Genomic DNA, 144,179 nt, shown 5'->3' with positions numbered 1-144,179 from the left:
TTATGATAACTTGACCAGTATTAGAAAGTAATATTTAAACCTGGGCAAAAGAATCACTCAGAGAATGTGCTGGATCAGTTGAAACCACTAGTGTGGGGTGCCCATTGTTCGCAAATTTTACGGCAAGTGATGCAGCACAACTTGTTTTTCCAACACCACCCTTCCCACCTAGCATGTAATACTTCCGCGCGGTCCCAGAAACCATCTCATCAAACCCAGCAACAGCTTCTGAAGGAGCAGCCACTGATCTCACTGCCAAAAAGCAGTAGACATTAAACACTCTCAAGTTGTGACATAGGAAATTGCACCAAATAGCATCAGATATTTTTCTGTGGCAAATTATTTTTTGAAGTTAACAAGGTTCAAACCATACTCACTCCATATGATTCCCTTTTAGGGAATTCAGAAACAGTACAGTTTCTGATAGATACCTTCTACGGGTATATGTATTATGTACATGTAAATTTAGTTTTTCTGTCCTGAAGCTTGAATTTAATTGAAAAGAGAGATAAAAGAAAACCAAAAATAATAACAAATGAAGAAAATTTTAAATTTTGCTTCACTAAAATTCTTCTCTGTCATTGCAAAACTAAAGGAAATAGAACACAAAATTTTTTCCCTTTTCCTTCTTTCTCTTCCTTTCTTTTTATTTTCTTAGTTCATTCATTTTCTCCTTTTTCATTGTTAATTTCCTCTTCTTCTTCCTTTTTTCTTGTCTCCCATATGGTGATTTCTCCAATGAACCCAATAGTTAAATAAGCAAAACCCTTCGGTTCAAGACCGTTAAACTATCAATTGGCAATCAAATTTTACAATCCATAAGCAATTATTTTCTTTATAGGCTGGCTACTTGATTGGAACCAATCATCAACAGATATAAACAAAAAGGAAAAAAAACTAAGAAGTCACAGCACTGCTATTGAGAGTTCTAAAAAAATGAAAATCAGCCAGAGATTAATTAAAGAAGGTCAAACCCTCTAAGGAAATTAAAAAAGAGCAAGGTCGGTTTAAAATATTTCACCTTGAAGTGATTTCCTTGGTGGTTTTCTTGTGACTCTGACAGGGAGAAAACTGACTCTGAAGGTGGGGTTAGTTTTACATCGAGAAATAGGTGTGTGGATTTTGGGTAAGTCAGAGCGCAAACCCACCGCTGCCGTGGTATTGGTAGCAGGAAAATTACGGCAGGAAGACGAAGCAAATGAGGAAACAGAAAGTGCCATTCTCTTCTATTTTCCTGTCATCCAAACAACACATCAAGTCTTTTACTTATATTTTTATTTTTTAATTAATTAAATTATTATTATTATTATTTTGCCGGGCTGTAACTTAGGCAGGCCTAACCCTGTTTTGGGCTGGGTTGGACGACTTCATTTTTATCCATATCAATCCAACTAAATTGTATTTGGGCTTTGGTTAATTCATTTCATCGATTATAATTTGTAACTTACAAGTATCGAAAGAAAAACAAGGGTTCCTACTAATATCAAATCACTATTTTTAATAACAATATTTAAAAACTAATTTTTAGGACTTTCATAAAAAAATATTTTCCAACCTGATATTTGGACAGGTTTGGACAATAATTTTTAATATTTAGATTGAGCTTGTATTAATTTTTTTTTTAATTTGGGTTGGACTCGGGTTAAAGTTTGAACAACTCGAAACTAACACAAAATTGATTTAATATTTTTTTATAATATTTATAATTTATATTATCCTATATAATAATTTTTACTTTATTTATTTATTTATATATTTTAAAGAAAAATATTAAATTATAGTTATTTCATATGTATTTTTATTTTTTAAACCCAATCTAAGTGTAAAAAAAAGATGTTGAATTGAACTTAAATATTATGGGTTAGAGGTTAGATTGAATTGTAGTTGAATAAATTGTTTCTTAATTCAAATTGGGTTCGGGTTAGCCATCGGCCTATTCCAATCACCTTAAATTGTATCCCTAGTTTTTGTTTGAGTAGCTCAGACTCGACTAAGGAAACCATAAGCCATATTTTTAAACCAAGCTTAGCTTTAAACCTTAACTTCATTTGAAAGTTCAATTGAGAATGATGGATATTAGATTTTTTCTATAAATTATATGATATGATATATTGATATGTACGATGAATAAATAAGTCATTTTCATCCGTACATATCAATATATCATATCATATAATTTATTGAAACTCAATATTTTTATAAGGAGATTTAAAATATTGTTATAGTTTTGTAATGGATTTTTTAATTGTACAGTCTTAGAGAGTGTTTAATAAATGGGAGAATTATGTTTTGGGGGTAGATGGACCCTCAAATTAACAAAAGGTCCATGTAACTCTTTAAATTGAATCCAAGACCCAATGAAAGTATGGAAATTGAGTTGAAAGATATTATCTTTCAGTATTTCCAAAAATTCCCTTTGTTGATTTTGAGAAAAAAAATTAATATTTTTTAAAAATACTTTTATTTAATTTAATATTTTAAAAAAATACTTTTATGTAATTTAATATTTTTTAAAATACTTTTATTTAATTTAATATTTTTAAAAAATAAATTTATTTAATTTAATATTTTTAAAAAATTTAATTTAATATTTTTTTAAAATACTTTAATTTAATTTAATATTTTTGAAAAAAAAATTTAATTTAATATTTTTGAAAAAAAAATTATTTAATTTAATATTTTTTAAAACTACTTTTATTTAATTTAGTATTTTTGAAAAAAAAATTATTGAAAAAAAATTATTTAACTTAATTTTATAAAATATTTTATATGTGTTCTTAAAGGGTATATTTGTCCGTTACTATTTCATATCTTTCAACTCAATTTGAAGAGTTATATGAACCTTTTGTTAATTTGGGAGCTCATCTACCCCAAAAGATAATTCTCCCTTAATAAATTAACTTAATGATTTAACATAACTTAATGACTTAATTTAAATCATTAAATATATTAAGTATATTTTTGTAAAATAACTTAATATTATAACTTAAATTTATTTTTCATTTTAAGGACTAGGTTAAAATAGTTAATTTATTCTTAATCTCAAATAATTTTTACCTCATTTACCCATACTAATGAGAATATATTTTAGAATTATAATTCCACATTTATTACTCATTTTTTATAATAATTATTTTATGATTATCTTATATAACCACAATACTTTAAATATAGTTTCTTTATAAATAAATTTATAGTTTAAAATTAATAAAAATAAATATGAGTTAAAATAAATGAGATAAATCTTATTTAAAATTAATAAAAATAAATGTGTTAATTTGATGATTTAAAATAAAATTTAAATTAACTTCAAACAACCTTAATAAGTAAAAATTATATAATAAGTTTTCTATTAACTAACTTAAAAATAATTTAACTTAAAGTCAACTTAAATTATTAAGCAATAAGTATTAAGTTTTAAATGATGTTTTTTTTTAATTTAATGCTAAATATAATATACTTTCAAAGTTCAACGGTTTGTTTTAATTTTTTTTTTTTTTGAATTTTGAACTTATTTATTAATATTTTTAATTAAATATAAAAAACTATTGAATTTTTAACTTATTTATCAAAGAAAAAAAAAACTAAAATATATAGCTTTTTACTTAATCTGAAAAATTAACCGCTTCTAACTCCCAACCCTCACCCCCAACTCTCATTTTGAAAATACAAACAACAAGATGTAGACAACTTCACCCTCAATATCAGCTAATAATTTTAAAATTTAGAGATTATTGGGAATAATATCCTAATATTTTGATTAAAGTTTGCTTGGACGGACAAGAAACACTCAGCGGCAGATGGTGTCTCTGGGCTTATTCCAAGTGCATCGGCTTCTATATCACAACCTTGCTGTCCAAATAAACTTCTTTGAATCCAAGAGTACATATCATCAAATTTTTGGATCATTACAAGGTTGCAAATAGCAAATACAATGCATGGGAAATTTTGTAATTTCACTTGTATATCTATGTACCACTCGAAACTCGAAGCCTCCTTCCAACTTCAACAACAAAAGAGAATGTCATCCAAGTTTTACACTGTAACTTCAAGGTTTCATTCCAGCTAAATCTTCTAGAGTTAGATTCAAGGTATCTGCAGAACCTTTTTTCACTTCCTCCCCACGGGCATCCAGAAAGTCCTCAATGCTCCCAGGTTCTCCGAACCACCCAAGTCGGTCTGCAATCAGGTGCAGATTACTACAGCCATCGCATCGCACCACCACCACACCTCTCTCATATGATTCACGACAAGCTGTTTTCACAGATCTTGTTTCACAGACCTTGCAAGTAAAGATCATGGCAAGATCATGCCTTGAGGATGTCTTCAAGTTCGACATCGCAGTGTACTTCACAGCAGAATTGTCATCGCTCTTCACTTGAGAAACATCATCAGCTGAATCAGAATTGAGGTTCAAACTGCCAGCTTCACATTTTTCCTCATCTTCATTAGCATAGTTGGTTGGTTCAACCTGCGTCCCAAGTCCTCTTCTGTAAAATTGATCCCTGGTGAAGGCTGCACTTGCAGAAGGAAGAAATTGCCAAGAGGGTTCTGCCAGCAAAAATAAGATAACAAAGAGAGGCGATGGCTTAGCGAAACAAAACTCAGAATACCACTTCAAAGATACCAGAACCATCATATGCAGAAAACAGTCCAACAACCCCAGCACACCAGCCCATACAGCCATAGCTTGTTTTCAAATATTGATTAATTTTTCATAAATATTAAGTTTGACAATGAAGCAACAAAATTGTCTAACCTAAGAGGAAGGAAAGGTCAATGGAAAAAGCATAATAATTTCTTAAGATAGCTACTCAAATTTTTCTCAACTGATCATTATCAAAATCTGGGGTATTCAGTTGGACTACATGAGCTGCTCAGAAGCAAATGAGTAGAATGTGAAATGAGTAAAAACAAATTAAATTGAAGTATGAGAAAAAAGGGAGAAATTTTCCTTAAAAGGATCCACCTATTAAAGCCTTAGATATCTCAAATTATAGATTATGACAATAATATATCTAAAATCAGACTAAAAATAGCAAGTTGAGTAACAATTTTGTTTTAGCATTTGTTGAAGGACCTGACTCTTGACTTATCCATCATTTATCGGAACAGCTTCAGATATGCAAAGACACTCCAAAACAATGAGAATAGAATTAAATTTAAGACTCATTTATATCTAAGTGGAAAACTAATTCTGAATCAAATAAAAATTTATCCCAGATCTGATGCAGATCCAAACATGTGATATCAGGAGCATTCTTGTGGACTCTAGTTGTCAACATGCCTACAGAAGCCAGGTTTTGGACCCACTTCATCAACATGAGTTTGGCCTTTTCTAGTGAAAGTACTCCAAGTGGCAGTACTAATCTTCTTCATATATGAGGTAAGGATGAGGGTGGGCAGACAAAAGAGGAAAAAGACTGCTAAGAAGATTTCTGAAATTCAATGAAAAAACATGAGCATGTTGAGGAGTTGCTGAAATTTCAGAAGTGTGCAACACAGGGCTAAAAGCAAGAAAGGAGTGTGCACAGTACTGAATTTCAAAGGGAAAGGAGGAGAATTTTACTGTATTCTTTTTTATTATTTACCTGACATGGGTGATTCCCCTGCCAAAACATGCACTTCTCTAACAAGGCGCACCTTATCTAACTTTTACCCTTAAAACGCTTTTCTTTTTGAAATTTTTGACTGATCATAGACGTTTTATATAATTGCATTTTTTTTTTGTTGGATGCTTTTTTTAAATGGTTAGAATCTTGGATTGAAATTTGCATGGCTCTTTTGTAGATAGAAGGCGTTTTAATGCTTGGAGAGTTGCTCCTCCTTGCATTTTCTGGACGATCTAGAAGGAAAGAAATAGGAGATTCTTTGATCATGAGGAAGTGTCCAATCAAAGCCTAAAGAATATTTTCCTTAACAATCTCTCTATGTGGTTAGGGTGTATTATGTATATATGCAGTGGGTATACGAATATGGTTGACTTCTTAGATTGATTGGAGCATGGATGAGGTAGGGAGTATTTTTTTGTGTATTCCCTCTTACCTATTTTTTGCTAAGTGTACTTTGTATACGTCCATAGTACACTTATGCGCTTTTAGCACTTTTTAATACATTCTCTTACTTATCAAAAAAATAAGTCGGAACATATTTGGTGGCATATATATGACAAATATTTTCATGTCAAAACATATAATATTTCATAAAATTGACAAGTGCCTTAGGTTGTGCTTCACTTAGCTCTATCGTGCGCCTTGGGGAACCTTGCCCTTAGCTATAAGGGATCTTTGCACCTTTTTGAAGTATGCTTTCAACATTTTCTCGTTTGAAACTACACCTTTTATGCATGTTTGGTTCTAGGAAGGTATTTAGGAAAAAGAAAAAAATATTAAAGAATTTTTTTTTCTCAAGCTTGGTTTATCATAAAAAATACCAAAGAAAATCAAGTATAATTAAAACTAATTAAAAATGTATGCACTTCAAATTATTTAGTTTTTATATAAATAAGAAAAAATAAGTGAAAGAGTTTGAAGCATGAAAAAATAATTTATTAATTCCAAATCCATTTTTTATTTTTCTTTCATTTTTTTCTTTCCTTCTATTTTTCCTCTTTATTTTCTTTTGCTTACATTTTTCCCTGAATTTTATAAAAACCAGACATAGGGTTAAAAACGGAAGGAAAAAGGATAAGAAAAAAAAAAAAAGCTTCTTAACTACTACAGATTCTTTGGCTGTATCACCACACTTCATTCAAGATAGGAGAATGAAGTAGTTCGAGAAATTGTGGGTAAAATACTATAGATTCTAGATAAAATTCTCAAATTGTTTTCCCTTCTTAGGCATTTCCAACCTTTTCCTTCGCCGAATTCTTGGAAGGACAGAACTAATCCAAAAGAGAAAAAAACTGTTGAAAATTAATGAAGAAATGGACACAATTCTCACGCTTTTTTCAGCATTTCCTTCCCTTTCCTCCTTTCCTCATTTATGGATCCAAACGGAGCCTACGACTCTAGTACTTCCAATAACACCACCACCATCAGCAATCTCAGTCCCCATGGTTCTTATTCCCTAACAGTGCAAACTTCAGCAAAGCCATTCAATCAAGAAACCCAATTTCCCCCCTCGCAGAGAAAACAAAAACAAAGGCAAGAATCTACTACACAAATTGCAACTCAAGAACATTCAAGGAAACCTCATTTATACTAAAGGGATCTCATAATGATTGTTGTGAACATGTTCTAGGGTTTTCGTTGATGAATATAGAGGATAAACTCACCTTTGATGATAGGAGTTTGAGGGTGCTTGGGGCCCAAGAAAGAGCGGCCTATCCTCTGCAACAACCTAGCCGCCATGAATCAGCAACTGATGCTCCCTCTCTCCAAAATTTCCGAAAAATAACAGCGGTTTTTCATATATGCCCCTCCTTATATCATATTTACATTTACTTCTCGTATCCTTTATTATTCAAATTTTATATATTAAAAAAAGAAAAAACAAATACTTCAAAGAAAAAAAAGTAGAATAAAAAATAACAAAAAATTTATTCAATTCTCCACAAATTGAAGGATAAATAGAAGAAAGTAAAATAAAAATGAAAAGTAGAAATTAAGAAAAGTGAAAGAGAATAAAAAATAAATTTAAATTTGATAAATTATTTTTATAGAATACTTTAAATTCATTGAACTCATTTTAAGTCTTGAATTTAAATATTAAATAATTTAAAAATATATAAAATTTTAAATGATTTTAATTCTATAATAAAATCAGATGGATTGTTCTTTGTTCCCAAAAAATAATAAGAAAAAAAAAATGAAAAAAATGATTTTATTGTATTTATGTTTATTATAAAAAATATAAAAAAATAATTAAAATTAATTAGAAACTTATATATTTTTAAATTATTTAATCATCCTATATACAAACCTTAAAAAATTTAAATAGATTTGAAAGCCATAAGAATAATTTATTGGTTTTAAATTTATTTATTTTTAACTTTTTCTTTATTTTTACTTTTCTTCTCTATTTATCTTATTTTCCCTTAAACTCTTTTACAAACCACAAATAATAATATAAAAAAATCATTTTTGCTAGCATTTTTTTTCTAAGTGTTTTTCCAAACCAAGCATATTTCAATATAAATAAAAGTCTATGAGTTTAAAAATTAAATTTATGTTAAAATTTTAATTTTATGTAGTTTTTCTTGTGTTTTATTCTTCAGATTTTACACAAAAATCCAAAATTTTTAAAAAAGTCTTCTTTTCACTTACCTTCCAAAACCTGAAAAAATCGAAGAAAAAAAAAGTGATGAAGATTAATTTGCAGCCATGATTCCTAGGGGAAAAAAAAAGAAATTGATAAGTTACTGAGATTACATCCAAGGGCTATATTTGTCCAGCCCATGAGTCCAAGTGTTAGGCTATTTTATATTTACATATTTTACACAAAAATCCATTTTTTTTTTTTATAAAAAAGTCTTCTTTTCACTTACCTTCCAAAACCGAAGAAAAAAAAAATTGATGAAGATTAATTTGCAGCCATGGTTCCTAGGGGGAAAAAAATGAAATTGATAAGTTATTGAGATTACATTCAAGGGCTATATTTGTCCAGCCCATGAGCTCATGTGTTAGGTTATTTTATATTTACATATTCCCATATATAGATATATAAATAACATTAGGTTTTTGGAATTACGAGAGAAGAGAGATCTGATTGAGAAAAGGAAAGAAAATAGGAATGGTTAGACACTGTTTTGGGACTCAAGGTGAAGTTATAGGTTTTTTTATCAATCTTTTAGGGAAGTCCTTATGATATGATTTCTCCCTGATTTCTTTATATTCATGTTTCCTGAGGTGATGGGTTCTCGCCTCCATTGAGATATTTATATAAGTTTTTAAGGTGAAGAAACTTGAGGACTTAATTATCGTATTTCATTTATGTGGAAGAAATTTTGTCCGTAGTTTTTTACCTCAATTTGGAGGGTTTTTCCATGTTATATTTGATGTCCCCTTTTTGGTTGAATGTTCTTGATTATTATTCTTGATTTTTGTTAGGTTGTTATTATTGTTATAGGATGATTATTATTGTGGAGTAATATTTTCATCTTATTAGGTGAATCCTCTAGATCTCTCATTTTTATCTTTCCAACACCAACTAAAGAATATTCTAACTAATATGTTAAAGTTGCCTAGTATATTGAAAGGAAGTATCATCAATAATTTAGGCATGATAATGGAACGGGTTTAATATGAATGATAGAGAGTAATTTGCAACCATGATACTAAGATGGATAAAATGAATTTGGTAGATTATTGAAATTACAACCAACTAAAGAATATTCAAATTAATATGTTAAAGTTACATGGTACTATAATTCAGAATGAGTGACTCTCATCTTAACTCACCCCATTTATTTATTAAATTAAAAATTTTAATTATATTAAAAATAAATACATTCTATAAATAAATAACATATTATAATTTTTGTAACTTATTTTATTGAAAAATAATTTTTTATTACTCTATGAGCTAAGAATGGTAAATTAAAAATTAAATTATTATTTTTTTTCAATTAATTAGTTATATAATTGGGATGGGATAGGGTGGGACAAGCCATACCTAAACGCCGCCTAATCTATTCATTTAAAAGGGGTGGGTGGCAGGGGGCGGTGGGACGAGAGGAAGCCTAACCTTCTTTAAACCTCTAGCATAAATAAATGGACTATGCAACCAAGCCAGTAGAGGGTCTAGAAAAGGAAATAACTGACAGTGTGGGTAGCAATTTTTGCACTTCACGATTTCATGGATTTAGGTGGTGTTTATTTTTTTACTTAATTTTAAATAAAATCTTAATGTTTAATAGTGTTAAATATTAGTTTGTTTGTTTTTGTAGTATTTTATTTCTATTAAGTATTAAAAAGTTAAAAAAAAAATCAATATGTTATTTTTTCTATTTAGAAAAAGCTACATATTCAGACTTTTTCTATTTAGTAAAAAGTTTATAATAAGTCATGAAAAAGTAGAAAAACAAATAATCTAAATTTTAAAACTAAATTACTTTCAGTAAAAAGCCAAAAAAATAAACACCACCTTAGTCTGTGTATTTATATTTTTTCTTTGCACTCACAATGTGGAAGCACTTCCCGCAACTTCACAAGTATAAGCAGGCATCCTTGCCGCCCTGTTGAAAGCTTGTATCAAACTTGGTTTACATTGTTTAATCTTGCCACGTAGTTCTTCTTACTTCTTGAACTTGTGGGCTGGTATAAAAATAATACAAAAATATAAAGACAAGACAAGATAATCCTTAAATTCGCTCCTAATCTATTCATTTTAATTTTAAATCTGTGCCATTAGAGATGAAGTAGGTTTCAAAACTTGTCCTTTTGTTATCTCGATTACATTTTATAGGTAGTTTAGAAATATTTTTGTATAAAGTCGACGAATGTTTGAATATTGTTAATTTATTATTTTAAGTTGATAATTTTGTCTAAAAAATATAAGGAAGAAAATGGCGAGTAACTAATTTTAATTGGATATCGATAAGAGAAGTAAAATTGAATGGTTAATAAATACACTTTTTAGAACTTTTGGGGAAATACAAAGAAAAATATTTTAAAATTTTCTATAATGCTTTATTTCTTTAATTTAATCTCATTTTTCATGTCATTCAAATAGAGGAAAATGATTTTTTTTTCTTTTACTAATTTTCACATTTTTCTAGCATTTTCTGAAAACCCAATATACTCTAAATATTTTCATTAAAAGGAAAAAAAATATCATGACCAAGAAAATTGAATAATTCTTTTTTTTTTATTAACTATTTTGAGCTATTTTTTTAATTGTAAAGTTAAATTGAGTTTAATCATAAATCTACATATATTTTAGTCAAATGATATCAATTAAGATGAAAAACCTAGTAAAAAGTAATGGATTTATGAGGAGTATACTTAGTAATTTTTAAATTAAAAATTTAATTTCTTTTAAAATAAAGTCTTTAACGATAGAAAATAAAATTAGAATTATAAATAAAAACTTATTTAATAAATTTTCTTCTTATAATTAAAATTTTGAATTATGACATATTATCGAATGAAGGTTTGATATCACATATTTCCTTAACAGAAGGTACATATCTAAAAGATTTTTAAATATTTATATTTCAAAAAAATAATGGTTAAAAAATTATTGTTACATTTCTATAGAATCAAAATTGATAATATTTTTTTTTATATTTTTAATCATAATTGTATTATTAAATGAAGATTTCACTTAAATAATGTATTTTCATCTCTATTTTCAAAGGATGTCCTATGATAAGTATAAAACTAAATTTTTAAAAATAAATCATGTTCAGACTCCAGTTGTTTTTATTATCAAATAGTCAAAATAAATTTAATGCTTAAATTGAAGATAATATTTTACACTTTTCACTTCTACCAATTCAACGCTTATAATTTAGTATTAAGGCTTTTAGTACTTAATTTTCAGTTGTATCAAACTTTACTAGATTCCATATAGATGATATTTTAGATTTTAGCAAATTCACAAGAAATTTGCTAGCAAGTTCAACATTTATAATTCAATACTAAAGTTTTTTAGTACTTAATTTTCAATTTTATCAAACATTGTTAGATTCCATAACTAATGTTTTATATTTGACCAAATTTAGGAGAAATTTGTTAAGTTTTAAAGCTATCCATAGAAATGATGTTAGAGTTTAGTGATCCAAATTCTATTTGTTCAAACTCGAAAAGCTAGTGGTACAACGTATGTGGTGAAGTTAAAATTATAAGAATTTTTTAGGGGTTTTGTGATGGTAGTGGAAAGATAAAGCCAATAGGACATGTATAAGGGTGTATATATATATATATATATGCAATGATGTATAGGACTTAGGGTTATGAGGTTTATGCTTTTACAGTAGCCGCTCACATCTCTTCTATCTTGTACCAATTTTTGATATAGTGGATTTTATTCTGCTTTACTTGTGGTTTTTCCCATCTAGGGTTTTCCACGTAAATGAATGTTTTCTTATTTTGTTTTGTTTTTTATGGTCTATTATCATTATTTTGTAAAAAATGGATATCACATTACAACTATGAATAAATATAACATGGAGTGTCTTTACATCACTTCTATTATTTATAGCCAAAAAAATATATTGAAAAAGTTTCCAACTTTCTCCTCTAAATTGCATCACACAACTAATAGACTCATTGAGTCGTATGTTATTGTGAACTAGAAGTTCATCGGTCCAAAAACTTTTATGCTTTGACCATAATCAACCAAGTCACCTAGAGTTCTAAATAATATATCAAATAATATAACACTCACATGGGTATTCATTAAAAAACCAAGAGATTTTTTTGCCTAGGAAAGGATCAATTGAAACTCTCTAATTGTTTTCTTATAAAGGAATGAGGATCTCTTGGCTCTGAATATTAAGGTAAATTGATAGTTAGACGATCATTCATCAAATTAGATATTGAGTCACCAGACTTTTTAAAAAGAATACAAGAGGATAAATGTGGGTCTCTCTACTTACCATGTAAACCATTTTGTCATTTTATAGTATTAATACAAACCTTTACTAGGTGGTTACATGTTTGTCTCATTTTTACATATAATATTGTCTCCTTTTTACATATAATATCACCTTTGTTAGGCTTCTAACATAAAGAGTCCAATTATGAGCAAAATTTCTAGATCATCCAATCAAGACAACATGTTTTAATATTGTTGGTGAATATACTTTCCATACATTTATTTACTATTATATGTTAGTTGAGATTGATATTAATTTGGTAGAATCACTCATCAAACATCTATAATTAATTGCTTGACCTTTATTAATGAAAGTCAAATTACCTACTTCTGCCTAGGAACATGCTATTATATGCATGTTGTGACTTTAATCTACATTAAGCCGACAACTTATTATGGATACTCCCTCTTATGACTTGTCCTTAGGAAACATCAAAATATTTCTCACCTATGAACCTTTGGCAATATTGTACATCTACCAATTACGTCCTCACAATGCACTAATTTAGGTCCTTAATGATGATAGGGAATCTACATATGCTTTAGTTCTTCATTTATCATTCAATATCTTAAACCCATGAAAGATGATATATTTATACCACGTTTTGAGGATTGTCATTTTAATGAGACAATTTTCCTACCATTATGGGAAGGAAGGTCTAATATAAAAAAAGAAAATCAAATTTTGATCCACATTCAAAGGAATGTGAACAAGAAGTTCATAAGATAGTCTATTTATAAAGAATTGTAAATCAATTACTAGCTTCATTTATAAATATAAAGAAAATAACAAAATCACATATACTAATTATAAATACCTTAACATAGATTAATGTTCTTGTAAAATAATTAACCAACGTGGTAGTAGATACATGCTTGAAGTGTGGTAAAATGGTTGAAGCAAAAAACAGTGTCCTAGTATGACAAGTCACTATTATAATGGTAAATGATTCCTAAAGCATGGTAGACTTATTGACCTAAAAGTGTGATTCCTTTGGAAAAGGAAAATATAAGGAAAAACCACATAAAAAACTTGACATTCTCAAAGAGGTTACAAAAATGAGTTATTAATTTGAAATTGGTGAACCTATAGCCCTCAAAGAGACGAATGAACTAGAAAACTGCCAAAAAGGCACATATTGAACAAATAGCTTAAGAAGAGATGACCCTTAAAAATGCATATATACCTGAAAATAATAAGATCTCAATAAGTTATATACATATGAGAGAAAAATAAAATCAAAATAATATTATTATTAACAATATTTTTTCTTTCCATGTGATCTCTAACCTTACAAGAAATGTTAGAGATCTCAAACTATAAAATGTAAAAGAATGTTGACACATAGGTCAAAATGAAAGAAGTAATGGATGCAAAACTAAATTCATTGATAAAGCAAGAAGTATTTAGACATGTAATCAAAATGCCTGAAGATATAAAGTATGTTGAGTGCAACTGGATATTTATATGAAAATATTATGAAAAAAATAAGATCATAAGGTGTAAAGCACAATTAATGACACAAGGTTTTTTGTAGATAAAAAATGAAACATAATATCCTCTCATGGCCACAATTACATTTTGATTTTTAATTAGTTTAGTAGTCTCAAATGGATTCAATATGTAACTCATGGATGTTGTATATATATATATATGTGTGTGTATGTAAAAATCCCTAAAAGATTTAAAATGCTTGAAACAAATAATGAAAATCTCTTAGCATGTACTTAATCAATCTATAATGATCCTTATATTGATTGAAACATAATCACATTAAAAATACTACTAAAGGAAGGGTATCTAAATAACCCTATATGTCTTTACATTTTTATTAAGAAATAAAAAAATGGATTTCCACTTATTACACTATATGTTGACGACTTGAATCTTATTTAAACTCCTCAAGAGCTCACAATAGCAACAACTAATTTGAAAAAGGAATTTGGGATGAAAGATCTTGAAAAAAACAAAACTTTGTCTTGATGTTCGGATTAAGTATTTTCCAAATAGAGTTTAGTACATCAATCAACATACATTGAGAATCATGATGTGTTTTCATATGAATAAAGCATATTCTTTAAGCTCTCCAATGATTATTCAATTATTTAAAGTGAACTCGTCCTCACAAAGATAATGAAGAAATTATTTGATCCTAAAATACCATATCTTAGAGCTAATGATTCACTTATGTATCTTACACTTATTGTGCTATCTTTGAGGAAGAATTGATATGAGTATATTTAATTAAAGACAATTAAGATTACAATTGCTAGGATATGCATATGCATATGCATGTACCTTTTAGATCCCTATAAAGCTCAACCACATACAAGCTATGTGTTTACTTATAATAGTACTATTATTTTATGGAGATTTATTAGACAAATAATGGTGGCTACATTTTCAAATTATTTAAAAATACTTGCATTTCATGAAACAAGTTATAATGGTATATGACTAAGATTTATGATCTAATATATTCCGAAATTATATGAACTATCTTTAATCAAAGACAGTCAAACGATATTATATAAAGATACTATTTCATACATTGCACAATAAAATGTGGTTGTAATAAGGAGACAAAATCAAATATATTTCACTAAAGTCTTTTTTTATACACAAATATGTTCAAATGATACTCTAACATATCTATTTACCAACTACAATATTTAAAAGGTTAAGACACAAGAATGGAAAGAATAAGGTCAAGAATCTTTTATGATAATTTAGTAGAAAACTCATACTTACATAAGCATGAGGAGAACATGTTTTAAAAGGGTTTTAATGAATTATACATTTTTTTTTCCTTTGTTCACATTTTGGCCTATTGAATTTTACTACTAAGGTTTTGAACAAGGCAAATCTAACTTATCCAAGGTCATTTTAAAGAATTATATTGTATTTTTTTTTTCCTTCACAGACAAAGTCTTTAAGTGTAGTAAGAGTCATTCGAAAACAAATGAAACATGCATTTGAGAACAATTTTCTACATTTCTCTCAATTTTTCTTTCACTTTATATTTTAGTGTTTATAACATAATTAATAATTTATTCTAAGTAATATTAAAAGGATGTTGGCTAAAATTTAATATTTAATGCTTAATAATTGAAGATGATGTCAAGTTAATTATTCTTAACCTATTAAATTACATTAAATTATTAACTTGATTGATAAAAGTTATTTTTAAATTTAAGTTATAATATTAAATTATTACATGAAACATAGTTAATTTGTAAGTCATATTAAGTCACTAAATTGATTTATCAAATACCTTCTAAATATATTTGATATGGTTAGTATTTTATCTTAACAATAAAAATAGCTTATAATGATTTATTATATATATATTTTAAATTATTGACTTATTATGACTTAAGGATTTAATTTGAGTTATTAAGTATATTAAATATACTTGATATAGTAACTTAATATTATACTTAAAGTAAAAAATGAATGTATTAAATTAGTGTAATCACTCAATATGAATTAAGTGTAATTTAAGTTAACATCATTTTAAATCACTTAGAACCATTCATGGAAAGAATTAAAAATTAAAATGAAGTCACCATTAAATTAGCCTGGACTCTTATAAAATAATACTCTTTAGATCAAGAGAAATTATTATCTTAGTAAGGTTAATATTGATTTATTGATAAATAAATGATTTATTAATTTATAAAGAATATTATGTTTCTATTATACAATATTTATACATATATGACATATAAATTTAAAAATAATAGATGTGATGAAAAGTTAATACATAGAAATCTAAGAAACTTAAAAAAAAAGAAAAAAGAAAAAAAATAAAAGAAAAGAAGAAAAAGATGGGTATTAATTATAAGTGGTAGAAAGACTTCTAAAAGGAAGAGGTGTAGTGTTAAAACTTAATTCCCTAAGACATTGTTTGATTCCCGAAAAGTATTAAGGAAAGAAAAAAGAATGTTAACGAAAATGGTTTTCTCATATTTAATTTTACTATGAAAAATATAAAATAAAATCAAATGTAATTAAAATTAAGTAGAAATTTATATATTTATAAATTATTTAATCTTTATATAATAAAAAAAATAAGTTAAATGAGTTTGAAAAAACATATAAAAATAATTTATTAATTTTAAATTTATTTTTATTTTTCTTCAATTTTTTCTTTTTTTCTAATTTTTTTTCCTTTATATTTTCCCCCAAATTTTCTTAAAATCAAATATAATGTAAAGGGTTTCAATGACTATAAAAAATTACTCAATATCTATATATATAGATAACAAGGTTATTAGTTTAGTGCGATAGTCCGAGCCAGATCAGAATATTTTATTATTTAAACAAAGTTATTAATTTATCAAACTCTCATTGGTCGGTTAATTTATGAAACATTCATTTATTTACAGGTTTTACCGTCATTGAGTTGATATGTCACCCACATTATTCCTCAAATTCATGAAAAACCCAAAACATTAACTAAAACTTTCGTAAGCTTGAAGAGCGTCGGAAGTCAACCTACACATCTTGAGTTCCTCAAAAACCTGAGCACCCATCTTCTTGTAGAACCCAAACGCATTCGCATTCCAACCAAGCACACACCAGTCCAGTTTCCCATACCCCATCTTCACCGCCTGAGCTGCCACCGCCGACAACAGCATCTTCCCAAACCCTTTCTTCCTGTAACACTCCCTCGTGTACAAACTCTCTATATAGAACCCTGGCTTCCCCAAGAACACCCCATAATTCGGGAAAAAAAGCACGAACCCTACCACCACCGCTTCGCCCCCCGACCCGAACTCCTTAGATTCAGGATCGACAATGGGGAGATCTAGATTGACGATGCGGGTGATGGGGGGATGGCAGCCGACGGGGCCATCGGGGAAGGGTGTGGGGGAAACTTCGAGGAGCAAGACAGTAAAGGATTGGAAGGGTGGGGAGTTGAAGAGAGTGGCAGAGAGGGAAGACTCAGTGGCCGAAAATATGTGGGTAAGACGCTGGGAGGCGGCGTGCTGGTACATGAGCTTGTGGAGGTGGGGAACATCAGAAGAGTTGGCGATTCGGATTCTAGCGAAGATTGGGTTTCCGATGGGGGCGGTTTCCTGCGGGGTGATGGTGGGCGTGGGAGTTGGGGTTTGGGGAGACGGTGGCCCGGTGACTGCCATAGCTTGCTTGCTGCGTGAAGTTAGTGATGGAGTTGTCACAGACTCACAGGCAGGCTTTGATTTATAGCAGAGGGAATCGAGGGGTTTGAAAAAGACAAGAAAAAATACCCTTCTCCAAAAATTTAATACAAAGGCGGGTTTCACGATTATGAATATTTAATAATTTTTATAGTAAACTTTTCAATATATTACAAACTATCATATTTTAATAATATTTTTTTAAATACAGGTTTTAAGGGCAGGTAGATCGTGCGTAAGCACAAGGAGAATAAATGGCATCATGCCTACGTTTCATCTCCCCATGTGGATCATTATAAGTGGGATAAGCATAGACTTTTATCATTATTTTTATTATTTTACTTTAAAATAAATATAATAATTAGTTATTAAAAAATAATTCATATTTAATAAATAACAACCCACACCCCCACCCCCCTTTTTTTTATAACATCTATCTAACCCACGATGAAAAAAATATTTAAAAAACCAATGACATATGCCCATATAATTTTTTTTTTTTTGTTTTGTGCAATCTAATCCTCAATGACATACTAAAAGTAGATGAACCAAATAATGATAAATCATAATCCAATAATTGGATTGTGCATGGTCTAAACAATGAGCTTATATCAAATTGGTCTTTCTTCATGGCAACATCCATTCCGAGAAGAATGCTTAAGCCAATAAAGCCAAACATAATTAAGAAAAGCGACCCTATGAAAGAAACTGAAGGGGCTTTGCATTTCTTTTTGATCACTAGCTAGAGAGAGAATTGAAGATTTGGGCATGAAAGGTACGTAAAGGAAAACCTAATTCGAGTTGTTTCATGAGTTATATAGAAGTTGAGTGTACTTTTTGATTTAAACAAAAACTCATGGCAAAACTTGGAATTATATCACAAAAGTTGCATTTTATAAATAGTTATGGCGGTTTTTTTTCTAGTTGGTTGGGTAGTCATGTTAGTAGGAAAAAAAACCTACTGTGACATTTCGTGATTGAGTTTTCATGTAAGGAGATAACCTAATGAGAACTTCGTCTGAAACTTATGCTTTTCGTTCACCCTTCTGGTCTACGAAAGTAACAAATTAGACTAGCTTCAAAAAAGAAAATCTCTCGATAAAAAGTAAATGACGCATTCATAACACTGACTATATTTATATATTTGCAACATTGTTGGACATGATTTTTTTTTTCTTTTATTATTGTACGGGAGAGACTCAACAAATTAGTTAGCTATATTTGTAAGTTGAGTAGTAATTGTTTTCACATTCTTATGAATATGAATAATATTGAACTTGTGTATCATGTTTTCATGAAATTGGGATTTGGAGCTTCTTAGATGGATAAAAAGGATTTGCTCATTACATAATGTAACAAAAGTAGTATTGTTATTTTCAATTCCATATTGTCACACAAAAGATAAAAATATACGATTTTATACTTTAAACTTAATAAGTAACATGAAATAAATGTGCAATATTGCTTAAAAAAATATTATATAAGTGTGTAATTTATAAAATTTAATTGTTTATTTTAAGGTTAGATATCATAAAATATATTAAATAATATAAATTAGCAATGAATATTTTATCTAAATTTATAATAAGAAGCAAAAATTAAAAATAGAATAAGTAATACTTCAAAAGTATGTTCCATTAAGTCTTTTATAGAACATGATAAAACCCTCTCTTCATTTTTTCCAAATAAAGTTGCAGTCAATAATCCAAAGTTGTCGAAGAGGTTAACTTCAATACATCACCTATGTTAATAATATATAATTGGAAATTAATAAAGATAATTAAATATTGAATATGTAATTGCAACTTTGTTAAGTAATTTACAACAATGCTAGTTGTGTTGTTTGATAAAATATAAACATGTGTTAAGACTTATAACCTCGGTATAGCAATAACCTCATGATGTTTCTCATAGATGCAAGTAAATGATTGTTCAAACTTAGCAGTAGTGATTTTGTTACATCTATTGTAGGCTATGTACCTAAACTTCTAATATAGATTTACAATGGAAATTGATACCTTGATCCATGAACTTGTTTCATGCATCAAAAGTTTATTAATTAAACATGAATATATTTTTATATATGATAATCTAAAAATAAAATGTTATTGTATAAAGATAAGAATTTAAAGAGTTTACTGTGTTGATTAAGTTTGATATTTCATTAATTTGCATGACATTGGTATTTGATGAAGGTGTTAAGTTAGATAATGAAGCAAAATATGATTTCTGAGCAATGATTTTATTAAGGTTATCCATATTGTCATTGCACCTGTTATTGAAGAAATAGAAAAAATAACATTTTATTAAATAATTTTTTAATAGAATGTATTTATTTTCTTACAACTATTTATTTGAGAGATCTTATTTGAGCTAGAAGGAATTAAATTATATATATAAAAAAGAATTAAAGAAATAAGTACCAAAAGAGTATCTAATTTACCAAGTATGTAATGCAAGTCTCTTTGAGTTATCAAGGTTAACAAAAAAAAAAAAAAAAGTTGTTCATACTCTTGATCAGGATTATTTCATGAATTAGATGACCTATTCTTGGTCTAGAGTTGTTTAGTTGGTTTCACATCTATAGTCATTGTGATAATATTTGAAATTTAATTTTATTAGATGTTGTTTAAGAGTCTATGCTTTAAAACAAAAGCAAATTGAGAAACACAATTTTATATATATATTTATTTCGATTTGTATTATCTCATGGGCAATTATATGTTGTTTTATCTTAGATGAAAAAGATCAAACTCAATTAAAATTTTGGTTGGATCTACTACTCTTCCTAACAAATCAAACTGTAATTGTATAAAAAATATTGTTTATTATGAATTATTGATGTTATTCAATTCTTATTAATATTACAAACCTACCCTAAATTCTTAAATTATTTCTTCAATATTTTCTCATGCTTTAATTTAACTTTTTATTTTTATTTTTAATTTAAATAACAAAAAATAGTTTTTTTTAGAAGATTGTTTTTAAAACATATTTTTTAATTTAAAAAATAAGAGTATCTAAGAAGATTTATTTTTAAAATATTTTTTTAAAAAAAAAGAAAAAAGCAAAAAAATTGTTTCAATAAATAAATTTTAATTATTTTTAAAAGTAAGTTTTCTATTTTGATTTTTTAATTTTTAAATTTAATTTATATAATATTAATTCAATTAATTCAAATCTTACTAAACATAAAAATAGTTTTGTAGTAGTAGTAGTAGTAGTAGTAGTAATAATAATAATAATAATAATGTCTCATTTTTATCCTCATACAAACCAAACTAATGTGAATAAAAAGTTTAAAGGATAGACTCTTAACAAAGAATTGTAAATCCATTGTCATGTTCATTTATACATACAAAGAAAGTAACAAAGTAACATATATCAACTCTAACATCCCAACATAAATATTTGATGTCCATATAGGACAATTAACCAATATTGTAGCTATTAGCCCAATGGTTCTCCTAATTGTGTTTTGATTATAACAAACCATGGTTAAATTACTAATTTGTTTGAATTATAAAAAATTTCAGATGTTAATTTGGAAATTCATCAAAGGACCTAATGGATGCAAGATCAAGACTTTTGAAAAACCTTTTAATCATAGGAAACATATGTAAGATGAATACATGGGTGCACTTAGGATTTTCATATCATTTCATGCATTTTTGAAAACTCGATTTATGCTTTAAAGTTATATTTCCATCAAAATCCGAGTTTTATCAAATGAACCTTAGGCAAAAAGTTTCAAAATTGGCATATTATTTTACCTAAAGACCTTGTCTAAGTGTTAAAAGCAAAAAAACCAGAAAAAGATAGATTTTCGGGCCAAAAATGGTGAATCGGTCGAGGCATTGGCCAATCGGCTCAACCGGCTAGGGTATCGGTAGATCGGTAGATCGGTTACTCCTTCCCGATCAAGGTCCGATCGAGGTCCGGTTGATGGTAACGGTCACCTATCAAGCATTAAATGCTCCAATGACTAGTGAACCGGTCGACCCTCAGCTCGATTGGTCAATGCTGCTTTTTGGCTTTTTGGCTTTCAAGGTTAGAAACCTATAAATTGAAAGTTCCACTTCATTTATGAGTAAGAGAATACCTGCATTTATTTGTTTACTTACTTGTTCTTGCCATAAAAGCTCTCATTATTTTTTTGGTGCATTAAATCTTCATTTGCATATTCTTTAGTGCACCTTTATGATTCATTCTAACCTTGAGTTGTATTTGAGCCATTGTTGAGCTAAGTTGATAGATTCAAACTTGTCAATTGAGTGTTAAAACCTTCAAGTGAGTAGAGACTTGAAGAGATTGTGTAAGAGTCTGTTGGAGTCGGAATCCAAGTGTAAAAAGTGATTAGAAGCTTGGTTGAAGCTTCAAGTATAAGTGGAACCCTTACTCGTAGGAGCTTGAAGAAAATGGATGTAGGCAAGGGAGTGTTGAATCACTATAAATTTGAGTTTGCTTTCTGTATCCTTATTTCTTCATATTTGTGTTTCTTGTGCTTAAATTTATTGTATTTAAAAAGAATTTTATTTTCATTTTTTATTTTTTATTTTAACTCCAATTCACCATTTCCCTTTTTCGTGTTTTTTATCTATTTAGATTAGCCCTTTATTTTCTTAGTAGCATATACATAGTTGAAGCAAAGGATAATGCCATTGTAGGCAAGTTCCTATTATAGTGGCAGACAAATCCAATATATAAGAAAAAGTGCATTAAAAACTTGACATTTTTGAAGAGTTCATAAAAATGATTAGTCAGTCTAAAATTAATAAATCTGGAACCGTTGAAGAGACGCAAATAAAATAGATAACCCCTTAAAAGGCTCATATTAAACAAGTAACCTATAAAGAGGTACAAATTAAAAGTATAGCTTTTGAAAGAGGATCAAATACCTAAAAATAGTAAGATGTCGATAAATTATATAAATATGGGACAAAAATAGGATCAAATAATATTGTTTTTTTAAAATATTTTCTCTTTCCAAGTGGCCTTTGACATTATAAAAAATGTTGAAGATCTCAAACTACAAAATATAGAAAAATGCCAATGTAGAAATGATTGACGGAAATAGAAAGAAGTAATATAAGCAAAACTAAACTCATAATAAAATCAAAATTATTTAAAGTTGTAGTCCAAATACATGAAGATATAAATCCTATTAGGTATAAATGGGTATTTGTACAAAAGCACAGTGAGAAAAATGAGATGATACAATATAAAATGCAATTAGTGGAACAAAGTTTCTTATAGATACCTAATATTGAGTACAAGGAAACATCATTTTTCCCTTAGACACAATTACATTTTGATTTTTAATTAGTTTAGTAGTCTTAAAAGGGCTAAACATGTGTCTCATGGATATTGCTACAACATATTTATATGGAGTTGGTGATATATATGAAAATCCCTAAAGGATTTAAAATACTTGAAGCAAATGATGCAAAACCTTGTAACATGTGCTCAATTAAGCTATAATGATCCTTGTATGAATTAAAAACAAGTATATGAAAAATCCTACATGTTCATGTGTTTTCATTAAGAAATGAAAAACCAAATTTGCAAGTATTATAATATATATTGATGATTTAAATCATAATGAAACTTTTATAGAGTTCATAAGAACAATAACTTATTTTAAAAGGAATTTGAGATTAAATATTTTGGAAAAACAAAATTTGATCTTAACTTTCAAATCAAGCATTTTGCAAATAGAATTTGATGCATGTATTGCATTATTTATATGAATAAAGCATATCCTTTAAGTTCTCTAATGATTGTTCGATTACTTATGATGAGAAATGACTCATTTCATCGTTGCAAAGATGATGAAGAACTACTTAGTCCTAAAGTATATTATATCATTGTGTTAATGACACATTTATGTACGTTGATAATTGTACATGCTTAGATATTGCTTTTACTATTAATCTATCGATAAAATATAATTCTGCACCATCTAGAAGATATTGAAATGGTATTAAACATGTATTATGCTTTCTTCGAGAAATAATTATTATGAGTATATTTTTATAAAGAAAATCAAGATTACAACTATTAGGATGAACCCTTAAAAACATGATATGATTTAACAAAATGAGATTTCATTAATATATTTTGATTATGATTTCAATTTCTAATTTGCTATCCATGATTACATTATTATTTATCTAAACATTTAGACCCACATCACTTGTATTGTAAATAACTTCAATGCATTAAAAGTTGTATGAAATTAAGATTTAAGTCATGAATTTCTTGTAACTTGATAAGTGGTTTACAATCGGTTCTTAAACTTGGCAATCCATTTGAGGTGTTAGTGCACTATCTCTTAATTGGAAGGATTATTTTTTGTACTTAACGTGATGGGTTTTCCATGATGGATTTACTAGTGTGTATGCTTACATATTAGACAAAACTTATGATGAGTCATGACATTAATTATTAGGTGGTCATAACTTTAATCAAGCCACATATGAACTCTCAACTTTGAAATAATATTGAGTTAATATTGGATCTTCAATGGTTTTGATATAGGGTGAGACCTTAAGATGATATCTTATGGGTTAAGGACATTGTTAATTAAGGAAGCTGATAATAAATATTTTCAAGATGAACACTTTAATATCTTATAGGATCGAGATAGTGTGTTTCATTGGGTAATTATAAGGACTTGTGATTATGAAATTTATATTTGTAGTAATTTTTAAGTGAGATTTGACATTTGTTCTTTGTGGACAATATTATGTCCAGTGGACCACATAATAGAATGATCTAAAACTTAAGAATTATAAACATAATCCTGAGAGGGTGATAACTAGTATATCGTTAGATTATAGATATTTCTTAGGGAGAAACAGCATGAACCCTGCCACTACTACTTCATCACCCGACTCGAATTCCTGCGATTTAAGATCGACAATGCAAATTAATATCTAAATTGACGATGCGGGTGATGGGAGGATGGCAGCCGACGAGGCTATCGGGGAAGGGTGTGGGGAAGACTTCAAGGAAGAAGACGGTGAAGGATTGGAAGGGTGGGGAATTGAAGAGTGGCAGAGGGGGATGACTCAATGGTAGAAAACTTGTGGGTAAGACGCTTGAAGATGACGATTTGGTACATGAGCTTTGTGGGGGGCTTCTCTGTATTTGTCCCTTTTTCAACCAAGATACCTTGACCGTTTAACACAGGCACACAACCTATCTGGATCATTCTGTTCAGATCATAACCAGTTCCGCCTAACACCAGGCATAAGAATACCTTTTTTCCCTATAAGGCCAGATGACAAGAGGAAGTCGGACCCCCCAAACAGATAGGACTGTCCAATCAAGTCTTTAAGACTCATTGACATGCGTGATCATTCACACCAGACATGTGAACGGCTGATGGGACCTCTTCTAGCCCTCAAGTCCATGTCAATTAATTGTTGCACATAACCCTAAACCATCAACATGTTGAGGGGATAAGCGATTGCATAGTCCAAGATCATGACATGACAACTGATGACACTTGCCAATTGCCCAAAATTGTGATGATTGCTCATCCGCCTGTAGGACAATCATAATTATAGAAGAAAGTCAAAATGCATAGTCAATACTATAATGACATTCTCATCAGCACTATATAAACCCTTCAAAAAGCATAAATAGGGTACGCACACACATACGCATATCTTCTCTCTCACTAAGCAGCTTGACCTATTCTTGCCTCACTTAAGCTTCGAAGGGGAGTGCCCGAACCATCCGTTTGGACACCTTTTGTGCAGGAAAGGAGTTCACCTAGTCTTACTACTGTTGGGCGGATTCTCTGAAAGACACAAAGAAGGGAGGAAGTTCGTCTAACTTCCATTAAGTTGGATGAATCTGACTCTAGTTGACTCAAAATCAACAAGCTTGTGGAGGTTGGCGATTCGAATTCTAGTAATGATTGGGTTCCTGAGGGAGACGGTTTTCGACGGTGTGATGGTGGGTGTGAAAGTTGGGGTTAGGGGAGACGATGGCTTGGTGGTTGCCAAAACTTGCTTGCTGTGTAAAGTGAGTGATGGAGTTGTGGGTTCACAGGCAGTGTGTGATTTATAACTGAGGGCATTGAGGTTGAAAGAAAAAAAAAAAATCCTTCTTCCATTTTTTTTTTTTAATTATTAGAAATAACCACATGGGTTTCACAATTCTCAATATTTAATAATTTTTTTAGTAGAATTCTTGATATTTAATAACATCTCTGGCATAATTCTCCATGCATTACAAACTAATAATTTTTATAATATTCTTTTAAAATAATATTTTAATACTTTAAATAAAATAAAATAAAAAAATTTCAGCCATGAATGGCTAATATGTTCATTGTGTCGTAAGCATGAGGAAAATAAATAACATCGTGTCTACGTTTTATCTCCTCATGTGGGTCAAACTTTTATCATTATTTTTATTATTTTACTTTATAATAAATAATAATTAGACATTAAAATAATTTATATCTATTTTTATTAATTAATAGTTTAATTTAAAATTCATTTATCTAATAAATTTTTTTATAAAAATGTAATTAAGTTTAGAAAAGAAATAATAAAATCATTTTAAATAAGTTTTAATTCATAAGATTTTAATAATAATTACCTTAGCTTTTGAGTTCTAAATTATTTAATAAATTTGTTAACAAATTCACTGTGTTTGAAAATAGTTTTAAAATTTTTTGAAAATTGTTGTCTAAAATTTTGTACAATAAAAGTTTGTTTCCAAATCTAAAGTACTTTTAATGTGTTTTTAATATTTTTAAAAATAATTTTTATATTTAATGTTTTGTTTTCAATAATTTTACATGGTGTATAATTATTTTTAAAAATAAACTTAAAAAAAAATAATTGAAAACAATTCAAAATATCCCTTTTACTTTTATTTTTAAGAATATAAAATAACAAATAAAAAATATTTTTTTAACTGTTCAACGTGTTTTTCTATTTTTTTTTATTGTAGAGGACAGAAACCGTTATTTGGACTCCCAAATTTGGAAAATCAACCCACAAATCCTACCTTCCACGGAACCGTCAGCATATATTTTAAGTAATTTCATTATCATACATCCATTCAGAAGAAAGGTAAGTGAAAGATACTGATATGATTTTAAATATGAAAAATGATATTTCATTTTACAAATATTTTTAAATGGGAATATAAAAACATATTTTTATTTAATTAAATAAGGTGATGTCAGCATCCTAAGCGTGCACTTCCCTTTTATCATTATTTTTATTATTTTACTTCATAAATAAAAAATAATAATTAGATATTAAAAATAATTAATGTTTTATAAATAGCAACCACTTTTGGTATATGTCCATACAAGAAATACTGTTGTGATCTAATGCTCCATGGGACATAAAAAGACTCAGACAAAAAAAAATTATTATCTCCTATGGTCTAGTTGTCTAAAATAGACATCTTCTTAGGAGCATGGTTGAACTGTTCTATGGTTGAAATGTGTAATTGATAAATGGCAGCTAAAATAAGATTTGATTATGCTTATTTTATTTTAATTCTACAATTCAATCATCAATACGCTATGTTTGATTGTCTGATTCAATAACCTGAGATAAGATAATATATGTAAAATTTGATAATGTGACAAGTTTTTTAAATGTCTATCACTAATATGATGAGTTTGGAATGAAGATAAATAAGTTAAAAGGATATGTTTAAGATTTTTTTTTTTGAAAAAACAGAGGAACAAATTTGGGTATTGCGGTGTTTCATTCCATCTCCCTAAGTATATATCTAATTAAATTTAAAAAGAACTTTATATAGAATTATTTTATTTTTTACTAGTTTCATGTCTTTAAGCTCATCACCTCTACTATCATTTTTGAGCTATGTCTAATCATAGATTGAAATATGGCCTGGATATAGTATTAGTTGCAAAGAAGCTAATTTAGGCAGAACTAGTTATTTATTATGAACTAACCTACTAAGAAGAAATAATGGTATATCAAAACCAACATTAGAAGGACCAGAAGACCAAATGTCTTGTACTTGTAATGTGTTGTAATAGTAACACATGACTATTGTTATGGTCTATGATTTGATTTAAGGTTGTAAGGATTATTTGGAAATAAAGGCAAGTCCATTGGATAAGTTGCCTTTAGGACTATTATGAACACCAAGATTCATGTAATATTCGAGAACTTACCACATTTCATTGGGATAGGTAAATGGATTCTCAAAGACTAGAAGGATGTTCATATGAAAATTAAAGGTTACACTAAATAAGGAAAGCACAAGAAAGGGAATGAGATAACAGGCTAAGGATAGTGATTCATTTGTAACTCTTTGGAACACTAAAAAAGGAATGCCTAGTTTAGCTAGGGAAAAAGGAAAGTACACAACATATTTTTATTATTAAATAAATAGTGGTGGATTTCACCAATTATGGTGATAGATTCCAAGCCTACAATCTATAATATTACAAGTGAAAAAGATATATGATGGGAAAGATACGCAACAATTTGAATGAATAAGAGTGCACAATTTGAGTGATGTATAACTTCTGAGGTGTGTAATGCATTATTTTTCTTTTCCTATGAACTTGAAAGGTGTGCAACTTCAATTTGCAAAAATTTTAATTCCTAATAAAATTAAGAAAAAATTAATACAAATTATCAAATACAATTTTTTTTATGAAAAATATTTTATATTTTATATTTTATAAATAGAAAATTAAAAATTTTAACTAAACAAAGGATTAAAACTATAGTCAAGTTTTTATTTTATATAAATAAAAAATTAAATATTTTAACCAAACAAAAAAGTTAGAATCATGGTAAAGTTCAAACCATAAGTAAAAAACTAAAATTATGATTATTGACTCTAATTTTCAAATTAAAATTTAATTTTTTTATATGATAAGGCATATTTATTTAATCTATATGTGATAAGATTAATCAAATAAATAAACATTTTATTTAACATAAATATATAAAATTTTATGTTGTAAACATCTAAATTTGTTTATTATATATTTATGTTTATATTAAATTTATTTTCATTAATTATTTGTTATATTATTGTTTTATGTTTAAAATGACCATAAGTAATTAAAATTAATAAATATGAGAAGATGAAAGAGTTAAAAAAATGAAATTAAAAAAGTTTCATGAAACAAGGTGTAGCTAGCATAATAATAATACAAAAAAAAGGTTAAAGGTAGTTTGACTTGAAGGTAATAAAGAGGAGGAAAAAAATGGAAAAAAGAAAAATCATGTGCCATGTTTGGTTCGCTACATGTTGGGTCTCTTTTTTTTTTAACATCTTCACAAGTTTGATGTGTTTCCACTAGTATAAGAGCTTCTTTCACCAAAGCTCTTCAAAGTGTAGTAGACTTGGATTTGAGGTATAAATTAACCTTTACAACCCTTCAAGTGTTGTCCCAAATTGTTGAGATATTATGATATATTCTAGGAAAGTATATTAGGAAAGTAGTTGCTATTGTTTAGGATTGTTTCCTAAACTCACGATTGAGATATTATGATATATTCTAGGAAAGTATTCTAGGAAAGTAGTTGCTATTGTTTAGGATTGTTTCCTAAACTCACGGTTTTCCCTTAATTAGGTTTGCTTGATGTACTATATATTTACGTGGATGAATATCAATTAGGGTCAAGCTTTGACCCTTTAATCACACTTTACATGGTATCAGAGCGCTGACATGCACACACAATAAAACAATGGCCGGCGACGATGAACAACCACCATTGTCGCCACCTAAAAGGGAGATGAATTCACCTTTTTTGCCCAAACAATGGAAAGCTCTTGCGGGCTTAATTGGTAATGCTCAAGTTCTGGATGACAGGTTGAATGGTAAGTTTGACACGAAGTCATGGATCATTGACACCGGGGCAACTCATCACGTGACCGGTGATTTATCTTGGTTATTTGATACTATAGCGTTGTTTGAGTGTCCGGTTGGCCTTCCTAATGGTGAATCTGTTGTTGCGACCCAATCTGGTTCCGTTCGTTTGTCGAATAACATCACTCTTCAAAACGTTCTTTATGTGCCGAAACTCAATTGCAATTTACTTTCGGTTTCACAATTGACTGATGACTTACATTGTATTGTCCAATTTAACTCTTATATGTGTGCTATACAGGACCACACCAGGGAGCTGATTGGAACGGGAGTTAGGCGAGATGGACTTTACTACTTCGGTGGAGCTGAAGGTGATTCGGTACAACATGTTTCTGTCCACAACGCAGCATCCACTTTGGAGTTGTGGCACAAAAGGATGGGACATCCTTCAGAGAAAGTAGTGAAGTTACTTCCTCCAGTTAGCAATCTTAAGGGTAGTTTAAACAAAGCTTGTGAAATATGTTTTCGTGCTAAGCATCCTAGAGACAAATTTCCTTTAAGTGACAATAAGGCAACTAGAATTTTTGAGAAAATACATTGTGATTTGTAGGGCTCTTATAAACATGTCTCTTCTTGTGGAGCTCGTTATTTTTTAACTATTGTTGATGATTTCTCAAGAGCTGTGTGGATTTATTTGTTGGTCGACAAAACAGAAGTTTTTCGGATGTTTATGTCTTTTATTGCAATGGTAGATCGACAATTTTCTCAAACAGTGAAAGTTGTTCAAAGTGATAATGGTACGGAATTTAAATGCCTACTTGACTATTTTTCTGCAACTGGTATTTTATTCCAAACTTCTTGTGTGGGAACTCCGCAACAAAATGGGAGGGTTGAGAGAAAACACAAGCATATTTTAAATGTGGGGAGGGCATTACGCTTTCAAGCAAATTTGCCTATTTATTTTTGGGGCGAAAGTGTTCTTGCCGCTGCTCACTTAATAAACCGCACTCCCTCTCCTTTGTTACACAATAAAACACCATTTGAAATCCTATTTGGCACCCCTCCTTCATATGCGGCAATTCACACCTTTGGTTGTCTTAGTTTTGCTCATGATAAAAAATCCAAAGGTGACAAATTTGCAAGTAGAAGTAGAAAATGTGTGTTTTTGGGTTACCCGTTTGGAAAGAAGGGGTGGAAGTTGTTTGATTTGGACACCAAGGAATTATTTGTTTCTCGTGATGTCAAGTTTTTTGAGGATGTTTTTCCGTTTGGTAACCCGGGTGCTGTGAATATTATTCCGGAAAACATTGTGCCTACGATAAATGTTGAAATTGATAGTGATTTTGCTGATTTTGTCGATGATGATGCTGATTTGCCTAACCCACAAGCCCAAACACAAAATCCCGAGGCTTCTTCAGCGCCTCTTTCACCTGGGCCGGAAGTTGTTCCCACTGTTGGGCTTGATTCACTTGGACTTGACAATTCAAGCAATGGGCAGTCTGCTCCTATGGGAAAGGGAATGAGGGATAAATTTCCTTCGGTTCTATTACGAGATTTTGTTACTCATACGGTGGTTGCTGAAAGTCCATCTCCCGCCACTCCGTCTCCACAGCATCCCTCAGGTACTCCTTATCCCATAGCACATTATATAAATTGTGACAATTTTTCTGTACATTATCGAAAGTTTCTTGCAACTATTATTTCGAGCAATGATCCTAAGTCATTTAAAGAGGCTATGAAAGATGTCGGTTGGCAAAAGTCAATGCATGAGGAGATTCGGGCTTTGGAGGAAAATGGTACGTGGACTCTTGAACCTCTTCCAAAGGGTAAGCGTGCTTTGGGAAGTCAGTGGGTTTACAGAACCAAGTACTTCTCAAACGGTGATATTGAAAGGCTCAAATCCAGATTAGTAGTTTTGGGGAATCATCAAGAAGCTGGTATTGATTATCATGAGACATTTTCTCCAGTTGCCAAAATGACTACGGTGCGTGCTTTCTTGGCTATTGCGGCTTCGAAAAATTGGGAACTTCATCAGATGGATGTTCACAATGCCTTTTTACATGGAGATCTTGAGGAGGAAGTGTATATGAAGCTACCCCCAGGATTTGAGCGTTCCGATCCGAACTTGGTTTGCAGGTTACGGAAATCACTTTATGGGTTGAAACAGGCTCCGAGATGTTGGTTTTCCAAGTTGGTCACGGCTCTTAAAGGATATGGTTTCTTACAATCCTACTCTGATTATTCTCTTTTTACTTACACTACGGGCAATGTTCAAATAAATGTGCTAGTGTATGTCGACGATCTTATTATCTCTGGGAATGATTCCGCTGCTCTTAAGACCTTTAAAGCCTATCTCAGTGATTTTTTTAAGATGAAAGATCTTGGTGTTTTGAAGTATTTCCTCGGAATCGAGGTGGCCAGGAGTTCGGCTGGTTTGTTCTTGTGTCAACGCAAGTACACACTTGACATTGTATCGGAGGCCGGATTACTGGGAGCCAAGCCGTGTGGCTTCCCGATCGAGCAAAATCACAGATTAGGACTCGCAAATGGGGAGCTCTTGTCGAACCCTGAGTCCTATCGCAGATTAGTAGGTCGACTCATTTATCTGGCAGTGACCCGTCCAGATTTGGCCTACTCGGTTCATATATTATCTCAATTTATGCATGAGCCTAGAATTGAGCATTGGGAGGCAGCTTTGAGAGTCGTTCGTTATTTGAAAGGTACTCTGGGTCAGGGTATCTTGTTACGTGCAGATAGTGATCTGTCCCTACAGGGTTGGTGTGATTCTGATTGGGCAGCATGTCCAGTCACTAGACGCTCTTTGTCCGGATGACTTGTGTTTCTTGGGCAATCTCCTATTTCTTGGAAGACAAAGAAGCAACACACAGTTTCCCGCTCGTCTGCAGAAGCGGAATACCGAGCTATGGCAGCAGTTACTTGTGAGCTCAAATGGTTGAAGGGGTTGCTTCTGAGCCTGGGTGTGCACCACCCAAAGGCAATCAAGCTCTTTTGTGATAGTCAGTCAGCCCTTCATATGGCCAAAAATCCAGTATTTCATGAACGCACCAAACACATTGAGGTTGATTGTCACTTTGTCCGGGATGCGATAACAGATGGTTTGATTGCTCCATCATATGTTCCTACTGTTACACAATTGGCAGATATTTTTACAAAGGCTCTTGGAAAGAAACAATTTGATTATCTTCTTACCAAGTTGGGCATTTTTGAACCTCATGCTCCAACTTGAGGGAGGGTGTTGAGATATTATGATATATTCTAGGAAAGTATATTAGGAAAGTAGTTGCTATTGTTTAGGATTGTTTCCTAAACTCACGATTGAGATATTATGATATATTCTAGGAAAGTATTCTAGGAAAGTAGTTGCTATTGTTTAGGATTGTTTCCTAAACTCACGGTTTTCCCTTAATTAGGTTTGCTTGATGTACTATATATTTACGTGGATGAATATCAATTAGGGTCAAGCTTTGACCCTTTAATCACACTTTACACAAATGCTTTAAAAACCCTATCTCAAATAAAACACAATGAGTATTTTTTATGGAGTAGACCTAGCTTAAAATTGAAAATAAGAAAGAATGGTAATTAGATTCAAAAGTAAGTTAAGTGATTTGCAAGTTCGGGACTAAATGTATTAAAAAAGATTTAAAACTTTTTTGTGATCAATAAAATTGACATTCAACTATTGAAAAACAGATAAATGATGTTCATGAGTTTTAAATTGGTGATCCTTGTACAAGTTAGTGGTTAAAAATAAGTTTTTACGTCGATCTATCAAGACATGATCAGGAAAGTTGTTGTTAGGGTTACATGTGATTATTTGTGACTCATCGGTTAATTGATTGTTCAATCAATCGACTAATTGCTAAACTAGTCAACCAATTTATTAATTGGTACCTCAACTTATTGCCACTTACAATTGCACCTACCACCCATGGGATTGGTGGATCGCCTATGTTGGGGTGATTGTCTTGTATAGTTTTGCAGTTCTAAATAATAATATTAAAACTTGGCTAATCATGACAACATTTTCATACAAAATGAAAATCGTTTTATATTTAATATTTTAAAAAGGTCGTAAGTTTTCATTAATTTTGACTTTAATTTTGAGCATTTGAAAATAATATCTTTCAATTTCTATCATTCTCAATTAAACTAAAACATGACGTCAAGTTATAATCCATTGTTTTTGAAATTATCAAAATTGATTTTACGAAATCTTGAGCTAAGAACAAGCTCCCTCAAACCCAATTCTATGGTAAGTTCATCTCCCAAAGTTGGTGTATGCAAATGGAACCGAACTACACATCCATAACAAAGACGAAGACTAGGAAATACTAATGGCGAAGGTATGAAGGAGACTAAAATGATGAGGAATGAGGTTATTAGAATAAATACACAAAATGGAAAAGTCAATGATGAGTTTAGTTGACCAGACAAGACATCAAACAACGTAGCCCAATTGAGCATATAAACCAGAAGTGCAAAGGCACACCATAGATGAAGATTGGAAACTACAAGCAACACACTATTCTTTTAAGTTGTGCTTTCTGTTTTTAAGATACAAGATCACAGGGTTTGCCATAAAAGTAATGTTCTTTTTTTAAAAAAAGAAAAAAAGAAAAATCTCTATCTAGATCTTCAAAGTATTCATCAAATTGGTGCTTTTTTTTTTTTTTTTTTTTTTTTTTTTCTGTTTTTTAAGATATAAGATCATGGAAGTTTGTATTTCTTTTAAAAAAATTTCTCCCTCTAGATCTTCAAAATATTCATTAAATTAGTATTTTTCCTACCACACACAGTAGTAATTGTGATTTTAGCTTGAAGATCTAAATCATAGTCATTGAGGACAGTTTTGATATAATAATAATAATAAATTTAGATTTTTTTTTCAAAAAAAAAATATTATATTTGTAGCAATACAACTTGCTATTCATCATGCCTGATGAGGACGACTTTAATTTAATTTTTAATATATATAGTAATAATAATAATAATAATAAAATGCATTTCAATAAAATAAGTTATTATATTTAAAATTAGGTTTGAAACAAAATTTTATTGCTAAACATCAAAGCAATACTCTTAAAAACTGATTTTTGTAAATATTTTCGAAAGCATAGTCAAATAATGTTTAGATTTTTTTATTATTATTTTTTATTTAAGTATTCAAAGTACTTTCACTAAAGTGATACATAAAAAATTAATTTTTGGAAAGAGACACCTGCTAAATATTAGTTCAAAATCATTTCAAATGGTTGTATAGAATTTTAAAACAAATTATTAAGAAGCGACTCTAATCTATGAATCAGTGACTGAATTCAAGGTATCAAACAGCCTACACATCATATCACTCATCATCCATCCTCATTCTCCACTTTCTATTATTTTTGATATCATTGCCCCTTTGAATATGGATGGAGCTAGATTCTTGGTCTTAGTTTCATAAAAAAAAAAAAAAAAAAAAAAGAAAGGAAAAAGGAAATAGTATTTCAATCATAGTTGGTTTTAATGGATCATGCTTGCCAATTACTATTTGGAATAGCTGTTCAAACAATCAAAATTAAACTTCTCTTACTAATTTAGGGTGGGGCATTTTATCTGCTTGGTCTTGTGTAGGAACGCAGGTTGTGGTCATATTAGCATACTTTAAAGATGGTTTTGCACGCCAAGGGAGATCTCCTCAATATCCTTCTCATAAAAAACTAAACCGCTAAAATACTCCCTTGTCTTGAATTTGACCTGTTTACAAAAGTTGGAATTGGTCACAACTTAATGCTTCTGCACAATTTGTAGGGTGACACTACCGTTTGTATTTAAAAATTTTTAGATTAAGATGATGGTTATTTTTTTGGTTTTTTACTGAAAGTAATTTGTTTTCAGAATTTATATCGTTTGTTTTTTTATGACTTATTATAAACTTTTTACTAAATAGAAAAAAATCAAAATATGTAACTTTTTCTAAATAGAAAAAATAATATATTGATTTTTTTTTACTTTTTAATACTTAATAGAAATAAAATACTATAAAAATAAATAACTTAATATTTAACACTATTAAATATTAATATTATATTTAAAATTAAGTAAAAAAACAAACAATAAGCTCAAACACTCTTGTCAAAGTTAGTATTGTTTTGATGGTCATCAGGTTGATTTTTGGGGATTCTAGGGGAGTCAAGTTCACAACAGGGGCTTAACAGCTATAGTGATAAATACAACCGCATCAACTTCATGGGAAAAAAAAATAAAATAAGATGCTTTTTGTGTTTATAGCTTGAATCATGAGCCTTTTGAATCCGTAAGATCAAAATTGGGTCACAGAAGAGGGCACCAAAGAAAGCTAATGGGGACTAATTGACCGACTTGCTCTGGCATCTTGGATAGTGTTGCGCATGTGGGTTACGATAAGTTCGGGTAGTAGTCAAAAGGCTTACGAGAATGAGAGGCAACACCCCCGCAGTGCAGGTCTTTATCGACATCAGACGTCGGCTGATCAGTTTGGAGAATCCCAGTATCTCAGCATAAGCAAGTGGGGATGATTGAAATTTGAAAGAAATATCTGTGTTTAAAATATATGAATATATGACAAAACATGTACAGTATAAAAAAATTTCCTCACATTACATCAAAATTCTCACGACTCAAAACAGTAGAAAAGAAAACCTGAATGATTAGATTCCCGGTAGAGATGGCGTAGTGCTGTACAAGGGTGTCATCTCCACTTCTGTGAACTCTTCATTCTCAATCATGATGATGAATTGATCGAATGAGTAGTTCGAAATTTAACTGAAAACAAAACCTAAGTTGAACTGTAATCAATTGCTACCTTGATGTTAGATGTCATCTGTAAGAATGCTGCGTGTTTGTGTCTGTAAATCAACTGGCTCTTCCTCTAATTTTACTATAAATCATAACTCTATGGAGGGATTCATCGAGGTGCCATTGAGACAGAGAAATCGGTAGGCATCCCTATTCGATCGGCCCAATTCTTGGACTCTAAGTACAGCTTAGAAATTCGAGCCGCTACTTCACTCATATTGGGCCTCTTACCCGGATCCCCCTCCACGCACTCCAGACCCAAACGCACCATCTTCTCCGCCACCTCCACCGGATACGAGTCCTTGAGCCTGCTGTCCACCCACCTCCTCACCCCACCACCGCCGCCGCCACCTTCAGCTTCAATGGCCTCTCTAGCTGTTTCAATCACGCTCACTCTCTTATATGTACCACTCTCATCGTCCGCAATGTACTTCAACGCCTCTGCTCCAGATAAGATCTCCAAAATCACCACCCCAAACGCATACACATCCGATTTCCGCGTCGCCAATCCTGTCAACTGAAATTCCGGTGCCATGTACCCTCTCGTCCCCTCGATCTTCATCACCGCACTGCCCGATCTTTTCAATTGGGAGGACCCTGAATTTTTTCCGGTACCTTCCGCGATTTCGCCGCAGAGTTGTGCGGTGCCGAAATGGCATATCTTGGCATTCAACGAGTCGTTAATCACGAGAATGCTGGAACTCCTGATACGATTGTGCACAAAACTCGCATCCAATCCAGTGCAATGGTGGACGTAGTCAAGCCCGTGAGCCAAGTCCGCCGCGATCTGCATTCTCGAGACCCAATTCGACAGAACTGTGAAATTAGGGTTTCTAGGGTTTCTGAGACAATCTGCGAGGCTAGCGCCATCAACGTAATCGTAAACGAGGTAAATGTGGTTTCCAGAAATCGAAGCCCCGAGGAGCTTGATCAAGCTCCCATGGTGGCTTTTGCAAATCACCGACAGCAGTTTGCGAATCTCCGCAGTCTCGATGGGGCGGCGGAGCTTTCGTTGGAAGATGACCACGTCTTTGCCGCGGACAGAGCAGCGCCAAGCGGAAGAGGAGGAGGAGAACTTCTTGGCAAGAAAATTGCCGGTGGCGGAGCAGATTTCGGAGATGTCGTAGACGTGGGGATTCTCCGGCAAGGACTCTCTGATGCAAGAAAGCGAAGCGGGAGTCGACTCAGATGACCTGGAAGTCCCACTGGTGTTGTAATTGGTGGGAAGATTAAAATTGCTGCGATCCGTCGCAGAAGAAGACGACCTGGACGTCCTGGTGACTCGGGAGCTTCTGGGTGTGTCTGATCGGCCGTGGTTGACACTGGGCTCCACTGCACTGATGCTGCTTTTGGATTTGCACATGGGATTGGGAGGCACTACAACCCCCTCAAACTCCGAGGATTCAACCTGGAGATGTTGCCGGGGTGATATCGAATCGCGCCGGAGGAGGAGGCGTTTCATAGAAAAGGGTGCAGAGAGAGAGACAGATTAAAAAAACAGGGGACGGTTTTGGAGGTATGGAGTGGAGTCGTTGTCTCACGCCTCCAGGGCATGCCCTTCAAATATCAATTCCTAGGACCGTTCATCCCCTTTGGTGGACACGTGGCAGTGCCATTCGTGTGTCGTCGCTCATTCTGACGTTTATGGTTTGAAATTTTGAACGCCCGAATTTACCCCAACAGTACATCGAACACCATGGCCCATATAAATTGTGCTATCTATTTTGGAGATGATAGATGATTCTGGTCAAATGAATAAAAAAACTCTTAATACAATTTGTAATTCATGGAAATTTTATCATCCTTGTTCATGTTTATTTTAATACTGTTGATAATTTTTCTTATTAAGACCTTATTTTTTTATACTTAAAAGATTAAGTTGTTTTTTAATGGGATGCTGAGTTGCTACTCATCCGGTCGTGGCATTAAGCATTGCGATTGGCGGCGGTGTGGATCGTGGCTGCGCCGCCAATGACACAGCAGTTTTTAAAGCTTTGGATGAACAAGCGCAGGGGAAAGAGGGCGAGGAGTATGATTGTCATATAAAAGATTAATTCTTAGCGCGTCTTTAGGAAATCCAAGTCAAGTGTGCTTTGGATTATTATATTTGCCGTTGTCTCATGGAAATGGGAATGAGACTTTTCTCAATAGTAAGATAATTTAAAAAAGTTATACTTAAATTATTGTAGTAGAAGAAATTATTACAAATATATGATAGTTTTTGCCACCTAGGAGAGAGGAGGGAGGGTGAACGGATAATTTTTTTTTTAAAACCAAAATCATCTTTTCAAATTTCAAAAGACGAAATCGTCTTTTCAAAAGACGATTTTAAAAAAATTTCAAAAAACGATTTTAAAAAAATTTCAAAAGGAAAATCGTCTCTTTAAGAGATGAGTTCCTATGAAAAAAAATTCTCAAATTAAAAAAAAAAAAAAATTTCTCAAAGGAACTCGTCTCTTGAAGAGATTTAAACAAAAAAATAATTCCCAAATTATAAATAAATAAAAAACAATTCCTCAAGGAAACTCGTCTCTTGAAGAGACGAGTTCCTTTGAGGAATTGGTTTTTTTTTTTTTTTTTTTTTTTTAATAATTTGAGAATTTTTTAAAATATATATATTTCCATGGAACTCGTCTATTGAAGAGATGAGAATTTTTTTTTTTATTTGGGAATTTAAATAAAAAAATATTTTTTTTCATGGGAACTCGTTTCTTCAAGAGACGAGTTCTCTTGAGGAATTGTTTTTTTTTTTTTTTTTTTTAATTTGGGAATTTTTTAAAAAAATATATATTTTTTTTCATGGGAACTCGTCTCTTGAGGAATTTTTTTTTTTTTAATTGAGAATTTTTTTTCCATGGAATTCGTATCTTGAAGAGACAAGAAACGAGTTTCTTGAGGAATTTTTTTTTTTTTTTTTGAGAATTTTTTTTAAAATATATTTTTTTTAAAAAATATTTTTTTTCCATGGGAACTCGTCTCTTCAAGAGACGAGTTCCTTGAGGAATTCTTTTTATTTTATTTTATTTTTTTATTTTTAATAAATTGGGAATTTTTTTTAAAAATATATATATATATTTTTTCTATGGAACTTGTCTCTTGAAGAGACGAGTTCCTTGAGGAATTTTCTTTTAAATATATTTTAAAAAAATATATATTTTTTTTCCATGGGAACTCGTCTCTTCAAGAGACACTCCTTGAGGAATTTTTTTTTTTTTTAATAAATTGGGAATTTTTTTTCCATGGAACTCGTCTCTTCAAGAGACGAGTTCCTTGAGGAATTTTTTGAACTCGTCTCTTCACTCGAGGAATTGTTTTTTTTTTTTTTTTTTTTTTATAATTTGGAAAATTTTAAATATATATATATATTCATGGAACTCGTCTCTTGAAGAGACGATTTCCCTTTTGAAATTTTTTTAAAATCTTCTTTTGAAAAGAAGATTTTGTCTTTTGAAATTTGAAAAAATGATTTTGCTTTAAAAAAAAATTTATCCGTTCACCCTCTCTCCTTTGATCCATGTTGATTGAGGTAAAACATGACCATGTCCCTCACCCTCTCTACAAATACTCACCAACCCCGGGATTTCCTCATCTTATATCATGCTCTTATTAGGGCATGCCACCTTTAATTATTAAACCCCCTACAATTTTTATTTTTATTTTTTACTTTTTTATTAGACTTTTCTTAACCTCATCGTTTGCACAAAAATTTCATACAAACTTTTGACTTAAGGGTGGCTCGGAAATTTTGAGTCAAGTTTTTGACCATCATGTGACTTGTGACAACAAAGAGCAGTTGCCTCATCTTTTCTGAATCCGGCGTCTCATTTCTTTTAACAAAATGGTATTGCTTGAACTGTATTCGCAACTATGCAAAAAGATTCAACTCCATTCCTCATTCAAGTGGAAAGATATGATAATGCCATCATACGAATTTTCTTTACACAGGGATTGCCTGTGAATTTGGACTTGTACTATATCATTGCACAAGAAGAATTTGTAAGGTAAAAGGGAGACTTTTACTAAAGCTTTATAAATATGTGAGTTTGGGAGAAGATATTGGCACGTTAATGCCAAAGACAATTATTGCAATTAGCCTTTGATGGTAAGAAAGTAATAGGGAAATAGGAGGGGTCCCAAAAGGGTGAGAAAATTTGAAATTTTAGTACGAGAATGAATGCCCAAAGTCAAGATTTTGAAGCGGACAAATTGACTACATGAACTAAGACAACTTGATGACTGTGGAGGAAATATCTTGACAAGTCAAAGAAATAATAGAGGCCACCAATAACTTGGCGAAATCTAGTGATATCGATTGGTTTAGAGTCATCACCAAGGCGAAGTTGGGTAGGTATGGACAATGGGTAGAGACTCCTTTGTGCCTTGCATATTGATTTTGTGAAGTAAATCCTAAGGCTATGTTTGGTTCCGGAAAGTACAAAGGAAAGAAAAAAAATGCTAAGAAAAATGATTTTCTCATGTTTGGTTGTCCTATGAAAAATATCAAAGAAAATCAAATATAATTAAAACTAATTAAAAATTTATATATTTTTAAATTATTTAATCTTTATATTGATGAGTTAAAATAAATAAAATAAGTTTGAAGTAACAAAAAAAATAATTTATCAACTTTTAATCTATTTTTTTTATTTTCTTTCACTTTTTCTTTCCTTCTACTTTTCCTTTGTATTTTCTTTCCCTCGCATTTTTCCTCAAATTTTCCGAGAACCAAACATAGCCTAAATGTATTTATGCAGGGAAAGGGAAATACCTACATCTGTTGGAACAACATCAACTCCAAACCCAAGATCTTTAATAGAGAATTAAGTAGCCAAAGTGTTAATAAAATGTTGTAAAAGATGTGGTTAATTACTTGTGATATTGCAATTGTCCGTATACAAGTGGATAGTGTGTCCATCATTGGGTAGATGAAGAATGAGGTACCTCCTTTAGAATTTTTGAAACCATATTAATTGGTCTTCCATAGTGTGCCTAATGCAAGTCATAGATAATTGTGAACTTGTATTTTTCACATGCATTCCTACTCAATGGCGATATTAGCTTTTTAAGTGAAAAATTGATTTTTGAAAAAAATATGGAATTGTCACTTTTTTTTATAATGGAAATTAGAATAAAAAATAAAACCTAAGAGTAACTTTTTACTTGAAAAATCATATCTTTAAAAATCGAGTGTAAGTCCAAGAGTTAAGTTATCTATTGGAAAAGTACCATAAGGTAGCACCTCTTTAAGTTTTAAGTAAAAGTCTCTACTAATCAAATTGAGGTAACCATGACAATAAACTAATGGATAGCAAAGAGCGAAGGTGACAATGACAATAATAAAAAAGAACATAACAATAGAATACTCACATAAAGCATATATATCACACAAAATTAAATAAATAAATGAGGGAAGTGCATGTACTTTTAGGTTTGAATGTTCCTAAAGTTTAAATTTTATATGTTGAAGAATCAAATTAATGTTCTTAGAAGTCTTGTAGATCCACAATCTTTCACTCAATGACTCAACTTCGTTCCTTTGCACACATATTGTGGGTAGTTTAGGAGGGTGGAATATAGGAGCTTCTTTTCACTTTAGATGGTGAAAGACAGAAGTGATGGAAACCTTAATTCCTAAAGGGTATTTATAGAGTTCCTAATTAGGCTTAAGTGACTTGAACTCGCATGAATTTCGATCATTTAATCTAAACCCAAATTAGGTCATAATTGATTAATTAATCTCATATAGTTATCTAATTAATCAATTAGTTCAATTTAAAGATGTCGTTCACTAATTCTTATACAACATTATATAATTACCAAAATGTCCTTATGCACATAAGTGAATCAAAAGTCGATCCAATTCTCATAACTATGCCAACAAGGTATATGAGCTTGACCAAGGACCATTGAGACTCATAAGAAAATATCGGTTCCCTCATAATCCAATTATGAAGTTTATTCAATATCTCACTTCAGATAATCAATTGTACTATAGTACCCTATGTAAATAATAATGAGATACAAAGTGTTTGGGTCTATGACTTGCTATTCATTATGTTCAGTCTCCACATGAACTGGTGATTGTAGTCTAATAAGGAGAAAACTATAAATCTTTCAATACTATGTTTACTATCCTTTAGTTATAGATCCTCATTTTATGTGATTAACTAATATATTTAATCTCACAAATAGTTTATATCAAGTTCCACTTAAGGAATGACTATGACTACAGTTTACATGAAGACACCTTCTTAAGATTATCCAAGAGAACACTCTATCTCAATCCTATGAGATGTCATAGTGTCTTTATTAAGAATATTTATTGCTATCAACTTCCATCAATAGTGACCTAATCCATAAGAAATATATGATTACTTTAGGATCTCATTCATAGGTCAAAACCATAAACTTAGTATTCTCTCAAAGTTGAGGAACAATATAATGAAACATTTTGGAGAAATCATGATTACTTGATAACTTCACGTCATGACTCATTGTATGTTCTGTCTAATATGTAACTATACGCACTAGTAAACTCATCATGGGAAACTTATGCCAATGACCAAGATTAGTCATCCATCAAATTAAAAGATAATGTGCTACAACTTTTAATGGATTATCTAGGCCTATGAATTGATTGTGAACAAATCATCTATTTGTAAAGAATTAATGACTTGGATCTTCCATACAATTACTAATGCACTCAAGTTATATACAATGCAAGAGATCTGAGAAAAACATAAATCTTCTCATAATTCATGCATACAAAAAAAAAAAAAAAATTGACAATTTTGAGCCCTATTATTTGTTTCTTAAATTAAAACTACTAGACCTCATTCAGTATTTATGTAAAATGTATACGCTTGCCAAAACTCTTGGGTAGTATGTGCTAACTAGTATGATGCAAAAAAATGCTAGACATACTACATTCGATATTTTTATGCTAAATTAGACACTTTATACAAAAGAAATTAATATATAATTATAATTTTATATATTTTAAAATTATTTAATTTTGTATGCAAAAAATAACATGAATTTGAATAAATATATAAAATTAATTTATTAATTTAAAATTTATTTTCATTTGTTCACTTTTTTTCCCCTTATTTTCTTCCTCTTGTTTTCTTAAAAAAATGGAAAGAAAAATTATTGGGAGAATTGTGTTTTACACCTACTTGGGTAATTAATAAAAGGTCCTTCAAATACCCATAATTGACTACAATGATATAAGGTTGGAATAAACAAAAATACCCCTTTAACTTACACCCATCGTTTTTTAAACTCTTTTAAAAATAATTGAAAAATCAGCATTATTTTTTATTTTTAAATTATAAATAAACAAAAATTATATTAATGATTCAAAAATTATTTTGGGAAAATACTTTAGAAAAAAATATTAATTTAAATAAATAAAAATTATTTTTTACATTTTAAAAGTAAACAATTTAATGATTAAAAAACTATTTAAAATAAATATATTTACTATTTTTTTTCTTTTATATTAAAAAGTATTTTAAAGTTTACATTTTTTTACTGTTATAAAACAAAAAGTTTAAAGTTTTTTTTTTAAATCTTTTATTTTAATATTTTTTTGAACATAGACTTTTGGTAATAAGTTCCAAATTTGTTTATTAAGGAAATTTTTTTAATGATTTGAATTAATTGAAAATTTATTGAAATAAGAAAAAAGAAAAAGAGAAAAAGAGGATAGATGAAGAGTTTTTATTTTAAATATCCAACTAAAATGTTTTTATATTTAGAAATTGATTATATCAATACATAATACAGTAGAGATTGATTTTTTCTCATATAAAAGGGTTAAATAATATATTTACTCATTTTAAATGAAAACAAGTAGTTAAAAATTATATAGATTATGTTTGAGTTTGATTTTAAAATAATTTTTCTAGTTTTTATTTTTTTATTTTTAAAAATAATTTTTATTTTTTATATTGTCTCTTTTTGAAAATACATTTAATTAAAAAAAATGAAAACTATTTAAAAAAAAATTGAAGACCTTGTTTAATACTATTTTTTTTATATGAAAATAATAAAAAGAATTAAATATCATTTATTGATTATTCTTTTTTTATTTTTAAAATATAATATGTTGACAATTAAATAAAGGAGTTAGTCAATTGTATATTTTTTTCACAAAAATGTAATATGTTCATAAAAAAATTGGATTTAAGTTTTCCGTCATTTTTTTTAATCAAACTACTAGAATCATGTTTAATACACATATAGGCATACATACACTACGGGGATATGAAATTTATCAATTTACAAGGGTATTTACTAACTATACAAGGGAAATGTACTAAGTGTACAAGCAGTGTATAAAATTACCATTTATAAAAGATTTCAATCTATTTTGAACCACTCCTTTATTTTCTTTGTCACCCACAAATTGCATACTCATGTCATGCACTTTATTTAACTTCCACATGGAAATTCCGATACTTTCCCAGTAATGATGTAAGAGGAAAAAAAATTAACCCTAATTCATCCATTATTTTCTCAGTTAAATCATTATAAATATGATTAGCACACTTACGTGGACACATTACTTAGGAGAGATATATTGCACCATTGTACAATGGTATTACGCTAATTATACAAGGGAAATGTACTAAGTGTACAAGAGTGTACAGGCTACCATCTATGAAAGATTTTAATCGATTTTGAATCACTTTTTCATTTTTCTTGTCACCCACAGATTGCATACCCTTGTCATGAAATTTATTTAACTTTCACATGAAAATTCCGATACTTTCCTTAGTAATAATGTTTGGGGAAAAAAATTTAATCCTAATTCATCCACTATTTTGACAGTCAAACCATTAGAAATAAGGTTAATATACCTATGTGGACACACAACTTAAGAGGGATATATTGCATCATTGTAGAATGGTGTTACACTAACTGTACAAGGGAAATGTACTAAGTGTACAAAGGTGTACAAGGGTGTACAAGGCTATCATTTGTGAAATATTTTAGTCAATTTTGAATCATTTCTTTATTTTCTTTGTCACCCACAAATTGTACATGAAATTTGCACTATTGTATAAGGGTGTTACATTAACTATACAAGGGTGTTACACTCACTATACAAGACAAATGTACCAACTATATGAGGCAAATGTACTAATTATACAAGGGTGTACAACGCTACCCTTTATGCAAGATTTCAATCAATTCTGAACTTTTTTTTTCTTGTCACCTAAGGATTGAACACTTTTCCCCCACACATTCCTTCACCTAAAAATTGTTTTAATTTTAAATTTTAAATTTCATCATCTAAAATTTGTAATTGCATATTTTGTTTAAGTAGTTTTAACAATATTTTTTTCTTCCTACCTTTACATCATATATAAAGGAAAATTAACCATAATATTTAGGTATTACATTTTTTTGTGAAATCAAATTAATATAAATGGATAACATTAGTGTCATTGTTTCAAATGACTTAAGACAATATAAACAACATATAATAACTGTTGAGGAAAAATTATCAATATTTTTTACCAAACTATGTCATTTAGATCTTCCCTACCAAAATTAAAACATAGGAAATAAAATTAAAATTAATCATATTTAAAGTGTTTATTACAAGTAAATCAAATAAAATATATATATTTACTATTTTACCTTTATAAGCATAATGTCAACAGAGATTAAAAAAATCATATTTAAATAGAATTAAAAAGGAAAAAAAATTATCTTTGTAACATTTGTAATTTTCTTTAAAAAAAAAATCATTAATTTAAATTATCAAGTTAATTTAAAATATATATTTTTTTGTTGTAATTATAGTTTTGAAGATTATAAGATTTTTATATTATTACTTTTAATTTATTTTCTTTGATTTTTTATTTTAAATTTCATCTAAACTTGTTTTTTTTTGCATTTACATGTTTTCTATTATATCCATATTTAAGGTGATTTTCATCTAATTTGTGTTCCATTATATTCTCTTTTCGATTTTAATGTGTTGTTATACCTCTTTACATAACAAAATATTTTGTTATTTTCCATCTACAAAACTTTATACAAAAGATATCATATCCGAGGAAAAAAAATAAAAAAAGAGAAAATTATTATATAATTATGTACACATTTCTTAATATGATACATTTGCTTGACTTAATGGCAACGTGATTTAATAATTTAAACCATATCAAGTCCACATCTATTTTAGATTTAAAAGTGTATTTGAATATTTTTCAAATTATTAAGTTATAATACATTATTCAATTAAAAATTAATTATCAATATTAGTTAAAAGATGATCATGTTACAAAATAATATATTAAGACAATACCTATGTATTGTCCATAAAATAGAGAAAATATTCAAATAATTGTCTATAACCTTAAAGATATATATATATATATATATATATATATATATATATATATATATATATATATATATATATATATATATATATGTTGGATAAAAAAGAATAATAATATTTTTTAAGGTGTTTAAAAAATATTTATTATATATTTTTTAAGTTTTAAAAAAAATTATGAGGTGTTTAAAAAAAAATATATGTATTTACTTTAAAAATGTAGTAATAATCATTTTTAACCATTGGTTTCTAATATTCAATTTATTAGGCATGGTTTTTTGGAAGAAAAATAATTGATGGAAATAGTAACACTTCCTTAATAAGGAATTAATTTATATGTCCCACCAATTAATATGTAAAAGAAAGGTAATGTGAATAACGAGAGAGAGAGAGAGAGAGAGAGAGAGAGAGAGAGAGAGAGAGAGAGAGAGAGAGAGAGAGAGAGAGAGAGAGAGAGAGAGAATGAGAAAGTGGGAAGTTACTTGTTTTCTTTTTCTTTTTGATAGCCAAGGGCATGTTAAGAAATTTTGAAAAGTAATGTCCTTCAACTCAATTTTCACTCATCCACTAGGTTTTGAGCTTAAATACAAGAGATATGAGGACCTTGAGCCAATTTTCACGCCCAAGTGGGTGCAAAACTCAATTCTCCCAAAATTATTTAGCAACTTAGTGCTTTCATGTTCTCCATTTCTTTTGTCTCTTTTACTTCTCACAACCCAAACATTATTCAAACCTTTATTTGGATGATAGAAAGTGCATTGAAACTGCAGGTTTACAGTCCTTTAAGCATGAGCATAATTTTTACTTTTCCCTAGGTTGAGGACAACAGAAATATTATGTGAGGGACAGCCTCAAGAAATTCTAAAAATTAAGATATCGATTTTATAAATATCAAATTTTGTATCTTGATTATTAAAAATATATGATAAAATTTATGTTTAAGAATGAGGTTGCAAAGAATGAGTTCAAGTTACTCATAATAATTTGATTATTCCTAATAATCCTTCTATGAAGAGAGTATATGATAAAATCTTTCATATTTATACTTAGAGTATATTTGACAATAATTTTAAGAAACTTTTCTATCATTTTTAATGTTTAAAAGATAAAAAAATTTAAATATTAAAAAAATTGAAAACACTTCTTACAATTACTATCAAACTGATTCATAATTTTTCATATTTGCCTCCTGTTACACCAATTTCTAACTCCACCATTATAAAGTATCTGATATATCTAGACCTACCCATCTTTTGGGGAAATATGTTTTCTAAATGTATATGTCTAGGTTTAGTAACTCGAAAATTCATTTTCAATGTCACCTACATATATTTTTATTAGTCTTAGTAGCCAACATTTTGGGTTCATGATGAGGAGTTTTGACCCAAAATAGTACATTGAAAAAAAAAATTCCCTAAAATAAACTTGTTTATAAAATAATGTTCAATTTGGTACGTCTGTACTATATAAGCTGTTATGTCATAAAACCGTAGTTAATGACTATGGTTTTGTTTTTCTTAAACGGTTAGAAACCTCATCAACCACGACTTTAACTTTAAGTTAACGTTATAATCGGTGGTTATAGTTTTCAATTCTTTTAAAAATGGTTAAAGTCATAGTAATCAACAATGACTTTAACTTTATTTTTTTAAATAAAAATATTATATTATTTGGTTTTTAAATAAACTTACCTTATTATTTAAAAAATAATAATATATGAAATTAAATAATCGATATTTTTAATTTGATATAAGATATATTTTTTAATTTTATTAAAACAATACATATTATATTTAATATAAATATAATTAGTTAATTATATTTAAATATAATAAATTATATTTATTTAAAACAAATAAATTATATTTATTTAAAACAAATAAATTATGAAAGCCTATTTAGAAAAAAAAAGTAATATAAATTATTATATTAATTAATAATTTTTTATATATTACATGTAACTGGTATATAATATCACATTGTGTTCATAGAATAATAATTTATGAAAATATTATCATATTTTCATTCATAATATCCGATCATGTATAATAATTTATTTATATATTTAAATGAAAATATGATAAATTTTAAACTTAAATAAAACTTATATATATATATATATACCACTTACATATAATATATAAAAAATTATAAATTAATATAATAATTTATATTTTTTTTCTAAATAGACTTTCATAATTTATTTGTTCTAAATAAGTATAATTTATTATATTTTATTTATTTTTAATTTTAATTAACTAATTATATTTATATTAAATATAATACTAATTGTTTTAATCAAATTTAAAAAATATTTTTATATCAAAGTAAACATATCAATTATTTAATTTTATATATTATTATTATTATTTAAATAATAAGATAAGTTTATTTAAAATCAAAATAAAATAATATTTTTATTTAAAAAATTAAAATTAAATATTTCAAATAAAACAATATAATTTTATATATATAAAATACAAATTAAAATCATAGTAATTATGCTTTGACCATTTTTAAAATGATTGAAAATAGTAAAGCTTTAAATTTAAAGTTAAAATCGTGATTGATAATTACCATTTCTAACATTTTTAGAAAAATAAAACCATAGTCATCTATTATGGTTTTATAATATGAGTGATAAAGACCGTTAGATTGAAAATTATTTTAAAAATCAAGTTTACTTGATCGAATTTTTATTTTTAATATAATATTTTGGGTCAAAACTCCATTATTTTGAAAATCAAGTTTACTTGATAGAATTTTTATTTTTAATATAATATTTTTGGGTCAAAACTCCGTTATGAGCCCCCATCTTTATACGGAAAACAAAGTAGGGCACGTGAATCCTAATCAAACCGCTTCACTCTTAATAATTGGAGTGAACGGGTAAAATACGGTTCGAGACTCCACGTCTCGTCTGGATAAGACCAGACACGAGCATTCACACCACTTCACTCTTAATAATTGGAGTGAACGCGTAAAATATGGTTCGAGACTCCACGTCTCGTCTGGATAAGACCAGACACGGGCATTCTAACTTGTTGCAGACGGGATTCTCGTGTCAATACTTGTACGACAGTCATTTCCACATTTTGTTCTTTAGCGAGGGAAAATTATGCATCCACTACAACTTTAATGGTTAGGTAACCTAAAGGGCTAAAAGCCTAGAAAACCATGGAATGGCTCACGTTACTGGAAGACCTACAAACGTCCAAAGAAGAAGAGAAAAAAAGATCTTTCACACAGGGTTTTCTTTGAAATCTATTATGAAAACCGCTTCCAGACGGACCCTTCGATTTCTAAGTCACGTTAATCTGGAAGTCCCGGAGTTGACGTGGACTGGTGGGCTTAGTCAATAGATCCTCATCAGTTGCAGTAGAGGTGTCTCCATCTCTTTTTCACCATGCTTCATAGTTCATACAACACCCATGCCCTACTTGCCTTCGCCATAGATTCTTAGGACTTGTAAATATGGGCCTGTGTATCGAACTACTCATCGCTGACATTGTCACATAGGGCCACATGCATATGCCTGGCTTCCTACCCATGAATACAACGTAATACACCTCACCTCACCTGTCTGTATCATATGAACCTCCAAACAACAATGGGTTTTGTATGAAATGCCTTAGTGCATTACGAGATGCATCACACACCTTCAGGCTGTCGATGGAATGAAAGAAACCTTACGGAGACAGATTGATCGTGTAGGTACCAAACGTGCATAACTTTTAATTACATCAATTTGCCATGAAAAATTCTTTGAAATGGTGTATTCCAATTTATTGTATTAACATCTTGAATGTTATAATTGACAAAACCTTTGTGAATATGCTCACTAGATTATCATTTGAATGACATCAATCTCATTACTCTTTTTAAGTTCACATGTATGAAAATTTTAGGTGAGATGTGTTTGGTTTATTCTTTTCAATATATTCTCCTTTAATCTATACAATGTATGCAACGTTATCTTCATGTAATATTATTGTACGGCTCTTAATCAAGGATAATACACATGACTTTTGAATTTGCTAGACCAAATATCTTAGTCATATGCATTCATAACTTGTGCATAAATTTTAAATATTTATGAGTGATGAAAAGAAGCACCGACCATTGTTTGTTTTACAAATCCTTATGATATAACAATATTTTCACAAGTAAATTCATATCTTGTTTGAGATCAAGTTTTATGAAAGTCTGGACAATAACTTGTATTTATATATCCAAATAATTGTGATTCTAAAGTTTTTGAACAAAATAAACTTACATAAATTGTTTTACAAAGATAACATAATACATGTGTGATATTATTCTAATGTCTTCTAGTCATAATAAAACCATAACTTGCTAGAAAACTAATGAAAAATATAATATTTGCTCATGTATAATTTGTAAGATACATAAATACCCTAATTGTACTAAGACATGGTATTTGAGGACTAAGTAGACCTTTGCCATCTTCACAAATATGAAATGGGTTTTTCTTCACCTCAAATGAATGAACAACCATTAGTAAGTTCAATGGATGTGCTTTGTCTTGTGAAAGCACTTCGGATTCTCTTTGTATGTGTTGATTAATGGACAATATCACACTTGAAACATGACTCAAGCTATTGACAAAGATAAAATTTGTCCTTCTAAGATCTTTCTTTTTCAAATAAATCACTATTTTTATGGGCTCTTTAAAAGTTCTAATAAGATTTAAGTCGTTAACATATATTGGAATAAATGCGCATGGACTCATGAACAATTATACCACAGGAGCATTGAATTATTTGCATATCCTTTTTTTATTAGTTGTCAAGACAATTACACCGCATATGCTCAAATTGCTTCAATTCATAGATGCTCATTGTAGTTTAATCAAATTCAAATCATGAGGTTCTGAAGTAAATGTTTTAGAAATTTTAAACTATTCTTCTTTTTCTAGGTCTTCGCTAAGACAGTTATACCACATGCACATGAATTGCTTGAATCCATTTAGATACTATTGCAATTAATCGAGTAGAGGTTCTAAGATAAATGTTTTAAAAATTTTAAATCCTTTAAACATTTTATGTATTTGTCCCCGCCTATGAACACGTATAGATAAGTTTTGGCCATATCCATAAAATGTATTATTTTTCCAAAGCAAAGCCCTCATTAGGTGTGGAGCCAATAATCTTATTAATTTTTGCTTTGACAAAGGATAAGTTTGAGAAATATCTTTGATGTCGAAGAATTCTATGTGTTTTACACAATTTACAAGACATTCATTATCAAGATTAATTTCGCAAACTCCTAAGCGGTTAGTAAGATTTACATATTTTTCATATGAATACAATAATTAATGAAAAGAAATCATATGTATAACTTAAAACTATAAATATGTAATATTTAAAAAATAATGAAATAAAGAGATAACATGTCAAATGTGTCATCATAACATCTAATCGGATAAGCATTTTCATCCCTAATCAAATGGTCACTTTTTCTACTAAGGTTTTCAAAAAAAGCCAAGACATCTAGGTGGGTTATCTCTATAGGTTTATTCCCATCTAGGAAATTCATCACTATGTTTTTCCTTTTGTTTTCATTGAAACCTAATCAAACTCAACTAAATCTTTTGATAAGTAATAACCATGCGCCCAATATCCTTTCGTGTCACATATGTATCGTTTATATTCATGAATCTTGGAAATTTTATTTTTTTGCCTTTTGGGTTTATTACACTTTACTCCTCAACCTATACTGTATTTTACATATTGCCCCATCGAGTTCAAAATCAAGCAATGTACCCTGTATGCTTTATAATCACATGCAATGTGCATTTTTTTAGTCATGACATTACATTTTTGGGCGAAATTACATGTGCTCTCTACGCGACTGAGGGCAAAATGGTAATTTTTTTAATAAGTGAGGGCAAAGGGGTCATTCCATTTTTAACCTTCACTCCCCCATCAATCATTTCTTCCCTTGTTGCTATTGATGAAGCCCCAAGTCAAAGCCCTCCTCCCTTAAGGAAGCTAATGTAGGGCTGACATCGAAGAGAAGACTCGGAGTTCAATGATAATTTTTCGACTTCTAATTCTTTAATGGGTAGAAGCATGTCGGAAAAGAGGGTTAGGGTTAAGGTTAGAGTTTCGTTTTGATATTTCAAAAAATTTGGGGAAATTTTGAGAGAATAAAACTCGACCAAATTAAAGGTTAGGGTTTTGTTTCATGTTTTAGAAAAGTGGGGGAAATTTTAAGAAAATTTTGTTGCAAATTTTGGGGGAAATTTGGAGATTCTAAGACTAAAGAAATTACTTGGGGATTTTGCAAATTTTCATTCCACAAACAACGAGGAAACAATGAACAAAGAGAAATTGCGTGAGGTTTTTGGTAACAACTTTGTGGGATTGGGATTTTAGAACTTTGAAGGGAAGGAAGAACAGGGGGAAAAGGGCTTTGGTTTGGGGCTTCACCAGCAACAATAGGGGAAGAAATGATTGACGAGGGAGAGGAGGGCTGCAGATTGAGAAAAAAATGATAATTTTGCCCTCGATAACATGGAGAGCACATGTCATTCCGTAAAAAAATGTAACATTGTGACTTAGAAAATACACATTGCATACAATTATAAAGCATAGAGAATACATTGCTTGATTTTAAACTTAAGGGGGTAATATACAAAACATGATATAGATTGAGGGTAAAGTGTAATAAACCATTTCCTTTTTTATATCATCTTTCTATTATTTTACTTCTAGTAGTGTGACTGTGACTTTCCTATTTAAGAATTTGAAAAAAAAAAAAAATGACTAGGATCACAACAATATTGAAATCTATGTCTACCACAACAACTAAGTCCTTACCCACATCCACGTCCAAGATCATATAATGATGTAACATTCATTTCAAGAAATAACATAGAACCGGTAGGACAGGAGTAATCATTTTTTAATAAAAACTCTTGCTTAGTGGCAAAATAACATGATGTCAATGCAACATCCTTTAGTAAATCCATACTCTTGATATTACTGCTACAAGAATACATGCAAGCCATGAGGAGCTGTGTACCGTTTTTCTAATACGTCTTACTTGCTAACTTTGGTGATGTTTATTTTTTGGGCTTTTTGCTGAAATCAATTTGTTTTTAGAATTTAAATTGTTTGTTTTTCTACTTTTTCATAACTCGAAAGTAAAATAGAAAAAACCAAAATATGTAATTTTTTCTAAATAGAAAAAATAACATATTGGTTTTTTTTTATTTTTTAATACTTAATAGAAATAAAATACAAATAAAACAAACAACCTATTTAGCTAAAAAAACTAACAAATGATTTTGAAGATGCAGAATTACATTCGTTGATTATTTTGAAGTGTTGCAACCTCAAATGCATTTAGCCACAGCAAACCCTTTGGAAGGATCACTATATTTTGATAGTCATATCATTGTTTCAAATTGGATCAAATTGGGCAGGGAGATGATGACTGATCATACACATCCTAAATGTTTAAAATGTCTTTTTGAGATAAATCATACAAGAAAGAAAAACAGCAGCAAATGTCAATGCCCTACTAAAAAGTAAAAGAAAAAGGATAGCAGAAATTACAACGCCACAAATCTCCGTTGAGCAGGGCACCAAGTAGCAATATTCCAGAAATTCTTATAAAAGCACTGCTGGAATTACAACATAAAAGGAAGGGCATGGCTTACCATTCCGAAACCCTCATCTGCAAACATAAAACCCTGACCTCAATTTCCATAAGCTTGAAGAGCATCACCAGTCAGCCTACAGATCCTCCATTCCTGAAGAACCTGAGCACCCATCTCTTCGTAGAACTTAATCGCATTCACATTCCAATCAAGCACGCACCACTCCACTCTCCCATACCCCATTTTCACCGCCTGAGCTGCCACCGCAGACAACAACATCTTCCCAAACCCTTTCCTCCTGTAGCAATCCCTGACATACAAATCCTCTATATAGAACCCTGGCTTCCCCAAGAACGTCGAATAATTTGGGAAAAACAGCACGAACCCTGCCACCACGGCGTCGCCGCCCGATCCGAATTCTTGCGATTCAGGGTCTGCGATGGGGAGATCTAGATTGATGACGTGGGTGATCGGAGGATGGGCGCCGACAGGGGCGTCAGGGAAGGGTGTGGGGGAGACTTCAAGGAGGAAGACGGTGAAGGATTGGAAAGGAGGAGTGTTGAAGAGGTTGGATGAAAGGGAGGACTCAGTGGCGGAGAAAAGGTGGGGGAGGCGCTCGAAGACGGCGAGCTGGTACATGAGCTTGTGGAGGGGGCGAACATCGGATGGGTTAGCGATTCGGATTCTGGCGAAGATTGGATTTCCGACGGGGCCAGTCTCAGGCAATGTTGTGGGTGGGGTGGGCGTTGGAGTTGGTGGAGGAGGTGGCGCGGCGGCTGCCATTGCTTCCTTCTTGCGGGTTACGCAAGTCAGTGATAGAGATGTGGGTTCACAGCTAGGGTGTCACTTTATATCTGAGGTTACAGTCGTGTGTGATAGGGATATAAGGGTAGTTTCGTCACAGAGACTATATATTCAAATAATCTCAAAAAATAAGATATTCATAAAATAATAATAATAATATTTTAAGTCTTGATTTTTTTAATTTAGTGAATATTTCTTATTCTACCAATTATGTAAATTTATGAGTTATCATCGTCTTTTGATTCATTTAAATTTATTGAATAAGATCGAAACTTATGTTTCTTTACATTGATTTAAAAATAACCATGAAATAGGAATCCTCTAATAATAATTTAAATTTCATGCATTTACCAAAAAAATTAGTACTAAGATAATTAAAAATAATACCCATATAATTAAAAGGCAAATGCCTTTGATCTAAAAATATACAAAATCCTAATTCTTTTTAAATAGAGATATGAAATTTGAATTTTAGCAAGTCGGATTCCCATTTTGTGAATTTTTTTTAAAATGAATATGTGGAACTTTATTAGATAAATTGTAATGGGATGTAATAAATAAATAAAAACTATTTATTTAATGCAAAGGGTTGAATGGTTATATAATATTAAATTAAATAGCAATAAAAGTAATAATAATATATCTAACCTTTTCCATTTAATTAGCATTTTTCTAATAAAAAATTAAAATCATTTTATTACACCCTTATATTAAAATATGGAACTAATTGGATGAAGAAGAAAAAAAAAAAAGTTGAAGCCATTTTTTTTCCCCTGCTTTTGAAATTTCAAAATGAGTGAAAATCATAGATGAAAATAATAAGATATTTAATAAAAGTTGAAACTAGGAAGGCTCAATGGATTAACCAAAACTTCATGGGAGATGAATAAAATTTATAAGAAAAAAAGGAAGACGGATTTTATTCTCAAAATTAAGGTAAAAGAAATATAACATGAAGAAAGGGAAAGGGGAAAGGGGATGGAATTTTCTTTTGAATCTGAGTTGTTAAAGGGGCCCATCTGATTACCACTTACACAAGATAATAATGTAAATGAGTGACTTCCATTTGTGACTCCACACAGCATGGAACCATCCAGAACATCCAGATCTTACAAGACAACGATTCCTAAGAGGACCCACCAATTTGGTGAGAGCGGTGGCTTGCTTTCATCACTATCCAGCCTGTTGAAGACATTTGGGCAAATCCAAGTTTCTAACAGTGTAGAGCAGATAAAATAAAAATAATCAGAAGGTGAACTGAACACTCAAAACCCAACTACAATGATGCATTCAGTTGATTTGAGAATGCCACATTGGCCATTGCCCCAGCCCCAGCCCCAGCCCCCCCAACTAACAAAGGGATCAGCCTATCCCTAACCTATTAATGCCCAACCGAGAATAATACAATTACAAGGATGTAACATCCATCTCACTTGGGTGTGTTGTTCACATAGTGACCTGTTTTCCGTCTATGCCGGCTAAAATCCGATACAAACCTGAATGAGAGCCCACACCCCTCCACCTTGCATTGGTATGGCCGCGCTCCAGTGTGCACCCGTACATGCTCTGTCCTCGCCCACGCCCACTTGAATGACATGCTGCAACCCTTCCACGGGCACTTGAGTGGCCTCTCATCGTCGTGAACTCTTTGATGAAGCATCGCATACTTGTGGGAACTGAACTTCTTCCCACACCCTTCATGTGGGCACCTGTTGCGCTTGTGAAGGAGTAGCTCTGCCTTCGTCTTGAAACTCATCCGACACCCTTCTAGGTCACACCTGTGTGACCCCTTTGTGTTTTCTTTCTTATCCTTGTGGGGACCTGATGTATCTGCAGGTTTTCTCGTTTTGGCCATTGGCTTCTCCACAACCGGTTTGTTAGTGTCGGCCCCAGTGCTACCATCTTTCTTGGCCCTTGGCCTCAACCCTTCACATGGACTCCTAATAAAGCTATCAAAGTAGAATTTGTCTTCTGTTTTCTGCCCCCCTTCTCGCTTTCTTTTTCTCTCTGCTTTTTTGGTTGATTTGGGGTTCACCTTATTGGAGTCCATGTTTTCCAAGTCCCTATTGTCAGGTGAAGAATAGACCTTGGAGTCAATATGTTCCAATTCTCTGTTGTCTGGTGAAGAACAAACCTTGGAGTCGATGTTTTCCAATTCTCTGTTGTCTAGTGAAGAACAAACCTCAGCACCATTGCTCAAGTCTTCCACAGGACAGATCTCTCTTGGAATTTCTGAACTTTCTACCGTTGAGGGAGGAGGAGGCTGGTTTGTCATTGCATCATTGCTTAAAATGTGTTCCTCATCACCACTTCCATCTGCAATCAGGATTCCCTGCTCTGATGCTTCTTTATCCAAAATCATGCATTCACCTATCTCACCATTCGTGCAAGATTCCTCTATAACCACGTTCTCTATCTGCGCATCAAAACCTTCCCCAACTGGGCCATGGGAACTTGTAAAGTTGTCACAATCAGAAACTTCATTCATCAACACATCCCCATCACCCTGGATGCCATGCTGTCCTTCAGAATTATACTGAGTCAAATTACCAGGCTCATTTGTCATGTTGACTTCCTCCATAATTTGATGATCCATTTGAATTCCAGATTTTTCAACAGTTGGGACGGAAATGATAGGTAGAGTTGAATCATTTTCAGCGCCCAAGATCTTGTTTTTCTCACCAGTTACCTCAGTGATATTAATCTCCAGTGGCATCTCAGAACCATCACAGGTCACTGAATTACATGCCTCATCCTCCAAAGTTTGATTATTAATCCGTGCCTCAACACTTTTAACCACTGGGGTAGCAGTGACAAGTGGATTTATAACCTGTGCAGGAACAGCATTCTTGCTCAAATCCTCAGTTGCCTCGAGCACCTGGACTTCATGAAGCATTTCAGATTTTCCAAAAGAAGCATAGAAATCCAACCCTGCAGATTCACCTCCCTCTTTTTCAATATTTGGACTATTATTAGATGTCCTGCTGATATTTTTGACAATATCACAACTAGTAGCTGAAACGTCTTTTGGCAGGTTCTTTCTAGGGCGTCCACGAGCCCTACTTGCTCCTTCAGCACCACCTGATTTAAACTTGAAAATTCTTCGAGAATATTGAATAAGTTTATCTTCTTTTCTAATTGTGCTACCAACTGACTTTCCTTCCATAACTTCAACCTCCTTTATTTGATTACTCTCATATGGTTTGATATGGGATGGAAGATTTGACTTCAATTTTGAGCGAGATTTCCTGGACTGCCACTTGAGGCTCAAGAAATTAGAACTGGAAGTTGTGTCAGTGAACAAACCACCCAAGGCCAACGCATGTGGTACTTGCTTAGATGGGGAGTTCTTTCTGATCTTAACACAGTACTGCAAGTTGATACCCAATTTCGAGGTCCAGTCTTCTCCACATTCAACATGTTCTTCATCATCGATTGCCAGATTGATCAAATTCAGATCTTCCTGGGAGGCAGTATCTAAAGGAATCTCATTATAATTAAAAGGGTGACCAATTTCCTCTGCAACAGTTGTGGCATGTGCCTTTATTTTTTGATAGTCTACAAAAATCAAAATCAGTAAATTAGCAAAAATCAAATAACTGCCAATAAAACAAACTTGCAATTTAAGAAAAAAAACAAAAATTAAACGCAGTTGTTTCTACTACTATTACTACTACTGTAGATGAGACGGTGCATCTGATACTCTTAGTGGTTAGTTGCAAAAACCAAGAGATGTAAATATCATGTAGTGGAAATTAACTGCTGAGTGTTGATTGACTCTAATTTATAATTTACATTGATATTGGAATTTGGTAGGAAAATCCTAGGCTGGTGTTGGGGAAACAAGCAATAACCAAATAAATAAGCCATTAGAATTTGGAGTTGAAAAAAGATTCCACTTCTCTCGAACAATAATATAAAGAGAGTAAAAAATTGTCACCTGAATGGCAAATTATAAGCATGCTTGCTCCACCTTTGGGCTGCAGCAACTCCTTAATTTGAACAGCATGCTCTAGGCAGAAAATCCGCGGTCTCAAAAGTTCAGTAGACTTATTCCATCCCTTCTCAAAATTGGTTATTAAGGGCATTTGCAGGCTCTCAGGAGGCAGAGAAAGATCAGGAATAGGAGGAAGATCCCCTGCAGAATGAAGCTTGGATTGGTCCAAGGCTGTATTTGAAGAGGCCCCAGTTGGATGCTGAAGTGAAGTGCACTTGTCCAGCTTGATGCTCTCAGTTACTTCGGATGATAAACTGTTAGCATCTATTGAGGATTCCTTTCCATCTTTTATCAACTTCAAATCTTTCCTACACTTCAGGTTTTCGGTCATCAGGATAGCAGAAGATATTTCCTCCTTGGTTGTTTCATCTTTGTCAACTTGTGTACCTGTGCGATAATAGAAAAAAAAAATGAATGTCCTGAATATGTCCCTCCATTCTATTAATACTGGGAATAGCTATCTCCCACTTCTACTATAGTGCAAATTGGAGTCTGTACACATTTATCAGGTTAAAGTTACTAACACAGAAAGAGGGGAGCAGCATTCAAATATGTAAAGTGAAAGAAAGATTAATTAAAGGTTCTTCCCAATTGAATTTTATGGTCAACCACAACACCATACATGAACTCCATGCATAAAAGAAAGTAAATAATTATTGGCACTAATTACAGAGGCAGCTTTATAACATCAGTCACACAACAAAGTAATTTTTTATAAAAGAAATTTGGCTGGACAGTGGTAAGTGAAAGCACCTAAGTCCACAAAAAACCTAAAGTGAAAACATCAACCAACTTTCAAAATTAATTTGAGCCAGAACCTCCTCTCATGGCCTCTGGAACATTTTCCACTTTCTCTAAGATTTTTCTCACATCTTTGTAAAAAAAAATCCATGGAAATGTCAGATGCATTATGTCCATCGTGGCGTCATTGAAAATCTGGTTGAAAATTGCTATACAAAATGACTAAGTGACAACTAAAGCAAGGCAGAAAAAGAAACAGGAGATAACATAGTCAAGAAAAAACTTATTTAAAAAAAGTAATAAATAAATAAAAGAGAAAAAAAAAGGGGTCAACACAAAGTTTGTGCATTTAATACCTGAAACAGGACCTTTAGAAGTGCCATGAACGGCTGACGGACAGTAAGATTTCATAGTTTCTGTATCTCCAGCTCGATCTTCAACCAGAGGATGATCTGCATGAAGAAATTCCATTGATGCTCTATCAGATGGCTGTACCACTGACATAAATGGAAAACCAAGAATCCCGCAAGCCACACATGCCAAAGTCCCCGAATCGACTTGGAAATCACACAACAAATCATCATCGTCCAAATATAAATCATTTACATTTTCAATATACAAGCTCATCTTGTCAAACAAATCATTCTGATTGCTATCGTCCTTGTTCTCAACCTCAGAAATATTTTCTCTTGGTTTGGTAGAAACAGTGGTGATCTCAGTGGACAACTGAGGCTCTTTAGTAGAAGACGGTAGTGACTCAGGGTCCCACAACACTGCACGGTAGGTTGATCCTTTCCCAAGAAGAACAGATAATAGATTATTTTCATTTAACATATCTTCTATAAATGCCTGCTTTACTAACAGTTCTCTTTCTTCCTTCTGGCGATCTTTCAGACGAGAACTCCGAGCCCCTGGTATTAAGGACCGTGGCACTCTGGCATCAAAACAATTCCAGCATATTGAACTTGAGAAATAATTAAACATTAGATGCCCACTGATCACTCATGGACATTAAGCAAAGAAAATCCACATAGGCATAGAAGTATCAATGCATGAAAATGCAAAAACACATACAGATCCACCAAAAAACCTGAAGTATTCAAAAGACTACAACTCAAAAGCTAAATATGCAATTAGATTATGTAGAAGTTTTCTAAAATTATCAAATGTATTCCAAATGCAATCACCAAACTATTTTCTTAGGCCATCAAGCATAAAAGCATCGAATCAACCTGTTCAGCCCTCTAATATGGTTCTCAGTCCCCAACAATAAATGCAAAATGTTGCATAAATTATAAATTAATGAAATGCATGAAAGGGAACAGCCCACTTTCAGATAATATGTACTGAGCCCAACTCATCTCATTTTAGCTGATCATCCTCATAATCAGGACCAAGCAGGATGTAGTTCCAGAAAATCAATAGACACTGAGTTTGAGAGCTAAATTGCCAGAGAAAAAGAATGATATAATCCTTAACAGGAATGATATATGCTATATTGTCATCTTGATGTAGGACAATCAAATAAAATGGGCTAGGGCTTCAATCTTTTAGGATTTGAGGAGGGGAACGAGAGTAAAATTATAATAGCAAGGAAAAAGCAAAATAAAATATGAGGAAAAAAATAAAAAGATAAAGAAGAAAAATAGGAAACCTTAGAATTTCACTAAGACCTATTAGCAATCTCAACTGAAAGAGAGTAATAAAGTCTCACCATTGAAAATTGAAAAGTATGCAAAAACTTAATATTATTCATCATCAATTATTAATTTTCATATTATCATAGAAATTTTCTTTCTAGAATTCAATGTTTTAAAAGTGTGGAAGAAGAAGAATTGGAAAGCAAGAAGAATAAATTTCTTCCTTGATTTCAATATGTACATACCAACATATTTATACAAGTATTCCTAGTACAAAAAATAGAAACTTTCCTAACCTCATTCTATCAAATCTCCTTGATTATGGGATTGTCCTAATCGTCTTTTTAATTACAAAAATATACAACTATAATATTTCCTAATTACATTCTTCTGCACTCCCTCTCAAGCTAGTGAATAGATGTTTTCCATTCTCATCTTAGATACACTTGCTTGAAATGTTGTACTGCTTAAACCTTTGGTGAGTATATATCTAAGTTGACGATTAATAGATACATAAAGAGTACAGATCAACCTATTATCTAGTTTCTCCTTAATAAAATGTCTATCTCTATGTGCTTCGTTCGATCATGTTGCACTAAATTATGTGCAATATTGATTGCAAATTTATTGTTGTAGTAAAGTTTCATTGGGTCATCCCATTTAATCTTCAAATATTCCAAAATAATCTTCATCCATAGTAGTTCACAAACTCCTTGGGACATTGTACAAAATTTTGTTTCTATACTAGACCTTGCTACCAAACTTTGTTTTTTACTTCTCCATGTTACTAGATTCTCACCAAGAAAGGTGTAATACCCGGTGATTGATCTTCTATCAACCACAAATCCAATATAATCTGCATTTGTGTATACTTCAAGTACTAATCCTAAGTTTCGTTTAAATAGGATGCCCTTTCCTAGAGACCCCTTAAGGTACTGTGGCACTTGGTTAGCAGCTTGCAAATGAACCTCTTTTGAACTGTGCATGAATTGACTAATCACACTCACAACAGATGCTATATCCAGTCTTGTGTAAAAGATATAAATGAGTCTTCTTACTAGACATTGATACATCTCTTTATCTACCGCAACATCTTTCTCAACCTCTCAAAGCTTATGATTAAGATCTATTGATGTGCTTATTGGTTTACATGTCAACTTCCTTGTTTCCTTGAGGAGGTTTGTTACATATTTCTACTAAGAAATAAAAATTCCCTACTTAGAATGTACAACTTCAATTCCTAAGAAATATTTCAACATTCCTAACTCTTTAATCTCAAATCTCAAACCCCTTGGTCAAGCATCGCCTCAAAGTGTGTTTCTCTTTTCATCATTTCCTATCACAATAATGTTATTTATATATACCAAAAGAGTTGTAATTCCCCCTTAAGCTGAATGTTTGATGAACAACATATAATCTCCCTAACTTTCTTTGTATCTTATGTTTTTCATTACTTTAGCAAACCTTCCAAACCACACCCTTAGAGATTGTTTCAACCCGTATAGAGATTTTTTAGTGGCTAAGTTACTTCCAAATCCAGGAGAGCCTCCCATATAAATCTCTTTTTCCAGATCTCCATTTAGAAATGCATTTTTGACATCAAACTATTGTAGATCCCAATTATAATTTGTTGTCAATGATAAAAAATTCGGACTATGTTCATCTTGGCAACCAGAGCAAATGTCTCTAGATAATCCACATCATATGTCTGAGTATATCCTTTAGCCATCAATCTCGTCTTGTACCTCTCTAATGTTCCATCTACTATATACTTAACAATATAGACCCACTTACATCACAATGGCCTTTTTCCTACAGACAAATCTACTAACTCCCAAGTTTTATTTTTATAAAGGGCCTCCATTTTTGCATTCATGGCTTGTTTTCAATTTTCATTAGACAAAGCCTCAGATAGAGTGGTGGGAATATGAACATTGTTCAAACTTATAAGAAAACTCTTATGGGATAAAGACAACTTTTTGAATGACATAACATGGGAAAGTGGATACAAAGGACGTTTAGTGCATTCCTTCATTTCCTTCCTAATGGCAATAGAGAGGTTTTGGTTTATGGGTTTTTCAACCTAAAGTTCTGACACGGTTTGTAAGGGAAGATGAGAACCCGTTACCTCATTTCCAGAAGTCAGTTCATATTCTTGGACTTGTATAAGTCGAGGGATTGCAGCTTTCTTCCTTGAGCACACTTTGCCAATTCGATTTTCAAAAGTAGGTTCAATGGATGACTCAGGTTTAAAGGAGGGTACAAATACTGGATCAGACACTTTAGGAGGGTCAATAGGGTCAATGAGAGGTACAAATACTAGATCAAACACTCTAGAAGGTTTAATAGGGTCAATGAGAAGGGATCAATGAAACAGGAATCTTGAATCTTATCTTCCTCAATGGAATTCTTCCCTTATAGATAAGGAGTGGGATAATAAAATTCACTTTTATTAAAAGTAACATCAGCTAAGACAAAAAAAAAAAATTTGGATGGTGGATGGTAACACTTATATCCCTTTCTAGTTGACAAATATCCCACAAAAATACATCTGATTGTTCTTAAGTCCAATTTTCCCCTGTTTAGACTGTAAACATGTACAAAGGACACACACCCAAATATCTTAGGAATGAGATGTTTTATAGTTCTCATGTTAGGATAAATGATAAGAGTATTTTCATAGGACTTTTGAAACCTAAAACTCTAAAAGGTAATAGAATTATGAGATATGTGTTAGTACGGCTTCCCCCTATTTAGATTTAGGCACATGTTTTTGGAACAAAAAAGCATGTACCGTATCAAGTAGGTGACCATTTTTCCTCTCAGGAACTTCATTTTGTTGTGGGGTATTTACATACGATTACTCATGAATTATACCTTCATGATGAAAGTATGAAGTTAGGACTTGAATGAAATAATCTCAGGCAGTGTCAGACCGAAACCTTTTGATAGTGACACCAAACTGATTTTTTGTCATGTTATGGAAATTTGGGAGTACAAAACTCACATCAGATTTGTTCAAGAGACCCTAGTACAATCATCAATGAAAGACACAAGCCAACGTGCCCCAAATATATTTGGGATAGGGGAATGACCCCAAACATCACTATGAATTAAATGGAAAGGCTTTGAACTTATTTTATTACTGATTGAAAAGGTTGAACTCTTGTGTTTAGCTAGTTCACATACCTCACAATGAAAACGCTCAACGTCTAAGTTCCTAAAAAGAGAAGGAAACAAGATTTTAAGAGTTTCTAAATGACAAATGTTCAACCCTACAATGATGAAGCTAAATTTTTTCTTTATTAAAAAATACGATGCTCTGAAAGAAGAGATACAGATGATTTGCTTGGTGTCTCAAAGTAGTATAGCATGTTTTGTTCCTTAACAAGTTTAATCATCTTTCCCAAATTCTGGTCCTAAAATACGTAACCAGTATGGTAAAAAATCATATTACAACTCAAATCTTTTGTAAGCTTTTGTATAGAGACAAGATTAGTAGGCAACTTTTAGAAATAAAGCACATTTCTAAGTGTGAGTATAGGACTAACTTAGATATCTCCTACACCTATGACGATGGTTAATAAACCATCTGCTGTAGCTATTTTCCTATTGCTTGGACAAGGGTTATAGTTGTGAAATTGGTGTGATGAATAAGTCATGTGATTTATGGCACCAGAATCTATAACCTATGAATTGACAAAGGTAATTCAATGGAAATTGGAAACTTACCTGAAAGTGCCAATGAGGAGGTACTTGAAGGTTTTTTAAGAGTTCTCAACAAAGTTCTTAATTTTTCAATCTCCTCTTAATTGAATCTACCTTTTTTATGGATCTTTCTTCAATTGGTTGAACAAAAGACAAGTGTGCTTGTCCATTATCTTCCTACTGCCTTCCATTGTAAGTGGTTATCATTATTTCATATTGAGTGGTAACAACGATAGTTTTTTATACCTCAGACATTTTTTTTTTCTTGTTACAATTTTTTTATCCTTTTTTTTTTTTGGCCTTTTCCTTTTTTCTTTTCCTTTTTTTTCTCTTTTGTTGAAAAAAAAAAAAGAAAAGAAAAAAGGAACTATAAAAGGCGTTAAGGCTTAAGGCCTAAACACTCAAGCTAAAAAACACACGTATGGGAACCTAGTTGCAACAATCTAAGATGACGGTGGTCTGTGGAGGTTGGAACTCGACTCAATCTTGTTGGCAGTGAAGGATAATTGTAGTGAACTCGTGGAGGACACGATCCTTTGTTGTTTTTGACAGCACTAGGAGGGTTGTCATTGCCAGCAGAGATGACGATGGCCTGTGGAGGTTGGAACTCGACTCAATCTTGTTGGCAGTGAAGGATAATTGTAGTGAACTCGTGGAGGACACGATGCTTTGTTGTTTTTGACAGCACTAGGAGGGTTGTCGTTGCCAGCAGAGGCTCACATAACTTGAGCGAGAGATCAATGATGCAGAAGAAGACGGGTGTACTAGTGCTAAGTCGAGGGTGCAATCTATGTTTTGCAATGAGTTTACAAAAGGGATACACTTGGTTGAACTAGGTTTCGCTTTTGCAATGGTGTCATTGTGGCGATGCAATCTCAGTGGCACGACAATGGGCAAGACAAAGACGAGGATGGTGACACTAAAGGAAGCTTGTGTTCACAACGATGAGGCGGAGGCAATGATGGGATCTCTGTGTTCAAGCAAAAGAAACCCTTTAATCGATAATGAAGGTCAACACTAAACTTTCAACTCGACAATGAAGGCCAAAGAAAAAAAAAATCCTCTTGATTTCCAGATTTACGAGTTTGGAAGCTCTAATACCATGTAGAAAAAGAAGACTTGAAGGGTAAAAAGAATAAATTGCTTCCTTGATTTCAATCTGCACATACCCACATTTATACAAGTATTCCTAGTACCAAAAGTAGAAACTTTCCTAACCTAATTCTATCAAATCCCCTCGATTACAAGATTGTCCTAATCCTCTTCTTAATTACAAAAATATATAGTTATAATCTTTCCTAATTACATTATTCCACAAAAAGGCTTAAGGCAGTTTTGAGGCTTTTACCCAAATGAGACAAGGCAAAAGCCTCAAGGCAAAATGAAGTGTAAGCCTCAATTTAAACAAATAAATAATAAAAAAAATACAAAAAAAAAACCCCTTGAAGTCACAAGAAAAATGAATAATAAAAAAAACACTTCATAATGATAAAATTAATTATTTGTCATTGTTAATAGTTTCTAATTTACTTCATTTTTCTCTCTTATTAAATTTAGCTCTTTCTCATGATTTCATAAAATAATTTTCAACATTAGCATCACTATCGCTTGTAGGATCTTCCAAGAAATATAATCATATCTAATTGTTATATTATCCTCCCCATCGATATTAATATCCACTCATTCTTTTTCTTTGTCCAGCTATTGCAATGGTATTTTTTCTTATTTATCAATAATAAGATAATGATCATAAATGACATCAACCACTAAGATGATCAACAATTCCCCTATTCTTTCTTCTCAATCTCTCTTTTTCAATTTCATTTAAAAGGTTGATTGGAAGTCAACTAAGACTTATTTTGTAGAAGGTTTAACCAAGTCAACCTAATACAAAACTCATAAAATTTATATCAAAAGCCCACAAAAGCATATATGGCAGGACCCATAAAAATTCATTGAGTATTGAGGCTTAAGCCTCTTATAAAATATATATCAAAAGCCCACAAAGGCAAAAAACCTTTTGGATATTTGAGGCTTAGGCCTCAACAATCTTAAGGCTAGTCTCAAAGTTCTAAGCCTCAACAAGGTGAAGCTTAAGCCTCAATTGCCCCAAGGCTAAGTCATAGAGTCTCACCCTCATAGCCTTTTAAAACACTTCTAGAATTAGAAACTTAACTTAATAGAAACTTCTTGTGAAAAAGAGTATTTGATAAATAACACTTCTAAGTTTTAAAGCCTCAAATAGAAACTTTAGGGGGGGTGGGGGGGAAGACAATCTTTTAGAAAATAGAAAGTTTAGAATATAGAAACTTCTTTTAAGAAGAAATTTCCAATAAAAGAACTTCCTAAATTCTAAATTAAACTTAAATATTGATTACTATCTAATGATGACTCTAGAGAACCTAAAAAAACAATATAATTACCTCAATACTTTAATAAAGTAATTAAGGTTGTATTTGCTTTGGAAATTTCTTTTAAGTTATCATTTTCTATTTTCATTTTCTAAAAACAGTTTTTATTTGCTAGTTTTTTCTTTTCTTGAAAATGTGTTTCATTGAACAAAATGAAATTGTTTTCAAGAATGAAAAATAGTGAAATCTTGTTTGGTTTTGAGTTTTCATTGATATTAAAAACAGTGAAAAGAAATATAATTAAAATTTTATCTAATACACATGTCATGTTATATGAAATATTATTATAAAGAATAATATTACTAACTTTTTATAATATATATATATATATATGTATGTATATATTTTATACACATTATACCCAACTTTATTATTATATTGCATTTATTTATTACCCTTTTTTTATTTTCTTTACTATATTTTTTAGTTTAAAATGGTGTAATAAAATATTTTAATATGCTTATAATAAAACAAATAAAATGAAAATTTTTCTTACAAAAATATATACTACTTATAATGACCTGCAGACTAACAAATAAACAAAAATACTTCTAAAATAATATTTGATTTGGATGCTTATCCATCTTTAAAATAAACTTTTTAACAAGTTCTTGTGAAGTTATCTTGAAATTACTACCTCTGTCCTTAATCATATTGTATAGTCCCCCTTAGCAAACAACAAAAGTTTGGAAGTACTACTCCAATGTCGATCCTCCTATTATTTGCATTTGGTTTGGTCACAAATGGTCACATCAAAGAATTATAACTTTCAAATTTTCGATCATGGTTGTATGACTTGTTCCACTCCTCAAGTAATATACATCCTTAAGCCAAAAACTTTGGCTTGAATACCAAAATTGATGTAAGTCAACCCTAAGATGATTGTCTACAATCAAATAAGCTACATTAGGGCTTTTAAGATTTAAGGAGGGGAACAAGAATAAAATTATAACAAGAAGAAAAAAAGTAAAATAAAATACAAAAGAAAGACAAGAAACCTTAAGTCTCATCTAGAAGAAAAGTAATAGAGTCTTACCATTAAAAATTGCAAAGTATGGAAAAACTTGATTTTTTTTTCTTTTTATAGGAGACAACAATGAATTATATTGAAATAGAAATTAAGAAATACAATAGAAGGATGAGGAATCCTCCCACAAATGAAAGCTAAACAAAATGAATATCAAAAGCAAAAAAGCTATTTAGTAATTACAAAAAACCTCTCCCTGCTAACCCACACCGTTGGAGCTACACACCTTTAACAAATCTAGTTGAACCACATAAGGGGAATGCCCTTAAAAGATGTGGTGCAAGAAGCCCAAAAAGAAGCAAGGATGTGGTGCAGTATGGAAAAACTTAATATTATTCGTCATCAATCATTAATATTGTTTTTACATCAATTAGTCTCCCTCATAGGTTTTAAAAAATCATACAAATTGAATAAAATCATAAAAATAGAAATTTAATCTATGTGGTATCTTATTAGGACTATTATTCCCTTTCCAAAACTATTAAATCTTATAAAAAAAGAATTTAAAAAATAGAAACCGTCTTTTTAGAATTAGGAACTTAACTTTATAGAAACGTCTAGTAATAAGTATTCTAATAAAGAATATTTCTAGATTCCAAGAACTCAAATAGAAACTAAAAAAAAAATCAAAAATAGAAAGTTTAGAAACATAAAAACTTCTTTTAAAAAGAAATTTTCAATAAAGAAAAGTTATCAAATTTTAAATTAAACTCAAATACCAACTACTAATTAATTATGAACCTAATAAAACTGAAATTTTATCTAAATACCCTTGATAGAGTAACATGGAATTTCTTTACTCCCTTTCATTCTTCTTGGCTAGATCTTGGAGATTCACCCTCATCACATTCATATTTTGTGCTAATCAAACCCCAACCCACCCACTCAACCCCAAGAAAAAAACAAAAAGTAAAAAAAAGAAAAACATATTTTCACATTGATCCTACAAAAGCTTCATTAAGTTAACCAACCAAAATATTAAATTCAAAATTTCAGTAACCTTCAATGTACAACTTTGCAGACTATGCCATTATATATAACTAAACCATTTAGCTAAATGCAGTTATCTACAATCTGCAATTTCTCCCTTGAGGAAAAGCCTCGTATAATTGTTGATAGACATTCCCATGCAAACAAGCTCACAATAATATATTCAACACTTCCTAAGTACCCCACACAATAAATACAACCATAAAATGAGCTGCTTGACGGTTTTAGTAGAGAATTTCCTCGTATTAGAGCATCAGCCCAATCAAAGGAACTAACAGTCAAAAGTTCCAGTAAATTTTGAACCTCGGAAATCTTACACACGTTATTAGCAATCACCAGCTCAGAAAAAAGGAGGTTGAAAAACCAAAAATAGCATGGTAATTAGGTAAGCAGCACCTTAAAAGGTCAACACGAGTTTCAGTAAGAATTCCAGTCCCTAACTAAATCAAGCAATCTCCAGCTTTTGCCAAAACTTCTTAAACAAATCTAAAAACTATACATCAAAAATAGAAAATAGAAAATAGAAATAGGGTTGAAAATTTTGTTAAAAGTAGCTTTTGTGCACAGAGCTATACAAACAAGAGAAAGCACTGCCCCTGCATTTACATGATGAAAGTAGCCCGTAAAAGTGCTGATGTCAGCATCACACTAGATGGCAGAACAGGACCTTCGAAGATAACCAGAAAGCCTTTCTTGGTTGATCTTCAAGCTCTAAGAAAAACATGCTAAGGGCTAGCTAGTCTGTATCACTACAAGTAAATTATTACTCCAAATTTGCAGGTACTACCAAGGAGTGAGACATATAATGACATTGTGAAAACTGAGAAGGCCTGAACTGTCCCTCCCAACAAATCAATGTAAAAATATTTTTATTTGAAATAGGTTTAAAAAAGAATAAAGAATAAAGAATAAAAAGTGTACCAACATCAATAATTCCAACCAATATCATAAGATTCAATATTCCCAACCTCATATATGAGAATGGGACTGAAGAGAATAAGGACAGAGGTCTTAATAACAAATATCTAATGGAAAACGTTCACAACATAAAACAGTCTATTTTTGGGTAAGAAAATAAAACTATGACAGGGACCAGTATAAGAATATGGTATGCAAATTAAAATTATGTTTCCTACTTTCAGCAAATCTAAAAGCACATTAACTGTATCAGTCTTTGAAGGAACAACTTGAATTCTTACTTGCATAGGGAAGGTTACATCTAATTTTAAGGAACTCGATGATCGTTCAACTAATATATAATCTAGCAGGTTTGAGTTTCTAAAGCAACATGAACAGAATAACTTCAGCTATGGCAAAACAAAGTCAACAGAATGTACAAAAGGATGTAAACTGACCTTGAAACAAAAGACATGGTCAACAGGTATAGCAGCTGCTGATGAGACAGCATGGGGAGATAACTCATAGCAGCCCTGCGCACCGCAGCTTCTTTTGCTATTTTAAGCCATTGTGGAGTTCCAAAGTTTGCAGCTTCACCACAATTGAAACCTAGGTTACATAAAACAAGGCTATAAGAAGCCAGTAAAAGCTCTAAGATGGATGACGGAGAAAATAAGGATTCAAAGAGAGTTCTAACAGTATTTACCTAGCTATGATGAACAGACAACAAAAGCATGCTAGTTGCAAAAGAAACTATGATTCAATGTGTAGAATAAAGAGCATTTTATGAATGAGTTTTATTTACAGATATTGACAGAAAACACCAGGAACTGTATGTTAAAAGTAATACAACTCCAGAAATATATTGGCTATTATTGGAATGAATGACCCTTATAACAGACGAACTTTCAATAATCTATTAAAACCATCTCACTCATAAATAATACTGAAATCAAATTTCAATCCATTATATTTAAATAAGTATATGCCATACTTTCTTTTATCAGAAACAAAAACATTTTCATTAAAATATGAGAATACAAGAGAAGGATGAGAAATCCTTCCCTACATTACAAAACCTGATCCAAACAGGGGAAAATAAATACTCTCCAACAGCCATCAAAACTACTTGACAATGCTATTCTAATCCTTTTGATCCAAATGTCAACATCCAATCACAAGTATATGCTACATGAAAGCGAGAAGTTGTAGCAAAAAGTAATGACTTTTATAATGGTAATTAATGGTCAATGGCCCCATTAACACAATCAAAAGGAACATTAACTTTGGATCAACTCAAAAAGAGGGGTCGGTGTTTAGCCAACAGATGCTTTCTTTGCTGTGAGGAAGAAGAATCTATTGATCATATTCTTATTCAGTGCTCCAAGGCTAGAGTGTTATGGGAATTATTATTTACTCTTTTTGGTGTTTCTTGGGTCCTGCCTTATTCAGTTAGAGATACCCTTAGTGGGTAGAGTGGATTTAATATGGGCAAGAAGCGCAGAAAGGTGTGGAAGGCTGCCCCTTCGTGTATCTTTTGGGTGGTGTGGAAGGAAAGAAATAGGATTGCCTTTGACAATGAGGAGCTATCGTTGAATAGGTTGAAAAATTCTTTTGTTTGTAATCTTTGGGTGTGGTCTAAACCAGTTGTAAATGAAGGTTCTCTCTCTTTACTCGGTTTTTTTTATTAGCTAGGTGCTAGGTGAGGGCTGGTATTGTATTTCTGCTTCTTTTTGTGCCCTCGGGCGCCTCTTGTATACTCCCTGTATGCTTTTGGGCCTGTTTTTGGGGCTCCTTACTAATATATGCTTCTTTGTGTGTTTGCCAATCAAAAAAAAAATTAATACAACCTTTAGAATGCAGTGGGGAGTTGAATTCTCTATTTCAACCATATCAAAACAAATGTTTTAGCACAATTACTCCTTTAACAATAAAAGCCCACAATAACAACTACATGTAAAGATGAAAATAGAATTGTTCACCTGCATCTTATTCTTTAAGGGTAAATTTTTGCAATCTCTCTCTCTGTGCACTTTTTTTTTTGGGTGCATTTTTTAGCAACAAGCTTCCCTCTCTCTCTCTCTCTTTGCATTTTTTGGGCAACAAGTTTAATATTTCTCCATCCTTAAACTTTCAACTTATTTGCTTTCAAAATATCCAATTTTAAGCACTCAACAATGAGAAGGGGAAAATCATTTCAGCAAGTGCTGTTAAAAGCCACCAGATCATCTAATAGTAAATTTTTAAGTTACTTGTCAGAAGACCCGAAAAGCTGCCAAATTAAGTATTCTATTAAAACTTGTAACATTTCAGAGTTCAACAATGCACTTTGAAATCATTCAAGATCAACAGCACACATGCTGCAAGTAGGATAAATGGTGATAATCAGTATACTCTGCATCCAGTCAAAAGTAAGAAATATTTCAGTGTTTTGAGTTAATCCTTCAACATAAATCCAATGTCTCATTGTGCCAAAGGTCAATTGGCAAGCCACTAGAATGTTAGAACAATTTGTAAATGCAGAAGCACACAAGAACCATATTCTACATAAAATCCTCCTAAATGTGAAAGCAAACTGTAAAGTAATTACCATGGCTGAATCCTACATGGTAAGCCCTTGGAAAAGTCACAACAAATTCTCCAGGGTTCTGTATCAGCCTAAAAACCAGAAAAGAATTAGTAAAACTTTGAAAAGGATGGGGAGCTGGAAATACCAAATGGCGACCACCTCAAAAATCAAAACTAAACCAATTAAAACTCTTTATGAACCCAAAATTGCAAATATGGACAAGGAAAATAAAAGCGAATAAGAAAAGCGCCTTACCTACAACAAGGAATTCCCGATGCAACAACTACTTCTGGTGATAGAAGAGTTGTCTTCTCGCCCAAGAGTGTGAGAGCAGCTGCCAACAAAAGTAACTAGACCCTAGTCACAGAAATGCTATGGAAGTAACAGTAAAAATGTTTTACTAATTTCACAGACATGAATTATTTTTTAACACAACATAAAATAAAAATGTGAAACTAAGAATGATTTTTTTTTTTTTTTTTGATAGGTATGAAACTAAGAATGATATGTCACACATTATTGTTAATTGAAATTAGGATTAAAATTATAAACCAAAGGATGTTCAAAAGATAAATGAAATGACTTATTACAATTTGAAAAAGATTCAAGATTATATTATTTTCTTCTTGGGAAAAAAAAACACACAACTTTCACTTTTTGTTTGGACTACATTATAGGAGAGAATTTTGACCACAAACCATATCAAGGTGAGAAGCTGTCCTTTGTTTGGCTGAAAAGTGGCATTTGTTGTTTGGTTGGCTGGTGCTGCTGGTGTCTGGTGATATATATATATTGATATCCAGAGTCCAGTTACTCAGACAATTTGATGCATGGTGCTCACTCTCTCTCTCTCTCACACACACACGCTCACTTGCATAGTGCTCTCTCTCTTTTAGTTAGCAAATTGTCCAGTTACTTGGGAATTGTGATGCATGGTGCACTCTCTCTCTCATGGTGTTTTCTTTTTTAGCTAGAAAAGAAGACCCATTAAAGCCTTATTTGCATAGCATATTGCCTATGCTGCTAGCCTGCAGTTCTCTCTCTCATCCATTAAGGCCTTGTTTGGAATATTGGTATAATGAGAATTTCATTAAATATAACACAGCTTCCCACACAGATTCCACAAAAAGCAACCTTCTTCAAACTAGCCAACATGGATTAGGTTCCTCCTAAAAGTATATGTAACATGATGGTCACCTCATATGGTGGATTAGGGAGCTCATTAAAGGCAAGGTTCTTTGGCAAATCGTTTGTCTCAAGTTGACTTGGGTTGTTTGGCGGGAAAGAAACACTAAGATTTTTTAGGACAAGGCAAGGACTTCAAAGACTATATGGGATCTCATTCATTTCTATTCCTTCCCTTGGGCCTCATGCACCACAACATTTAAGGGCATTCCTCTCAATGTGGTTCAGATTGACTATTTGGTGTGTAGATCAAATGGGTTGGTTTAGCAAGGAGAGGAGCATCGATTAGGTATCTTTTGGAGAGAGAAGTTTATTTAATATTAGAGCAATGAGATGTTCTCTTTGTATATTCCCATGTGATACTATACTAATGTGTAGGTCTACTTTGTCGCATTTTAGGGAGGATTGATCATCCTTCTTATGTATTTCTTTATCCATATTTAATACATTTTTGTTTTTGATCAAAGAAAAAAAAGGTAACCTTCTTACCTGCTTAAGCCTTTTTGGAAGTCAAAAATGGTTTTTCTAAAATCACCCAAACACAAGTATAAGCTAGTACTGGGATTAAGAAACCACTTTTGGTCTCCAAAAGTTAATTCAAATAGGACCTAAGAAGAATAGAAGAAAGGTGTTGAGAACTATTCCTCCTGGAAAAATTTCCACACACTCGTGTTAAAATAATTATAAAATAAGAACTCTCTAAAAATAATTCAAGTTTCATGCACTTACCAATCAAAGGTAGTACCTACGATGGTTACCTACGATGGTCAAACTTATATCATTAAAATGTAGTACTTGAATGGTCAAAGGTAGCACCTTCGACCAAAAAGTAAATAAAATGCTAATTATTTTTAGATAGGTGTTTGAAATTTGTATTTTATAAACTTGGATTCCTATTTTGGGTTATCTTCATTTGAGTGTATGGAAACACACTTTTCCCATTCCTCTTTGCTTGGCCTCATTCATTTGGAAAGAAGAGAATATAAGGACTTCTGTGGAGATAGAATATCCAATCAAAGATTAAATAAGTTATGTTGCTTGTCTTGCAGCCTTGAGTAGAAGGTATATCCTCAAATAAGCTATGTTCTTTTCCTTTTCTATATTTGTATACTCTTGCACTGATGCAGTCCAAGTACACTCCCTGTGTACAGGGATTGCAGCCCCTCTGATGCTTCTCAAAGCAGTTCCTTTACCCAAAAAGAACTTTATATAAGTAATTAAATTCTTATTACAAGATGTTCTGTAATCAACTCTGGCCAATTGTAGCCCATTAAAAAAAATTCAAATTGTTATATTACACATTTAGTTCTGAAATGATATCATTATTCAATATTATAATACAAGATGATGGCAATTAAATTCCTATTACAATAAGTTCTGTAATCAACTCTGGCCAATTGTAGCCCATTAAAAAAAAAATCAAATTGTTATACTACACATTTAATTCTGAAATGCTATCATTATTCAATTTTATAATACAAGATATTTCGATATAATTTCTTGAGGCTATAAAAGATCATTATTTTTGTGTGTGTGCACATCCATGCACATCATTATCCATTAAATCAGGATTGGACTGCCCAGTCAGACCAATGAACCAGCAAAAAGACCAGGCAAGGTAACAAAATGTGAGCAGAGACTAGTATGATATTTTAAAAGTAACACCAAGGGCAAAAGGCAGGGACAGTTATATGCCAGGCGTCTTACTCAATTGACACAAGTTCCAATCAATGGTCTAACTTCTAACATTTAATTCAACATTTAAGTTGTTATTTCATTTAATGATTTAACTAATGCCTATAAAGCCTTTTATTTTTTGAGTTTGATATATAACATACATGATGGCTAAAACACAGGTATATCAACAACTATTTTTGAGAAACCAATATAAGAAGAAAACTTGAGGATATAATTGGCATATAAATGTTTTAAAAAATAAAAACGGTTGACAGTAAGTTCAGGATAATCAAATCATAAAGGGAGTTGTAAATTAATAGATGAATGGAGATCATCCTCCTTAGTTTGAAAATCTATTTCATTGTATCAAAACTATGATCTGAGTGCAAAACCTATCCTCATAGCTACCTCATTAATCAAGTTGCCTATTTCCAATTATGTATATGCATGAATGCTCAATTCCACGTGGAAAATAATAGGTGATTACTTTGCCTCACTCTGACTATTTGGCCTGACAACATGATGTCTTTACAAAGCAAGAGGACCCTTTGTTGATAGGAACAAAGCAAGAGGACCCTTAAACTCCTATAGTAGAAATTACCTCCCTAACACAGCAGATATCAATTTACCCACACCCAGAACCCAATATTTACACCACTCATGCTTCTGAATGGTTTTTGATTGACCGTGAAGTCAGTGCACCATATCACATTATGTCAAAGGGCTTTTACCCAGGTCACAACAAACTCAGGAAAGTTTCAATGGGTAACTGGACATCCAAATGGTCCCTGCCACCATTACACAAAACCTAGAAATACAAGGTTGGAAAATTTGAGGAAGAACTGGAAATAGATAATTGGGGCAACAACTATAAGCTAGCATAGTGCAGTCCTTCCCCTATAAACAATGAATTAACCCTAAGATAAGATAGTTAAACAGAATATATCTTCAAGGAAAAGTGTTTTTTTGGGAACAGTTAAACAAAAAATTCAGCCATTATTTTCACATGGATAAGACTATAGACAAGAAAATAAATAAAATTAAAATTAAAAAACCGGACCCTGAAAGTTATATGCCAAACATTAACCCTATTTTGGACCTCATAAAATTTGAAGGAAAACGCAAGGGAAAGGAAATAGAGAGGAAAAACAAAAGGAAAGAAAAAGTTTGAGAAAATAAAAAATAAATTTAAAGTTAATAAATTATTTCTACACGATTTCACAAACTCATTTCACTTATTTTTCTTCTTCTATAATCTATATAAAGATAAAATAATTTGAAAATACATAAATTATATTTCATTTTCTTTCATATTTTCCATGGTAAACCAAACATAAGAAAATAACTTTCCTTATTATTTCTTTTTCTTTTTTGTACTTTCATGAAACCAAACATAGCATAAGAAATTTTTAATTGATGAGAGAACATTAAAGTGATGTTTGCCATAATAGACAATATTCAACATAAATTGGTTTTTCTTTTTTGTATATGTGAGTTAGGGGGGGAGAGAGAACAGGGGACAGGAATAAATTCATTTTTCTAATCATGTGCACTCAGATTCTATGACATTGGGGAAACAAGCAGTTATATAAGCAAAATGTAGCCTTAGAAGGCTTCAAAATCTTAATAACTAAATGTTTCTGCTGTGGCTTATCCTCTTAAAGCCCAAAAAAGTGAGATGTGTGCCCATGTAGTCATATCCTATGAAAGATGGCTAGAACATGCACAAAGACAGGTGACAATATGGACATCAGGCCAGCACTAACAAGACAAACATGTCACCACAGACAGCATGTTTTTTAATCTTTGTACATCACAAAATTTTAACCTTATGAATTGATTAATTTCTTTCATTTTCCTTAGGGGTTGAAGAACACCCTCAGCCATAAGATGAAACAGAAGACACAGAAGTATCATTTTTTTAGTTCTTAATTGCCTTACATGCTCAATATACTGATTAAACATTCTACTATTACCAAGTTCCATACCTAAACGGTCAATATTTCCTCCATAAGCCTGTGAACGAATGACTTCCTCAAAAGCAAATGCATAATCTCCTGGGACTGCATACCAAGTCTTTGGAGAGCCAGTGTGAAGAAAATTCAAGCTGTGAAGCTCATGATCTTCAACATGCCAAGCAAACCAGCTGAACAACATACCAATATAAACCATGGGAGAAGTAACACCTGGGATATCATCTGGCATAAAACGTGTAAGTGAACCTGGGGAGCGTGCAATTACTTGTAGGTTCCAAGGACTGTTTGAAAGCTTCCAACCAGCAGTACCTTCCATCTCATTACTACCATTTAAATTCTTTTGGCGTGAAGTTTCATCTGATGACATGATTGGTAAACTAGTGCATGACTTGGATGTCGGTAAAGATGGACTTACATTATTCTTGGTGGCTGCATCTTTATTTTCATTACTATGGGAATCCCTTACACTGTCTGCTATATGTTTCTCACAATCAGCTCTTCCTCGACAATATCGACCAAATGTCCTCCTCCTCCTCCTCCTCCTCCTCCTCCCATGAAAATATTGAAAAAGACCCTCTGGCTCTCCAAAACCAGACCCTGGCACATCATTTGCATACTCCACATAAATCGGCTTCTCGGATGCTGCCTTCCAAAACATTGCCTCCACTACTAATGGAGAAACCTCCTTAATCATACCCAATAGATTCCGTGCGAAAGCCTTTGACTTAGATTCAAACTGTTCTAATGTATAAATCTCTCCACTTTGCCACACTTGCTTATGAACCCCCGCTTGCGGCTGAACTACTCCCTTAGTTCTCTTCAGGTTTTGACCCAATTCTTGGTGTCTTGTCGTAAATACAGCACGAGCCTCCCCATCAGCGTCCCCATCCCCAGAACCCATCTTTGCCGAAGAACAAACAGTTGAGGCATTTACATCAGAACCCAATTCCGGGCACTTTGATAATGACTTGTTCAAGTTAGAAATCACATATCTTTTTGAAGGTTTCGGCAATGGAGGAATGACTTTACATATACCAAATGCACTAGCTTCTTTCTCAATTTTGGATATATAAGCAATTGGGTCAGCAAATTCAGTGTCCGTTGGGCGAAATTCGGGAGCCAATGGCAACCCTTTTAGCCAAATGGGTATCTCAACATTACCCATTAGAACCAAGATTCATAACCATAAGGCAGCAATCAGACAAGAAGAATACCAAGAATACCAAGATACGATACCCAGTCACAGAGCATTCTTTATTGAAGTTCCGTACAAAGAACAGCTATTTAAACCCTAGATTCTAAAGACTGTGGTGAAATTGTACATGCGTTTGCTGTGATTGATAGTCTGAAACTACATTAAGCTTAAAAATTTAGGAAATAGCAGATAAGTAGAGGATAAACCAATAAAAGACATAAACAATGGAACCTGTAAGGCTGTAACCGCAAGAGACTGTGGGGATTTGGCCTTCAAGAGAGAGAAAGCGAGACGGGGGAATGGAAATGGAACTGAAAATGAAAAAACAATTGGAACTGGAATTCGGTTGCCTAGGTTTTGAGGGACATTTCTAACTGCGCAAGATAGAATCTCGCAGCTAGGTTAAACTACGCTACGCCGGTGCGACACATCGCAGGGTTTAGAATTACTGTTCTCTGTACCGTACGATTTCAGTTGGGCGCTGATGGGTATAGCTTCTGGGATCTGATTTACGTGACACTTGCGTGACATGTTCCCCTAAGCGCATGTTAGCCCTCTACCTCCTCAAAGATAAAGAAAGCGACGTGGACGTCTAAGGCGTATAGCTGAGCTAGACGGTACACCACAATATTATCTTGTATCCAAGGGTCAGGACTCACGAATGGATCCAAGTACTTCCCAAGATCATCATGGTACACGTGGCATTCTAAGAACCGTACGATCAAGCCCCCAATACACACGTGGCTATGTCAAAAGTATACATATACATATGCCCATAATCTTAACAATATACCAAATCAACAAATAACTTAAAATGGTAAAGAGTCTAAAATTGAAGCCATATATGGTAATCACTTAATGGGTCCGGGTGTAGATGATGATGGGACAACATGGCATAGTATTTTATCATTCCTCTCGATGTGTTTAAGGTAACCAAAAAAGTGGGAAGTGATGGTCTGTAACATATCTATCAAGTGTGGTCAATTTTGAGGCCCAAACTAGACTAAATTTCTATGCTTCTCTGCAGCAAGGAAAGAACATTGGACCATCTCTCATTAAAAATCACTAGGGGATGCTCTAGAAAAAGTGCAAAATCTTGATCAAATTATGAAAGAGATATTCCTCCCATGTTTCCTCATACCGATTGAGGATAAAGTGTAAGGTATGATCTATAAATGTTGGGAAGCTTTTATTTATGTTTGTCTCCAAATATGTAGTTGATCTATGATTGTTATTAAAGTGGGTTGAAATTTGATTAGTTAAGGGTAAATTGTATTAAAGATGTTCGAGAGAAAGTTGGAACATTATTATTTTGTGTTAAAATCATGGAAAAATAGTTCATTCTTCAAAATAATTGATTTTGTGAATGGATTATTTGAAGTAGTTATTCAAATAATACAATGGATTCATGGTAGCTCGTTGAAAAATGAATGTGTTCTATGATTAACTTAGGAGGACTAATGCTAATAATTGATTCATATTAACGTTAATGTAAGAAATAAAATATATAAAAATTAATTGTTCCTCTCTCGTTGTTTTTGGATTTTAAATTTTGCTTGAAATGATGTTGATAATTAAAATGCTTTTAGCATATATTTTTTTAATATCACATTCATTAGAAACATTTTTAATCAGATTTTTTATATAACAAAAAAAAAATTGTTTTGATCGTATTTTTAAAATTGTGTTGGATAACAAAAACAAATGATTTTTAAAAGATTCACCTTTAAATGATTGTGCATAAATTACTTTAAGTAATTCTCTAAATTTTAAAAAGTGATGTATAAACTTTTGATGATGTATGAACCCTTAATAATCTATGAACTCTTGATGATATATAAACTCTTAATGATGTATGGAATGTTTAATAAGGAACTTAGTCTTGTAGGTGTTTTGGATTCTAAACCTTTTAATTCATTTTTTTATATATTTACAATATCTACATCAATCATGTATTTTTTGCATTGTACGATAACACTAGGTCAATATATCATTCCATAGTTGTAACTTTGAGTTTTTACAACATAATGCACTTAGGTTTGTTACATTAGACTAGCACTTGACCACTACCTCGGTTGAAAGATGACACCTAACTATATTCCACATTCCATATGCTACATGACGAGATAATAATCACTTTGCAAGATTTTGCCATTATACTCAAATTACTAGTCAATAGGCTTCCTTTACTAGTTTGACATTGTAGCAATGACAAAAGCTATGTGAGTTTTTGGTTGAAAGATGGCACATAATAATCACTTTGCAAGATTTTGCCATTACCCTCAAATTACTAGTTGATAGGCTTCCTTTTACTAGTTTGGCATTGTAGCAATGACAAAGTTATATGGGTCTTTGTAGGATACATACCTAGAGAGGATGATAAGACAAATCATAACTTAAAATGACATGGTTATCTATGTAGTTTTCATTCTACCCCTTGATGTTTATAATGTTGTTATTCAACATTATGCTAGAGCATATATATTGTAACTTATTGGAGGATGTTTATCTAACAAGTATAGTAACTTCGAATATCGCATGTTTATTTCATTTTTATTAAATTTTAAGCTTATCAATTGCTACAATTAGGATAGTGTATGCTTAGCTTGGTTTTATAAGGAGATATGTCAAGCATCCCATGTCTAGGCACATGGCAAGTCAACCCACTTATACCATTGCTACTATGGGTAGGAAAACCATTCCTTGTCTTGCCCCTCAAAGATTGGAGGTACTCTTCCATGTGATATCATTAGCGATGATGGTCTTCCCTCCCCATCACCTTCATTATGTATGGTACACCCAAAACATGATATTGTCTTATCGAAAGTTTATAAAGAAGTTTACTCACCTTTTAAAAACATTAATTTATTTCTTATATTGAATTTGTCATTTCAAATATGAGTTTGGATTCCACTTAACACAAACTAGGATAATTTTAGAAATATTTTTATGTTATATTTGATTGGTTGGATTTTAGCTAAGAATGAGATAAGTTATCTTATCACGTATCATATCTCATGTTGGAGTTGTTCTTGTGTTTCAACCCCTAAACACTCATTTTGATGCCAACCAAAAAATAAAAACCCTGGCTTAGATTTTGCCTCTTGTGTAGTTGTGAAAACTAATAAAAAGAGAAGTAAAAGAAAAATAGAAAAATATATATATACCTTTTTGGGCCTTTAGTATTTCTCTATTTCTTTATTCTTGTCTCATTTGCATTTATTTATGTTTTTGGAAATAAATATTGGTAATTTGGTATGAAGACTTTGTTAAATAAAACACTCTTATATATATATATATATACATTGTCTAATATAATATGTCATGTTTATTTAAATTTTTTTTATTTTCTTAATTTAATTGTAATTATTTTACTATAGTATATGTAATTTGTTTACAAGGATGGATAGTGAGAATGTAGTTCAAGTAAACTTTAGTACAAGAGGAAGAAAATATCCCAAATGGAAATATGTTTATTTATCAAATGAAAAAAAAATTAAAAAATTGAACACCTTCATAGATATTTTTTGTGATTTGGTAACTACAAGAGAGATATAGATGCAAACAAGATGCAAACAAGATGCAAACAAGATGCAAACAACATCTTGTTGGTGGATATAAAAATGTTAAAAAGTGTAGGAAATGTTCATAACATGTTAGAGAAGAAATGAAATATAATGTGAGTGTAAAAAAGAGTAAAAATGAACAAATAAATATGGAGAGTCAAAATGTGAATAAAGATTTGTTTGACTTCTAAGATGAAGATTTTGATGAGGATATTAATAATAGAATGAGTGTCACTAATATTTCTAGTGAAAGTAGTAATCAAGGAGGAAGTAATGGTATGATACATTTTCAAAAGGAACAAGACAAAAAGGTCTCATGGATCATTTTTCACTCTAGGTGGTTGTTCAAAATAAATAAATAAATAAATAATAATAATAAAAAAAAGAGTGGAAATATGAACCAAACCGCCATTAATAATGCCTACCAAAAAAAAGAAAAAACATTAGAGAAAGAAAGAACCAACTCTTCATGAGGTAAGAGTTATTAACCTCAAGAAAGGATTGACTCTTACAAAGGATTTGAAGAAAGATCAAATGATGGAATGAAAAAAAATTAGATGTTCAATTATGTCGTATAAATGGACCGGTAGGAAAAAAAGAACTTAAGTTAAATTTTTTATTAATTATTCAAAAGGAACTATGTTTATGCAATCTATTAAGATATTAAAAAAAATGTTTGAATTACTTGACAAATGGATAAAGCAAGTTGGTGAAGGAAATGTTTCTCAAGTTTTAACAAATGATCACTCAAATTCTATGATGACAAGTAACAAATACTACTTGAATTTTTATCTTGAGAACTTATATAAATTATTATGTACAATGTTACATAGGGTTGTTGAAACTAAAGCAATCACATTTGTATTGGACACCATGTGCCAAACATTGCCTTGACTTAATGTTGAAGAAGGCTATATTACTAAATGACTATATTTATAATCACTTGGGGCTACTCAACATGAGGCGATTTACTAAACAAAGGGAATTCCTTAAGCTTACTAAGAATTGATTTGCAACTATTTTCATCGCATTATCTCGATTGCATGAACAAAAAAACAACTTGAGAAAGACGTTTACAAGTTTATATTGGTCAAATAGTAAATGAGCAATAGAGTAGAAGGTGAAAACTAAAGATAGTTCTAATGCCTTCATTTTGAAACACTATTATTGTTTGCTTAAAGGTTCCAGGTCCCAATTTGTAAATTTGCAAAGGTTTGTGATGAAAATCCTTAACTTAACATTTAGTACATCAGGTTGTAAACAAAATTGGAATATATTTGAAAATGTAAGTAACTAAAATAATTACAAGTAATAGAGTCTTAAATGCAACTTAAAAGTTAAAACTTTAAAATATATTTATGAGCTTATAAATTTTATAGATTCATAACAAAAGGAAAAATAGGTTAGATCATTAACACTTGAATGATTTGGTGTACATTAAGTATAACTAGGCCTTGAAGAGAAAATACGATAAACTTGACACAATTGATTCAATTTCCTTGAAAGATATAAATGATAGCAATGAATGATTGATAGAAAGAATGAAAGATGGAGATATTCTTATGTGGTGCACAAGATGATTTTATGTTTGGATGATGATTTGACATGGGTGATGTGTGTAAAACTATTAGAGTTGGGGAGGCTAAGTTTGGTACTAGAGCTAGATCAAGCTCAACCAAAATACCAACACCAAGGGGAATAACTTCAAGGTTTAAAATTATGTTTTCTCTTTCATTAATAGATGAGAATGAAGAAATGATTGATTTAGAAGAGAAGGAATATGGCAAAGGCTACAAATGCAATGATGGAAATAATGATGATGATAATGACAATTTTGTGGATTTTGAGGATGAGTAATGATTGATTATTGTGGACAAATTTGTTATCCAAGTATTTTTTTTTTTAATGATGTTTTGAAATGGTGTTTTTGAATTGTGGATAAAGGACATATATTTGCTTGTTAAAATCGTTGACAATTTAATGTTTTGTTTCGAAAACTTTGGATTTGAATATGTATTAGCAATCATGATATGATGCTTAGTTTTTACGCTTGGGGCTCTTTATTTTTATATTTTCGTTGATTAGATTGAAATTTTGGAAAATATTCGATGATATATGTGCTTAAAACAAATAAATAATTATTAAATTTTATTATATTATATAAAATTATATATGTAAGATAAGGTGCGTTTAACTTCACTAAAGTTTGTCCCTTGCGCCTTAGGCTCTAAGAGGAACCTTGGTGCACCTGACTTCATTAAAGCCCATGTCTTGCACCTCAAGCTCGAGGAGGAACCTTGGTATGCCCTGAACTTTCTAAAATTATGAAACTTATCATTCTAGTCTACAATAGCTTAATTTGTCTAAGAAAAAGCCAATTCTCTCCCAACTCCTTTTCCAACCTTCCATAAATTATTTGTAAATTCAACAGCTTCAAATAAGAGTTTCTACTTATTTTATTTATGTTATATATATATATATATAGAAATTCTCATTAGAAAGTGGAAAAGTTATTTTTCTTATTTGTAGTAGGACATGTAAACATAAAATAGAGAAAAACAAAAGTTTTTATAAAAAGTAATATATTAAAATTAAAATTTTAAAACATCACTGTGTATCAATGATAACTCCCTTTGAAATAAACAAATATATATATATAATTTTTTTTATTTATAAGTTTTAAATCTTTTTATAATGAACATTATTAAGTAAGAAACAAAAATTACTTACTAAATAATAAATTATTAAACAATTTTCAAAAATGATAAATATCAAATACCCTCATATAATTTTATTTAAAACAAATATCAAATATTAAAATATAATATATTTTCTATTCTATTTTTTATTCTTTATGCAAACCAAATACCCTGTGATACAACATATATATATTACCGAATCAATATTTTTCTATATACCTATGGAAAAATATGATCACTCGTACTTGGTCTCATTCTTTTGTATATTTACATCCAATGTTAGACCTATTAATTTCTTTAAATATTGTAATAGGATTGAACCTGGTCCTCTCTTGTAAGATGTGAGCCCTTTTACCATTGTACCACATCTCCTACATTTTACTAAGCACACATACAACAATATATATTACTATATATCTTTTATGTGTGTATTATAAATTAATTAAAATAAAATTATTCTAATAATTCAATTTTAATTATTTTAATATATCTTTTGTATAATAACTAAATACAAAATAAATGTAAATTTATAAATTAAATTATCAATATTTTAAAATACAAAAAAATATTTATACATACATATCATCATATCTTTTATATTTTTCAATATATTCAAACTAAATATTCCTTTTTTTTTTTTTATCATTTCTTAGAATTTTTCTCCACATTTTTGGGGTTTTGATTAATTCTTGTCTATTGATATTTTTTATTAAAGTTTTCATTGATATTTCTCAATATATCCAGAAAATCCAACTACGGGTGTATCTATAAAAATCGATATTTTTATCCTTTATTGGTATTAAAAATTAAAAATAGGCTTTTTAACTTACAAACTATATAAGTAAGATTGATTTTTGCCTAAAAACCAATCGAATTGATTTTATTTACACACCTAATTACAAGTTCAGTAGCTATCGATTCAATACCTTACAATTTTCCATACAAATGTTATTAGTTACAAGTTACAACATTCCTTGATTGCAGACCAAATATATTTTTACAGAGTCAAAATTTCCTAAAATCAGCGTGATGCCTCCATACTTGGCTCACAATGAGACCCATATCAAAATGCAAAATCTTGTGAAACTGGCAACCACAGAACATGAAAAACACAGAGAATCCGTTGATATAGACAATATTCAAGTTGGGACAACCCAAATGGAGACACCACCATTACTTCCTCGCCCAGAAATCTGTTTGCAGTACTCGTGGCAGCTCTCCTCACATGCATGAATGGTTGCCCCTTCCACTTTCAGACACACCGGCATGCAGTCCTTGGCACACAGCGGAACTTCCTCCCCTGGGGCCTCATGTGCCACCACAATCGCCATTATAGAGATCAGAAGCAGAGGACTTGTCCTCTTCATCATGGCCATGGCATTAGCTAGTTCTCTCTCCATTGTTGATCACTTCTTTTGTCAGGGTAGAATGGCAGGTCCCTTTATGCGTAAATGGAGGCAAGAAGGTTGAGCTACCCGCTATATGCTAGGAAAGAAATCTGCCATTCCTCGGTTTTAGGTGGATTGGAGCAAAGCATGGAGAAAGCCCAAAACATACAGATTTGTGGTGGGCAATTTTTGAAGGTTTCTAACTTCCTAAATAAAGGCTTTGAGTTAGGATTTGAAATAATTAAGCGTCAGATGACCAAGTAAACATGATTGATTACAATGCCAATATTGGAACAATTTGTTTGTATAACTTTTATTGAGATAGCAATGACTTTGCAATCCTTGTTATGTTCCCTTCAGTGAAACCAAACTTCTTGAAAGTATCCAAATAAGCCCCACTGGCACCAAACTCCTCCACCCCAACCACCACTCCTTCCTCTCCCACATATTCCCTCCACCCGATGGGGGAGGCTGCCTCGACGCTTACCCGCTTTGACACGCTTGGTGGCAAGACAAACTCCTTATACTGTTGTGGCTGCATGTCAAAGAGCCGCCAGCAGACGAGGGAAACCACCCTCACTGTCCTCCCTTCTTGTCTCAGCATTTTGGCACCCTCATCGCAGAGGCACAGTTCTGATCCGGTGCCAATCAGTATTATGTCTGGCAACTTGTCTTCAGAATTATCACTCACAATGTAACCACCTCTTTCAACTGAAGCTCTTGATGTTCCTTCCAAATTTGCAGCCACCTTTTGCCTTGATAATGCAATGAGGCTTGGTACATTGCGATTGGCAACAGCCACTTTGTATGCTCCAGCAGTCTCATTCCCATCTGCAGGCCGGAAAACTAGGAGCTGTGGCACTGCCCGTAGGCCAGCAAGCTGTTCCACTGCAGGTTGGTGTGTTGGTCCATCTTCCCCCAGACCAATAGAGTCATGGGTCATGATGTAGATGACCCCAGCATGGCTTAGAGCAGAAAGTCTAATGGAGTTCTTCATGTAGTCGGAGAAAACGAGGAAAGTGGCTGCAAATGGGATCAAGCCACTTCCATGCAATGCAATACCATTTGAAATTCCAGCCATTGCATGCTCTCTAACCCCATAGCGAATGTTGCAGCCCCATGGGGAGTTAGGCTGGCTGAAGTCTTCATGGCCGTGGAGGTAAGCTTTGTTGGAGGTTGCAAGGTCTGCACTTCCACGGATCAACCCCGGGAGCACTTTAGCAAGCTGGCTTAAGCACTTCTCAGAGTACCCTTGAGTGGCATCCACCGGATCCGATGTAGGAAACTTCTGTTAAGATCATAATAGAAGTTGTTACACAAATAAAACCTGTATACTATTGGCCTACTAAGTATAAAAGGAAAGGAACTGCAACAGGTTCCTCCAAAAGATGTGAAAGGGCAAAGGAACTGCTATAGCTCATACTTATACAAATCCAGCTGACTAGAAGCATAAAATTGGTAAGTGTATCTGAAAATAAATTAAGAAATATTCCAACTATCTTAACATGGAAAACTGCTTGTCTTCACATAAGAAGATTTCTAAGATACATCACCTGAAATCGGACTTGAAATCACATGGTGAAGATAGATTAGAACCCATCGGATTGAGACCCACACCATTAAATATGAGGCACCTTTGATGGAAGTGAAGAAAACTCCATGGAGGAGTAATGAAACTTGAAAGGACTCTAATCTGGACTTCATTCTATCCATATGTAAATGTGACAAGATGATCATGAGATGAACCCCATCGAATAATGAAAGTTCCACTACTGAATTTATTTATTATTCTGAGGATGCATAGCATGAACCTTTTGAATTTGTCTTGAGTTTTAAGATCATAACTTTTGACCTTATTATTACTAATGTTCAAGCATTATGAGAAAGTGAAAGAACATGTCATAAAATTCGAAATATTCAACTTCACTGTTCTTCTGCCTGTTAGAGTCTACTTGATGTGGTCCATTATGACCAGAATCCATATTTTCAATAAGTCACTTCCAAGTAAAATGTGTTCAAGTTTGCTTACTTTGCAAGTGCAACAAGTGATCGAGAACATGGATGGTAAGATCAATAAACACTCCTGGTATACTCTGAGACACACAAATTTCCTTCAAAGTTGCAGATCAATTACCGGTAATGAGCTTTCCCAGCCAGGAAGCAAACCACCATCAAGGAGAATCTTGAATTCTACAAACTCTTGTGGATATTTGGTCTGGTAATAACATAGCCTTGAATGCCATTCCATACTCTGCTTGTATCTGCATTTCCCTGCAGCAGATTTAAATACAAGCCTCATGACTGTTTCTTTCAAAGATTAAAATGCTGAAAAGAATTAATTAAATAAACTCATAATTTTCGCAACTAAAAAAACCTATAGATCATAGGAATGACATGGAATGGTTCTCGATCACTCCAGCTAACTTTCCGTCTCATTTTCTTCACATCCTTTTCATCAAAAGTACCATGATGAGCTTTGGAAATTCCTTTCTTTTCAGACAATTTACCTATCAGTCTTCACCTGTGAAAAATGAAAAAAAAAGTAAATAAATATGCACATATGCCTCTAAGGAGAGAATTCATTTTCAGATAATCCCACAAACCCTTATGAAAGTTGGTTTCTCTGTTTCCCTAAAAGCAGAGAGAAGGGCATTCTTGATGGCTTCCATGTCATTGTGTGTATCATCCACTGTGATTGTGTTCCACCGAAGAGCCTTAAATCGTGCCGATATATCTTCAGAAAAAGCTAGGGAGGTGGCTCCATCAATGGTATTAAGGTTATCATCATAAATTAGTGTAAGCTTGTTGAGTTTCCAATGTGCAGCCAAAGATGCAGCTTCATGTGATATCCCTTCCATGACACATCCATCACCCATGATGCAGAATCTACATTCCCAAATCATCATCATCACAGAAAATTACTACCACTTACATATACCGAGTTACTAGCCATCCAGATAAACTAGCCAGTTCACTTACGTCCTGTGATCAACAATGACAGCATCGGGTTTGTTGAATCTAGCAGCAGAATGAGCTTCTGCCAGGGCAAGGCCAACTGCGTTAGCTACACCTTGCCCAAGGGGCCTGTCATTGGAAACATGTGTGAAATATAGAGCAACTTTAGAAATCAATTAAATAATATTCTCAAAGATGTATCAGGACACTAAATTTCCCTAATTGCTTTTCAAGCATTACTTTTTGTACCTGTAGTGACTTCAATGCCATCGGTAACCACATTCTCAGGGTGACCTGGGGTCCTACTACCAAGCAAAGCCTTTGCAGGTCTTCCAGCTGAAAGAAAAAAAAAATGTCCAGAGAAAAAAAAAGGATCATACAATTATAGGAATCACCAATTCTATAAGCAATCAAGGAGGTAGAATAATTCCTCAGAAAAATTAGATATAGAAGAAGGAAATTGCCCACATACTTGAACTGATTGAAATCCAGCAAGATGAAGACAGATATACTGGAGGAGGCATCCATGGCCAGCGCTCAAAACAAACCTGTCCCTGTTAAACCATTTAGGATTTCTGGGGTTGTACCTCATCACATGCCTGTACAGAATATACCCAACTTTGGCCATGCCAAGAGGCATTCCCGAGTGCCCAGCCTTGGCGGTTTGCACTGCGTCCACGATCAGCATCCTAACATTATCCACGCATCGCATGTCAACTAATTCCTGGAAGAATTTGTTGTCTTCTTCATCATCTGCGTCCAAGTTTTGGTTGGATGGTTGGGGTTGGAATGCATGTTTGAGCTCTTGTAGCCAGGAGAGCTTGTAGTCTTTGGAGAGGTTGGCGGGTTTGCCTATGGGAGCATGGTTGGCTCTGAGACTATTACGTGGTGGGGGTGTCAACCCAATTCTGAATCTGTGATTTCTGCTGTTCTGATGTGTGGGTGTGGGGACAGAGAGAGGTTGGAGGAGAAGAGAGGAAATGATGGCTATAAGGGGATTGGTTTTTCCAGGGAAAGAGACGGTTGTGTTGGCGGCTTACAGTGGCTAGGGGTTTTCTGACGAGTGCGTGGAGCCATGGAGGTGAAATGTGATGTTACTTGTAGGTCTGTGGCTTTGACTCGTTTCCGTGTACATGGCACGCATGCAGAGCAAGAAACAGGTGCGTTGGCTATGCTTCGACTTCACTAGTAAAAATAATATCTTAAGCACTCTTCGTAATTGTTTTCAAATATCTATCCGTTTTCAAAAACAGTTTTTATAACTGATTTAAAAAAATCTGTTTGACTAGTTATGATATTTTCACCTTGTTTTTTAATATGTTTAAAAATAATTTTTACATGTGGCTTAATTATTTTTTATATTTATAAACATTTTTTTAACAACCAAAAACAAGTGAAAATAATTAAAAAATATTATTTAAACATGTTATTTTTTTATTTTTAAAATTAGAAAATAGTTTTATGTTTTTTTGGTGTGAAATGTGTTTTTTTTTTTTTTTTTTTGTTCCTAAAAATAAAAAACTATTTCCAAAAATAGTTATCGACAGGCTCTAAGATTTTAAAAACACTCCTCCTTTCCCCTCCCCTCTCTTGAAAAGTATGTCAACAATTTTCAAAGTAATCTTAACTTTCTATGGATTCTTAGATCTCTAGGTTGTGATTGATGGTCTCTCATATCTTTCAAGGCCTTCTTAGGCTTAAGGGTTTATCATCTTAGGCTATCCTCACTAGAAAAGACGGTTCAAATGTTCAAAAGACTGCTCCATCTACAATTGGGACTTGATAAAAAGGTATCAAAGAGCTCTTAGGGGCTTATAATTCTCATTGAGCGCTTGAGGACTAATCCAGGTTCTGGTGCTTTGCTAATGCTCCCACTCATGCCAACGACTATCAATAACCTTTTAATGCCCCATTTCTCATATTCCTTCATCTCAAGTCATTGCTCATACTCTGTCTTTAGGCCTCTTTGTGTTCTAAAGGCTTTTCATGTAAGTTTTCATTCATTTCAATTCCGTAAGAATGTTTCTAACTACCTTTTAACCTCTTCCTGCGGTTTTCAAGTAGCTTTTTGTTTTCCATGTCTTTCCACTTTTCACTTTAGGACTAGTATCTTAGGTCATAGATGCCTAAGGATCGGAGCCACCTCCTATGACTTCATCCTCTGAGCCTATCATAAGCATCCCTATACAAGGTCCTTTTGACTTAGATGATCCTCCAATTGAGTGTTTCTTTTTTTAGGCTCCTCAAGACTGGTACAATGCTTAGTTCTTTATTTATAGGCTTGAGATCAAGTATGGTATTACCTTAAATGCTTTTCGAGATACTGATCTTCCTATTATTTTCCATGAGAGAGGTTGGGAGCCTCTCACGTCTCTTAATGGGGTTGTGCATCCTCACTATGTCTACATGTTCTATGCAAATATCCATTCTGATGTGGTTTGACTTACATTTCAAGTCTCTATGTACAACCAAACCATTCTGGTTACCCTTTATTCTATTCGTCAAGTTCTTCACATGCATGCCTTATTGGAGACTCTACCTCAATTTTTTTTTGGTTGAGGTTCAAGCCCTTACTCACTCTAAGCTTGTCACCATTCTCATTATGCTCCTAGGTGAGCCTCATTTGCTCCATACCTATATTTCCTTGGTTGACTTCACCAAGTCAACTTTAGTCCTCGCCACATATTTCTCCTATGCTTTCTTTCCTTCCATTGAACGTAGATTAGGCTATTAGTTGCCCACATCCATGTCATTCTCTTTGGGCAACCGATCAACATCGCTTAGGTCATTCTTAACATCATGGCCACATACTATGAGTCTTCTTGTCCTCACAACCTTCCTTTAGCCCTTATCATCTCCCACATGACACCAATTTTGAGATTGATCAATAGTGAGGTATGTCTAGCTTGCGTGATCTCATTAGCGACAGTTCGTGGTCCAAACATGTGAGCCATGTCTTCGGGCTAATTGCTCCAGAGGTCGTGCAAGAGAAGGAGATCCATGCAATGGGGTAAGATCCACTTATCGAGTCGAGTGACAAAGCCCGTACCTAGAGGGTGCAATAATCTATGGAGAGCAAGCTCTTCATGATCATCCTCTAGCCCCTAGGCCCCAACTTTTAGCGACCTTAGGCTTTTGTGAGTGATAGACTCTATGGACCAACTCCACTTGCGAACAAATGCATGGAACACTCATATGGACACACACCTTTGTGAGGTCACAAAGCATATGGATGTTCATTTTAAGAGTCTCAAGGGGTAGCTCTTGTCTCTTACTTCATAGCTGATGTCTCGGGGTTCTTCTAGTTCTACACTCCCATCTCTATTTGATTTAGATTTTTAGTTGCTTTATGGGTTTTTTTTTTTTTTTTTTTTTGTGGATCAGTGTCTTTTTGTACTAAAGTCATTGACCTAGTTTATCATGTATTTTGTTGGTCTGGATGCACCTTTATTTCTTTATCTCTTGTATTTAGAATAGTTTGATTATATATGAGTATTAATTTCCTTCTTTTGTCTATATTTTCCTTGTGTTTATTGTTTTATGATTATCATTTTTGCGACAAAAGAGGGAGATAATTTATTCTCGATTGATTGATTGATTTTTAGATATCCATTGCATGAATGACTCACATTCATCTTGATTTGATAGAATTGATGAGTTATATATTATTAAAATTTAAAAATAATAATAATAAATAAAAATAATAAATTCTATCTAAATTTTGACAGTATCTATTATGTTTGTTGATTTTTTTCACAAAATTTTTTATCTATAGTTGTCAATCAACCTAATAATTTCAATAAATAAAAATGTCAATATGCAATAAATAAAACAAAAATTAAAAAATTAAATATTAAACATATCACAACAATTATAATCAATAAAAAATTAATAAATTAAATATAAAACATCAAAATTAATTTCCAGTCGTGGAAGGAGGGGGGGGAGAGAGAGAGAGAGAGAAGTAACCTAACAATAATATCAAACCCAACGATCAAAAAGAGAGAGAACCAGCAAAAAGCATAACCAGAACATCAGAACATAACCAGAACATCAGAACATAACCAGAACATCAAAACAGAACCATTACACTAAAACACCCATCACCAAATTCTAAATCTAGTTCCTCTAGTTGCCACCCGAAGAACCACCTCTCCTAGAGTAGCGAGATCCACCGTCTTCGTAACCACGGTCCCGACTACCACCGCCATAACCTCCACCCCCACCATGGCTATATCCACCATCACGGCGACCACCTCCGCCGTAACCACCACCCCCTCAGTAGCCACCACCGCAGCCGCTGCCGCTTCCACTGGACTGAGCCTCGTTTACTGTTATGTTACGACCATCAAGGTGAGGAGGTGGTGCAGGGTTCCTAGAGCCGGGGGTGCTGCCGGCAGGATGATGCTCCAGGTGACAGTGGAGGTACTGTTTCCAGTCGGATGACACTCCAGGTGATAGTGGGGTACCAACCGCACGGGGAAGGGGAAGAAAATGAATTGCTGGGTCCAGAGGGAACCGACCAGTTCTTATTTTGCACTTTTTATTTATATTATACTAAAACATCTTGGTTGTAATAAAATTTGAGAAAAAAAAAATGAAAGAAAGAAAATAAAGAAAAAAAAGAAAAAGAAAGAACAAATGAAAAAAAGAAGTTTTTATTTTTATTTTTTTATTCTACTTATTTAAAAAAATGATTGAAAAAAATAAATTCGTAGTCAACAAATAAGAAGTAAGAACTAAAAAAATGCAAACAGCCAGGCACAAGGAAATAACTCAACCAATTTATGGAGGATTTATATGAAAACTCGGAATGAGTACAAAGTAAAAATTCAGGAAAACAAAAGCAACCTACACCCAATAAATGGATCCAGGAGCTAATAATGCACGATGCATGATCATTGGGCAGGGAGTAGAACCCGCCACAGGAAAAATAACTCTACTATTATTACTTGTGAAATGGAGAAGATCCCGGGTGAGAGATAATTCTAACTGAAGTCGGGCTTCTCTGGGTAGGTGCAGCCAGACCTTTGGATTATAACATGTGAAGCATAGCAACCAGCTCTCACACATTCTTCAATAGGCTTCTCTTGAACCAACTGAGACAAAAAACCTCCAACGAATGCATCCCCTACCACACAGGAAAAATCAAATTAAAAGGAAAAAAAAAAAAAAAAAAGCGCAAAGCAATGCATTATATTTATAACAAGGGGCAGCCTAATTAGCAGCTTCCACTAGAGGTGTCCATGCTTGCTTCTTAGGAGTTTACATATTTAAGGGATCGTTCCCCTTGTCAAGTTTGACAAGGACAAACCTCTGAGGTTGCATGAGAAAACACATTAATAAACAATTACAACTACATTGCTCATAAGCTCATCCTAATTCAGCGCATGACAATACCATTCTCACTAACCCTTCTTCACACCCTAGAAGACGGGAGCACTGAATCTCAATACGATGCAAACCTTTATGAAGGTTGGTCATTTTCAGCACTCTAGGCATGAATAATGAGATAAGAGAGTTCATACCTGCTCCATTGGTATCAACCAGCTTCTCCTTGGGCAGCAAGATCACAGGGAATGACTTCACTTTTCCATCCTCTGCAACTACAACAGGATCTGCACCTTGAGTGATCACAGTAATTCTCTTGTGTGTCCCTGATGCTTTTGGCCATTGAGATATTTTTATTGCAATCTCCTCAACGTTATCAGTCTGATCACAAAAGACAGCCAAATGAGGAAATTCCATTTTTTTCCTTCCTGTAGGGGGCAACAATCATCAAAAACAAATCCAACACCAAGTAATCCCTACCTCCCAGCCATGAACCCTGGAAAAGGTTCTTGCTTCCGTTTCATTCCCAAATACATAATCCATGTACCTTTATCCAGAAAGTATCAGTTTTGCAATTTTAGCTAAGAATATGATAAAAAAAAAAGGGGGCATAGAGCTTACGGTAGAGCTTTCTCCTGTTGATCCTTGAAGAATTCACAGATGAATGGAGCAGAAAGGTTCATCATGAAGACCTGCACATGAATGAGAAGATAATGGACATTGGGTTGCAGAAGCTATTGAAGAAAACAACTGCGATGAATCTGACTTAAAAAGAATTACCTTATTGTTTGCAGCTGCATGTTCAGCTACGAGTAGAATTGATTCAGGGGACACAGTCAGGAAAAAACCAGCAATATAGAAATATTTGGCCTTTTCAACTGTCAAAATAGGAGTTTAAATAAAAAAGAAAGTTCAACATGTTATATAGCAACAAACAAGGAATAGAAGCATCAAGAAAGAAAATAATACCTAATGCCCAGTTTTCAGGCCTCTTCAAGTGTTCGGACTTGTAGCAATTTGCAGCCGATAAGTTGGCAATGAGTGACCTGCATAAATGATAAATATAGGACTTGATGCAGCAAAGTTTGACAGATAAACAAGTGCCAAACAATCAATACTCGGTTTCTTGCTCTTCTTCCTATTAAAGATTCTAAAATTATGGTGGGATTATCAGAGGCTTGGATGCAAAATATTGTTCTCAAACAATATGAACGCCCAGGAGAGACAATGGTATTTTGTACCAAAGCACTTGGGAATATGCATAATTAACATGGAATGAGATGAAGCAAACGGCCACGTAAGGCTGAAATCCAAAGAAACCCAGAACATAAATAAAACTAAAAAATACAAGTGGGTGTGTTTGCAAAGTATATACTACTGCAATCCACCCATCAGATAACAGACAGTCTACAGATTCAATGAAATGATTAACCAACATTCAACTAGTCACTAGAGGGTTAAAGAGTAGGAGCCGATTTTTATAGCATGTGCTGTATGATAGAAATTTTGGAGCACAGACTAGCCAAAACTTTGTTCTTACTTTTTGGATTTTATGAATGAACTGGTCCATTCCACACTGTTAAATATAATGTATTTATAGTATATTATCTTTCCTTGTTAATATAGGTCACATGTATGGTAGTTAGGACTCCTAGCCTTGTATATATATATCTCTCAATTGTAAGTAGATATTACATGAATGAGAAATAAGGTTTTTCTCCTTTCTCTCTCTCTCAACACACACCATAAAAAATAAACTGGGGAGAGGTGAACAAAAATCATACAAAGGAACATACTATGTTCATCAAGAAGGAAAATCAATTACATTCTTTAAAGCTTTTTAGAAGAGAGCACATGGACAGGTTGCTGGCATATGTTCTGAAAAAATCACAGGAAAATATGATGACCCTTGACAATGACCTGGGAAGTTCAAATAAAACCAAATGAACACCTCAAATGGACTTGTCAAGGAAGATCTTGCATTCCAAAAAAAAAAAAATTGGTGGAGTATTGTAGCTATTTGAATTCTACATCTCACTGATGGATATTACATTCTTCCAAATTTGTGGGTTAGGAACTCACCTCTCGCCACCAACAACGCAAACTGCACATGTACCAGTTGGTGCAGTCTCATCCTCACGATAGTGAACCTGATCATGGATTGTTAAGAGGTCTCAGTAACAAAACAACTAATCTAAAATGGAGAGATGGATAACCATGGAAAAGCTGCAAAAGATGTAAAGAAGTGAAAAAACTTACATTAACACCAGCAAGTTTTGAGTTTTTCTTCATTTCCTCCCCAAACTTGTCCTTTCCAATGCATCCCATATAGCTTGTTGCTCCAGGGATTTGAAGCATCCACTGCAAAACACACACAAGGCAAGGTGAGAAAATGAATGAAATTTCTTAATTAGAAAATACAGATGAAAGCTAAGCTCAATAGTAAATATTTTATGTACCTGGCAAACTCTAATCGAATTTTGAGTAGCACCTACACAGAACATCATGGAACAAAAATGATTAGCATATAAACATGAGCCATCAGCGACATATATCATCCTCGAACTAGTTGGAATATCATTATGAAATATGAAACCATTACAGATCCAAATCAGAGATTTTAAAAATACCTCCAGCAATATACTCCACATTATACTTGCTAGCCATTTCATCGTACCTGAGAAAATCCATCCACATGAAATTGATTCAAATATGCAGTACTACAGCATGAAGCAAACCTTATAGAGGACAAACATACGGTTTAAAGCAAATCATAGAGAAAGTTCACAAAATGTTATGTAGGCCAACACAAGGCAGAATAAGGTGTTTTAAAATCAAAAACCATAGAAGAATAATAAAGAATTCATTTTTCAACAATTTGGGTTAAGGGATTTTAAAATAAAACACCATAGAAGAAGAATAAAAAATGCATTTTTTAATAATTCATGTTAATCAAACCAAAAGTTAAAAAGAAATAAAAAGTTTCAGGGGAAAAATGCAAATAATTAGAAAAAACAAACTTACATGGGCAAGTGTTTGTCCTCAGCAAGAATAGCATTATTCAACTTGATGTCATATCTGTTAACATGCCCAGTAATTTCAGAGTCACCAAATGATAAATTCAACAGTAAAGGAACAAAAACTTCATATGAAACAAATATGACAAAATTCATATTAAGTAACTTTGTGGATGAAAAAACTATATTTTGTATTCAAGCATGATGATGACGAAGACAAATAATTGAAAAAAGGGACAAGTAATGAAAAACAATCATAAATGAAAATTATTACATAAGCCTGAGATATAATAAAATAAACAATAATTATCAATCATTGTTTCTTCTAAAAAGACAGTCTCACAACATATCAGAGAAAATAAATGAAACCACACAAGTAAAAGCTATAAACAACAGTATGACATGATCATAACCTTTGGTTCCATGGACCATTGGCTCCAGATCCAAAAATAAAAAGATAAACAGTGGAAATACTTATATTAGAGAGTGAACTCTCAAAATTGTATGGACAAATAGATGAAAAAAAGAAAATTATCGTGGCAAAATACAAGCTCCAGGAATTCTAAATACCATGAGTAACCAAGATAGATCTTTAAGAAAATCACAATAAGAAGATACAGAACAGAATGCAAATGAATTATTTGGAAACAGAATTGAGAATTCATAGGTATTCATGTAAGCCCCAACAGTAGATTAAATTTTTCCTGTTTGCAACTTACAAAGCTCGTATTATAAATGATTTGAGAGGAATTCAATGATTTCTGCATCCAATTCTTATGACCCAAGGAGAAGATGCAAAATTGAGAGAATATATTGTCCTTATTAAGATTATTTTTCCATGTCTTTCCCATTACACTCTCCCATGGGCTCCAATTGGAAAGTGACTTTAAAGTTCTCCAAAAGAGCATTGTTCCTGACATTTTACATTAAAAATAAATGCAGATTGCAAATAAATGGATGGCATGGCATGCTAATCCAACCATTAAAACTTTGATTTTCCACAGAAAACCCATTTCTCCATATTTTCCGTTGTGCTCATATCAAATGCAATGTAAAAAATATCCCTAAAACACATTTTTGGAAAGATTTCTATAGGAGGAGCAACCTCTCAATCTCTCCTCCCTGCCTATCCCAATTCTCGATATGAAGTAATTCTTCTATAGCTAACATTAGCACAGGTCCTGACACCCCCAGTTTTCTCTCACTTGGAATTTCCCTTTTTCAAGAAATCACATTTCTCACCTGCCTAGCATAAAGAGCTCTTGTTTTGTCATTTTCCTAGTTCCTGATGTGACCGAGAGATAAAGATGTTAAACTACGCATTTTTGTTGAGCCTAAATATATTATTTTTGGGTCATCATCATTTTGTGATAGAGTTCTATCATAGTTACGATTCTTTATATCAACATTAAAATTAGTCCCATACTAGGGATTAATTTTCTCTTGACTTTGATAAATAATATTCATAATTATTTAGATTTTTTTTTTCTACTTTTATTTCATTAATCTATATACTTTTCTCTCTACTGTCCTACATTCCAATACTTCCTCTTCTCTCACTTGGAATTTCAAGTTTCCGAGAAATCTGTTGGTCTCACCTGCCTGACATATGTATTAGGTATTAGGAATCTTTTAGGCCTTATTTAATTCATGGAATGACATTATAGGCTTGCGTTATCCATTCCTAGAAAGTAGAAACTAGGAATCAACTTTTCTTACTCAATATACAACAAGGACAAGATTCAAAATCATAAATTTATTTTCCATTTCTGTTTCAATATTTGTTTGTATAGGAATGAAAACAAATTTATGCTAAATTTCTACTAATATGCTTTCAAGTCCACATGCTCAAATAAATAAATTATTCAAAAACCTATAAAATACAATGTATGCTATTATAGAATATCACATTATAATAAAACCATTTAACAAGTCTATTTACAAAAATACCTTTAAATTTAAATAGCCATTTAAATGATTATAACCCCAATACCTATATAAACATATAATAAAATATAATAATATCCATAATTACCTAATGCATAAATATCATCCTAGCATTTTCATAATAAAAACCAATTGACAATGAAGAATAAAAAATAAAAATTTCAAAAATAAATTCAAGATTAAACATGTTATAAAAATCAACAAGACTTCACAACTTATATTTCGTTCCATATACATTAAAATGAGTTCAAATTTTAATAGTAATTATTAAGGATAATAATAGTTTTTAGGCAAAAAATTTGAAAAAGCAAAAGTGATTGATAATAACACCAATGATATTTTTTTCATGTAAAAAATATTCTAAAAGTACGATTTATAGTAATAATAGAGAATAAAATGTGAATCTACCCAAAATTTGTAAAATCCTCTCATTTAAATTGTCTCTCTCCCTTTTTTTTCTTTTTATAACTGAGGAACTTTCCATGACCAAGCTCTTAGGACTCTCCATGGGGACTCAAACCTTAGGGTTCTAACCACTCCCACAACAACTAGCATCGAGTAAATTAGGGTATCATCAGTGGCATGATTCAAAATTGGGACCATATCACCCAACATTTTCCCTCACCAACTAGGCCTACCCTGGTAGGACTCCTTTCATTTGACATTGTCTAGAACATCTTATAATTCTGATTTATTCTGATCTATCAGTATGCAAATGAAGTTGACTTGATTGGTCAGCTTGAATTATGATAAAAACCTTTCCTAGTACTCCTTTTAGCAAATTCACATCCCTTGATGAATTTCAATCCCCCCAAAAAACCAAATGTTTGTGCATGAGCCACACACTTAAATGGCTGGAATAAGAATTCAACAATCATTCCCAATTCACCATTTCAGTAACCAAACATGGCCTTAATGGAAGGGATTATATGGTAATTTTCATAAATTTCTTCAAAGAGGGAAGGACCCAGAGTGCTGGTTAAAAAGGATACAGTCCTAGGGGAAGGGAGTTTTTTTGCGCATTTTTCATGTTTACATAGAGCATCCAATCAGGTACCCAACTGATTGACCAAGAGGAGAGCACATTTTTGCCCCTTGACAGACAATCCCATCCAATTTTAGCTTTTAAGATTTCAGTACCATCTAGGTGTTTTTGTATCACCCTTAGTTTCACCAAAAAGAAAAATAAAACATAATAAGTACATACGTATATATATAAAATAACCAGCATATAGTAATTTATATGACCTAGAAAAAAACAACAGACGATATGACTCAAACCATGTCAAGTTAGCAAAAGGCTATGATTAAACCATGGTAGGAATAGAACGGATCATAGTTCCTTGTGCACCAACATCCCATGAACTTGAGACCACTGTAGAGTTTATATGTAAAAAATTTAGCAAGCAGAGCACACATGGGTATCCAAAATATTTACCAACAGTAATGAATTCCCTAAGGAATAAAAGATGAGCATGATCAAATTGATCACATGTAGCAGTATGTCCATCATTTACCAAAAGATTGGTGTTCAAACTAAACTAATCCTTAGGATCCTTTATTTCCTAAACTAAATAAAAATAGAAACTAGTCCTAAGGATCCTTTATTCCCTAAACTAAATAGAAACTAAAGATTGAGGGATCAGATCCCTTAATCAGGCCGCAACACCAATTTGAATGGAATCTATGTTAACCATTGAAATCTTTTAAAGCAACTCTTAAATCTTTTCCATATAAAAATGAAAAACGAAAATATAGAAAGTGAATATCACTATCTCTACATCGATTTGATCCCGCTAAACTCCAATGTCATTGTCCTCACCACCACAAAAAAAGGAAAGCAAAATGCAGATCCAAGCCTATCAAACTAATATCTATAGTACCAATTCAAGCAAAAATGTGGAATTCAGATCCATCATTAAAACAAATAATAATCAAATAAAAATAATCTAGCTTAGTTTCGGTGATTACTTCACTCCCCAAAATATTTCATTTCAATCCCTTTCCCTTTCCTCAGTACTCTCAGCCACCAACCAGATCTGAGAACGCTACCAAACACATACCCCCAACCAGTCAGATCTAAAACACAACCATAAGAACGGATCCAAGAACAAAAACAGAATCAAAACGCAGCATTTGAAAAGCAGAGGACGACGAACCGCAGAACAAAGGAGAGTAGAGTTACCTTTGAAGGAATTCTTCGTCGACGACAGAAGAAATGTCGAGGAGGGGGTTGCCCATGCCCAGGAGGATTCCTTCGTAAGCCATTGAAGAGATCCAAGAGGGGGTTGGCACGAGGCGAGAGTGGCCGAATAGAGGAAAAGGAGGAAAGAAGGCAGTGGTAGTTGGAAATGCGATCTGTAAGGGGTATTTATCGGTGAAATTTTGGTAAGGGGTCGCTGCGTCACCAACCCCGACTTCCCCCACTGGATGGAAAAATCGGAATTTATCGGCGATATTTCTCCGAAATATCGGATATCGGTCGGCCTCGAAACGATATTTGACCCCGATTATCAATTTCCAGGAATATCGTCAAAAAAATCGGCAATTTCCGATATTTCGCCGAAATATCGGTGGATGACCGATAAATCGGAGATAAATCGCGAGTGATCTGACGCGCGGAGCAACCGGAGGTGGATTTCAAAATATCGCCGATATTTCCTACCAGTCCAGCCCGCGCACAGGATACAAAATCTGTCCATTTTTTTTCAAAACAAAAAAACACAAGATGCTATTTGTTAATCTGATCATGACTTGCAGGCAAAGGTTGTGTTTTTCAGCCTGGCTCAAAAATCGTGGTTTTGGGGTTCGTGAAATTTAAATCCAATGGCACAACAGCAAAGAGACCCCTAAAACAGATCCAGAAAACACAGGGAGCAAAAGAAAATCAATTTTTTTGGTTTTCCTTGGGGTTTTGCATGGATTTTCTCGGAAATCAAACGAAGGTGAATTTTCCCGGAAATCGAATGGGGGGTGGATTTTCTTGGGAATCAAACGGCGGTTGCAAAAAAAATAATAACAACGTGATTAGATTAGTACCTGCGAGTATTGAGAGTGGCAGAGGAAAATAGGTCTTTTTTAGGAATTCTCTCGGGTGGAGGGCAACTTCGGAAGTGGGTGGCCCTTTTAATTTTTAGATTTAGTAGAGGTCAAAAAAAAAAAACAAATCATGAGAACAATTTTCCTCTATCTATATAAATAATTATAAATTATCGAATTTTATTTTGATTATTAAATAAATTAATATTAATAAAAAAAAGTTATTACTATATATTTTTAATAAAATTTTAAAAATTAAATCTCAAATAAAATATTTTATATAAATTAATTTAATTTTCATTTAAAATATAATAAACACATGTTTTAATAAAAGTATTTTAAAATTTTTTAAATAAATATTGTCTTCAACAAGTTAGATTCCCTTCATCTAATAATATAATGAAACCACATCGATCTTCCTTTTGATACTAAAGACTGTTACAATGTCATATATATTATATTTATGTATAAATTATTTTTATTCAATAAAATCAAATATTTCTTAACTCAATTATAACTTTATACACTTTCAAAATTCATATTTATTATTTTTAAAATTCAAATATTGAATCTATCAATATATCTCTATTTATGATATTTTTCTTCTTGATCATATATATATATATATATATATATGTCAATTACATTTATAAGATAACTTTAAAATATGCATTCTTACTTATTTTATTTTATTTTTTTAGTTTTTTCAAGTATTCCTATGAATTTTAAATAATTTTTACTGCACCGATATTTATAAAAAAAATATTCATCGATTTTTCTTCAATATTTCTAATATATCCGTAAAACCGAAGTACCGATATATCCGTAAAATCCGATATTTTAATCTATGGTCGACACACGGTATACCAAGTACGCCTTAGCCAGGATTTCGGAACCCAAATGTCAATTTCATTGATAAAATTAAAACGAAAATTTATAAATTCTTTCAAAATATGACAATTATCAATTTTGATTTTAGAGAGATGTTTATGTCAAATGTGATTTTATACATGCAAATGTGAAAAATGTCAGCTTTAATGATATATGTTTTTTTAATTGATTTTTTTTTTAATAAATTTGAACAAATTTGGACATAAACTACCGTTATTTTATCAAGAATTTGGTATATTTAGTCAAAACCTTTGGACACTTGATATATTTACTTCTTTTTATTCATTTATAATAATAATACTAATAATAATAATACTAATACTAATACTAATAATAATAATAATAATAATAATAATTTCATGTTATTCATTTATATATATATATATATATATATATATATATATATGTACTTCCTTTTATTCCACTAGCGAAGCCAAGGAAGGTTGGGGCATGTGTGCCCTCAATTTGATCCCGCTAAACTATATATATATAGTTTGCTTTTATTTTTCATTAAAAATTATGGTTGATTTGATTTTTACTACAAACTATATAAGTAAGATTAATTTTTGAGACTATTACGTGGGGGGGGTGTCAACCCAATTCGAAATCTGTGATTTCTGCTGTTCTGGAGTGTGGGTGTGGAGATAGAGAGAGGTTGGAGGAGAAGAGAGGTGATGATGGCCATAAGGAGGTTGGTTTTTCCGGGGAAAGAGACGGTTGTGTTGGCGGCTTACGGTGGCTAGGGGTTTTCTGACGAGTACGTGGCTTTGATTGGTTTCTGTGTATGTGGCACACATGCAGAGCAAGAAACAGGTGTGTTGGCTATGCTTTGACTTCACTAGTAGAAATAATATCTTAAGCGCTCTTCGTAATTGTTTTCGAATATCTATCCGTTTACAAATACAGTTTTTGTAACAAATTTAAAAAAATCTGTTTGATAAGTTATGATATTTTCACCTTGTTTTTTTATATATGGTTTAATTATTTTTTATATTTATATATATATATATATATATATTTTTTTTTTTTTAACAATCGAAAACAAGTGAAAATAATTAAAAAAAAAAATCTAAAAATATCATTTCTTTCATTTTTAAAATTAAAAAATAGTTTTATGTTTTTTTTTTGTGAAATGTGTTTTTTTTTCCTTAAAAATAAAAAACGGTTTCCAAAAATAGTTATCTCTAAGATTTTAAAAACATTTCCCCTCCATTCTCTCGAAAAGTGTGTCAAAAACAATTTTCAAAATAATCTTAGGTTTCTATGGATTCTTAGAGCTCTAGGTCGTGATTGATGGTCTCTCATATCTTTTAAGGCATTCTTAGGCTTAAGGGTTTATCATCTTAGGCTATCTTCATTAGAAAAGACGGTTCAAATGTTCAAAAGACTACTCCATCTATAATTGGGACTTGATAAAAAGGTATCAAAGAGCTCTTAGGGGCTTATAACGCTCACTGAGCGCTTGAGGACTAATCTAGGTTTTGGTGCTTTGCTAATGCTCCCACTCATACCAATGACAATAAATAGCCTTTTAGTGCCCCATTTATCATATTCTTTCATCTCAAGTCGTTGCTCATGCTCTCTCTTTAGGTCTCCTTGTGTTCTAAAGGCTTTTTAGGTAATTTTTCATTCATTGCAATTCCATAAGAATGTTTATAACTACCTTTTGAGCTCTTCATGCGGTTTTCAAGTAGCTTTTCGTTTTCCATGTCTTTCCACTCTTCACTTTAGAACTAGTATCTTAGGTCATAGATGCATAAGAATCGGAGCCACCTCCTATGCCTTCATCCTCGGAGCCTGTCATAAGCATCCCTATACAAGGTCCTTTTGACTTAGATGATCTTCCAATTGAATGTTTCTTTTTTTAGGCTTCTCTAGACCGGTACTATGCTTAGTTATTTATTTATAGGTTTGAGATCGAGTATGGTATTACCTTAAGCGTTTTTTGAGAAACAGATCTTCCTATTATTTCCCATCAGAGAGGTTGGGAGCCTCTCACGTCTCTTAATGGGGTTCTATATCCTCACTATGTCTAGATGTTCTATGCAAATATCCATTTTGTTGTGGTTTGGCTTACATTTTAAGTCTCCATGTACAACCAAACCATTCTTGTCACCCTTTTTTCTATTCGTCGAGCTCTTCGCATGCATGCCTTATCGAAGACTCTACCTAAATTTTTTTTGTTGAGGTTCAATGCCTTATTCACTCTAAGCTTGTCACCATTCTCGTTATGCTTTTTGGTGAGCCTCATATGCTCCATACCTATATTTCCTTGGTTGACTTCACCAAGTCAACTTAGGTCATTGCCACATATTTCTCCTATACCTTCTTTCCTTTCTCCCACCGAACATAGATTAGGCTATTAGTTGACTTATGGGTCAAAGTAGCCTTCCATTCAAACAAAATGCACATAATGGCCTGCTTTTGAAACAAATGTTCACACTAGCCCTTCTCAGCCCACGTCAACATACAAAATATTTTTTTATTCTTTTTATCTTTGACTTTCCCAAACAGCCGCTCTCTTCCCCTGTTCTCTTTGTATTTTTTACTTTCCCAAACACGGAGCTGTTCTCTTCCCCTGTTATGCTTCCCCTGTTATCTGCGTGTAGTTTTTTTTTGTTAAAAACCCTAGGCCCACCAGTGGGCCACTGAGGGAGACATTAGAGCTACAACTCCATCCGATCTGCTCTCTATTCCCAGCTTTTCCTTAAAAATCCAAGCCCCACCAGTGGGCCACTGACGTTGGAGGTTGAGGTTAGTGTGAATTTTTTTCAGATCTGAGTTTTTTTTATCATGTGTTGTTGTGTTGTGTTGTTAGTATTTTTATTTTTCCCGTTGGATGCTGAGAAAAGTGGGAAACGAGAATGAAAATAGAAAGAAAAAAATTCTTGATTTTTCCCGTTTGTCAGTTTTGATTTAGGGTTCTTGAAATTTAAATCCAATGGCACAACAGCAAAGAGACCCCTAAAATGGATCCAGAAAACACAAAGAGCAAAAGAAAAGCAATTTTTTTGGTTTTCCTTGGGGGTTTTGCATGATTTTCTCGGAAATCAAACGAGGATGAATTTTCGGAAAAATCGAATGGGGCATGGATTTTCTCGGAAATCAAACGAGGATGAATTTTCCCGGAAATCGAATGGGGCATGGATTTTATTGGGAATCAAAGGGGGTTGCAAAAAAAAAATAATAACATGATTAGATTAGTACCTGCAAGGATTGAGAGTGGCAGAGTGAGAGAAGGGTTTTTTTAGGGATTCTCCGGCTGGAAGGCAACTTCAGAAAAGGGGTTCTTCATGCAACAACGTTCAGCCAGTGGGTAGCATTTTGATTTTTAGATTTAATAGAGTTAAAAAAAAAAAAAAAACAAATCATGAGAACAATTTTATCTCATCTTAATAGAATATATTATAATTTTTAATAAAATTAAATATTAAATAAAAAAGATATTAATAAAAATAATTTTATCATATTATTATTATGAAATTTTCCTGTGGAATTATTATTATGGGTTTGCTCTGGTATTAAGTACATCAGCTTATCACTTTTCCTATGGAATTAACTGAATTTACTAAATTTATATTAATATTACTAAATTTTCCTATTGATATTAAGTAAATGACTAAATTTATAAAATATTTATATATTTGAATATTTAAATGAATAAATGAATATAAGAATTAATTTTTGAAGGTGTAGTAGAGTCATTTTTATAAATATATCATATTTAAATACTTCACTTTTAAATAAATTTTATAAAATATAGTGTTATTTATTTTTATTTTCATATTTTCAATTGTTAATTTACTTAATATCTTGTTTTTGTTAAAAAATATTATTTAATTTCATAACAAGTCAACATAATACCACAATTATGCGTGATGTTCATTAATCAATTATCAAATTTCAATTAGAAAAATTTCTCTTTATTTATAAAAAAAAAAAATCAATTAGATAATTGTTGGCTTTTGAATAACACAAGGGGACCCACCCTAGTAATTGTTAATTATTCAAATCAAAAGGGTAGTTGGTTGGTTTGAAATTTGAAACTTTGGAATAAGACTAGGACTTTAGTCTTTTGAGATTTAAGGAGAAGAAAGATAAAATTATAATAGTAGGGAAAAAATAAAATAAAAAATAGGAAAAAAAAAAAGATAAAGAAGCAATCTTACAAACTTACATAGGCCCTAGGAGTCTCACTTAGAAGTAAAATAATTAAGTCCTACCATGAAAATTGCAAAATTTGCACCCATAAAAAAATAAAAATAAAAATCTTTGGATCATTAATCATCATCCCCTTTTACATCCATTAGCTTTATTTATAAAGTTTTAGAACCCTTAAAACTAAAAAAATTATGGAAAGCAAACCTAACCTATGTAGCAACTTGTTAGGACTATTGTTCATTTTTGAGAACTCCTAAATCTTTGAAAAATAAAATCAAAAAAAAAAAAAAAAAACTCCATTTGTAGAATTAACATCCTACTTTATAGAAACACCTTCGGATAAAATTTCTAATAACAAAGACTTCAAAATTCTGAAGACTCAAACTAGAAACTTAAGAGAAAAGAAATTAATTTATAAAATAGAAAGTTTAGAAATATTTACACTTCTTTTAAGAAGAAAGTTTCAATAAAAAAACTTTTCAAATTATGAATACAATTGAAGTACCAATTTTTTACTAATAACATTAAAAAACGCCAAATCTGCAAAATTACCTAAATGCACTTTATAGAGTAATTTAGGATTTCATTTAATTCCTTTCTTTAGTAGGTATTGTCAATTCATCCACGTCACTGTTTCACTTTCTTTGTATTATTTCTTATCCTCAACCTAAATTTCAGAATATTTGTATCTTCATCTTAGGTAGTTCTCGTATTGGTTGATTTTTTTTCTCATTACACATTTGATTTTGTGGGGATCCTAATCTATGGTTGATTGTGTGGTTAGGAGGTACTAGAGTTCACTATTCAAAATATGTGTATTCTAAAAATTATTCCTTAGCTTGTGGACTAGGGTAGATTTCTTGCAATTACTAAAATCTCATTTTTTATTTAAAATAACATATTTAACATATATTTATTTTAAAAAATATATTTAATAGATAATTTTGAGTTGTAAAAGAATTAACATAATTAACACATATTTATTTTAAAATTTATTTTTTAATATAAAAATATTAATTTCATTTTATCAAAAAAATATTAAAAGTTAATCTCATCCTAATTATGAAATTAGAAAAATAAATTAAACGTGTTTGTAACCCAAACACATGTAAAACATTTTATTGGACCACAAAAATAATATTAATTCATAATATCATCCTACTCTTTACTTATATACTTATTTGCTTATACATTGCTTTCATTTGAGTTGAACTTGGTATTTAGACATGAAGTTTTGTTACATTCCAATATTTATTAGGTTTATTATTGTATTTTATGAATCATTGACCATAAAATATTATTTTTTACTTAAATAAATATAAATTTTTTTTATGTAATAACCTTTTGTTATTATTTATGTGAAGGCCAGTATGACTGATTCCACAGTAGAAGTGCTATGTTATTGGAATGGAACAATTTTGAGGACAGAAACGGACTTGAGATATATTGGAAATAATGTAGAGATTGAGCCTATAGATGTGCCCATTCATACGACTTTTGTGGAGTTGTTGAAGATGATATATGATATCATTGGTGTTGACAGAGACGATCAGTTAGTCTTGAAATGTCGTCATCCAACTGAAATGAACAAATTTCAACCATTAGTGGTGAGAAATGATCGGACAGTTGCACGTATGCTACTGGTGCCATCAAAGTATGGAATGTCTTCAGTTCAATTATTCATAGAGCAAACTCCCAACCATTATCATTTGAGTAATGAAATGGGTCATTTGACACGATTATCAACAGGTGATACTGATGTTGATGACGAAAATGAGAGAGATGAGGAAGATGATAGAGATGATGCAATCGACACAGATGAGATTCATTTACCTAATGATGATGAAAATTGTTGTCAAACAGAAAATATTGATTTGGTGATGGTCCAACAAGTTGTGGAATGTGAAAACACAAGATTTGTGAACCTTGAAGTTGGTGATAGGTCTAATAATCCTGAGGTTGAGTTTGAGGTTGAAAACACATCACTAGTTGCCTCTCCACATGGTACCCAATTTAATATCTCTAATGACAACCTACAGGAAACATTTGTACCCATCTCATACCATATGCCACCTACACCACAATTTTTAAATATGGACGCGGCAATTAATTGTGTTGTAAGTGATTGGACTCCATGGAAAAAGCCAACTTTAGGAAATGTTGATGGAGAATTATCAATTGGCCAAATATTTTCCTCAAAATCAGATTTGCAACATGCTGTGAAGATGTTTTCCATAAAGGCGCACCAAGAGTTTACTGTTTATAGATCAAATGCAAGTGTGTTAGTTCTTCAATGTAAAAAAGCACCACATTGCCAATGACGACTAAGGGCAATGACAGTGAAAGATACGGGTATGTTTAGAATCACAAAGTACAAAGGTCCTCATACATGTGTCAATCCATGTATTAATCAAGATCATTCACAGTTGGATTCTAGCTTTGTATCTAAGTATATTGAAACATTGGTGAAGGCAGAAATGACCGTTACAATTGGTGCAATTCAAGCTGTTGTTGCGGAACAATTTGGTTACCAAATTTCTTATCAAAAAGCAATGAAGGCAAAAAGGAAAGCAATGACTCGATTATTTGGTGATTGGTACAAGTCTTATGCAGAGTTGCCTCGTTTCTTCCTTGCCTTAGAGCAGTCAAATCCTGGATGCATTATGTATTCCAAAACGGTTCCTGGAAACAATCCGAATGAAGAAATTTTTCAGCGTGTTTTTTGGGCATTCGCTCCATCTATTATAGGGTTTGCACACTGTCGACCAGTTCTCAGTATTGATGGGACACATTTGTATGGAAAATATAAAGGGACTTTGCTGATTGCTATGGGATGTGATGGTAATAACCAATTGTTTCCACTTGCATTTGCCATTACAAAAGGAGAGAATACAGATAGTTGGAGTTGGTTTTTGGCATGTATCCGAGTTGGAGTAACACAAAGGAAAGGGTTGTGTCTGATTTCTGATCGTCATCCTGGCATTATAGCTGCTGTCAATGAAACATATTCGGGATGGACTCAACCAGATGCTTGTCATAGATTTTGCATGCGTCATTTAGCGAGTAATTTCAACACAAAGTTCAAAGATAAGACTTTAAAAGATCTCATGTGTAGGGCTGCCATGGAGAGTAAAGTTAAAAAATTTATTTCTCACATGGATACAATTGGCCGGATAAATGCCGAGGCTAGAAATTGGTTGGAGCAAATTCCTCTTGAAAAATGGGCACTTTCATATGATGGTGGGCGGAGATATGGGATTATGACAACTAATATGTCTGAAGTTTTTAATGGTGTCCTTAAGGGTGCTCGTACCTTACCAATAACAGCTTTAGTCCAGTTAACTTTTTATCGGGTTAACAGTTACTTCACAGTCAGGCGGGAGCATGGTGCCAGTCGGCTCGCTTCAGGTGAAGAATTCACTCCACATATTGACGCCAAGATAAAGGCTAAAGTTGTTAAGGCGGGTGCACATGAGGTTCGTTTGTATGATCATGTGGCGGGACGTTTTCATGTTAAAACTAGACACTCGGTTGGAAGCAGTAATAGGAAACCTCGCACATATCATGTTACCCTTCAAACGGGGTCTTGCACATGTAACAAAACACTTTTGTTAGGATTCCCATGTTCGCACATTCTTGCTGCTTGTCATTGTCGAGCAATTGATTTTCGACAATTTGTACAAGGTTATTACACCACACGTGCTTACTTATCAACATGGGCTCCCTTGTTTTATCCCATATTTGATGAGTTGGAGTGGCCTCAATATAATGGACCGATAATTGTGCCTTCAGACTCAATGAAACGGCTAACTTCTGGTCGACCAAAATCAAGTCGTTTGCATAATGAGATGGATGCAAGGGAAACTAGGACTCCTCAAACATGTGGACTTTGCAAGCAATCGGGTCACAATCGGCGTTCTTGTCCTAATAGAGAAACCAATGATAGGAGGAGTTGATGTACTTCATGAACATCTTATTGTACTGTTATTTTTTTTTAAATTTACTAGTATTGACCTTAATCGTTTTTAAGATATATGTAGAAACTATCTTATTGAACATCTTATTGACGTTTGTTTGTTTGAAATTATTATTTTTTGTCAATTCATTCTTATTTTGCTTATATCAGGTTACATGAAAAAAATATTAATCTCTATTATTTAGGGGAGATGCTGTTCAAATTTTTAAAATTTTAATAATGAAATTAATGTTGTTAGAAATTGTTGTTTTTTTTCAATTCATTCATATTTTTCTTATATCAGGTTACATTGAAAAATTTTGAATCTCTACTGTTTAGGGGAAATGCTGTTCAAATTTTAACAATTTATTTGGGATGAAATTCATGTTGTTAGATATTATTGTTTCTTGTCAATTCATTCATATTTTGTTTATATCATGTATTGATGTACATGCAGACATGGATACTCCGTTGTTTCGTGCTCGTCCTGACCCTGAGGATACATCTGTGCTTACTCTTCAGCATCGACATCGATCATCCACCATTCGTGTTGATCCAGATATGGGTAGTGTTTTGAGTTGCCGACATAGGATGCTTCGAGAGTGGGTTTTGGATGATCGTGTTCGGCCATACATTATACAGTCAGGATTTTATGTCTTTCATCGAGTGGGCCATGTTAAGGTTGATTGGCCTTTGATTACTGCACTGGTAGAGAGATGGCGCCCAGAGACGCACACATTCCACATGTCTGTTGGTGAGATGACCATCACATTGCAAGACGTAGCCATTTTATTCGGATTACGTGTACATGGCCATCCTGTCACTGGTTCTACAGATATTGATTGGCATGCACTTTGTGAGGAGTTATTGGGTGTTCGACCGGCAGAGACTGATATTCGTGGAGCATCCCTTACAGTTCGTTTTATTACTACCCATTTCTCCCGCTTACCACCAGGGGTTGTAGATGAGGTTACGTTACAGCGCCATGCTAGAGCTTATCTTTTATTGTTAGTTAGTGGTTCATTATTTACAGATAAGAAGGGGGTTTACATCCAATTAGCAATTCTACCCATGTTAAGAGATTTTGGTGAGACTGCACAGTATAGTTGGGGGAGTGCGACACTAGCACATCTTTATCGGGAGTTATGTCGAGCTAGCTTAGATAGTGCAGAATCTATTGCAGGACCATTACATTTGTTGCAGGTATAACTACTAATCTTATTAATTATGTAATTTTGTCATAATTATATGCACTTAAACATAATTTTATTTCATTTTTAGCTATGGTCATGGGAGCGATTACATGTGGGTCGTCCTAGTAGATCACTTCCCCATGCACCAGTGCCTATAGATGAGAGATTCCCACCAGATGCACTAGGGAGTAGGTGGAGAGTTCCCTTATCTCATACAGACACTCCTCATCATGTGTTGGTCACATACAGAGATGAGTTTGATAGACAGCGATCTGATCAGGTTTGGGCTAAATATTAGTATTCTTTAACATGAACATCTTAATATTAATAATATAATTTATACTTCATTAAATACATACTCATCTATGAATATATCAGGTATTATGGCAGCCTTACACAGATGATATACTAGCGTTGCTTCCAGACATTTGTTTAGCTGATCAGGATATTTGGCGGACGATGTCACCACTTATTTTTTTTTATATTGTTGAGTGGCATCGTCCTGAGCGTGTGTTGCGACAGTTTGGACTCATACAAGGTATTCCTTCGACACCCCCTATAGATTCTGACCTTCACTCCATAGATCGACGTGGTCGACCTCAGTTTGATTGGAGGTTGTATCATGAGCACTACGTGGCATTATGGGAGGCTAGGGGGGACCACATTGTCACTGCGGCGCCTATAGGGCCTCATATGGACTACCATGCTCCGTACATGACATGGTATCGTCGTATTACACGTCGTTTTATTACACCTATGAGTGATTTTGGACCTATGCGGTACCAGGCTACTGCTTTATCTGCCCACTTATTGGTTCGTATCACTTTAATATTATGTACATATTCTGTATAATATTTATTCCAACAAATAATTATATATCATTTTATGTGACAGATTGAGACTATGACATCTATCATATCTCGAGGAGGTCATGCATTAGAGGACTCTGATATTGATGCTTGCCGCACTGGTATTGTTGATATTATTCGTATGGCCACTGATGTTATGTGCATTATTCGGGAGGATTATCGTCTCCCACATGTAGAGCATGGAGGAGATAGGTCACCAGCTCAGTCGACAGTTGCTCGACCACCACTTGTTCGAGGTCGGTCGACATCTCGAGGGAGAAGTAGATATAGTAGTTGTCATCCCATCACATCGTCAGTATCAGCATCATTACAGCCCCCTACCTTTTTATCCTCACGATTAGTACAGTCACCCATCTCTTCAGACGTACCATCAGTGCAGCACCCTACTTCTTCAGACCCACCATCAGCCCAACCCCTTACCTCTTCAGACCCACCATCAGTACAACCCCCTACCTCTTTAGACCTACCTCCATCACAACCTCCTACCTCTTCAGACCCACCATTAGTGCAGATTGACACATCTACTCAGCTAGACTTACCGCCAGTCATTCCAAGGGGTAGGCGGGGCTTACGTCGACCTAGATTGCTACCTCCTCCACCACCTCTATTTCCAGCTCTAGCCCCATCACAGACAAATGTTCTTCATGTGTCACATGCAGTACCTGCTACAGTTAGAGAGGGGCATCCAAAAAGGAAGAGAGTACCAGTTACACATAGATTTTCTCCTTGTGGAGGCATGTGAGATTATATATGTTTTTTATTTTCCACTATATTAATGTTTAGTGGATATTTTTTGTGACTTTAATTAAACTATTAAAAATTACATTTTGTAGTAGACTTTTTGTAATTAATTTCATTAACTAATTTTGTAAAAAAATCTATATATGACAACTACGGCTTAAGAGTATATTATTATTTTGTTAAAAATAAATTTGTCATAATATAAATAAATTAATATATTAAAAATTAACAAATTAAATATCTTAAATTAATAAATTATACAATTTTATATATTATTTATATGTTATATAAATTTATTATTTTAAGATTATTAATTTATTAATAAATCAAATATTCATTTATAATATCTTCTATTTATCAATTTATGTTTGTTGAAATAATACTAGATTTTTAAGTTTAAATATAAATAATTTATTATTTAAGTATATTTTTAAAATTTCAATCATAAATTGTGATTTAATAGTTTTTAATTAAATTGGAAAGTAAAAAAAAAAAAAAATTATAATTGAAATCTCAGTTATTAACTACTATATTATTATTTCGATAAAGATAAATTTATCATAATATAAATAAATTAATATCTTAAAAATTAACAAATTAAATATATTAAATTAATAATTTATACAATTTTATATATTATTTATATGTTATATAAGTTTATTATTTTAAGATTATTAATTTATTAATAAATCAAATATTCATTTATAATATCTTCTATTTATCAATTTATGTTTGTTGAAATAATACTAGATTTTTAAGTTTAAATATAAATAATTTATTATTTAAGTATATTTTTAAAATTTCAATCATAAATTGTGATTAATAGTTTTTAATTAAATTGGAAAGTAAAAAAAAAATATTATAATTGAAATCTCAGTTATTAACTACTATACTATTATTTCGATAAAGATAAATTTATCATAATATAAATAAATTAATATCTTAAAAATTAACAAATTAAATATATTAAATTAATAAATTATACAATTTTATATATTATTTATATGTTATATAAGTTTATTATTTTAAGATTATTAATTTATTAATAAATCAAATATTCATTTATAATATCTTCTATTTATCAATTTATGTTTGTTGAAATAATACTAGATTTTTAAGTTTAAATATAAATAATTTATTATTTAAGTATATTTTTAAATATAAATAATTTATTATTTTTAAGTATATTAAGTAATTTAATAATTTTTTAATTAAATTTTAAATTTAAATAAAAATTAACTAAAGCCGCATTTGGCAAATGCGGCTTTAGTGCAAAAATGAAGCCGCATTTGCCAAATGCGGCTTTAGTGCAAAAATGAAGCCGCATTTGCCAACTGCGGCTTTAGTGCAAAAATGAAGCCGCGTTTCCCAACTGCGGCTTTCACTATAATGACGAAAAAAAAATATTTTTTAATGATGTGGCACCTACGTGGCATCAAAGAGGCCATTTTGAATAATAGTTTCAAAATGTGCCCATTTTGAACATTAAGTTTCACAAATGGGCCATTTTGACCCAAAACTCCTATTAGTTGCCCACATCCATGTCATTCTCTTTGGGAAACCAATCATCATCACTTAGGTCATTTTTGACATCAGTGCTAAGTAGGAAGACTTAGGATAGCTTATAGGGAAAGTTAGGTTTTGGGCTACTGATGTGGAAAATATATGGATTTTCATAGGTAAAATAATATCCAAAACGTGCACTGTGTCCTGTTTGTTTTTCCTCTTCCTAAATTGCCCCTAAATTTCTCTGTGTCATCAACAAATCCTCCCCATGTCAGTAGAACAATTTGAAACTTGAACTAATTCTCAAAGCTGAAACACAAAGAAACCCGATCGAGAACCAAAAGTAAAGAATCTCTCTCACTTTTGATCATTTTGCCCTAACCCCATCTCAGGAAATTCCTAATTTCGAACCTAGTTTCAAAAAACACAACTTTCCCTGATAATAATCTCCTCCCTCCTCCATCATCGCCTATTAGTCTCTTTCCCCGCGTTTGGTTCCCAAGAAAGCCCAGGAAAATAAATCCAAATGAGCTCCCATTTCCTCCCCTCCACTTTCCCATGGTTTCTTCCCAACCAAACACACTATTTCTGAGCTTCAACACTTCTTTTTTTCTCGACGCTTCAATTGGGTTTTGATATGAGAAGAGCGAAAGTTGGCACTTATTGCCCTTCCCCTGCTCCCACATTGGTGGTTCTCGTTGTACTATTGGTGGGTTCGGTGCAGTTCGTATAGTGCCATAACGTAGATGACTACAGCGAGTTTGATAATCCCAAGCTTCTTCCATTGTTCACACAGTTTGGTTATGGTAAGATTTCCAATATGACTACAATGCTGAGTGCGGAGTTTCAAAAGCGCTCCAATTTCTGCGTTAAGGATCCGTGAGTTCTCTGTTTGGTTTCTGAAAAAGAGAAAAAAATTGTTGATTCTAGGTTTTGAATAATTGAAGAATGAACTGAGCTGGGGCAATTGGTTTAATTAAACTCATTTTAAGTGTTTGATTCTTGTCAAATTTGGTTTGACTTTGAACTTGTATTGCCCATCAGGGACGCTGATTGGAACCAGGCTTTTAATCTTTCATTTAATTTGGACTTCTTGGCTTCTTGCATCCAGAAAACTAAAGGTATGAGTAGTTTTTACAAGTTACATTTGAGCTTGTTTGGATACCTAGAAAATCCGAGTAAAATAGGAAAAAATAGCTTTCACGGGGAAAAAAAACATTTGGAATCAATCAATTCTAATTAAACTAGTTGGTTACCTGAATTGAGTTTCTCATTCTTTTTTTAATTCTTTAGAAGGAAGACAAAATGGAATTTGAAACTCAAATCTTAATGGCTTTTCTTCACCAACTAAAATGGAGGGTAACTAGAAATACCTGTTGTGTTTCTTGGTCAGAAACTTCATATTTGAGTGCACTGTTATAATATTGGGAAGAATTATAGGAGCATTATTAATGTGATTCGGCTACTGAGACTTCATAGGAAGGTGGTTTGGACCGGGTAGGTGTGTATTCCAGTTTTTTTTTTCTCACTTGTCCTGGTGAATTCTTAGCAATGAGACTAGGATTTAAGCTCAAAAGGTTATACTTATCCATTGTTTCTAACTCTTTTAACTTGTTATGATTGATGAGGAAGATGATAGTTTCTTTCCGACCCATGATTGGAAAGTTTCTCTTTGAGGCACCATCATGCTCTTTCCTTGGCATCTCTTTCTGTAAGGATCTGTTTTGGCCCAAAGGGCAGTAAGCAATAAAGAAGGATCTTGTAAAATATCAGACAGAGAAAACCGAGTGCCAGCATTTTCTGTTGTTTTTCTTTCAGTAGTATTTTCTACAACTAGTGGGTCATTTTGAATCATAAGTTGCATTCTCATGTAGTATAATGGTTTGAATTTCCACAACAAAAGATATTACCCGATAATTGTGCACATCTGCAGAAACAAAGTTCTACTTTAGTAATTTCTTTGTGAAATCAGAGAGAAGCAATTATTTGAGACCTAACAAGAACTGTAACTTGACTACATGGCTTTCTGGCTGTGAACCTGGATGGGCTTGTAGTGTTGGTCAAAATCAGCAGGTTAACCTTAAAAATTCACAGAACATTCCTACCAAAACTCATGATTTTCAGGCTTGTTGTGAGGGTTTCTTCTACCCTCGTGGTATATTGTACCAAAAATCATTTAATATAACCATATATAGCCAATTAACAAGAAAAAAAGAAAAAAAAAATCTACACTTAGTCTCTGCCTGCCCATCTTGCCCTATACTACTTCTATTAATGATGGTAATGAAATTAAAATTTCCAAATCTGTTCCTGGGAAAGGTGGCAGTACATTGTTGCTGTAGTAATAAAATCACATTGTTTCACTAGTAGAAAAAAGGCTTACAGTACACAGAAAAGTTGTCCGGGTCATGTGGAAGTTTTTCACTTTGTTTGTTTGTCATTGTATTTTTTTTTTTTTTTTTTTTTTTTTGTGCATTCATGCTATTGAGTCAACCGAATTCACTCTTTTATTTTTCTCCTGTTCTATTTTTTTTTCTTCTATTGTTTTGCATTCATGCTATTGAGTGGATGAGATTCAGGACTGGTTTTGAGATATTTTGTGAAACGTGTTTCTTTCAATATTTGACTTCTTGATAAAGAAATCTACCTTCTTTACCATTTCTGTATTCTTTACCGGGCCTTAGTCAATAGGATCAAGCGGATACTCTAGGATAAATTGCACCAACTCATACACAACAGTTAAATGTCTCTTAAATGAACTTTTTTCTATGTTTCTTTAATGACAAATCTTGTTAATTTGGTGAAATTCCTTTTGAAAATTTTGTTGTCTTTTGGGTTTTAAATTGCAGTAATACAAGTTGGAAGTTGACTGTTTGTATGCTCAGTTTAGCATCACAATAATTTTGTCAAAATAGCCTCTAATCTTAGTTTTTTTTTTCCTCTTTCTAATTGTAATGGTCCCTCCAGGTTCGTATCGTTGCTGCTCAAGCTCTTACAACCCTGGCAATCAGGTCTGGTGAGCCTTTTAGGCTACAAATCTTTGAATTCTTACAGGCTTTAGCATAGGGTGGTGTTAAGATTTGAATTGCATTCTTGCTTTTGAATTATAATTTGGAAAATAGGATATAGTTAACCTATTTTGTCCTAACTTCTTAATTATGAGAATGCAGCTACCTCATGGGTCCTTAACTAGCTCTCTTTAAAATCCCTCTGTAATTGTCAAACATGAAAATTGATAGGATCTTATACTTTGAAGCCCAATATATAAATATAAATGTTTATGTTGTAGGCAAATGCAAAAAAGGGAGATGCAACCAAGTACAAAGTGTAAAAAGTGTGTCAAAGGCCAAATAAACTAGAAAGACCAAGCAATAGGCATTACATTTCTCTGACCCCTATGCAAACTATCAATGAAATCTAAAATGAGAACTATTAACTATTCTCCCCTAGTGAATCCCAAAACCATGCAAAGAAGATTTAATAAAAATATCTATCTGCACCAACTCCAAATGCTCTAAACCTTTATAATTACTTCAATTCTTCTTTTTTCATATGCACTAAACCAAACATAGAGGGTTTAACCTCAAAATTCTATTTTGAGTCTTGCCCACAAACTATCTGGTCAACCCAATGTCTCCCTAATAGAATGGGGAAGCACTCATGAGAATCCAAACAAAGATTACAACGAAGTCTACAAACAAGGAGCCTTCCCAAAATGGATAACAATATATTTAGCTGACTTCTCACTATGCTTGCACAAGTAATGGCAATTTATCTCCACCACCGATGCTAATAAACCATGAGAAATTTTTACTGAACAACCCCCAGGCAAAAAATCAACTTTAAATAGAGCCCTTGAAAACACATTCTTAGCTGGACATGATTGGGATGCAATGGGCTTAATTAATTGCAAAACAATTTAATGAAGATGCAATTAGCTTCACTAAACTTCATGCCAAACAAGGAAATAAAAAAACCTCCACTGACCACCATAGACTGGATATGCTGTAGAATGAACCATAGACTGCTAACCATCCATGGGTTCTACCTTTTCTGCATTCCCTTCCTAAGTCTTAGAGTGTGTTTGGTAGTGAATTTAGAAAGCGTTTCTAGTCTTTCTAATACTTGAAAGAAATTTTTTTTGTTAGTGTTAGAAAGGTTAGAAGTGCTTCCTAGAATCATTGCAAATGGACTTTTAGTTCCTAGTCATAATCACTAAAACCTGAAACTAGAATTTGGGGAAACTGAGATTGGTATATACCTAAATAAAGTAGTTCTAATTGGCCATTTCCATGATAGGAAGGTATTCTGTTACCACTCACTCATAAGAAGTTCAGTCCAGGTTAGGGTATCTGACCAATTAATAGGAAACAAATGGTATGATTTTTGAAGTCATTTGATTCTTATTCTTCTAAATGTATAGAATAAATTCATGACCCCCAAGGGTCTACTAAGACTTCAGGCAATTTTTACTGTTATTGTGCCTCCTTTAATTTTCAATTGTGTTTTTCTTTTTCTTGGGGCATTTCTTGTCTTTAGTTCTTTTGCCTTAACAAAAATTTTGTTACCTTTCATAACAAATAAATAATAAATAATGAATAAATAAATAAATTCATGATTAGCACTCTTTTATCTTATTCTTAATGTTTGTAAATGTAATAGACTGAGGAACCCAAGCCTTGTGTATTTCCAAATGAGAATAGAAATAAATTTGTGACTGGCAGCAAATTTATTAAAATGATTTGATATGTTACTTTTAATATATTTTTCTTTTTCCAAGCCTTTTTCTTTTTCTTTTTTTTGATAGGTAAATTTTTTTCCCTATTGGGACTTGAACCTATAACCACCCACAAACCCCCCAACCCTTGTCCCACTTGAGCCAGGTCCATTCAACAACATATATTTTCTCACTATCCTCCAAACTAGAAGAAAAAGGTGCAACTATCATTAATCCACATTCAGATGAAGGCAGAAGTATATGAACACAGGGAGTATATGAACCCATTCTTAATTTGCATGGTTATGAAACAATATGGCAGCTATGGCTTTAAGACAAGGACATGGTTCCCTAGTGTCAACAGACACAGGGGTATCTGGCAGCAAATTTCAGAGTAATCAAAACCTGGGGGCATTTCATTGTTGATGTTAGGAAGCTCATGATTGAAATGACCAGTCTTCCCTAGAAGGGAAAAAATGATCAACCTTCCCTAGAAGGGAAAATAATAGAAAACAATATTTTTTTTTAAAAAAAAACAAGTTATGTTCGAGAAGGAAGGACGAAGGCTTGGGAGAGGTAGAGTTCAAGTTTAGTTAAGGTAATACCTAGGGTTCCTTAAGGTAATACCTAAGGGCCATTAAGGTAGTACCTAAAGTACAGTCCTAAAAAACCATTGGTGGACCACTTTAGCACACAAGAGAACCATATAATGGCATGGTCTAAGGGTCACAAAGGAAGACCAAAGGCTTGGGAAAGGTAGAGTTCAAGTTTAGTTAAGGTAGTACCTAGAGTCCCTTAAGGTAGTACCTAAAGGCCATTAAGGTAGTACCTAAGGGCTCTTAAGGTAGTACCTATGGTACAGTCCCAAAAAACCATTAGTGGACCACTTGAGCACTCAAGAGAACCGCATAATGGCATGGGTTAAGGGTCACAAGAAGGCTAGAGGTTTGGGAGAGGTAAAGTTCAGGTTTAGCTAAGGTAGTACTTAGGATCCCTTAAGATAGTACCTAAAGGCCATTAAGATAGTACCTAAGGGCTCTTAAGGTAGTACCTAAGGTACAGTCCCAAAAAACCTTTGGTGGACCACTTGAGCACACAAGAGAACCACATAATGACATAGTTTAAAGGTGACGAAGGAAGGCCCGAGGCTTGGGAGAAGTAGAGTTCAAGTTTAGCTTACCGAAGCAGTATTAAGTGCACAAAAAGAATAATAGTTTGGTCATTAATGGACAAAGCCCATATTCCAGTTTCTTTGTTCCAAAAAAATTGGCATCCTAACATCTATACCAACTTTTCTTCCTTTCTTCCTATCTTGTTCGAAGAGATGAAACAACCAAGTACTCAATGAACTTTTCTAAGTAAAATCTATTTGTTTGAGAACTAAAGAGTAAGGCATTCCTTTGCTTATGTAAAGACAATTACACCCTAAATGATCATTTCAGAGAAATGGACAGTATGATAGGCTTAATATAATATTTATACAAAAAGATATTATAAACTAGATTCACAAACCTTTTGTTTCACTATAATTATACTAAAAATCTTTCAAACAAAGAAATTAGCACATCTCAACTCATCCACTTTCATTATTTCCTTACATTCAAGTGGCTCCTGATGGAAACGATAATCACAACTTATAATATTTTACTCTACCACTGGTCCATAAATCTATAAACCATTTTTGACAACAATATCTTGTAAGTACCAGCACCGTATATCATTCCAACACTATCAACAGGTCCAACACCAATGTTTTAATACTATACTCTACATGTGGGCAAGAAAAATATTTTTTCCCCCAGTGGAAGCAATCTTATTAACATATTTGCTAGCTTCTTGGACTAGTTTCTGTCATGGGAACTGACTTACATCATTGCATGTTAATCATCATTGAAATAAATGAACTCCTAAAATTCAGAAGTTCTCTTTCAAAGAGATGAAACAACTAAGTACCAAAAAACATTTTCTAGATTGAATACACTTTTTAGCAACTAAAGAATAAGCAATTCCTTTGTTTATGTAGAAATATAGTGACTTGTAATCGTGTCAAATATGGAAAGCAAAATAAGCTTAACATATTATTTTGGTCACTAAGATATTATACACAACATGAAAAACTTTTTGTTTCAACAATATGTATATGTTTCAAAATTGGCCTGTACCCATATGGGTAGCAAGGGATAAATATTTGTACTTCATCCAGTTGTTGACAATTTCACTTTAGTTTTACCAAAAATCATTCTTAGAAAAGAATGAACACATATCACCCCATCCACTTCCTTTATTTTTTAAAACCTAAAATAACACCAACATATCAATATGAAGACAAGGAGATTTATGCATATTTTTCACCAATAACATTCATGGGATCATAAGAAAACATCTCAAAGCATTCCACAATTGAATAGAAATGTGGAATACCTTTGACAATTATACCTCAATATGTCCCATATAAAATAACTGGTACCATAGAACTATAACTAGAATTTGAAATGGGTTTCTAGCCCTAGTGCTCATTAGGATTTTCCAAATTAATGAAATAAGCACAACAACAACAAGAAGAAGAAAACCATATCCCATCAAATTAAACAAACACAAAAGCAAAACAAAAGCACTTCTCTTTAGTATGAAATGGTTGCAGTCCATGGTACCGGAGTCTGGTCAGGAGTGAGGTTGAAAACATAGTAGATGAGTCCAACCCACAACACGAAAAGCAGAGCTGGTGTTGTCCAGTCTCCTCCATCCCCACCATCTTTGTTCTCACTCTCCAATTTAGCTCAATTTTCAGTAGCTGAGTTTTCTGGATTCTGAGTGTTGAAGGAGCTCTGACAGATTTGAAGGCCACCCCTTTTCTGAAATGTAGAAATTGGGTGTTTGGGTTTACTGAGAATTGGAGGGTTTGGGTTTGGGGTTCTGATAAATGAGATTCTAGAGTTGGGGTTGCGGGTTTTGAGAGAAACGAATGGGAGAGCAGAGAAGTTGTTGGATATGAGGGTGGTGTTGGCCAACATGCTGGGCCAAAGGTACGGTGAAATTCACACAATATTGGTAGGGAAAGTTGTTCGGGTCGGGTTTCTTTGTGCTTTGAGAATGAGTTCAAGTTTCAAATTGTTTTGTTTAGATAAGAAGATTTGCCGATGACACGGAGAGATTTAGGGGTAATATGGGAAGAGGAAAAATAAACAGTATATAATGCACGTTTTGCATATTACTTTACCTATTAATAGTTGGATCTCATATTTTTTATATTTGGGTTATCAAAATCATATGTTTTCCATATTAATAGCCTAAAAATTTAAGGTTTCTAACCCGTGTGTAGACCCCCTCAACTGGGGGCATTGGTTGGTTTTTTTTTATTTTCATTCATTTTATTTTTTCTTCTTCTTTTCTGCTTTCTTTATCCACCCGAGGACGGCTGGAAGTAAAAGGAGGAGAGAAGGACAGACTCGAGGACGGTTGGAAGTGAAAGGAGGGAGAAGGATAGCTTTTGGGCGGCAGATGGGACGGGGTACGGAGATGGCTTGGAGGAGAAGCTAAAGGAAAAAGAAGAGAAAAAGAAGGGGGAAGAGGATTGATCAAAGAAAGCTAGGGCGGGCATCCAGTGTGGTTTATAGGTATGTTTATATTTCACCATACTTCTGGTTATTCTGAGCATCACTCCCACGCCCTTGTTGATTTAGTTGATGTTTTTTTATTCATGTCGTTGATGTCTTCTCCATTGCATCAATTTGGTTTGAATAATGGATGAGGGTCTCTATCATATTCATTGTGCCATCCAGATATGCATGGTGTTGTTTTTTTGGTTTTGTGTTTTGAAACCCATTCTCTTCTCCCCCAGCATGAGTGTTAAGAACCATGCAAGCATGGCTGTATCATACCCATCTCCTACCTCACTACTCACACTTCTCATCCCCTTTTCTCCCGTGCTCATCCCTATTTCATCCACGTACCTTCCCCTCTTCAGCGAGCGGAAATTCACCCTCGCCTTTCGTGAGCTCCTCCGTGATACCAGAAGCCTCGCCACAGCTGTAGCGGATGACGATGTCGCCTTTCGTAGCAGCAACAACAGACGCAGCCCCGCCGGTTTGGGTGCAGCCCCGCCGTTTTGGGTGCATCAGGCGCCAGTTCCGCCGCCCCAAGCCCAACTCCAGATGGCGCCGCCACCCCAGCAGCAGCAGTCGCGCCTTGAGGTCGCGAGCTGATTCTCCCTAACGCCGGCACGCGGTTCGCTCTGCATTGCTCCGACCGTGTGGACAGTTGCGTCGGTCATCAGCGACAGCGGTAACGTCTTCTGGACGTCGCCGCTATTTCTCCCTCCATCGACCAAGCTGGTAGCAACCACACCCTCGGACCGCTAGCAGCTCCTTCTCTGACGCAAGCATGGTGCGTCTTGACCCGCTCCAGCCAGGTGGACAGCCGCGCCAGTCGTCGGCGACGGCGGCAACATCTCTTGGTGCCGCCGGCGGTAGGAGCTCCCTCGGAGGGTGATTTCTAGGCGGGAGGGGAAGCTAGGAAGAAGATGAATTTGGTTTGGGCTTGGGATAAGACACAAGGCCCAATTTTGTGTTTGGTTTTGGATTTGGGCTTGGGCTTGTGGATTGAGTTTTCTTTATGTTAGACGTGGGCTTGGGATTAAGGACTTGGGTTTATGATATTATCACTATTATTATTATTATTATTATTAATTATTACCATTATTACTATTATTATTATTATTATTATTAATTATTATTATCATTGTTATTATTATTATTATTAATTATTATTATCATTGTTATTATTATTATTAATTATTATTATCATTGTTACTATTATTATTATTATTAATTATTATTATCATTGTTATTATTATTATTATTATTATTATTATTATTATTATTATTATTGTTATTATTGTTGTTACTATTATTATTATTATTAATTATTATTATCATTGTTATTATCATTATTATTAATTATTATTATCATTGTTATTATTATCGTTATTATTATTGTTATTATTGTTATTATTATTGTTATCATTGTTACTATTATTATTATTGTTATTATCATTATTCTTGTCATTATTATTATTATTATCATTATTATTATTATCATTAACCCAGACTCTCAAAATCTTATTATTATTTATTATTATTAACTCAACTTTCAAAATCTATTTATTGTTATTATTATTATCATTAATCCAAACTTTCAAAATCCAATTATTATTATTACTAACCCAACTTTCAAAAATCTCATTACTATTATTATTATTAACCCAACTTTCAAAACCTCATTATTATCATTATTATTAATTCACACTTTCAACATCTATTTATTATTATTATTATCATCATTAATCCAAACTCTCAAAATCTTATTATTATTTATTATTATTAACTCAACTTTCAAAATCTATTTATTGTTATTATTATTATCATTAATCCAAACTTTCAAAATCCTATTATTATTATTACTAATCCAACTTTCAAAAATCTCATTACTATTATTATTATTAACCCAACTTTCAAAACCTCATTATTATCATTATTATTAATTCACACTTTCAACATCTATTTATTATTATTATTATCATCATTAATTCAAACTCTCAAAATCTTATTATTATTTATTATTATTAACTCAACTTTCAAAATCTATTTATTGTTATTATTATTATCATTAATCCAAACTTTCAAAATCCAATTATTATTATTACTAACCCAACTTTCAAAAATCTCATTACTATTATTATTATTAACCCAACTTTCAAAATCTCATTATTATCATTATTATTAATTCACACTTTCAACATCTATTTATTATTATTATTATCATCATTAATCCAAACTTTCAAAAATCTCATTATTATTATTATTATTACCTCAACTTTCAAAATCAATTTATTATTATTATTATTATTATCATTAATCCAAACCTTCAAAGTTCTATTATTGTTATTATTATTAACTCAACTTTCAAAAATCTCATTACTATCATTATTATTAACCCAACTTTCAAAATCTCATTATTATCATTATTATAAATTCAACTTTCAAAAGTCTATGGTCTTGTAGTTCAATTTCCTAAAGCCCGTTTCTCATTTTCTTTAACAAATTTCAATTTAATCACCGGAGCTCTAATCTTTAAAATTTAATTCCAAATACTCCAATTTTCAAATAAGCTCCAATAATCCAGTTTTCACTCGAATAGTTTTTAATCACATTTCAGTTCCTAAATAATCTTTTGATCTTCTTGATTTTACATAAGCAATAGTGATTCCTTCATAATTCTAAAACACGGGATTTGTGAGATTAGCTCATGAACAATAAATCGGGCTTTGTTGGGGGCCCTATGTTTGACCCCTTTTGATTGTCAATTATCGTGCTTACTGTATTGTGCTTGAGCTTCGTTTTGCACTCCGATATGTATGGGTTATGTTTCGTATTCATTAATTGTGCACTAATCCCGTTTCTTGATAGTGCACTGTGGCTCGTGGCCGAGGTACGCATCCACTCCTTTTCTAGTCAATCTCTATTGCGTGTTTTGATTCTCATATTGTGCATGATTTAGGTGAATATCCATTGACTTTCTCGTTGATTGCCACGTCAGTTTCATTGTATTAGTAGAGACCCGACTTTAGGGACTTAGAGGGGCGCTACGGTCTCTATCGTACCTTCCCGATAAGTAACCTAACCCACGAACCCGATCCGGTTTTTCACAGACTACCTTTTCCAAAACAAGGAATTACACTTAGGGTTTTTCTTTCTTATTTTGTTTACCCTTTAAAAATAAAACAAAAATAAGTGGCGACTCCAAGTCAATTTTTCTTAATTAATAAAAATCATTTTTTTTCAAATTAAAATCGAGCTCGCCATCGAATGGAAAACGCATGAGCCGAAATGCGGGGTCCACACCGTGATTTTTACATTTTCATATTTTATGGCTAGTTTTTCATTTAAAAAGATTCAGTGCATCTTATGTTGATTGTTCTTTGAGCTACCCAAAATTATTATTATCATTTTTAAAAAAAAATAAGTAAAATAATTAAAGCTATTTAATTTTGGGCTAAAAGGAAACACTTATTCATTTCTCTCTAAGTGTTACCCATACTTAGATCATATAACTTTCAACCTTATTCTAGTCTACCTCTATCATATATAATTAAAAAATAATTTAGCTTTATTTATTTTTCTTTTTTAACACAAAATAATAAATTATTTTTTATAAAAATTTATAACATTTATTTATTTATAAATTTTATTTATTTTTTAATATAATTAAATTTTAAAAATAAAAATTTGAAAAAAAAATTTAAAATTTTCCATTGTCATCCAACTCATCCCTATGTCATTGTATTTGGTTATAATAAAAATTATTATCCCCATTGCTTTAAATGATGATAATAATAAGATAATATTTTGGCACTTTTTATTTATATTATACTAAAACATCGCGGTTGTCATAAAATTTTTGAAAAAAAAATGAGAGAAAGAAAATAAAGAAAAAAAGTAAAAGTAAAAGGAAAGAACAAATGAAAAAAAAAATTATTTTTTATTTTTTATATCACTTGTTTAAAAAAATGATTGAAAAAAATAAATTCGTAGTCAACAAATAAGAGCTAAAAAAATGCAAACAGCCAGGCACAAGGAAATAACTCAACCAATTTATGGAGGATTTATATGAAAACTCGGAATGGGTACAATGTAAAAATTCAAGAAAACAAAAGCAACCTACACCCAGTAAATGGATCCAGGAGCTAATAATGCAGGATACATAATCATTGGGCAGGGAGTAGAACCCGCCACAGGAAAAATAACTCTACTATTATTACTTGTGAAATGGAAAAGATCTCGGGCTACATGAGAGATAATTCTAACTGAAGTCGGGCTTCTCTGGGTAGGTGCAGCCAGACCTTTGGATTATAACATGTGAAGCATAGCAACCAGCTCTCACACATTCTTCAATCGGCTTCTCTTGAACCAACTGAGACAAAAATCCTCCAACGAATGCATCGCCTACCACACAGGAAAAATCAAATTAAAAGAAAAAAAAAAAGCAAAGCAATGCATTATATTTATAACAAGGAGTAGCCTAATTAGCAGCTTCCACTAGAGGTTTCTATGCTTGCTTCTTAGGAGTTTATCTATTCAAGGGATCGTTCCCTTTGTCAAGTTTGACAAGGACAAACCTCTGAGGTTGCATGAGAAAACACATTAATAAACAATTACAACTACATTGCTCATAAGCTCATCCTAATTCAGTGCATGACAATACCATTCTCACTAACCCTTTTTCACACCCTAGAAGACAGGAGCACTGAATCTCAATACGATGCAAACCTTTATGAAGGTTGGTCATTTTCAGCACTCTAGGCATGAATAATGAAATAAGAGAGTTCATACCTGCTCCATTGGTATCAACCAGCTTCTCCTTGGGTAACAAGATCACAGGGAATGACTTCACTTTTCCATCCTCTGCAACTACAACAGGATCTGCACCTTGAGTGATCACAGTAATTCTCTTGTGTGTCCCTGATGCTTTTGGCCATTGAGATATTTTTATTGCAATCTCCTCAACATTATCAGTCTGATCACAAAAGACAGCCAAATGAGGAAATTCCTTTTTTTTCCTTCTTGTAGGGGCCAACAATCATCAAAAACAGATCCAACACCAAGTAATCCCTACCTCCCAGCCATGAACCTTGGCAAAGGTTCTTGCTTCCGTTTCATTCCCAAATACATAATCCATGTACCTTTATCCAGAAAGTATCAGTTTTGCAATTTTAGCTAAGAATATGATAAAAAAAAAAATAAAAAAAAAAGGGGCATAGAGCTTACGGTAGAGCTTTCTCCTGTTGATCCTTGAAGAATTCACAGATGAATGGAGCAGAAAGGTTCATCATGAAGACCTGCACGTGAATGAGAAAATAATGGACATTGGGTTGCAGAAGCTATTGAAGAAAACAACTGCGATGAATCTGACTTGAAAAGAATTACCTTATTGTTTGCAGCTGCATGTTCAGCTACGAGTAGAATTGATTCAGGGGACACAGTCAGGAAAAAACCAGCAATATAGAAATATTTGGCCTTTTCAACTGTCAAAATAGGAGTTTAAATAAAAAAGAAAGTTCAGCATATTATATAGCAACAAACAAGGAATAGAAGCATCAAGAAAGAAAATAATACCTAGTGCCCAGTTTTCAGGCCTCTTCAAATGTTCAGACTTGTAGCAATTTGCAGCCGATAAGTTGGCAATGAGTGACCTGCATAAATGATAGAAGAGAGCACATGGACAGGTTGCTGGCATATGTTCTGAAAAAATCACAGGAAAATATGATGACCCTTGACAATGACACGGGAAGCTCAAATAAAACCAAATGAACACCTCAAATGGACTTGTCAAGGAAGATCTTGCATTCCAAAAATAAATAAATTGGTGGAGTATTGTAGCTATTTGAATTCTACATCTCACTGATGGATATTACATTCTTCCAAATTTGTGGGTTAGGAACTCACCTCTCGCCACCAACAACGCAAACTGCACATGTACCAGTTGGTGCAGTCTCATCCTCACGATAGTGAACCTGATCATGGATTGTTAAGAGGTCTCAGTAACAAAACAACAAATCTAAAATGGAGAGATGGATAACCATGGAAAAGCTGTAAAAGATGTAAAGAAATGAAAAAACTTACGTTAACACCAGCAAGTTTTGAGTTTTTCTTCATTTCCTCCCCAAACTTGTCCTTTCCAATGCATCCCATATAGCTTGTTGCTCCAGGGATTTGAAGCATCCACTGCAAAACACACACAAGGCAAGGTGAGAAAATGAATGCAATTTCTTAATTAGAAAATACAGCGGAAAGCTAAGCTCAATAGTAAATATTTTATGTACCTGGCAAACTCTAATCGAATTTTGAGTAGCACCTACACATAACATCATGGCACAAAAATGATTAGCACATAAACATGACCCATCAGAGAGATATATCATCCTTGAACTAGTTGGTATATCAATATGAAATATGAAACCATTACAGATCCAAACCAGAGATTTTAAAAGTACCTCCAGCAATATACTCCACATTATACTTGCTAGCCATTTCATCGTACCTGAGAAAATCCATCCACATGAAATTGATTCAAATATGCAGTACTACAGCATAAAGCAAACCTTATTGTGGACAAACATACGGTTTAAAGCAAATCATAGAGAAAGTTCACAAAACGTTATGTAGGCCAACACAAGGCAGAATAAGGTGTTTTAAAATCATACACCATAGAAGAATAATAAAGAATTCATTTTTCAACAATTTGGGTTAAGGTGTTTTAAAATCAAACACCATAGAAGAAGAATAAAAAATGCATTTTTTAATAATTCATGTTAATCAAACCAAAAGTTAAAAAGAAATAAAAAAAATTTAAGGGGAAAAATGCAAATAATTAGAAAAAACAAACTTACATGGGCAAGTGTTTGTCCTCAGCAAGAATAGCATTATTCAACTTGATGTCATATCTGTTAACACGCTGGTAATTTCAGAGTCACCAAATGATAAATTCAACAGTAAAGGAACAAAAACTTCATAAGAAACAAATATAACAAAATTCATATTAAGTAACTTTGCGGATGAAAAACTATATTTTGTATTCAAGCATGATGATGATGAAGACAAATAATTGAAAAAAGGGACAAGTAATGAAAAACAATCATAAATGAAAATCACTACATAAGCCTGAGATATAATAAAATAAACAATAATTATCAATCATCGTTTCTTCTAAAAAGACAGTCTCACAACATATCATAGAAAATAAATGAAAACCACACAAGTAAAAGCTATAAACAACAGTATGACATGATCATAACCTTTGGTTCCATGGACCATTGGCTCCAGATCCAAAAATAAAAAGATAAGCAGTGGAAATACGTATATTAGAGAGCGAACTCTCAAAATTGTATGGACAAATAGATGAAAAAAGATAATTATCGTGGCAAAAAACAAGCTCCAGGAATTCTAAATACCATGAGTAACCAAGATAGATCTTTAAGAAAATCACAATAATAAGATACAGAACAGAATGCAAATGAATTATTTGGAAACAGAATTGAGAATTCATAGGTATTCATGTAAGCCCCAACAGTAGATTAAAATTTTCCTGTTTGCAACTTACAAAGCTCGTATTAGAAATGATTTGAGAGGAATTCAATGATTTCTGCATCCAATTCTTATGACCCAAGGAGAAGATGCAAAATTGAGAGAATATATTGTCCTTATTAAGATTATTTTTCCATGTCTTTCCCATTACACTCTCCCATGGGCTACTAAATAGAATCTAAGTAAAATGGAAACTAATCCTTAGGATCCTTTATTTCCTAAACTAAATAAAAATAGAAACTAGTACTAAGGATCCTTTATTCCCTAAACTAAATAGAAACTAAAGATTGAGGGATCGGACCCCTTAATCAGGCCACAACACCAATTTGAATGGAATTTGTGTTAACCATTGAAATCTTTTAAAGCAACTCTTAAATCTTTTCCATATAAAAATGAAAAACGAAAATATACAAGGTAAATATCACTATCCCTACATCGATTTGATCCCGCTAAACTCCAATGTCATTGTCCTCACCACCACAAAAAGGCAATGCAAAATGCAGATCCAAGCTTATCAAACTAATATCTATAGTACCAATTCAAGCAAAAATGTGGAATTCAGATCCATCATTAAAACAAATAATAATAGAATAAAAATAATCTAGCTTAGTTTCGGTGATTACTTCACTCCCCAAAATATTTCATTTCAATCCCTTTCCCTTTCCCTTTCCTCAGTACTCTCAGCCACCAACCAGATCTGAGAACGTTACCAAACACATACCCCCCAACCAGTCAGATCTAAAACACAACGATAAGAACGGATCCAAGAACAAAAACAGAATCAAAACGCAGCATTTGAAAAGCAGAGGAGAATGAACCGCATAACAAAGGAGAGTAGAGTTACTTTTGAAGGAATTCTTCGTCGACGACAGAAGAAATGTCGAGCAGGGGGTTGCCCATGCCCAGGAGGATTCCTTCGTAAGCCATTGAAGAGATCCAAGAGGGGGTTGGCACGAGGTGAGAGTGGCCGAATAGAGGAAAAGGAGGAATGGACGCAAGGGTATATTAGGTGTATTTATAGGTGAAAGTTTTGGTAAGGGGTCACTGCATCACCAACCCCAACTTCCCCACTCAGTCGACACGCGGCACACGCAAGGCGCCCCAGCCAGGATTTGGGAACCCAATTGCCAATTTCGTCCACACTTACTATTGGCTTATTCGTATTAGTCTTCCTAACACCGAAAGACAAAAAATGGTCAAATATACTTTCCTTTTAGCTTTAACTTGGCTTCTTTTACTCTTTGTCTCTAACGTTCAAAATTCCACATTGTATTTCTCAAACAATAACTTTTTTAATTCCATTGCAACCCCTCCATAATAAGAAATTTTCCAAAAACTTGAAATATAAAAATCTAAAAGGGACTTTATCCAAGAAGGAAAACTTTTTATTTTATAAGGATTCTTATAAAATAATTTTAAAGAAATATTTTAAAATCCTTTAAAATAATTTTTCGAAAGGGAACTTTGCTCTCTTAATTTTATTTTCTCAAGTATTATGTCCTTAACCTATATTATTCCAAAATTTAATAAATGATCTATTGGAATCCATTATTTTCAAGAAATGGTTAATGACAATATAAAACAGTTATGACTAGATTTATTTAGTGACATTATATAAATGAAGCTAAATGCCATTTTATAAAATAGTTATGACGTAATGGATTGTTATGTCAACTTCAAATATGAATTCTAAGGAAGCCATTATTTTCCTATGAATCCCAATGTCCCTACTTGAGCTTATATTCTTTGTTAGTAGAAAGTTTGTAGGTTTTATAGAGAATTAAACATTTATGTGCATAAGAGCATTTTGATAAAAATGCAAGGTTGCACAAAATTTTAAATTAATTATTTTTTGCCTATGGATATGGCTAATTAATTAATTTAAACCTGATAAGGTTAATTAATTAATTAGATCCTAGTGTTGTACATTAAGTGACTTAAACTTAAGATGGACTCAAATCACTTAAGCCCACAAAGAGGTCTATATATACCCCATTAGGGCTTTAGGGTTAGACACACTCTTGACTATTGTCTTTTAGAGAGCTTTCACTCTCCTCTTCCTCAAGAAAGTTATGTAGTCATCCTACACAAGTAACAAAGATTAGAGAACGAATGATAGGGAGAAATATCATCATGGTAAACAAGATTGTCTTCTTTGATCGAAATCTTAATCTAAAAACATTTAAATCATAGGTATGTTTTTCGAGCCTTAAATCTACAATTTTGTTTTTAATAGTCAATTTGGCTTCCATTGCATAGATCTAACTTCCCCAAGTTGGTAAAGAGCCTTCAATAATGTAATCGAATTATACTCCATAAGCAACACAAACATCAGTCTTCTTCAATTGGAATCTTAATCTAGGAACATCTAAATCATAGGTATGTTTTTTGAGCCCTAGATCTATAGTTTTGTTTTTAACATTCAATTTGGCTTCCATTGCATAGATCTAGCTTCCTCAAGTTAGTAAAAAACATACACCAATGATCCAAAAGTTATCCCAATATTAAAACGCTCAAAATAATAGAAATAGAATTAAATAACGTAATCAAATTATACTTCATAAGTAACAATTTAAGCAAAATCATCAAGAACACTAAACAATAACTCACCAAATATAACTTAATTGAAATTGAGAGTAACAATTTACATCAACCTCATAATTCTCTTCAAAGACACAATAAGAAATATTTGAATAGTGAAGCGTGAAGAGACAATTCTTAATTGTTGATTAGTTCATAATAATCAAATAAAGAAATTGGTGAGAGGTATTTTTGGACTTAAAGAGTAAAGATATGGGACATTGTTTGAATAAAAAAAATTGACAAATGCCCCATATTTTTATTACTACTATAGTCTTATAAGAAAAATCTAATTTGCTAACATAGAAGTTTTCAAAATTGATTAACTCTTATTTAAATTTTTAAACTTTTCTCTTTCATAATTTATTACTAATCATTTATGTAAAAAAACCATACAATTTTTGAATCTCATGAATTTTACAAATACAAATATAATTAAGTTTCTCAAACAATTCATAAGGAGAAACCGTTCCCTAAGATTCTATGTATTCTAAGAATTCATTATTGTTTCAATTGCCACTTCTTGGTTATTGCAAATCATGGACAATTTGGATTAATATTTTAGGATAGATATTATCTCTCTTTTTCCCTTTTCAACAAATTGAAATAAAATAATTGAAGTTTTTCTATATGGTCCTAGCTGCATATTTACAATGCAAACTAGGCAATAAGTTGGACTTTTGATTAATTAATATCTCTTTTTTTTATCAAGTATTCTTAGTCCATAATTAAAGCATTATTTGAAATTTAAAACTTTAAAGATTGGAATATGGAAAATTGATTTCTCTATTTTAATTCTCTTAATTTTTTAATTAATAATAATTAATATCATTTAGTTGTTATAAAATATGAGAATTTATAGTATTGTAATAACTTGTCAATATTCATCTATGAGGATATATATTTCTTTGTGACTCTTTACAAAAGGGGAGACCTCTAATAAAAATTCATTGAGTTTTATTTCAACACTTTATTTTCTCTTTCTTGTTTTCTTCTCCTAAAAATTTTATTATTTCTCTTTTTGGTTTTGTTCTCCTTCCACTTTATCATTCTACAACATTAATGATGATTATGATGATTTTATAACTTCTATAGTTAGAGAGTGGATAAATTTCCTTATTCATTATAACTTACTTTCCATCAAAATAAAAGTTTAGAAGAAAATAACTTTCTATGAAACTTGTAGGTTATTAAATCTTATTTATTAGTCATATTAGTGTGGACCAACAAATTTTACAAATGAGCCATACTTTTAACCAAAGGAATATACATAGACAAATATAAATATAACGATAAATTATCAAAATTAAATTTTGGAACTATAAAGAATTTAAATTATGTAAGAAATATTTGATTAAAAATTATATTAATAATACACATATTTGGAAAAAAAAAACTTTTATATATTAAAAGTTCAGAAAAAAAAAAAAGGCTTCGGATTACCTTATGAAATATCTAAAATCCAGATTAGTTGTTTCATCGATAAATTCTCTATCCCAAGTTGTGAATGGACTACAAAATTTTGAGAACCACTCTATTTTATATAACACAAATGTCATAACCTTCTTTTAAAAGAAGTAAAAAAAAAAAAAAAAAAGATAAAATTTAAGAGAGAAAATTTTCTTGATATTTTTTCAACCTTTCCTTTTTTCATGAGAAAGATATATATATATATAGGGGCAGTTTCAACTCCAAGAAACTATTCCCTCATCTCTCTTTTTGTTGGATTGGGTCGAGTCGGCCTCACTTAGGGATTCAAACTCAACTCCAACTAAAAGTTACACATATAATCTTATTTTAACTTTTTATCCTCGAGTTGAGAAAAATGGCTTGGTTGCTCGTAGATCTTAAGAGAATGAGCTTTCAGGGATTGGGGAAGATGGGTGGATTATAGAGCTAGGGGCAAATCAAAGGTTTGTCCATTGGGATTGGGCATGGACAAGCCTCGACTAGGCTAACATTGATAAAAAAATTACAAAAGAAAAATATCTCTCATCGTACCATTCATCGATGTAGGATTAAATATCAGGATTCGAGTAAAATCGACCTTCCCTCTCATCTCAAGGTGAGGCAAGGAATTCAATCAAATGTTCGTTGTTCAATATCTCGGCTGCTCAAGAAGTTGGACTAGCTGATCCTCCAACTCAAGGTGATTCTGTCAAATTTGTAATTTTCAATGCTCTTTTTAATTAAATAACCCACTATATAAATTATTACTACATTAATATAATAATTGAAATTAATTAAAAAAAACTAATGGATTTAGGAGTGGCCTCCATTCCTCTTGTTGTGCTCCCATAAATATCGTTAAGTGTAAGAGTCATATAATTTAGGGAGAATTACCGGATAGGGTAGGTTGATGTGATAATTACTAGGAAGGGTCACTTATCTCAAAAATTTCTATGAGACAATTTTACCCTTATATATGTTTTCTATATTAACTATAAATAAATTTGAGATTGTTAATAATGCAAGGCCATGCAAATAAGTACAATCTATAGTACATTTCTTAGGCTCCAAAAAAATTGTTCACTTTTGAACAATTAATTGATTGTTTAAAAATTTGTTAATTTCTTTTTTCAAAAAATTTGAGATTTTTTAAAGAACCTGGTAAAAATAAAAAATAAAAAATCAATATCTTATAAACAAAAACCACATCCTAAGGTTATTATGTCGTTTTATATATGGAACATACAATTAAAAGCTTTGTTACCATAATAGAATGAATGATTATTTCTCACGAGCACTCATCAATTGAATAATATATAAATATTCAATTGAATAACACACAATTATTCAATAGAATAACACGCAACTATTCATTAGGTAATATAGCAAGTGAACAAAATTAAACAAAAATAAATTAAATTATGTTGTAATATATTGTAACGTTAGTATATTTATATTGTAAGTATAATGTATTTATATCGTACTCATATTTTATTACAGATGTTTATTCATACCCTATTGATATTAACATATAGTGTTAGTATATTAACATCATTCATATGGTGCATTGAAATTATTTAATAATTTTGTATATTAAAAAAATTACAAGTCTTGTAAATTCAAATTAGTATTTCATTTGGTTTTAGAAAGGATTTATAATATAAGTATGTTATAAAATATTGTATGACCATACAAAATTATTACTTTTATAAAAAAATTCAAAATTTTCTCAATTAGGTTTTATTGTAATGTATTGTAATATAAGTGTATTTATATTATAATTATAATATATTTTTGTTGTACTTGTATTTTATAATAAAAATAATAATATTAAAGATCACTTTTTATACCTCATTAATATTCAACACATTAAATGTATTAACATCATCCACTCAATGCAATGAGAAAAAAAAAATTAAATATGAATTTTTTTTAAAAAAAAAACACTATGCAAAAGGAAAAAAAAGATAGAAAAATCATTTAAATTTTTAAAAATTATTTTATTACAAAAAATAAAAATTGATTAAACATTCTCCATCATTTTCTTATTTTTTTTAGATAATCCAAATGAAAAATTAAACATTTTATTTTCCTTGAATTTAATACAAAAATATAATTTATCAATTTAAAATAAATATATATATATATATGAGAAAATCATCATTTTTATTATATAATTATAAAACTTTTTTTTTCTTAATAAAATTAAAATTTAGAATAAAAATAAAAAAAATGCCAAAAAAATACATTAAATGTTATTTTGAAAATATTTTTTAGAAGTGTTTTTATTTTAAATAGTAAATTTAAATAATAAATTATATTATCATTATATATAATAATTGTAGCCGTAAAACCCAAAATTTTGATTTAAAATTTGAACGTGAATAATAACCATCCATGTATTATAAATATCTTGATAAAACAAATGGAGTGTTTTAAATGATTTGAATATTAAAAGTTTTACTTGAAAGACTTTGGTATCTGAGCCACAAAAATTATCAAAAGACACCATCATTCCGAATAATTATCCCATCTAATGCACCTATCCGGTAATTCTCAGACTTGCCCAGCCCCAGCCGACATCCCTTCTTTGTCAGGCCCGTATGATTAAAACCACATCTATGCTAATTTTGTGTACCCTGTGCATAGATAGCAGTAGATGAACAAATCAACATGTCACCTACTTCTGCAGTCGTTAATAAATGACTACTCATTTCGAATCGAAGTGGGGTCGGTGGGATGCTTGTCTCAATATGATTCGAGATTGGCCAAATGAAGATTTTCGCAATATTTATATATCTATAAATCTATGATGATTCATCTACTATTTCAAAAGTCCACTCATAGACTTTTATCATATATCTAAAATTCTTTGTTTTGATTTTATTACTGAAAACTGAATTTGGGCAAATTACAAAGGAAGATGAAAACACAAACATGAACCACAGTTTTCAGGTACAGAAATGAACAGTAAACCCCATTACAAATGTTGAGGGGAAAAAGTAAAAACCATGAAAAACAATATTTAAGTGTAGGGAAAGGGGTGTCTAGCAGATTGGGAGAGGAGCTCCATTCCACTCCTTCAAACAATCCAGCAGTGGATCAATGAGCTTCCCTGCACACATAGCTGTGAACACCTTGTCACACTCTTCACCGGGTGATGTAGTCTTCTCTCCTGTAAGGAAACTAGCTCCCAGTTCTTCCCTCACAAACTTGTACAGAGGGTAGGATCTGCAGTCCTTGATTCTGTTGGAAATGGCAGAATTTCCGTTCTCGTAGTCGATTCTTGTGCTCTCTACTTCTTTGGGCAGAAGGGCTTTTAGCTCATCCTCGAAGGCTACGATCTTTTGGAAAATGGAAGTGCTAGAGTTCTTCTCTCTTTCACCATTGATCAGAGCATGCTCGACTAGGACTTGCCTTAGCTTCTGCATTAATGGATAGGTGGAGCTGCAGGGGTCATCAATGTATGCGAAAACGTGTTCTCTATCGACAATTTTGAGCAAGTCTTTTTCGCAGAACCTGGAGGGGTGAAGCTCACCATTGAAGCCAATGGTTAGGACTCTCTTGGCCACTTGGCTCACCGTGTTCTTCACTGTGTTCTTGAGATTCTCCTCCAAATGCCTCAGATCAATGGCTTGGGATAAGGCAATCAAGAAAGTGGAGGACATGAGCTTCAATATGTCCACGGCTTCAGCAGTTTTTCTTGAAGAAATGAGTCCCAAGGAGTTCACATCTTGGTTGTGTTGCTCTGCGCTCTGGACATGGTTGGTCACAGGATTAGCAAGGAACTGGAGCTCGGAGCAGTAAGAGGCCATTGCAATCTCGGCACCTTTGAAGCCATAGTCCAAGCTTGGATTGCGGCCACCCGACAGATTTGAAGGCAACCCATTGTTGTAGAAGTCATTAACAAGCTCGGAGAATTGTGCAAACATGAGCTTTCCGATGGAGGCAATGGCAAGCCTAGTGTTGTCCATGGAAACACCAATTGGGGTCCCTTGGAAATTGCCCCCATGTAGAGCTTTATTCCTGGAAACATCGATCAAGGGATTGTCGTTTACCGAGTTTATCTCCCTTTCAATGGACTTCGTTGCTGCTCTGATCACTTCAATCTGGGGGCCAAGCCACTGGGGAGATGTTCGGAGGGCGTATCGGTCTTGTTTAGGCTTCTGGAGAGGGTCCATCTCATGCAACTTCTGAGCTGCTTTAATGTAAGAGCTTCCATCTAGAATGTGTTCCATAATAGCTGCAGCCTCAATTTGGCCGGGATGATGCTTCAATTTATGGGTCAAGTGGTCTGTAAATTCGGGTTTTCCTTGCATGACTTCAGCAAAGAGTGCAGATAGAACTTCCGAAAGGACTGCAAGGATGTTTGCTTCAAAGAGAACCATGGAGGCCATGCCAGACCCAACAGCAGTGCCATTGACTAGAGCAAGCCCCTCCTTGGGCTGCAGTTCAAAGAATCCACCCTTGATTCCTGCAACCCGGAAGGCCTCCTCAGCACTGAGGGGCTCCCCATTGGGCCCGACAGCCTTGCAACTGGACCTCCCAAGTAAAAGCCCAGCAATGTAGGAGAGAGGAACAAGGTCACCGGATGCGCTGATGGTGCCCCGGAGAGGCAAGCAAGGGGTAATGTTGTGGTTGATGAGCTTGGTGATAGCCTCCAATATCTCAAATCTAATGCCCGAGTATCCTTGAAGAAGTGTGTTGATCCTCACCAGCATGGATGCCCTTGTTGCAGAGTGAGGCAGTGTGTGGCAAGATTCCGTCCCGTTTCCAAAAATTCCGGCATTCAAAAACCTGGGATGATCAAATTCCATCAGCTACATTCTTAGCAACATTGAAATGAATACATGATCAACATTTGAATCAGAAAGTGCTCCAGGGAATAGGCTTGATGTCCCAGGTGGGGAAATGCCAATTTGGGCTGGGCTCAGCTTGGTTTAGGTTTGGGTTGCCAAACCAAATTGATCTTGCCAACTACCACCACTTACCATATATATATTTATATTTCTCTATTTAATAATTTGGACGGTGGGACCACTACATTTATTAAGTAGACAATGACACGTGGATGACTTTGGAGCCAGCCAGGAATTAGCCCAACCTCACTTAGACACCCGTGCCAGCTAGGAATTTAATAGGGCCACTTTGGTCAATCCAAGACTGTGTTCTAAACAGACCCAAAGCCAAGAAAAGCGGCCAGTATTAATCCATTTATTAATAGTATGGTGACAGAGCCGGCCATGCTAGAGTTAGTTTGGTCGGCCCAACAATAAATTTGGCACAACAACAAAATAATCAATCATATATACATATTTTAGCCCTTATTTGAAATTAATTAAAAGATGAAGTAAATATCAAGCATCTTAGTATATGAAAGTTTTACTACGTGGGAATTCATGCAAATATTAATTAAAAACAAAATAATATATATATTTTTTTTGAGAAGCAAAAACAAGTCCAATATTATCTTTCTCTTTTTGGTCCGCAGTTTCTCAAGCCACAAGTTTTGGGATAAAGGTCTGACGCATTTACCACTTAGTTGGATGGTAGCTGAATGAGTCAATATCATTTCAAATGACAATACGTCACTTCCTAAAATATTTTAACCGTTTTTTTAACCTCTTATTTCTTTTCCTTTTCATTCAAATTACACACTGAATTTGGTCTTTAATGCTATTGAAATCGACCTTTTGCTTTATTTACAAGCCACCCAAAAATAGCGTGTCCTATTTATTATATATCTACCCAAAAGCCAGGATAAAAATCTACTGAATCCATAATTTTTATAAGCAAAATATTTTCCTTCTTATTTGGGGTAGCATGTTGTCACCCGGCTCACCCCCCTCTTATAAAAATTAAATTCACGTTTGCGGGCCCACCTAAATGAAGTGGCTATGCCACCAAGTACCCACCGACTCCAAATTGAAAGAGTCCACCAGTGAAATTTCCGGATTTAATCCTCTTTTAATCATAATTAATTATTAGCATAAATAAAAAAGAAAAAAGAAAAAAGAAAAAAAAAAGAAGAGAGATTTTTCCGTTCATTCTCTTGAATAATTTTTATTTATTTTTTAGTATTTTACGATGAATTATTAGTTGGGATAAAATTTAAAGCTAGCATTATTGTTGGAAAGGTGAAAGATATCGGAAATTACCTGATGAGCTCCATTTGGAGGGCTCCGCCTTGTTTGGTTCTTCTGTGAGAGGTAGCACCGAAACCTGTGGTCACGCCGTAGCTGTCTGTACCATTGTTCATGCTGTCCATGACCCAGTCACTGCTGGCCTTTACTCCCTCTCTCGCCTCCTCCGACAGCTCCACCGTCACCCCAGTATCGCGGGAGGCCACCGCGGCCACCTGAGATATTGTGAGCGTCTCACCGCCCAGCTGCACCACCTGCCTCCGGTACTCCTCCACCATCCGCTTCACCTCATCCAGGTGACTCCCCTTGAGGGACTCCGCCGCCATGTTCCAGTTGAGGGGATCGGCAGCAGCTTTAGTACCAGTGTCTCCCATGCAAAAGCTCTCAATGGAGGCCTTCCCATTTGTGTGGCAGTGGTTTCCATTTGAAAGTTCCATTTGATGATGAGTGGCTGTGTTTGGCGGTGGGGAAAGTGTAAGGGAAAATGGAGGGGAGGAGAGATAGGAAAATTTCAATGAGGGGTGTGGGATTGAGATTTTCCTGAGTCCGGTCACCCACTTTTGGGGTGTTTAAATAGAGCGGGTGCCATCGTTTTGAGTGTTGGGTGGGCATGCCTATTACCAATGGGGTTAGTTGAAATCTGCACATGGCCGTTGGATCTTCATGCTCCTTATCCGTTAAGATCACGCCACGTTTCCAACATGTATCGCTTCCCTTCACACTAAAATCCTGCTCCCCTTGGGTTGGGTTGGTGGAGGGATTTTGACGGAAATCATGACGTCATCCTTCTCGTGACCGTGCGAAATACCACAAAATTACTTAAATGCCCCTGATATAATTTAACCAGGTTATATATATATATATATATATATCCAATATCCATATGTTATAAAATTATTTATTATTATTATTATTATTTTATATTACTTATTTTAAAAAATAAAAAAATTTCATTAAAATTAAATTTATGATTAAAAGAGAAGAACTAAAAAATTATTTATAAAATAAATATTGATATATGTACTATCTAAAATAAATATATAATATACTAAAATAATTATTTATAAAATTTAAATATTTTAAACATAAATACTATTAAATATAAGAAATTTTTATATTTTTTAATAACATATATTGAAATATAATATAATTTTCATCTTAAATAATTACCACAAATAATATATATTTCATTTCATTTTTTATTTATTTTAAAAATTAAATATAAACATAATATAACATATCTAATTACCGATTCTATCATAGAATTTTACATCTCATTAAGAATAATATATTGAATATGATATCTTACGATAAACATATCTTATTTTATCAAATAAACCAAACATTAATTTTTATGCATAACAATATGTCCATAATTTTCTAAAATTTACAAAAAGTAAAATAAAATAAAATGTAATTTTGTTTTTTAGTCGCAAATTCATGAAATAAGGCTCAGCTGAAGTCCAAATTTGTTTGGATCACTCGTTTTTTGAAGCTGGATATTTTTTTGTCTTTTTAACTCTCCGTGGGTATGTTGAGTTGAATTTATTTGACTTTGTTCATTTTTCAAATTTTAGCCAACCTTCATTGCAAGTCAAAAAATGGACGCAAATTTCGGTGCAAGTACTGAAGGTATTAATAAATGGCTTTTATAATTTACCTTTTTCTTTCAAGAAACCTATAAATAAAGTTATTT

The 144,179-nt window shown here is 32.3% G+C and overlaps 10 protein-coding genes, 1 long non-coding RNA gene and 1 pseudogene across 13 annotated transcripts in view; 1 reads left to right on the top strand and 11 right to left on the bottom strand.

Moving 5' to 3' along the window:
* Nucleotides 1-1,258, bottom strand: part of LOC100266785 (ATPase GET3B) — a 7,404-nt gene extending 6,146 nt beyond the window's left edge. For both annotated transcript variants that reach the window (XM_010660087.1, XM_002271717.4), the window contains exons 1-2: nt 1,022-1,258; nt 41-252 (exon numbers count right to left, since the gene is read on the bottom strand). In XM_010660087.1, the coding sequence (XP_010658389.1) occupies nt 41-252; nt 1,022-1,220 (411 nt within the window). In that variant the 5' untranslated portion in view covers nt 1,221-1,258. The remainder of the gene's footprint in view (nt 1-40; nt 253-1,021) is intronic.
* Nucleotides 1,259-3,815: 2,557 nt separating this feature from the next.
* Nucleotides 3,816-7,431, bottom strand: LOC100261593 (uncharacterized protein C24H6.02c). The gene is made up of 2 exons (XM_002271818.4): nt 7,277-7,431; nt 3,816-4,551 (listed from the first exon to the last, which is right to left on the bottom strand). Exons 1-2 carry the CDS (start codon nt 7,350-7,352, stop codon nt 4,049-4,051), a joined length of 579 nt encoding a protein of 192 aa, XP_002271854.1. The 5' UTR covers nt 7,353-7,431; the 3' UTR covers nt 3,816-4,048.
* Nucleotides 7,432-16,897: 9,466 nt separating this feature from the next.
* LOC100249664 (GCN5-related N-acetyltransferase 8) lies at nt 16,898-17,722 on the bottom strand. Its single transcript, XM_002273584.3, has one exon. The coding sequence runs from the start codon at nt 17,689-17,691 to the stop codon at nt 17,002-17,004; it is 690 nt and encodes a 229-aa protein (XP_002273620.1). The 5' UTR covers nt 17,692-17,722; the 3' UTR covers nt 16,898-17,001.
* An 18,389-nt stretch (nt 17,723-36,111) lies between these two features.
* Nucleotides 36,112-37,934, bottom strand: LOC100256497 (lysM domain receptor-like kinase 3). The gene has a single exon (XM_002271911.4). The coding sequence runs from the start codon at nt 37,851-37,853 to the stop codon at nt 36,501-36,503; it is 1,353 nt and encodes a 450-aa protein (XP_002271947.2). The 5' UTR covers nt 37,854-37,934; the 3' UTR covers nt 36,112-36,500.
* A 16,301-nt stretch (nt 37,935-54,235) lies between these two features.
* LOC100251348 (GCN5-related N-acetyltransferase 8) lies at nt 54,236-55,259 on the bottom strand. The gene has a single exon (XM_002272037.5). The coding sequence runs from the start codon at nt 55,162-55,164 to the stop codon at nt 54,481-54,483; it is 684 nt and encodes a 227-aa protein (XP_002272073.1). The 5' UTR covers nt 55,165-55,259; the 3' UTR covers nt 54,236-54,480.
* A 969-nt stretch (nt 55,260-56,228) lies between these two features.
* LOC100256547 (lysine-specific demethylase ELF6) lies at nt 56,229-79,720 on the bottom strand. The gene is made up of 7 exons (XM_010660089.3): nt 78,016-79,720; nt 73,421-73,499; nt 73,187-73,254; nt 71,055-71,205; nt 60,280-60,857; nt 59,126-59,569; nt 56,229-58,743 (listed from the first exon to the last, which is right to left on the bottom strand). Exons 1-7 carry the CDS (start codon nt 79,166-79,168, stop codon nt 56,615-56,617), a joined length of 4,602 nt encoding a protein of 1,533 aa, XP_010658391.1. The 5' UTR covers nt 79,169-79,720; the 3' UTR covers nt 56,229-56,614.
* A 6,759-nt stretch (nt 79,721-86,479) lies between these two features.
* On the bottom strand, nt 86,480-86,989 carry LOC132254879 (uncharacterized LOC116803646). Its single transcript, XM_059741812.1, has one exon. The coding sequence runs from the start codon at nt 86,861-86,863 to the stop codon at nt 86,603-86,605; it is 261 nt and encodes an 86-aa protein (XP_059597795.1). The 5' UTR covers nt 86,864-86,989; the 3' UTR covers nt 86,480-86,602.
* Nucleotides 86,990-87,104: 115 nt separating this feature from the next.
* LOC100246081 (transketolase, chloroplastic-like) lies at nt 87,105-91,885 on the bottom strand (annotated as a pseudogene).
* Nucleotides 91,886-94,578: 2,693 nt separating this feature from the next.
* LOC100246211 (adenosine kinase 2) lies at nt 94,579-103,214 on the bottom strand. Its single transcript, XM_019224343.2, has 13 exons — nt 103,141-103,214; nt 102,287-102,795; nt 98,162-98,215; nt 97,768-97,814; nt 97,597-97,628; nt 97,397-97,498; nt 97,220-97,287; nt 96,107-96,183; nt 95,918-96,015; nt 95,759-95,829; nt 95,618-95,684; nt 95,335-95,518; nt 94,579-94,937 (listed from the first exon to the last, which is right to left on the bottom strand). The coding sequence occupies exons 2-13, from the start codon at nt 102,367-102,369 to the stop codon at nt 94,795-94,797; spliced, it is 1,026 nt and encodes a 341-aa protein (XP_019079888.1). The 5' UTR covers nt 102,370-102,795; nt 103,141-103,214; the 3' UTR covers nt 94,579-94,794.
* Nucleotides 103,215-116,685: 13,471 nt separating this feature from the next.
* Nucleotides 116,686-119,725, top strand: LOC104881114 (uncharacterized). Of its 2 annotated transcripts, XR_009467459.1 has the most exons (3): nt 116,686-117,335; nt 117,501-117,577; nt 119,424-119,725. It is a non-coding gene; the product is annotated as an uncharacterized LOC104881114 (long non-coding RNA). The 2 variants fall into 2 exon arrangements; XR_002031521.2 differs by lacking the exon at nt 119,424-119,725 and having other exon boundaries at nt 117,501-118,273.
* Nucleotides 119,726-128,809: 9,084 nt separating this feature from the next.
* On the bottom strand, nt 128,810-133,446 carry LOC100241094 (adenosine kinase 2). Its single transcript, XM_002272633.4, has 12 exons — nt 133,156-133,446; nt 131,618-131,671; nt 131,222-131,268; nt 131,051-131,082; nt 130,851-130,952; nt 130,674-130,741; nt 130,344-130,420; nt 130,155-130,252; nt 129,996-130,066; nt 129,844-129,910; nt 129,561-129,744; nt 128,810-129,173 (listed from the first exon to the last, which is right to left on the bottom strand). Exons 1-12 carry the CDS (start codon nt 133,236-133,238, stop codon nt 129,031-129,033), a joined length of 1,026 nt encoding a protein of 341 aa, XP_002272669.1. The 5' UTR covers nt 133,239-133,446; the 3' UTR covers nt 128,810-129,030.
* Nucleotides 133,447-139,199: 5,753 nt separating this feature from the next.
* On the bottom strand, nt 139,200-143,140 carry LOC100233012 (phenylalanine ammonia-lyase G1). The gene is made up of 2 exons (XM_010660093.3): nt 142,499-143,140; nt 139,200-141,137 (listed from the first exon to the last, which is right to left on the bottom strand). Exons 1-2 carry the CDS (start codon nt 142,918-142,920, stop codon nt 139,388-139,390), a joined length of 2,172 nt encoding a protein of 723 aa, XP_010658395.1. The 5' UTR covers nt 142,921-143,140; the 3' UTR covers nt 139,200-139,387.
* Between the last annotated feature and the right edge of the window lie 1,039 nt (nt 143,141-144,179).

This window comes from Vitis vinifera, chromosome 13 (genome assembly GCF_030704535.1).
Source record: "Vitis vinifera cultivar Pinot Noir 40024 chromosome 13, ASM3070453v1".
Classification (NCBI taxonomy): domain Eukaryota; kingdom Viridiplantae; phylum Streptophyta; class Magnoliopsida; order Vitales; family Vitaceae; genus Vitis; species Vitis vinifera.
Note: the sequence above shows the minus strand (reverse complement) of the source record. Positions and strands in the feature narration are given on the sequence as shown.

What these genes read in the sequence shown, in the direction of transcription:
- LOC100251348 (XM_002272037.5), bottom strand. Translation starts at nt 55,164, where the DNA reads ATGGCAGCCGCCGCGCCACCTCCTCCACCAACTCCAACGCCCACCCCA.
- LOC132254879 (XM_059741812.1), bottom strand. Translation starts at nt 86,863, where the DNA reads ATGGAGAGAGAACTAGCTAATGCCATGGCCATGATGAAGAGGACAAGT.
- LOC100233012 (XM_010660093.3), bottom strand. Translation starts at nt 142,920, where the DNA reads ATGGAACTTTCAAATGGAAACCACTGCCACACAAATGGGAAGGCCTCC. An exon ending in CTCCAAATGGAGCTCATCAG is followed by an intron (nt 141,138 to 142,498) that starts GTAATTTCCGAT and finishes TGATCATCCCAG; the next exon opens with GTTTTTGAATGCCGGAATTT.
- LOC100256547 (XM_010660089.3), bottom strand. Translation starts at nt 79,168, where the DNA reads ATGGGTAATGTTGAGATACCCATTTGGCTAAAAGGGTTGCCATTGGCT. An exon ending in ACCATGTCTTTTGTTTCAAG is followed by an intron (nt 60,858 to 71,054) that starts GTCAGTTTACAT and finishes TTTTGATGCCAG; the next exon opens with AGTGCCACGGTCCTTAATAC. An exon ending in TTCTAAAGGTCCTGTTTCAG is followed by an intron (nt 59,570 to 60,279) that starts GTATTAAATGCA and finishes ATTATCGCACAG; the next exon opens with GTACACAAGTTGACAAAGAT.
- LOC100246211 (XM_019224343.2), bottom strand. Translation starts at nt 102,369, where the DNA reads ATGGCTTACGAAGGAATCCTCCTGGGCATGGGCAACCCCCTCCTCGAC. An exon ending in GAGGACAAACACTTGCCCAT is followed by an intron (nt 97,815 to 98,161) that starts GTAAGTTTGTTT and finishes GGATTTTCTCAG; the next exon opens with GTACGATGAAATGGCTAGCA. An exon ending in CAACAGGAGAAAGCTCTACC is followed by an intron (nt 95,685 to 95,758) that starts GTAAGCTCTATG and finishes TTCTGGATAAAG; the next exon opens with GTACATGGATTATGTATTTG.
- LOC100241094 (XM_002272633.4), bottom strand. Translation starts at nt 133,238, where the DNA reads ATGGCTTACGAAGGAATCCTCCTGGGCATGGGCAACCCCCTGCTCGAC. An exon ending in ATGCAGCTGCAAACAATAAG is followed by an intron (nt 130,067 to 130,154) that starts GTAATTCTTTTC and finishes ATTCACGTGCAG; the next exon opens with GTCTTCATGATGAACCTTTC. An exon ending in CAACAGGAGAAAGCTCTACC is followed by an intron (nt 129,911 to 129,995) that starts GTAAGCTCTATG and finishes TTCTGGATAAAG; the next exon opens with GTACATGGATTATGTATTTG.
- LOC100256497 (XM_002271911.4), bottom strand. Translation starts at nt 37,853, where the DNA reads ATGAAACGCCTCCTCCTCCGGCGCGATTCGATATCACCCCGGCAACAT.
- LOC100261593 (XM_002271818.4), bottom strand. Translation starts at nt 7,352, where the DNA reads ATGGCGGCTAGGTTGTTGCAGAGGATAGGCCGCTCTTTCTTGGGCCCC. An exon ending in TCAAACTCCTATCATCAAAG is followed by an intron (nt 4,552 to 7,276) that starts GTGAGTTTATCC and finishes TTTTGCTGGCAG; the next exon opens with AACCCTCTTGGCAATTTCTT.
- LOC100249664 (XM_002273584.3), bottom strand. Translation starts at nt 17,691, where the DNA reads ATGGCAGTCACCGGGCCACCGTCTCCCCAAACCCCAACTCCCACGCCC.